This window comes from Aphelocoma coerulescens, chromosome 20, assembly GCF_041296385.1.
Source record: "Aphelocoma coerulescens isolate FSJ_1873_10779 chromosome 20, UR_Acoe_1.0, whole genome shotgun sequence".
NCBI classification, from domain to species: Eukaryota; Metazoa; Chordata; class Aves; order Passeriformes; family Corvidae; genus Aphelocoma; species Aphelocoma coerulescens.
The window spans coordinates 858,189-975,867 of record NC_091033.1 but is presented as its reverse complement, the minus strand read 5'-3'; the positions used below and the strand labels follow the sequence as shown (position 1 = coordinate 975,867).

The following is a 117,679-nucleotide window of genomic DNA, read 5'->3' as shown; positions in this document are numbered from 1 at the left end:
CACGCGGCACTGGTGGCCTGGGATCCCGGGGAAGGATGGAACAAAGGCTTCACAAACCCCTGGGCAGCCGATCCTGGTGTCCGGCCAGACCCTCAGGAACAGCAGGCTGGAACAGCAGGGATGAGCACAAATCCTGGGTGGCAGACGAGATGTATTGAACTCCGGAGCTGCAGCGGGAACCCCCCGGGAGGTCTCGGCAGGCAGGACATGTGGGGGTACAGAATAGCGAAGGCTCAAAGCAACTGCAAAGGAACAGCGGGGGCAGGGCGGCCACGGCCCAGCTCCCAGCAGGGCAGGGAAAGGCGGGCTTCGGATCCCAGGGTTTTCCCTGAGGAACCCGAGCAGAAGGTGAAAAGGTCCCTCTTTTAGTAAGGTGGGGTGTTAGGGTCCCAGTGCAACAGCCGCTCCAGCGAGCAAGCTCCACTCATGGTAGAAGGAAGGCAGCCGGAAGCGGAAGCCTGCCGCGCTGATGAATTCCCTCCACAACGATGGCCGCCCTCCTCTCCCTCCGAACGCCGACAGAAACCTGCCAGCCAGGTGCTGTACCCAACCCTTTTTCCCAGTTCAAATCTCGAGGTATCCCCTGCCCTACACGAGAAAACCCCAGGTGAAAGAGAGTAGCCAGCTGGACCCCTCCCACTATGGCCAGGTCCTTTGTTTTTCTTAAGTGCTCAGTAATTTGTCCCCCTGGCAACATGTATGGGGAAAATTCCTTTAGGAGAAAAAGAAAACAGAAGGAGAACTCCTAAAACCCCAACAATAGGTCAAACTACTGCCCAGATATTCCTACAAGTGTTTACATGTGGGCTCACCTTGGGGAGCTCTTTGCCGCAATAAAGTGCTGGGCTGACTGAGGGGCACAGTTCACTCAGATGGGTGATGGGATCTCTGTCCTTGCAGATTTTCAAGGTTTGGCTATGCAAAGCCATAGTTTACCTGATCTAGTATTGGTGATGGTCTCATTTCAAGCAAGAGTTTGGGTTAATGTAGTTACAAAAATGCTGCTAGCGAGGATTTTCTTGTTATTTTCTAAGTCCGTGAGAGACTTTTCTCTCTCACAGAAGAGGTAGCAGGGAATGTAAACAACCCAGACACCTGCAACCTTGAAAAGTCTTGTTTATGGTATAGTAGAAAAATATTTTGACAATGGATGTTTTAGGATTTTAGCCAATCACCCCCAAGGGGTGGCTGGCCCTTTGTCCAATTAGGCTATGAAGAAAAAAGTCTATAAAAGAGTTTGTAAAATAATTAAATAAATCAATCTTGCTGCACAACTCCTGCCTGCTGGATCTTCTCCTCCTCCTCCTCCCTATGGCTGCGGGACACGGTGCTATACCGTAAGAACCAGGCCTGCGGTAATAGGTTAATGCCCACCAAAGGTCCCTCCCAACCAGCACGTCTGTAACTCCATACCAGGGAGCTAGAGGTTTGAGCTGGGCAGACATATGTAGTGAATTCTCCAGTAATCCAACACAGACATCTTGTATCCAGTGTCTCAAAGATCTTACTGAATGGAACCAGGCTGATCTGGGTGCAGGCATTGCTGGCTGAAGTTCTTTGGATTGTGTGCTGTGACAGTTCTCTCTACCAAATGGTCTTAGCAAGTGTGAGGAAAAGAAAAAACATCCCCGTTCTTCATTAATCCTGTCCGTTTTGTGAACCTGACCGATGATATTGAATAGCCCAGGACAGTCCTCTGGAAAAAGACAGTTGGAGATATTTGACCTTTTGTAAAAATACATGTTTTTAAGCACCAATCAGGAGGTTGTTGTGGGGCTTTTTTTTATAGCAGGCATGATGTAAATTTATATAACTAGCCAGGTGTTCTGCAATGGGGCTTTTAAAAAGTCATCCTGTCCTAATTTTTTCTGCCTTACCATCTTCAGCTCCTTTGCAGAGTAAGCAGCAGTGCTATTGCGTTACTGCTTGGCAATGGCAGCAGCTGGCTGTAACCCAACCATGCAGCATGGGACATGGAAACACAGATGGAGCAGCAAATGCTCTTTGTTTCCTCTCCTGCTTTTTAAAACAGACTGTGAGTAAAAACATACAGGAGAGGTTTTTGCCATCTTCCTTGCTACTGTGGCTCCCTGGCTGCTGACAAAGCCATGCATTATATAGCAGGGGTAACATCTCCCCGCAGCAAAGGAGAGCTCTGTCCTTTGAGAGGAGTGCTGCCAAGAGGGGAAGGGCATTAGATACATCAACATGCCCTCAAAGGGGAAAGAAGGGTGTAGTGGGTGAAATGGCTGAACTGAGCTGAGGGCTGTCCATGCAACAAGTCCTGCTTCTCTTGTTGCTCTGAGTCCTGATTCTGTGTTCATCTGAGCTTGGGTGAACCCCATCAGCTCATTAAACTGGCACAGAACAAAAGTGAGTAATGTTTTGACTGTCAAGAACCTCTATTGGCCTGATGGATGATCTGGCAAGCACTCGGATGAGAATGAGGAGTGGAGCCACACATCAGGGTGGGCCAGGAGAAGAACAGGGAAGGAAGGTGGAGATAGGATGTCCCTTGTGAACCAGATCGACTCTGCTGTCCAGGGTAGTCCTTGTCCAAAAGCTAGACAAGACACAGGAAAGGAGGTCCATGCTGCCAGGTAACTTTCTATGAGGCTGCTGGCAGTGAAGGTCAGGAAAATCTCCCCAGCAGAGGTTTGCCTACCTTACTTCAAAATTCCTGCAGGATGAAAGCTCCCCAAAATAAAGTACCTATGTCCCTGACACCGAATCAGTTACATGTTCCCAAAGGACTTCTGTATCACAGCCTCCCACACTTCTGTTTCTGGTAAGCTCTGCTGCTCTCAAATCTGTGTCTGCTAAGGATTTACTGGTTGAGCTGGGCAATGGTGCTCTCTGCTCTGCAGGAGATGTTATACTCCGGAAAATATGAAACTGTCTCACCACCAGCAGCCTTGAGCTGGGGGACACCTGCCCAGAGCAGAGGACAATTGCTGAGAGGCCAGGGCTTATGACACAAGACTCAGCTAGTACTGCCAGTGCACCCAAACAGTAGCATGAGCGGTGGAGACAGAGCTGTGCCACCTCCCTGTACCTCCCTGCTCCCTCTCCCACTGGGCTGCACATGCTCTTGGCCCATCTGTCCTTGCTGTGGCTGATGTTTGTGCTGCACAATGTAGTATTGTAGGTACTTGGCGAGAAGTGAGTTTATTGTTTAGCCACAGACAGAATCTGTAATTCCTCAAGTTAATCCTACAGTCTGACTTTTTTTTCTCACAAGCCTTGACAAATTAATTGAATCCACATTTCTGTGAATAACCTGGAAGGAAGGTTCCACAGGCAGGTCTCAAGATAAAGAAAGATGAGGATTTGTGAGATCACTTTCACCATTTCTGACCAGTGCAGAGACATTTCTGGGGGTATTTATTTCTGGCCTTGTCTCTTGGGATGATCATTCAGATATCTATCTGAGATCCCACCAGGGTGTATTGCCTAAGTTTTCTCAGCTTCATCCCATGACTCCTGTTCTTCTTACGTAACACAAAAAATTTGTTCCATTTTGTTGTTTATAGGTCCTCAACTGAAATTTCTGCATGTTGTTATTTCTAATTGTATCCTTTCAATAAAATAATACAGATTTCATTTTTTAAAATTCAATCCCTTTTACCGTCAGGTATTGTCTTGAGCTCTGCCTGCACACCACCTCCTTACTAATACATACTGAAAACAGAAATCCTATAATGAGCACTAGAAGTGGGTTATAACTCTTTATCTGTTATCCTTTCTCATACAGTCAAGGGTTCAAGGACCAGCCATATTCCTGCTGAACTCAGCAGCAAGTTCTTTGCTCTACCACAAAACTGCAGCAGGAAGTGAAGTTTCCAAACCTGTGGTTGCCAGCATTGCAATGCTGAATGTCCCCGTGCTGCACTAACTGTGTCAGGCAAGTTGGGTTCCTCTCAACATCCAGGTATTCAGCTTTAGGCAAACCCCTTTGAAAGCTGTTCTTTGGTAGTTTTTTTAACATCTTGGAGATCTACTAGGCAGATCAACTCAACAAAGAGGTTCTTGTATTTTAATTTGAGTGCTGTGCACTCAGGCTGGGTGCTGACAGCTGGAACTTGTGCATCTCTGTCCATGTACCTCTGAGGCTGCTCATTGTGAACAGCTGCTGTTAGAGGAGAGAGAAAACACTTGGGATTACACCTGAGCAGTGTCTCAGGGGACCACCCCATGCAACCCACAGGTAGTCCCCCAGAACAGCACATCTGCAGGAGGCCATGGTCAGCCCCACCACGGTGGGGCTGTCTCATGGGCCACCCAGACTGTTGAGCAGCTCATGGGGATGAGGCAGGTCTGAGATCAACCTGGAGTCAGTCTACAGGCTGGAGTCAGCATGAGGCCAGTGATGGTGACCAGGGACAGATTCAGCCCATGACAGGTCCTGTGCAGGGCTGGGCTACAATCCCTAGGTGAGGCTGGCCGAAGGGCTCGAAGGGCTCGTTAGTGCTCTTGGGGCCCAGAGAACAGCTTTGCAGGCAGTTAAGATAACAGCATGAGCATGGCCAGTTTAAATGAGGCCAAAGTTCTGTCTCCCCCAGGTCCTGATCTCCAGAAGTGGTTGACAAAGGAAAACCTTCACCCTTTCCTCACATGTAGTTCCTAGGCAAGCAGAAGTGGAGGGGTGTAGATGCTGGCTCTGCTGCTCATATTGACATCTCACCAGGCCTTCTGGAAGGAGAAACAGCATCCTCCAGTACTCAAACTAGAAGAGAAGCTGAGGACAGGCAGGTTGATACACGGAAGAAACTCAAATCTCTCCACCAGTGGTGTCAAGTCCTTGGGGAGCAAATTGCCCCCTCATGTCAGAGATGGACTAAGATCATCATGTGCCAAAAAAGCTGGGTCCTCTGGCTGTCAGCCAGTCCCTGCCCATGTCTTTAGCAACCTCATGCAGGCCAGTGGGCTGTAGTTGGGATCCATGCGAGGAAACAGAATCTGCTCAAATCTACCTTGTGTAGTCAGATTCAATAGCTTGTAACCTATTCAGGATTTTCTTTGCTGGCATATGGACATGGTCTACATCACCTTCACATTTTGAAGAGTATTTTACCTTTAATTTAATATTTCAATAGCCTTTTTAATGGTGCTTTGTAGCCATAGCTTTTTCTTTGTGGTGATACAACTGTTCTGAGTAATTTTAGAATCTCCATGCTTCTTACAATCATGTTATCCTTTCAGTTTATTCATTTTTAAATAAACTCTTGAGGGAGGAATTTCTTCGTTGGTGTTATTCTTCCGATGTCACCAGATTGAACACATTATACTCACTGCTATGCATGACTGTTCTAATGGCCCCTCACACAACTCAGCATTAAACCCAATTGCTTCTTTTATGTTCTCCAACCAGCTGTTCCAAAAATCAAGCCTTTGTGGTATCTAAATGTAGCAACCGCATGATATGCTGATGTGACATTTACTCACTCGGTGTGGGGGTAATTGGAGACTTTTCATAATGATGTTTTCTGCCTTGGTAGCCAATCTGACCTCCTAAATACGTCACTGCCACCACCACTGGTTTTACAGTCTGTTCACTACAATAGTCCTGATTCTCTCGTTTGCCTATTTAGGTGTGAGTTTTCCACATATAGGGGTTCAGTGTTACATCTTGGAAGATTAAAATGGTTCAGGCACACTGATATCGAAGTTTCTTCAATACCCAGCATCACTCCTCCACATGATCAATAGTCAGTTCTTCCTGCACATCCGCAGCCAGCTACTGCAGTGTCCCACCTGTTACCTGTCTTGTACCCGTGTCTGATAAGGTTGTTCTCAGTCAAAACTGGGTAGTGTAGCTTTTCTGCCTGCTTTTGCGGTTGCTCAAATTTGTTTAGGAGCACGTTGGTGGCTGTTACCAAGTTTCTGTGCCTTTTTAGGCCGGAGTTGATTTGTTCATCTTCCCATTAGTAATTTCCTACTTTTTCAGTTTTGTCAACCTCCAACCTCGTCTTTTAACTAAGTGAGGGAGCAGCCCTGCACCCCTCACCCCACTCCCTGCTCCTGACCAACGGTGCGGACAGAGGTCAGCGAGCAGTGAACAGTGGTCAGCGGGCAGTGGGAGACAAACGGTGGTCAGCAGGCAGGGACAACGAGCGGTGGGCAGCGCGGGCACAGGCAGGCGGCGCAGACAGGAGGCAGGGCGGGCAGGAGACGGTGCAGGAACGCAGCGATGCAGGAAGCAGCTGTCGCAGCCAGGCAGCCCTACCAAGCAATCCCACATGGTCTAGCGGTTAGGATTCCTGGTTTTCACCCAGGCGGCCCGGGTTCGACTCCCGGTGTGGGAAAGTGCGTTATTTTTTCCTCCGTTCGCCTTTTTGCCTTTCGGTTGTAAATTCTGCGCGACCCCTTCGACGGCTCACGGCGCGGGTGACACGAGCAACTCCCGCCCTCACCCCTGGCGCCTTACGCGAACGCACGGCCAGGTTTACAGGAAGGAACACCAGCGATAGCCGGCATTATCCCCTAGCGCTGCAGAGCCAGTCCCTCCTGCGGATCAAGCCGTCCCACAAAGAAGAAAACTTTTTTTAGGAATGTGTTACTGAGAGCTTCCCCTCAGCTCCAGAGGTGAATCCAGCCAAGTGCGTAGTGACCACACCAACAGCCCTGCGGAGCTGAACGCCGACAGCCGACGGGCCAGGGCAGTGCTGTGGTACGCTGGGTCTGGCAACAAGACTGGACACGCAGCTTGTGCTGCTCTTTGCTACTCCAGACCCCTCCTTAGCCACCTTACCCCTGTCTGTTAGTACTGGAAGCGTGGGGCTGCATCCTCTCTCGCACACTGCCTGGGCACCAGCCAAGGGCAAGGGATGTGTTAGTGGAGTAGACAAAAAACCCCCATGTCTGTGTACTCCTTCCAGAGCCTGGCTCCACAGGCAAATGATAGGAGAAAGGCCTTAGGTAAATCCACCAACATGAGCCTATGCACATACTTCAGTCACAATCACAAGATGAGGGAGCAAGGAACATGGAGCTGGTTAGACCAGACCTGATGGCTGACTGGAAGCCGAGGCGTAACGGACAGGCAGTGCATGGGAATAAATAGAATAAACCTTGTTTTGTCTGTGAGAAGACTAGTAATTTTGTTTGCAACCAACCTGTACAGAAACGATTAGGTTGGAAAAAACCCTATTACAGTCATGCTTTGTTTTTAATTTTAAACAGATCATTTTTCCTAAATGTTCCAAACTCTACTAGTTGACCACTTCAGCTTAGAAAGACTTGGACACTCTGGGCAAGGGCCCCAGGACCATTTACTGCTATTAACATTTCAGAAACTTTGTTAGGAATGACATTAAATGAGACAGTAGCCTGGGACTTCCAGAAAAGTTATCATTTCAGGAGGAAAAGTTTGTTTAGAATTAATCTTTACATTGTTTCAGATTTGTAGAACAAAAAAAAATAAACAACCTAAAATTCCCCAGCAACAATTTATTTCATGCTGATACCAGCAGGAAACCCACTTTATGTTACCTGTACAACCTTGAACAATTCCAAATTTACAGCATATTATTAAATTTAAATACAAATGAACCATTCTGTGATCTCTGAAGGAAACAAAGCACTGTTAATGAAACAAGACGGACTTGTTTAAACAAAAACACTAGTTCCCTTCTGAGTTAAACATTCAGCTTCAAGACTTCAGCAATCTGCAGTGGCTTGGGCCAAAAGCCGCACCAGAAGGGCAGGCCATTGACAGATTTACTTGGGATTGAAGTGGCTAAAAAATCTGCGAGACACTGCTGGCCTGTTAAGGGAGGTGTTGTTTCTGGCAGAAGGGTACTGCTGAACACCTTCGGACATTGTTAATCTGACTGAATCAAGCCCTCAGCCAAAAGGAGGAAGATCAGACCACACAATCTCTGGTGAAGGAACACAGTAATTTCGCCCTCCTGCCGTAATCCACTTTAGTTTGCTGGAAAGTAAGAACCTACGACAAGGCCTCGGCATGGTGCTCAGAATGTCCTGAAGGATCCTCCCAGAGGCAGGGAAAGAACGGGTGCCCCGAACGCACCGCAAACCCACAAGCTCGCCCCTGGGCTCCGGGCGCAGCCGCAGCCCCACCCACAGCGGCCCCAGGCTCGGCCCGCCCGCCGCTCGGCCCCGCCCGCCGGGCGCCAGGCGGGCGTGCAAGCTCTCGCGAGAGCTCAGAGGCGCGTGACAAAGCCACCTGTCTACCCAAGTCTCGCGAGCATTTGAGCCACTGCTTCCGGGCGCGATATCTCGCGAGAGGTGGCGAGCCCGGGGGTGCAGGGCCTTGTTTGGCCGTGCATCTCGCGAGAGCCCCTGCGCGGTACGCTGGGCGCCCCCGTGCCGTGCGCGGAGCCGCGAGCGGCCGGGCGCCATTTCGGGAGCAGCCGCGGAGCCATAGACGGGGCCAGACCGGCACCGGGACGGACTCACGGCCGCGCTGTCCCTAGCTGCCCTCTCCCCGCGGCTGCCTGAGCGCCGCTGTCCATTTAAGGTTCAGACTCCTGGAGAGGGTGCTTGAGCCCTCGGGCCCATCCCCCACCGCCAGCGCAGTGACGCCGGAGCCGCCGTTGCTGGACCTCGGGGCCCTAGCGAGGATCGCACTGCTCGTGGCGCAGGTAATTGGTCGTGGGGCCGGGGCCCCCCCGCCGGGCAAGCGGCGGCCTGGTCCGCGGGGTGCTGCGGCCTGGGTGTCTGCGCCCCTCCCGCCGCCATGGCCGCCTCGGCCCTTCCCGCGGGGCCGCTCTGCCCGTCACTGGGACCAGAGCGCCCGGCGGCCCCCGCCCCGCCGCCCGGCTATGTGCGGTTCGGTTCTCGTGGCCACGTTGCGGACAGACCCAGCTACCCCCGGCATGGCGCTGCCCCGCCCCGGCTCCCCCCTACAGCCCCCCCCTTCCCGCGATGGCGCTGTGCGGAGGGACCGGGCGGGAGCGGCTGCGGGGTTGTTCGCGATGGGAGACGGGGCGGGGAGTGGCGGAGGTGGGGCGGGCGGGGAGTGAAGGGCTTTGGAAGGAGCGAGGTAGGAGGGCAGCCACAGCAGGGTAGGCAGCACTGGGCATCACTGTGTTTGGGAAACCGAATTCGCTCCGCGTGATCGTCTCAGGAGAGTGCGGGAATTCTGATTGGGGAGTTGCGTGCAGACGTATGGGTCCTGCTGAGAAGTGATCTGCCCTCCCGAGGCGTCGGAGTCCTCCCTAAAGTTTCCTGATGCTTTTCCAGGACACTACATGTAAAACGTGTAAAATTGTCATTCACTGGATTTCTAAAACAAATAATTTTGAGAACGGAACCCTTTTAAATTCCTTTTATGTAATACAGTACAGCACAAAGAGAGAGTGTTTCTCTTCAAAATAGTGACTAGCTCAGTTGCAGTAAATTTCCTGTCCCTCTACGTTTTCTGTAGATCCACAAAGTTCCAGGTGTTTGTAGATCCACAAAGTTTCATTCCTTGTTTGTTTTGATGGTTTGGGAGGGTTTTTTGTTTGCTTGTTTGGGTGGTTTTGTTATTTTTTTTCCCTCTACAAGCAAGTTAGTCGCTTTTTTGAGCAAGCTGAAAGGCTTTCAGGAAAATTATTTTGAGCATCAGTGTTTAATGAAAGATATTTGAAAATCTGTCAGGATTTTCTAGTCATTTGACATTATTGCGAACTTTCATTTGTGATTTAAAAAAAAATACTTTCAACTCCATATGTAGCATTATTATATGCATTACATATATGCATTGCAGGGCTGATAGCAGGCTTCTGTTACATAGACAGAACGTACTCTGATAACATGGTATTGTCCCAGTGGAAGTGTTTTGTAAAGAGTACAAAGGGTACAGATTGCTGGGGTGAGGCCAAAGGTCCACGCAGTTCAGGAGATTGTCAGTGATGGTGGCCAGCAGTAAATGCCAAAGAAAGAATGGAAACAGCACAGTCACACATTGACAGTTCTCTCTGTGTGCACTTAGTTGTGGTTCACGGTCACGAGGCATGTCTTTGTTTAATGAAAAGCTTTTTCTGTAAACTTTTATGGGTTTTGGGTTTTTTTTTTTTGAACACTGCATGTGCTTATTTTTCTTTGTTGGGATCCATAGTGCCCTTCAACAGTGAATTCAATGGCTAAATGCTTTGTGAATAAGGACCATTGTTTTGAACCCACTGGATGATAGTTCATTCACTTACTATTTGGGTGAATGCAGTAATAGTCCTTCCCTCTGCACTTTTCCACGCCATTCAAGGTTTGATGGTCCCTATTGTGGCCACCCCTCTTCAGGATGAATAATTCCTCACCAAATGTAGCTGGATATGTTGGTTAAATTACACATCTGAAACTAATTTTGAGTGGGAGTTGTCACCGGTGGGAATTTTTTTGTAGAATTCTGGGTTTGGCTTTTTCATGGCCCTTAGTCATACTGATGTACTATTTATACTACATACTGGTAGAACAGCGGTGAATTAAATCACTTGCATGTATGTAGATGGCTTGAAAAGCTGAATATAAATACTGTAGTAAGAAGTAAAATTGAGCCCTTGCACTTAAATGAAGGATGCTCATATCTGTAAGTGATAGCACTATAGCCCAGCAGGTAGTAATTTGAAAATGAGGTTAGTGTGCCTCAGTTAAGTAATTGAGTGTGAACTTCCAGTGTTGTGATCCTGCTTGCGGATTGTGTTTTATTCTAGAATGTATTCCTGGGCCAGGGTCAGATGTGCTGCAGCTCTGGTAAAGCATTCTCAATTACGACATTATAAGTGGTCAGTTTAAAGGATCTTGATGTGTTGGAGCAATTTCATTATTCTGCCCAAGTCTCGGCACAGCACAGTTCCTGCAGTAGTGCCTGTAGACAAGGTGCAAGAACTAACCTGTATGATTAAAAATCCATTTTATCGTGCACATGCAGGGAAATCTTCACTGCTGGGCTGTCAGACTTGTATCTAGAGGACTGGCCATTCTTGAGCTTAAGAAAGAAAAAGAAGAGAAACTTTCCCTAAGAGATTTGAGGAAGTTAATGTCCAAGTATAATTCCAGGAGTCTTGAGAGTTGCTTAATTGCATATGCATAGGGAGAGGAAATCAAGTGTCAAAGTGATTCAGAGTATAGTAAACATAAAATTATATTAAGGGGTTGAAATTGGAAAATAAGAGGAGCAACTAAACCCAAAATGTTTGTGGTGTCAAATGTTACCTGGTGCGGTGGGTCTTTTTTGTCCGAGAAGTTCCAGACTGGATGGACTTTACGTATGCTTTAGTAGCTCTTAGTACTGGAATCATAGCTATTTTCCTGTGGCCCCTGTTATGCAGGAGGCCGCATTTCTCAAAGCACCACAGTGTCCACATCCTGAGGTTGATAAATGATGATGGCAAAGGCTAGGAGCTGTGAACAGGTTTGCCTGATGGTTCATTGTCCTTTGGTGAAGCTCTAGCACTTCTCAAGATGGCCACCAGAGCTGTGTTTGTGTGTCATAAATACGCTGTGCTCTTTGTTTTGAAAGAAATTGGTGGAATACCTCTGGGGTTTCCTCTGGCTAATGGTGTTCAATCACGTTTTGTTGTTTGCAGCCGTAATTACTTTGCACACATTCATTATCATCTCCCTGGGCAAAGCTTCATTCCAGTTTTTGTGGGAAATATCTACCGAAGCCCTGCATCGTGAATTTGAGCCAATGCAGCGATGACCTCTTAAGCAAAAGCTGTTGCGATATAAAGCACGAGGGTGTTTTCCAACTCAGGTGGAATTTGCTTCTTCTTTCAGGTGTCCTGAAAAAATGGCTGATGATATTGATATTGAAGCAATGCTTGAAGCTCCTTACAAGAAGGTGAGAAAAAATATGCCAGTGAGGTCCTGTTTACCTTAATTTAGCATTATTCATGAAACTACTGCTGAACTGTAAACTAACATCCCTGGAGCCCTCATGATTTATCTTACTGGACATGCATTACATGTAACTGTCAAGTTAATATATACTGTTAATGTAATTATATTGTGCAGTAGTTTCACTTCAGCGTGATGAATAAATGCCCATCTATCTCTCTTTGTAGACTTGCCTAACGATATCTCACCTCTACTCCCATGAATTCACCTTTGATTCCAGTGTGAACTGTCAATCATAAGGTAGTAATTGAGTGACGTATCGCTGTACCGTGGTCCCCTAGGTTAAAAAAAACCAACACCAAACACAATCAAAACAAAAGAAACCTACCCAAAAACCAACTAAACAAAACCAAAACAAAACCAAAACAAACCCCAGAAACCAAAATCCTAAAACCTTTCCTCTAAAATTGCCAAGTCTAGTTTGGTATAGCAACAAGGTGAATGCAGTGGTTTGGGAAAACAGCAGGGTTCCAAGAATAACCTTTTCACCAGTCCCATGGCAAGTAAATATTTGAACAATCTGCTCAGTGTGAGAAGAGTGGGACTTGCTTTTAATGCAGAAGGCTGCTGGCGGTTAATCTTTCAACAGGGCAGATGAAAATCAATTGCTGAGTGAACGAATTTACAGAAATTCTTGGATCCCTGAATAGAATGTTCTTAGCGAGTAAAAGACAGTATCACAGTCTGTGGTGTCATTCTAAAATAAGCTCTTGTAATCTTCTGTCCTAGTTGTTTAAATAGGAAATGTCAATTTTTGTGTGAAATTTTTATCAATTAGCTTAGTGATGTCTTTCACTTAAACCAGCAGCAAATGAATACTGTCTTTTTTTGTTTTCCACCAGATGGTGGTGAAGTGTTAACAGACTGCATGCTTTAGCACTGATTTTGAAAGAAATGTATATAAGTTTAAGTTGCCTAGGAATTGTACTTTTGATGTAACCAATGTGATTAAACTGTAAAGCCAGTATATAGGTTATATAGCAGCTATTGTTAGTCTATTTTGCAGTGTTTATTACAACTATGTCATGAATTTTGGATGAGCATTCGTAAGTTTTAAGTGGTATATTTAGTTTATGTAATACTTAGCAGTTACGTTTACATCTTGAAGAGAAAGTTGTGAACTGTTGTGTTAAAATTCTTGTGTCCTGGCTTAACATGGATATTTTCCATGTAAACAGGTATGGAAATAGGGAATGTTTAGGCTGGACTGGTGGATTATTGATGGCTTTCTTGGGAGTCGACGTTACTAAAGCAGTGTGAATCCCTGTTTGCTTCAGGGCGAGATGTGTGACAGAGGTGACATCAAGCTCTTACAACCCTTCAACGAAAATGAGTGAAGATCTCGGGAATGGCATCGGTCACAGGAATTCCATAGTGGCTGGCTGCTAGTGTAGCCACGGGGCTTAGGCAGAGATAGCCTTGGTACTAATCAGAGGGGCTCGCAAACACCTCAAACTTCCTCTTAAATTTTATAGAAATAACATTTAGCCACTTGAGTGCTGAATTCTACAGGATAACTTGCTCTCTAAACCATGTAAGGAAGTATCTACAATTTAATACACACTTTTAAATGATGTAAGTCTTGTATTTTGTAATTGTATGACTTAAATTTAAGCAGCAAAGTGGTTAAACATGCCTATCTAAATTTTCTAAAGCTTTCCACATTAAGCTGTAAACAAGTAATTTAGTATTAAAATTTTTGTTTTTTATTTTCTTATTCCTATTCCCATTACCCTTTGACCACTTGAAATATTTCCACTTCGTCCTCACGATGTTCTTCTATCAACCCTGCTTAGGATGAGAACAAATTGAGCAGTGCCAATGGCCACGAAGAACGCAGCAAGAAGTAAGTATTTTCTCAATTCTCTACATTTGGGGAGAGGCTGCTGATTTTCGTGGACTTATGAATCCATGTCAGTAGTGTTTAAAGAAATAAATTGAAAAAACTCGGTATTTGCAGTTGCAGCAATTCGGAAATTTTCTTTTGCTTACAAATGTGGTTAATACCCTTTGCAACTGATGTCATCAAAATTGTGGAAACATTTACTTAGCATCAGATAAAAATACAGACTTGTTATGTTCAGCATATTTAAATTTTTTGCTGTCTTAAGTAATGGCTTGAGCATCTGTTTAATATGTGTCTTATGCATACATGCAGATATATTTTAGAAACTAGGAGAAACTGTAAGCTTTGATGGTCTCAGGCTGAGATGGAGGAAGAAATTTGTGAATAACCCAAATGCAGTACTGGAACAGTTGCTCACTATTTTTCAAATACAAGGTATAATTGACATACAGGTTTTAGAAGTTTCAATTTTCTAAGTAAATGGGTAAAGTTACAAAAATCTGCAGTTTGCCCCAAACCTATAACAGCCATAGACTTAAAAAAGCAAGTGGCTTATGAGTGGGAGTAGCAAGTAGGAAGCAAAACTCTTGAGCAGCATGTTGCAGACTGTTGGCAGGGAGTATTAAGAGGAAACAACCTTCCTTTCCCCCAGACTTGCCTCTTCCTTTCTATTTTTGTTGTGTTTTGTTTTACTTTGCTGTATATGATTTATTCTTAGAATTGTGAAGCTGTGTTTAAAGTATGTTTAAATGCCACATGAACTACTGCAACTGCTATGTACTAGATCTAGCACTGGAAGTGTGATTTTTTTTTTTTAGTCCTTTTACTCTTCTGAAAGCATTCTCTAGCAATTAAAAATTTTAAAATAAAAATACGCTGTTGCAAACTTGACATGGCTCATGATAGAAGATTGCTGACATGCTTAGCCACCCATTTAACAAAAAAAAGTATAAATACCAACAGGTAGAAACTTTTCCTATCAATGTCTGTGACATCAGAGGAAATGTGGAATGTGGGGTAAATAACACTGAGCTATGTGTGTAACTGAAGTTGCACTTTTCTTTGTCAGGAGAAAAAAGAGCAAGAGCCGAAGTCGAAGCCATGATAGAAAGAGGAGCAGAAGTAAGGAACGCAAACGGAGCCGAGATCGGGAACGGAAAAAGAGCAGAAGCCGGGAAAGGAAACGGAGCAGAAGCAAAGAACGCAGACGCAGCCGGTCTAGGAGTAGAGATCGCAGATTCAGAGGCCGCTATAGAAGTCCCTAGTAGGTTATTTGTTTAGAGTTGCATGTGTGCTGTTTCAGTGTTACAATGTGGAAGGTTAAAGTTTCGCTCTGCTTTCTAAATTGGCCATTAATTATCTTAGAAAAGAAGGTGAGAGGTTAAGCTTGAATAATGTCAATAAATACGGAGTGAATAAGAGGAGGACAGTAATATTCCTCTTCTAATTTTCATTCTTAGCCAAACATAGAGATGGAAAAGCAAATGAAAGAATGTGTACAGCTGACTGGAAAGCAAGGTTTGTCACAAAATCAGTGTAAGAACCAAATTCTCTCTCTGTCCTAACTATCTTAAGTATATGAACTTGATGGTTTAACAGTCAAAAAATTAATAGTAGTCTGTTACTTTGATTACAGGCTCATAAACCCCTTTTTTTTCGTATTACTAAAGATTTTTACTGTCTTGCTGTTCTCAAACATTAAACTCTCTAAATGAAGATTCACACAAACACATTCCATGTTTATGCATCCAAACTGGAAGCATCTTGTCTTAGCAATGCCTATGTGTTGCGTATTTGCCCTGCTTTTTCTCAACTTGTTTAGAGGCTGACAAGAATTCTTTTGTTCCTCTCAGATATTTAGCTTGATAAAACTTCAGCAATAGGTAGTTCCAGGCATTTGTAAATAAACTCTCGAAAGATGTTTTTTCATCAGTTGTCATTTCTGATGGTTTGTACTGCAGCTCTCCCCTTTGCTTCCCATTGCTTCTTTCTGCAGAAGCACAGTGAGAACTGGGCTGTATGCTTGACTGTCATTGATTACCTGAGACTGCTCTTTGTCTCTGCTGTTGTCCAGGTCTCCTCTCAACCGTTGCCAAATCTTGGAATGCAAGATCATGTAAAAAGAAGGCATTTGAAAAGGATGGGTTTTTTTTTATTCATGACATGTAATGTCACCATGATGGAGAACTCTCTCAAGATGTTGGAGCAGACAGTGTTTACCTTCTGATAAATTGTAGGCTTGTGCAGTTTTATGCACATGAATGTTTTTCTTGGGGCTTTTTGTACTCTTGGACTACAAACAAAACTTCCTGAGGTCTCAGGGTCTCATTGTGCTAAGTCACCTGGATGTTGTCATTTTTGTAACGAAAACTTACTGCAGTTCCTGGGTCCTCTAAAGTGCAGAGGCATCCTTTGCATCATCAGCCCTGTGTACGTGGGGATCATAATATGTATTAGCCCTGCTTTTCCTTTGTCTTGAATATCAGAGCCTCTGTACAATGCTCTGGGCTTCAGCTGTGAAGATTTCAGCAGTGCAGAGTTGGCTTGTTTTCCTACAACTCTTGCACCTGTAAGATTACAGTAGCTAGTTGGGTTGTGCCAGTGCTGCTGTTGTGGATCAAGATACACATGACCATGATCAAGAACTTCAGCCTTCTGTATATGGAGCCTGCTGGTCTCCTCACCTCCAGTGCAGTGTTGTGTGAAGAGGACGTTCTTTGTCTCATCCTGTAGTTGGGGCTTGCTGCATTCTCCCAGCTGTGTTGGAGGATTTTGTTCTTTGTTTTTCTAGTTGTCACTGGGTGAGGTGGTTTTTCACCTGGAGAAATTTGGGAGTTCCGGTATTCTGGTCTTCCAAAATTATTTCCTCAAGCAGAGGTTGAAAGCAGAGGATTGATGTTACTACAATAACCCATGCCTGTTTTAATGCATTGAGATATGTTATGCCAGAAAAGTAAATGGTTGCAAGGGGTCTTTTTTGCTATTCTGACACTCTTCCATAGCTGTTCTGGGTGATTTCTCTGGTGTTGAGGCACAGTGAACAAGAAGCAGAGATAATCTAGTATGCTCTGAGGATACATACTTGTGTTTATTCATTTGATAGTTTGTTCCCTGCTTCAGTTGCCAAATTGTTGCTTTCATTTAACCAAGTAGAATTCTAGTGTGTTTAGAGGGGTTAGTGGAAGACTGGTAAAGGGCAAGCACCTGTATCCCAGAAGCTTTGGTGTTCACTGTTGGCAGTCAGCAAGCAGTTGCTATTATTCAGTTGTAGATGATGGATGGTCCTGTTAAAGTGATAAACATGTTAATGTTATTCCAAAACTCTTGTTTTGGCTCAAAAGGTGTGAAAGAGAAGGACCTCAGAAGATGCGGTTGTGAAGAGCTCTTCATTTCCTGTTCAGGGCTCTTTAAATGCAGAGATCCACCTTTAAATCTGTATAACAGGTGCTGAATTTCAGGGAGACAAAAACTTTGTCGATTGAGCCTTCCCCGTCACCAGCCACCTTTGGATCTACCAAAACGGCTTTCATTTGAAGAAGTCTTCTCTGTATCAGTGCCATAAGCTCAGTGTTCCAAAAGTGACTGCCAGAGTACTCTTGCTGGCTGGAGAATTTATTTCTGGAATTTCTCCTTGTGAGGCTGTTCTGGTAGTTCTGGGTTGGAGTTACTGCTGGCAGGGTTGTAGCTGACTGCAGCATCTAGATTGAAATGCTTTATGCCTTCTATTTTATCTTATTTTTTACTCTTCCTCCTCCTTGTCTTTCTCATTAGCTTTATAAAGGTTCTTTTTCAAGCTGATATCTGCAAACTGGGATGGTTTTGCTGGTGGGAGCAGTTAGGAGGAGTGTCAGCAACAGTGAGAAGTAGTATAGGTGATCCTGAAGGAAAAGGAGAAGAGGGTGCTACAGAGAACCTGAAAACTTCTAGTTTGTTACTTTAGGCTTGAGATTGTGGTAAAATGCTTTACTACTTTAAAATTAGGTGACTGGCTTGCATTGCTTAGTGTTCACAGGGGTTTTTTTTCTAATGTTATTTTCATGTATGTTGTCCCTTAAGTGCTATGTAGCTGTATCATTAGGTCTCTTAGGAGAAAGAACTTGACTGAGTAGTCTTGCTTGGACATCTGTCAGGCAAATCCCAGCCCATACAGTAGAAGTCACTTAGACCATCCTGTTTCTATTCTGAAACCAAGAATTTAGACAAAGCTGTTAGGAAAACAGGTTTATTACATGACGACTCAAAGTTCATTGTGATTCTCCTGGACTTTGTTAGCCAAAGTTTGCTTTGTCTGGCATTGTTTTGTCGAAGTCTTGAATATGAATGAGCAAGTAAAAGCTGATAATTTGCTGGCTGTCTTCTGACCTGACCGTTTTTGGGCCATGTGGCATCACACAGGTTTTGTGAAAGTGTGTGCTTTGGCTGCACACAGGACTTTGGCTTACAAGGAAGGTGACTCCTAGACATAGAGATTAATGGCTTGTGACTTGGTGCTTCTGTACAGGTTAGCAGGAACTGGGCAGCAATTGTAGACACAGTAGAAGCAAAGAAGAAACTTAACTTGAGATCCACAGCTTTACAAGCAAGTCTCATTAGAAAAACACAGGGAGAATACTATTGAAAAGGGATTTTGAGAAGGTAACTTAGGCTCTCACCTTGCCCCAGGCAGCTTTCTGCTTGGTCTGTTCCAGTGGTCTGGGATTTCTGAATGTTGCTCTCATGGAGTTTGTAGATGAGATGGTACTAGTCAAGAGTGAAAACGGAGACTTCTGGAGTTGTGGTGGGTTGTGGGTTTTCCCTGCCCTTTTTTCCTCTTCTTCCGCCCCCCCCCCCCCCCCCCCGCCCCCCTCTTGTGCCTGTATTTGAAAACTGTTACTTCTCAGTTGTTTGTGTTTTGGATTTGTTTTTCATTAGGTTTAGACAAATACAAGATTTCTTTTACTATTTCCTTGAAAACTCATGGTCTTAAGTATTTATTATTGTTTAGTTGCTCTGCATGTTAGTATTCTGGAGTCACTGTAATTGGTTTGTTTGGCTGCATTTGAATTGAAATGAAGAGCACCATGTTTTACATCAGATGTGAAGGTGCAAGGTAATCCTATGTCTGATAAGAAGCTAGCCTCTGGAACTAGTACCAGTATTTCCAGATGCAGCTTTTGGTGGCTATGCCATAGATATTGAAGACTCTGAATGGACACTCCCAGCAATAATTTGTCTGGACTTGAGCAGAAAATTGAATAATTTATTCTAGGCAAAAAAAAAGTCTGGTTTTGATCAATAGTGATCTCATCTCAACATGTGCCTGTGTTTTATGTCTTATTTTCTCTTAATAAGGAGTTATCTTCTCTTAATAAGTAGTTTCTAAATGGTCTTTTTTCTTTATTTTTTTTTCCAGTGTTATACAGGGCCATATTTCCCTTGCTTTAACCTGGCCATCACGGTTTTGGATCTTGGCCCACTACTTCCACCTGTGTCATGACATGTTTAAAAAATGGGCATCTTCCTACTTGTGGTGGATGCTGAGTTTAACTATAAGCATTACTGCTCCATTGAGGAGCAAGAAGACGTTTTTCAGACAAATTGCCTGGCCAAATGGATTTAGTGAAAGACTACTTAATGTCTTCAGCCTGCCATGTCTTTCAGGGTGTTTACATCAATTTGTAGCCACAGCAGAAAGAATCAATTGTGTACAGATGGAAAGCCAAAGCCCAGTGCACAGCATTCAGTCTGTGCAGCAGTGCCTCTGCGCTTGGTGGAGATACAGGAAGAATGTTAACAGGTGTTGTTCTTTGCCTTTTGAACAGCTCTCTACCAGGAGATCAAATTCAGGACGAACACGATAGGACGAATCTGACTGCTCGTGTCACAGTCTGTTCCTGTGTGCCCCATTAACTAGTGAGAGGACTGTCCTTAACATGGAAGCAAAGGGCAGATTACAGTTTGTTTGAACAGACTCTGTGACGCCTGGAGAATTAAATTAGATTCAGTCAAGAGATTGGATTCCTTTTGTGATTACATGTCTGTATACAGCTAACTGCTGGGTTCACTGCTTCTGTGGTTTGGCGGCCATTAGGAACTTTAAGGAAGCTTCATTTATATATTTGTAGCCCTTTAGTGGTGAGAGCTGAGACGTTAGTGAATGTATCCCTTGCAGGTGTCTGCAGGGATCCACTTTGGTTTCCTCTTGCACCTTAAATTTCATGGAACTTTGGGCTTTAAAATGTTACACTTGAGCAAGTAATCCTGCCAGCACCACTTGGCATACAGCTCTGAGGCTGAGTTCCAGGCCATGAGCGTTATCCTTTGCAGTCATTGCTATGTAGAACTTGCATGTGGACAAAAAACCAGGTGAAAATGGTTACAACAGTAACTGTAGCTCGGAATAGTTTTTATGTACAAATGTGCTATGACTGACTGGCTCATGAACAGTCCTGCATATTCTGGGATCTTGTGATGTAGGTGAAAGTGAGAGGGGATCATATTCTGTGCCTTATGGTCTGGCACGTATTGATAACCTTTTGATAATTTTATGCATGCTGTGGGTGATGCTAATGAAAATGCTGACTAGTTCAGATGCAAGGGTGGGTGAGCACTTGCAGTGTAATGTGAGTACAGACAGGAAGTCTTGAATTCAGGTACTCAGGTGTCTTGTCTTTTCTTCTGCCATAGTTCTGGTCCAAAATTCAACAGTGCCATCAGAGGGAAGATTGGTCTGCCTCACAGCATCAAATTAAGGTTTTTGACTTTTTTTTGTTTTTCATTACATCATTAATAGGTTTTGTTTAGAATCAGGGGTGGTATATTTGAAGGTTTTCTTGTAATCTTGTTGATCTTTCTTTTTAGCAGACGTCGCTCCAGAAGCAAAAGTCCTTTCAGAAAAGACAAAAGCCCTGTTAGGTATGACTCTTTATGTGTGTTTGGGTTTGTTGGTTTTTGTCCAGTTGGAGGTGGAAAAGTGATGGTGAAATTAATGCATGACTACTTGCTCTTGAGCTTATACTCATAAGTGGTGCTGGAATTCATTCAGGAAGCTAGTGAGAGAAGAACATTGATAATACATTGCTTTCTCCCCATGTCATAAAAGGTTGTAAATAATGTCAGTTTGCAAAACAAGTCTTGCTTTGTTTGTTTTTTGGGTTTCTGTATTCTCAATCTTTTTTTCATTGATTGTGATTTAAATTAGCTTTTCTGCTAAATTGTACTTAATGATCTAGAGTATGGAATGGAAAAGTACAAATGCTTCTTTTTGCTGTTCAGTATATATTTGTGTTATTTGTAGAGAGGCTATATGCCTCTGCAATCCAGGATCTGCTTATCCATTCTTAGGCTTCTCATTTAAGGGAATAGGATTTAGATAGCTGCTAATGAGATTATTCTCTTACATTAATGCAGTTAAATTTAACCAATCTCTTTTTTTTTTTTTTTCAATGACTGGCAAACTCTTACTGAGATAATTCAGTTTAAAATTTTATTGTGGATTCTCAGTGATTAATATCTATGTAATATTAACAAAAATACATACTACATGGCTGGAAACTCATTCCAGGATCCACCATGCTACTTCTTGTGTAACTTGTCCTTGAGTACAAGTCAGATTTCTTTAGTTTGAAAGCTTTGATACGTTCAAAGTGGTGCATCTAATTTCAGCTAATGGTTCGGTATTGAAATAAAATTATTCTAGTTCTTAATGTGTCAAGGATCAAAGTAATTATTCACTATTCATAGTTTTTTATGGGTTAACAAGCTGAAACTATGAAACGGGGACTGGGAGTTCTATTTACGTGGATGTCAGTATTATGTAGTGGCTGTAGTGACTCTAAAGTGACTGGGTAAATGCAAGTTGTGAGTTGGCAAAGCCTAGCTCACAGTACTTGTCTGAGAATTTGAACAGCTGATCTGTGCTAGTTCACCCTGTTTGCCTTTGTGTTCTTGTCCTTTCATCCTTTTGATGAAAAGGACATGCAAGCTTCATAATGGTACCTGGTACCAGTTCTGGACAGTAGCAAAATGGTACCTCTGTTTAGTTTGGGCTTCTGTACATAAAACAGAATTTTTCAGTCATATTTGATGCTCACAGTTGAAGTAGGATATTCAGTCATGTTATAAAAATGAACAACTTACCATGTTACTATTTGGTATTCCCTTCAGTTCTTAACTCTGTATTTTTAATAGAGCAGGCATGTTTTTTCCCATCAGACTGTGAAGTACTGATCATTTAGTGTTTCATGTGTGGTCCAGATATGAATTAACTTAATTCAGCTTATTTTTTTAACTGAACTTTACTCTTTCCAGAGAACCTATTGATAATCTTACCCCTGAAGAGAGGGATGCTCGAACAGTGTTCTGCATGCAGTTGGCTGCGAGAATTCGACCAAGAGACCTGGAAGAATTTTTCTCTACAGTAGGGAAGGTAAGTGATAGGGAAGTTAAAATGATTCTGAATACTGCCTCAAGCTGTCCTAGTACAACTTGAGTACAAGATTGGTATTTTTTCAGAATTGTAAGCGCGTGGCTTTCTGGAGCTTCGTATATCTGTGTAAAGGGGGATTAATGATGAATTAAGTATTAAAAGCTTTGAACATGAAAATGTAGTTTTTCAGTAGCTCATTGTTCATGTAATGTGAGGCAAAAGATGTTGATGCAATTCTGACTCAAACAACTTTATTTTTCATATTTTCTTTTTTCAGATAGGTTTTTCAGTTACAGTGTAATTTGAATATTCATGTAACTTCTAAGTTGAAAAACTTCATTTGTTCTATCAGCTGTAAGGTTCTGATGTAAAGCACTAGAGTGCTTCAAGTTCTGTCACTTACTATATTTGACTTCAAACAGCAGCTTTAAATGCTAGCTTGCCTCTGGGATATGTTTGTTAAAAAAAGATGTATGCTGCTGTAGATTTTCAGCATAATTAAAGCCATTGGCTTGTCAAATAATTCTCAGTATTAATACCTATCTGAGAAATAGGCTGCATCAGGCTTTTTCCTTTATCTCTAAAAGTATTTCCATCTCTATTCTTGCCTTTCAGGTTCGTGATGTGCGAATGATTTCAGATAGAAATTCCAGACGTTCAAAGGGAATTGCTTATGTTGAATTTGTTGATGTTAGTTCAGTGCCCCTGGCAATAGGACTGACTGGACAGAGAGTCCTGGGTGTACCTATCATAGTACAGGCATCACAGGTAAGGAATTGTAAACCTCATTTTTGTTCATGCAGAGTTACGCCTCTTGTATCTTGATGAGAAACTTAAAGTTTGAAAATTTGGTTACCACTGAATGTTTGGAAAACCTTAACAAGGATGTTTATTTAAGCTAGTTATAAATGGACTTTTGTTTCCTGGAGATAACAGGTAAATTAAAGTGATTCAAAGTTACATAAAGGCATTAGGAAAATACAGATCTTAAGCAAGTAGTAGTAATTTTAAGTGTTACAGAATTGAAAGCTATATTGTGTATGCTTTCCAGATGAATTTACTGGGTAGAAGCCAGAATTCTGCATGAAGTTTTTCAGTTTAAAGGCTTCTGGAATCTCTTGTCTCTGTACTTCGTCATGGTCTTGGGTTTTGTAGCTCTTAAGTTCAAGTCTGATGAACAGACTGCAGATCATGCAACAGCTTCTGTTTGTTTAGTGAATCTTCCAGTTTTGATTTGATAGATACAGACTTCTTATGTTAGGGGTTTTTATTAATTTCTTATAGAAGGTGAATTATTATTTTCTCCTTAGGCAGAGAAAAACAGAGCAGCAGCAATGGCAAATAATCTGCAGAAGGGCAGCGCTGGTCCTATGAGGCTCTATGTGGGATCATTGCACTTCAACATAACTGAAGATATGCTTCGAGGAATCTTCGAGCCATTTGGCAGGGTAAACTTTAATTTGGCATGTTGTGTTAGAGTAGTTTATTTGAAAAACGTAGCTTAGTTGTAGAGCACTGGCAGCTTCCGGAAATAATTCAGCTTCGTACTCACAAAATACTTGTTGCTTTCTTGCACTTGTGCCCATGCATCCACAGGCCTTAGGTATGTGGGTAGTGTTGGAGAGCAGATGAGAACTTGGATTTGTGATGGTGTCCAGTGAATATGAATGGTTTTTTACAAAGCTCAAAATTCAATGAATACCTGAAATTAAGGAACAGGGGAAAAAAAAAAAAACAAACCAAACAAATTCCCTATGTTGTATCCTACTCTGGCAGCTTGTAGTATCTTTCCCTCCCAGGATTGTGAATGGGAGCCCCATTTCACAGGTTAAACCACAAAACACAGAACTGAGGTCTCTGAATGTAGTACTGTCTGTCATTGTTTCTGAGGACTTTTTGCTGCAGCTTTTGCTGATGTTAAGACCATGAACTAGCAGTGTGTCCTGTACAGCTCTGACTTGGGCCCATTCTCACTCCTGAGCATTGGGCAGCAGGATGCAGCACAGCAGTAAGTTTATATAGAGAGAATTGTGGAAGTGAGCGGATAAAATCTGAAGTTTCCAGTGGAGATATAATACATGTTAGCCCTACTGTGCTATGGTACTGGGGTATATATCATTTAGATAGGGGAAAAGTTAGATACTCAATATGCTTCTTAATGGGGAAAAAGAAGTCTGTTCATGTTTGAGGTTTTTGCACACTTTCTTTAGATATGAACTCTGCCTCATACATGTTGTAGCAATGCTTTTCACATGCTGTATTCAGAATCAGTATCCCTTTAAATCTCTTATGCAAAACCTTGGAAAATTGCTACAATTGATTAAATTTTAATCCACATATGTGGCTCTTATTCTTGTGGTTTGGGGTGTTTTGTTTTTTTTTTTCTCGAGGTCTGGCAGTAGGATTAAGGTAGTTTAGGAGGCTTACATGGAGAGCTGTGACGATCTTGCCTTCTTATTCCATATGGTCCAGTTCTTCCCAATGCTACTTTATGGCTAACGGATAACTCAGCAATGTGTTTTAAATTCAGTAACTGTAAACTTCTAGGAGCTCCCATATACCAATAGTTATTAAAATATACAGCTGTTTCTTAAAGACCCTGGTCAGTCATGCAAACTGCTTTTCTTAGCTTGTATAACAGGGTTTTTCAGCTTTACATGAGGTGCTATGATCAGTGTGTTTGATAGGATCTGATCATGTCTGCATGCTCATTATCTGTTAGACTTCTGCATCAGAACCAAGCCTCTGCCTGTAGCTGAGCTCAAAACCCTTATGTTTACCTGCTTCTGTCTTATTATCCAAGTACCTATTTAGCTGTCTGTATACTATTTTTGAAATGAGGAAGGAATGAGAAACTGATTTAAAAAAAATAAAAGTAGTAGTTTCATATTCATGTATGTGTATTTGACAGGGCTGTTTTCATGTTGTGTTCTGGTATCTCGGGGTTTGTTCCAAAATATCTGATAATAAATAGCTTTATTCTTACCTTTAGATTGAAAGTATTCAGCTCATGATGGACAGTGAAACTGGACGCTCAAAAGGATATGGATTCATCACGGTATGACTATAATTGCCAGCTTTCTTAGACAATTTCTGAGTGTAACCTTCCCATGTAGGAGAATATCTCTATATATAAACCTTCTGTGTATATCTGTGTGGCTGTATAGTAGCAATGGAAACATAATACATGAAGCATAACCTAAATTTGTTGGATATACATAGTAGCTACTAAATTGCAACTTTATATCTCTGTAGGTCTCATTTTAGAAGTGTCATGTTGCAGGATGCAGCACTGGCCTTTTTCTTTGTTTCTGACAGTTGTCTGGATGTTGCGAATGAACAGTGAATGTGTTTAGATAGGAATAGTTTCCTTTGTAATCAGTGCCTGCAAAAGCAAATGCTACCTTCTGCAGGCAAAGACACTAGTAAAGACTGGTGTTTTTTATAGCTGAAAATAATTGAATTTGAGCTTTTTAGGGGAAATAAAATTTTAGAGGCTGAAACTTTCAGTTGAAAACATCTTTCCTCTTTACCCTCAGGTACACAATTTTGTGAACTTGAGTTTCTTGACTGACCTGGCAATTTGTCATGGGGAAAAAAGTCTCAGCTGGGACCTCTGGCACGTGGACACAAATGAAACCAAACTTACTATATAGTTCATACTTGACGGTTTTAACACTGATAAAATGCTTGTATGTTTATTTTGATGTTTCGCAGCATAAAGCAGAACATCTCTTTAGGAATAACCAGTAAATACCATGGCAATTACAAGGTTTCAAAGGAAGTGAGTGTCACTCTTGAAAGAGAACTGCAGCCATGACTTTCGTTGATTGCAGTATCTAGATGCTGTAACTTCAGCAATATGTTTAAATATGTAGTACCTAACTATGAGAAAGCAAATACCAAAATATGGGTGTGTTTGGTTTAAATGAAAATTACAGAGCACATTTACGTTAGCTTGTTGCTATTATCTTAAAGAGTTTCTCCTATTTGCATAATTGTGGATATTACATACAGTAGAAGTGTTGCTGAATCCTGTAGGCGGTATTACTGAATTTGTGTTTTTTCAATCTACAGTTCTCAGACTCTGAGTGTGCCAAAAAGGCCCTGGAACAACTCAATGGATTTGAGCTGGCTGGGAGGCCGATGAAAGTTGGACATGTAACTGAGCGTACTGATGCTTCCAGTGCTAGCTCATTTTTGGACAGTGATGAGTTGGAACGGACTGGAATTGACTTGGGAACAACTGGTCGCCTTCAGCTGATGGCAAGACTTGCAGAAGGTATGTGCAATGTTGAATAACAAGTGTGTGAACATACAGAAGTTTGCAGAATTTGAATTAAAACACTCCACAGAACTGTTAGGATAAATGTATGAAACTTCTAAATGCATGGTATTTTTTGTCTTCTAACAGTTAAGATTTCTGATACTTCTGTTACTGCATCCCTAACTGAGTGAAAGGTTTGCTCCAAGGTCTCTGTGTTCTGTTCCAGGTACTGGTTTGCAGATTCCTCCAGCTGCACAGCAGGCTCTGCAGATGAGCGGATCTTTGGCCTTTGGAGCTGTGACAGGTAAGAAATGACATATATATATATATATATATATATATATGTTTTAAAATTACTTTATAAATTTGAGACAAGAGGTACTTAACTATGGTTTTTGATCTTTTAAAATGAGAATACAGGTATTGCAGCATGTTTTACAAACTGTAAAACACTGCAAATCCATAAGCAAATTACTAGTAGCAGTGTATCGTAATTTGGATGGGTGTGATTCACTTTGCATATTTTCCCAAATCTGCTGGTTTTCATCCCAAACCTTTATCTCTTTACTATTCTCTGTGCTAGTGGGATTTGTATGTTCTACTGCAGTATAAGTGTTGACTTTTAGAAGTGACAGGCTCAGAACTGGAAGGGGATTGACCCATTTAGAAAAACCAGAGCTGTACAAGGAGCAGGAAGGTTATTAGGACTTCATGGGGGACATATCACAAAGATGGCAGCAGTGTTTTTACAGCGTGTGTCCTGGTGAGGAAAGACACCTGACATTTTATGTCAGGGAAATATGTGTGTTGCTTGGATTTGGCTGTAATTGGATGTGTGTTCTGCAGGTGGGTATGCTGGAATAAGGCTGAGGGATGCTGCTTATTTCATAGCCGGCCAGCAAAAGAAACTATTCATGGGGTCTTCAGAACTAGGAGCAGTGAGTAACCTCCCTGAAGGTTACTTTTTTTTTTTTTGCTACTTTTGATTAATACTAAGAACAAAGGATATGAAACTGTTATAGCAGTAGAAAAGATCTGAATGTCCCAAATAATCCGATGCTGGAACATGTGGGAAGTGTAAGGAAAGTAGCAAAGAAAAGGTGGCATTGTTGTTTGCCTTCCAGCAGAGCTTGTGATGGAAATGATTCAGACCTAATAAGATAGGTCTGAATCATATTACTGACAGTCAGGTGCAGTCTTAAGAAGAGCATACATGTGAAGCTGTAGACAGTTGCTAAAAGAATATAATAGAGTTGTTCTAGACATGTACCCTTGGAAGGAAAAGGAACTGGCTAGTGACAGAAAAATGTCAGTTGTCTGAGAAGGATGAAAAAGGTACAGTGGTGAGAAAAAAGTGTATCTAGTCCAGAAAAAGAAGGAAAGGTAGCCACCACTGAAATTAGATCAACATTAATGCAGTTTATAAAGTGGTGTAGCAGTTTTGTGTAGAAACACATGTAGGAAATTAGAAATGAGAGTAGTGTTTTAAAATAACACCAGTCCTTTTCAATCCCTGCCATTTATAACAAACAAGGTCAAAAAAATCCAAGCTCACTAAATCAAGAACATGGCCAAAAACATCTGACACAGCGGAATGGTTCAGGTGGCATGGAATCAGCATGAGAAAACATGGCTGCGGAGAACTAAATGATGAGGCTGAATACTGGTGTTTGAAGATGATGCATGTTTAGCAACTGTAGAAATAAAGGCAGTTAGGGGTAGCATTGTTTATTCCACTTGTATTGTACAAAAGGAATAATGCAGACATGTGCAACTTAAGTAACTTCAGAAAAAGATAAAAATTTTTGCTGCCGTAGAGTCATGAGCTATCCCCAAAGTGAGATTTGGTTATGGATTAAAGATCTCTTTACTCTTGTTAGAGAAAATTACTACCAGGAATTATGTCATTGTGGGAGACTTTAACTTCCCCGATACAGATTGGAGAAGAATTGCTAGTAATAATGGTGGGGCCCAGATATTCCTGGATGTGATATCCGACAAATTTCTTCATCAAACACTCACTGACTCATGAAGAGGGGATGCTATTTTAAACTCAATTTGGTAAGTAATGAAGATGTTATGGATGAGAATAGAAATGACCGTTGACTTGACTTGAGGATCATGAGTTGCTCACATTTAAATGGAAGGATACACAAACAGGTCTAACTGATGGTTGAAGAAACAAGGCAATTAAGTCATCTGGTCTGAGCAACTTGGATGTTTGAACAGGCAGGATGTAAAAAGTTTGTGTTTCACATTGATAATGCTGTGTTGGGTCTGTATTCTACAGAAAGAAGAGAAAGTCCTGTTAGTGTGGGCTCCACACTAAACCTGGGTGATTAGCTACCTCAGAAGAAATAAGGAATGACCACACAGCCTGTGAAGAATAGGGAAAAGGGACTGATAATAAAATAGTGTTTTTAGTTCAGGAAACAGATAAAAAGGTAATTGATAATGGTCTGTCAACAGTCAGATTGAGTTAGACATTATAAAAGTCATGAAAGCAATAGATGAAGGCTTATCAACTCGTAAAGAAAAAAAAAAGAAGTGGGACTCAGGTGGATGAAAAACTACTCCCAAGAAGTTTCTGTGTATTTAATTGTCTCAGTTTGTAGTGGGGACACTGGTCATAAAGTTTGGAATTTGAGGAAGGTAAGCTACGAATATTAAGTTCAAAAAAACTGAAGATTATTCCCAAGGTAGAAATGAATCTAAAAGAGGCTAGTGTAAACAGAGGAGTAAACTGACATGAAATGAGGGAGGGAATACATGTTGTGAAACATGAGGTCTCATCTTTCGTATCGTTAATAAACATGTTAAGTCCATGATATCATATATAGCTGAAACATGTAACTCTAAATTACGTACACTTGAAGGAACTGTCTGGCCAGATTCTGGACCTGTTACTGACTAGACTTTGCTCCTTCAGAAGTTATTCCAAAGAAGGGTAAACTAGAGAATATTATGAAAGTATGGCATGCTGACAGAAACTGCATTTAAAGACCAAGAGTCTTTGATAAAACTGCCTTTTCTAGGCAGAGGAGGAGCAGTAGTAGAACTCTCTTCCTGCTGATCCTTGGACTCCTGTCATTTGGAAGTTACTAAACTGGAGAAGTGGGTAATAAAGGAAGTACAAGGTGTGTCAAGAAGCAGGCTCAGAGAAAGAAGGATTTTTTTTTACAGGCAAAAGCTAGGAAAGTTGGAGGCTGTTGTTAAAGCCACAGTTCAGGTGTTGGGCTGGTCTTGTGTAATATTTACATGAATGAAAATGGTCAGCGGTAGGAATGAGGTGAATAAATGCGTAGATGCTGTCGATAAGAGATTCTTGGGGTGTTGTAAATTGTTCACCTCTTCAGGGTTGAATCAAATTCCAGTCACATAGTCTGGGAGCTTAGCAGTGGAAGAATGGCCAAGGAGGAGAAAAATATCTAAGTACTTCAGTTTATTGGTGCCAGAATATGACCTGGCAGCATGATGCATTGTTAAAATATCAGCCGTGTTCCCAGAGGCAGGCACGCCTGAGTATCTGAGGTGTAGTGTATACATCCACAAACACTTCTGATATTCCATGTTCAAGAGGGGGTCAATCAAAATAGGGAAGGTAAAGAATTAGTTTTATGGGAGACCTGAGAATTTGTCCATTATTCCTATGGAGAAAATTCTAGCAGGAAAAAAAATTTGAAGCTGAACAGTTTTAGCTGTGTACTCCCTGTTCTCTGTCTGAACACAAGAAATTTAAAATAATCAGCCTATAGAACATTCTTCTAATGCCTTGTGGGGCAAAACATTCCTTACTTGTGGAAGGAGCTATCTGTTTATGAAAAAAATTGTGATGGTGTTCTGCAAAAGAGGAAGGATAGGTATTATCATCCTGGACCTCCATTTGGTCTCTGTTCTCTTCTAAGTAATGACTCGGGATACTGGGCAATACTTGGCAGGCTTTGGCCTATTTAAAGCCATCTGGATTTAAAAATAAACTTACTGTTTTAAGACACAAAATGCTTTGATAGATATGTCTGTATTTCTGCTTTCTCTCTACACTAACCATGTACTCCTATCATGCTACACTTGCTGCTCTTAGAGGTGATATATAAGAACATACTGAAAAATTGACCTGAATTAGACAGATGTATTAATTTTAGTTTCCGCATACTATTCAAAACTGCATGTAGGGAAACATGAGTTGACAGTAAAGAGTGACAATGAATTTCTTAATACGGAGTGATTTTAGAAGTGAAAGGAAAGGACCATTCTTCAGTCATGAGCAACAAGAGAATCTGGTTAGTTGGTAAAAGATCTGGTGAGCAGGGGGTTATGCTACAAAGGTGGTAGATAATTAACCTATGAAACTGTTGCACAAGATAGTGGTAGCTGACTTTGCTGTGTTTAGAACAGATCTTACTTGGCCCTGAACAGAATTTGTGTTGGTGATATAAGCAGGTTTACCATGTTTGGTGCAGGAATTCTGGAGCATTTGTCTCTAGAGCCCCAGGCTGACCCACATAGACAACTTCAGCTGGACATGATGGATTGGAATTGCAGAGGAAAAAGTGTCTGTCCTCACTAAATTGAGAGAGTTCGGAGATTTGCGGGGTTTTTTTAAATACCTTTGTTTTCAAAAGGGTCTGAGTATTAATTAACTAGGTAATTAGTTACAGATTTGGCCAAAACCATGCAGTTTCTGCAGAGAATACAGGCTAAGGCAGCCTTTGCTATGGCGATATTTCTCATTCTATGGAGGTGAGGACTTCCTGTCTTCAGATCTGGATGGAAAAGTGAAACATAGCCAGCTCTTTTTACAACTCAGCCTTCAGAGCTTGCTCCTTCCAGCTCTTGCTTTTCAGTATGGTTCCTGGTATGTATTCTTCTTTGCAAGGCACTTGGAAAGGCACTTGAGGAAAATCTAGAGAAAAAAAACATTTACTCCTGTTGGTTCTTCAGTGTTGTGGAGGAAATCTTATTAGAAAGGGAAAAAGTATGTTGATACCTGGTGCATTCAGGTATTTCCAGGTAAGCTTGGAAGCTTACTTGGTGCTCATCACTTTGTTACTCTCTAAATGAGTGGATTAAGGTGATGGTTTGCTTCAGTCTTCTCACACCTAGTGTCTGTTAAATGGAACCATTATTGAAGGGGCTTATGCTTTCAGTTCTTGGATTCTGAAGTTTTCTTTTAGTTCAAAGATGTCAAGTATTGAAGTCATGTACTTGGAATAGCTAGAAAGTCTGCATTTGTTTGCTCTTAACACTTAGAATTGGGACAAGTGTATGTTGTTAAACAAGTAAATAATGATGTTGTTAAACAAGTAAATAATGTTTTCTAGGCAAATTACAGGTTCTGAACACTTGAAAACGTTTTGAATTTGAAAAATACCAAAGTTACTTGTATCATTATGCCATCTGTATGAAAGGATAGCAGATGAAGTATTGCCTTATTCTACTTGAAATGAAATTTGATAACTGCTTTAAGAATGTCACGTTTGGACAGCTGTGTGCTTAACTGCTTTCTGGTAGTAAAGATGTCAAACCTGTAAAGCGTGTCAGAATTGCTGTAATTATTTTCTCATGGAATAAAACATGTCCTGGAAAGAGCTCAATCACAGCAAAAGCAAGCTGGGAGTGATACACTGAATTAAAGTACATGGTCGTGTCTGTCCTTTTTAGGGATTGTTTCTCTTTGAAATGCTTTGTGGTCGTGGAATCTGTCAAGGACAGAATATTCCAGGAGAGAAGCTGAAATTAGTGAAACTTCACAACTAGAGAGGAACAGTGAGACTGGGTTGAGATACTGGAATAAGCTCTTAACCACAGAAATACCAGCTGAACAACTTGGCTGGCAGGTGATGATATAGTGATGCTAGCAAGCATACTAATTAGCTTCTCTGTATTTTTCTTTAGATTTACAAACGAGACTGTCTCAGCAGAATGAAGGTAAACTATCACTTGATATGACTTGTAATTAGTAGGTTTTATTACAGGTGTCTGTAGCTGAAATGCTTCTGGTATAGGATTTGCCCGTACCTGAGAAATTGTATCCTGTTATTTAAGTGTCTGTGGGAGTCATGCTGTGATTGATTTTTTGACTGCAAATTCTTTGTAGCATTTTCTCCCGTGTTGGTAACATTCCCCAGCCATGTGTTAGTCCAAGAAAATGTGTGGGTTGATATCTGTGATTGGGTGGAGCGTTTTCCCTGCCTTAGAGAGGGGTCATTTGAGAATCAGGATTTTGGATTTACTGTCTCTGAGTTGCTCATTATCTGACTGCACAACCCTTAATGTCTGAAGTAAATGGGAAAGGGGGCTCTTATTGCAGCTCCATTGACAGAAGCCTGAAGCTTATGGAAGGGCAGCCTGTGGGGCAGCATTTAATACAATGTACTGGGATGATGAGCAGCAGTAAATGACAAGTAATAATTCCATAGTTACAGGGAAGGAGCAGTTTCAGTTGTCAAATGCTTCCTACAGTCTGCGTTTTCAAGGAATTAAAGAGCAAGTATACTATTGAAGCATAATTCAACATGCTTAAAACAGGTTTTAAGAATTCCCCAAGATGTCTGTCCTTTGCTGTGCAGTCAGCTGAGGTAGTGCTGTCCTGAGCTGCTGCTGGGCTTCCATGAGGAGCAAAACATTAGAGGTGCTGATGACATACAACTCAGGCAGACATTTTTAGATGCAAATGAAGATGCCTGCATTTTAATGTTTAAATTGAAAATCTGCCAAAATCAATGTACACAATTATATTTTCACTTTTCAGCTTCAACTGTGATTCATAATGTGCTGGGTTTTGTATTGATTTATTTAAATGTATCTATCATCATTAGTGTCTGGTTTTGAGTTTTGCTTTCCTGCATTCAATTTCTTTTTAGTCAGAGCTGTTTCTCTTATGCTGAATAAATTAGAGCCCTGCATAGCAGATTCTTAAATATGCTAATGGCTTTTTTTCCATTACAACAGTTCTGGCTGCAGCTGCTTCTGTACAACCACTTGCAACACAGTGCTTCCAGCTTTCTAACATGTTTAATCCTCAAACGTAAGTGATTTACCATTGTCTGGCATTTGTCAGTGACTTTAACATGTAAGAAAGAAATCAGAATGTTGCAGGGGGTGGGTTTAATAGGTTTTGGGGGTGGATTTTGTCTGAGTGATATCTCTGTCTTGTTTTTTCTTTCCTTGTACAGTGAAGAAGAAGCTGGCTGGGACACAGAAATTAAAGATGATGTGATTGAGGAATGTAACAAACATGGAGGAGTTATCCACATCTACGTTGACAAAAACTCAGCTCAGGTATGCCTGGTTCTGGGGGGGACACACTGAGCAGATGTTAGGAGTTCTGTTGCTCTCTTTTGTCTAGAGGGAGCATTACAAATTCAGGATTTTTTCCTAAACTGAACCAAAATTTCTCAGTTTGTGAAGAATGTAGGTGGTCTCCTATTGTGAATCATTGTGTGTAACTTGGATGCGGGTACAAGCAGCTTTCTGGTGCTGCTCTTGCAGGTTTACCCAGCTGAAGTTCTTGTAGGAGAGCAGTGACCAGTTCAGGCATTTGGCATTTCCCTTAAGCTCTGCCTTCCCACAAGTCATGGACTCAGTTTCCTCTTTCTAGAGCACAGGCTTCAGCAGAAAGGGCCCTTGTTCCAAGAAAATTACGGTGTGCAGGTAAATGTGTGCATCATCCCATGCTTAGGAACAGTTGTGGTCACTCATGGTGTTAAAGCCTTGTAGTGGGCAGTCTGAGGGCCTGGAGTTACAACAGGGAAGAGAAAAGACTGCTGCTGCTGACCTGGTGACTGAATTTCAGATTCATACCTGGGTCTTAAACAGGTGAATATATTTTTCTTCTGACTTCAACCTGTTTACATAATCCCCAGACTGGTTACCTCTTCTCTGTATTTCAGCTCTTAGAACATATAAACTCTGGAAGGCCTGTAAATAGATTTACCATCTTGAACCCTTTTTTTAAAGAATTCACAGCCCAAATAGAAGTTCAGTCTTCATATGGTTTCACAGATTAATTTCTACCCATCAGACCCTAAAAGTGTCCTCTTGTGTTCCATGCTGTGGTACAAGGCTGAAACCTATATTCTGGTTGGTGTGCTTAAGGTGGGATTGTTCTGCCCTGGTGATGCACTTGGCACTCACCAACCATCACTGTCTTGTGCAGGTGCCCCAATGTCACTGAAACCCTTTCTTGTGGGTTACAGAGAGGGTTAGATAGGAGCTGCAGTCTAGCTCATAAAACAACATGCCACCTTCCCTGGCATCTTGTAGTCTTCAAGATCACAGCTGTGATCTTGTACTGTTGGACTGATGAGAGGCAGAAACCTTGCCCACAATGTGTTTGTCACTTAGAGAAAATGAAGTGTTCTTTGACAGAAAAAAAACCCAGAACAACCAACAACCCTGAACACTTCCTCCAAAAAAACTCCCCAACAATCAAACACAAAAAAATCACCACACAACCGCCCAAAAAAACCACCAGTCCCAAAACCACACCAGCCCTCAAGATACCTAACATAGGTTCTGAGCACATGGAGCTGGAAAATTGTTTCACCTTAGCAAGTGGATTTAAAAGAAGAAACTACAAGCTACTATGTAATGAGTTAATGTTTCATAAAAAATGAAATCTGTTTTGTTATAGTAGCACTGCAGTCATCCAGATATAAAATACCCACTGATACAGTTTCCATTGTACCACTCTGTTTTCCAGGCTTAGATTCTGGGTGTGTTCAGAGCTCTGTCCCAGACAAGATTTTCATGCTGAGGGCTGTTGGGTTGACTATAAGGGTGTGATTTGTTGTGGATGAAACAGTTCCAGTCCCAGCTGAGTGCATGGCTCATGTACCGCACCTATCTGTGTTGCTGAGTGTTAAGGAAAAGCACAACTTTGCTGCACCTCATTTGGGCATTTAAACAGCTCAGGTGCCTTTGCAGGGGGAGGCTGAGAGCAGAGCTCTGTGTGTTTATTGATTGCTTAGTGCCTTAATCACCAGCCCCTAAGTTGAGGTTCACCCCACGAGAAGGGGATGAATTAGATTGCAGTGGGAAGAGTTAATACAGACTGACTAAAACTGCTAAGGGGAAGGCTGGAGTCTGTTTCTTAATATACTATTTTCCTGAAAAATCTGTTTCAGCTAGAATTGGTCTGCTTGGGTATTACTGATGGTCTATTTTTAAGCAGGCAGCCAGAAAAATGACACACATTTCTGCATGTCTTGAAGTTGTTGGATGTGACTGTTGCAGTTCTCCGGATTAGGGAGGCACAGTGCTTGATGTGCAGATGGGAAACTCCAGCTGTCTCTGGTGAAGTTCAAAGATCAGTCTGCCATTCACCTTGGGAACCATCTCAGGCTCTTCCTGCCCTGCTGGGATGGGATTTTTCCCTTTGCCTCAATTCTTTTTCAAGTAACGACAGACATGCTGAAGTTCATGTAGAAGAATTTTTATGGTATCAGTCTCCCTTGAAGTGCTGCTTGTCCTTCCCATCTGGGGGAGTGGGGAGTGCTTGGTTCTTGTGGAATCCAGGCTGTGAGCTTGCATGTTGAGTGAAGTGTATGTGGTTGAAGATAGTGGTTTTTATAGACCTTGGCAGCTGGGCTGCCATGGGGGCAGCCAGACCCCTTGTGCTCTTCTCATGGTGTTAGTGATTGGGAGCCTTTAGATCCCTTCTCTAAAAGGCTCTCAGGAGCAGATCAGCCATCCATGGCTCAGTGATTGCAGATCAAGCACATGTTTAGGCTGTCTTGCAAAATCATATTTAGAAAAATTGAATGCTGCAACAACTGCCACAGTGGGGTAGTGCCTGCCAGTACCACTGTCCCCTTCTCTTGTGCTCATTCTGTGTTACTGATTGATGTCAGCGGATGCCTGATGGAGCGGGTGTGCCTCTGTCACAGCCAGGTCCAGGGGTGGCTGAGGAAGTGATGGGGAAGTGTCTCCGACTCCTCACAGGCTGCACTGTTGTGTCTTGCAGGGCAATGTGTATGTCAAATGTCCCTCCATCGCTGCTGCCATCGCGGCTGTCAATGCATTGCATGGGAGGTGGTTCGCAGGTGAGTGTTCCCTGTACCTGCCTACATTTAGTCATCTGTTACAGAAATGACCAAATACTGATTTTTTTTTTTTTTCCTCTTGTGATTAGGTAAAATGATTACAGCAGCGTATGTACCTCTTCCAACATACCACAGCCTTTTCCCAGACTCTATGACTGCAACCCAACTACTGGTTCCTGTTCGACGATGAAGATTAATTTAGTCAGTTTTGTACATAGGTATTTTTTGGAGGAAGATTGAGTTATCTTTTATTTAGATAAAACTAAAGGAAAGGATTTAATGTCATTTTGTGTACACTTCCTGCTATCTTTAAAAATAAAATGAAGTAAGCAGAAATGCAGTGTGTTCATTCTCCCTAACTAGCATTTCCACTGTATACAAAGCTGTTGACTTCTTGTTCTGCCTTGTAATTCTTGTACATTGACAAAGGTGATCCGTAGGAACTGAGAAGTAGCTCATAGATAACAAGTACTCTGTAAAAGGCAGATGGGACATAATGACATTTTTAATGTTTCATGAGCCTTTCTTTTAATGCAGCAAAGACATTTTACATTTCACTAAATGTGAGTGATCTGCTCAAGGGTAATATCAGAGAGACTGGATGAAGGGACATATTTAGTGTTCTGTATACATGGAAAATCCAAAAACTGATGCTGACTGCAGACAGCTACTCAGCTTGCTTTGTGCTCTATAATTGGTAAGAATAGAAGGATTGAAGGGTTTTATTTCTTGATGGTAACTTTTGATTATTGTATCTGTAAAAGTTTCTTTGTAAATACTGTGAGGTGTGTCTAAGTTTCCAAACAAAACATCTCTGCATTTCCTGATGAGTTTTCATGTGTGCAGTGGGGCAGAGCTGAAGGATTTCAGCCAAGTCTGAAAATGGGTAGGAAATACAGAAACATGTTTTGTTCTGGTTGCATATAATCTTTGCTCTTTTTAAGCTCTGTGAGCTCTGAAATATATTTTTGGGTTACTTCAGTGTGTTTGACAAGACAGCTCGATATTTCTATCAAAGACTTTCATATTGCAACAATCTTTGTAAGAACCACTCAAATAAAATTCTCTTAAAAAGGCCTTCATGAAGCTTTATTTCTCTGCTCTCCCAGTGTGATTTAAGCAGTGTGGGCTTAGGCCTGGAGGTGACAGATGCTGTGCAGTGCCAGATGTCTGGGATCCCTCTGTGCAGTGTGGCCGTGGTTGCTGAGGACCTAGCCACAACTCTTATCTTCCTCAGGCAGCCAGCGATCTGGCCCTCCTGCCCACCTCCACTCCCCCCATCCTTCACAAGTCCGGGGGCTGGAGGAGTCAGTTACATTGGCTTTCAGTCTGGTTTCTAGAGGGAGCCTGCCCCTGTGCTTCGCCCTTTCAATCCCTGGCCTTTTTAACCACTAAGAAAAGCTGTTTGACCAAGGCAGAGAGAGTAGGGAGAATAGAACATTCCTTGGGGGTGGGCGAAGGTGGGGCAGGCAGCAATGCTGCTGGTGTTCCCATGGTGGTGTGGGGAGAGGACCTGCTCTGCAGGCCCTGGGGCTGTAGCTGTGCCTGAGCTGCAGGGGGGCAAGGGCCTGTCCTTAATCAAGGAACTGGGACCAGGCAAAAGGCAAAGGTGGAGAGGGGCTGGGAATATACTACAGCAGGATCTTGGAAAGAGTAATACAGCTGAAGAAGTAAAGCTGCTCTCTAGGTGTGCTTGATCTGAGAACAGGCTTTGAGTGGTGAATTTGTGTTTCTGCCTTAAAAATGGGAAAAGGCACTTGTACTAGGTGCTGGTTGAGGTAGTGCTGCTGCTCATGTGTCTCCCTTAACTAAAGGAGGAGCAGAGAGAGGCCTTGTTTCAAAAAGCAAGTAATGGAAAGAGTACACCACCAACAACCCTTTCCTAGGTCAGGTGTAGGCAGTGCTTCTGGGGCTGCTGAGTTGCAGGAGTGATCCCCCTGCTCTCCTGGGGGAGTGCTGACCACCTTGTAGGCCTGCTAAAACAGAATGTAGGAAAAGGCTCTGTTTCTGGGAGTACAGCTCTTATGGGACCTGCATGAATCCTGGGCCCCCTTACTCTGTTGGGGGCATCTGCCCCATGACACCTGGAACTCAGAAATGGGACCAGCTTCAAGCCACCTATTTTTGCAAGAGGAGAGAAACTTGATCATTAGTCTGAACTACCCACCATCTAACTTTCCTAGACTCAGGAATGCATGAGGACCCCAGAGCAGCTCCCCATCCACATGGGAATGTGAGCTGCCCAAGTGCCAAAGGGAGAAACTTGTGTGGTGTACTTATATCTGTAAAACAGGACCTTTAATGTAGTAAAAATGATTATTAATTCTCATTGTTTTGGGAGTAAGAGATGGGAGGAAAGCAGAAATTTTGTAAAAAGCAGGCTTACAATCAGCAGAGCACAGAGGGTAGGACTGTGCTGTTTCACAAAGAGCTCTCACTTCCAGGTGTCTAAAGATTTTATTATCATACAGAGGAGGAATGGCTGGGTGGGGGCACTCTGGGATAAATCCCAAACTCCAGGTTAGCAGCGTATTCCCATACCAATGGCCATGAATGTCCCAAACGTCCCACCGCTTTGCATCATCGTTTTGCCAACTCCACCCATCAGCTCTCGTCCTCTCATGCCAATCCTGAGATAAAGAAAACCACAGGGATTATATAAAAGCTGAAACCTGACAGGTCACAGACATGCACCAGAAAACATCTGAGACAATCAGCTCATGGTTGCAAATTGTATACTTCTTCAGTCTAAATCTGGGCAATTGTACAGAGACTGGCTGCAGTGCCCTGCACTACTGCAGGGGCTCTTGGGTGGCCCTCACCGATGGCCCATGTGTGTTTTTTCCTGCAGTGGAACCTTCGTGACAAACCCTTAGCAGGAACAGCTTTGCATCCTGGTCTCCCAAATACCCTTAATATGGGGGGGAAAAAAAGTGCTGTCCCAGTATTTCACTTGCCAGAGTACAAAAAGAGTTGTCTGAGCTGTTGTACTGCCATCCTCTCCAGCTGCATTGGCAGTTTTTAATACCACCAACTTAAAATTATCTTTCTATTTACTACTGACTCTGTTTTTAATACAGGACACCTGAAAGACCTAGAAACTTCAAAAGGTGTTTCTGTTCTCCAGTTTTCAGTTAACTGAGGTCAGACTGAAACAAAAAGAATTGTTCTGTCTCAAGAAACTCTTGTAATATTTAGCTTTTAAGCACTGCAGTGACTTTAGGGTCTAAGGAATTTCATGCACTTCATTCTTAAAACATGAGATTTTTCCCCTCAAAAGTGGTACAGCAGAAGTACTGTAGCTGGGTCATTCAAGTATGACAGAACCACTCTCACTGGTTCTTCTAAATCCCCTAAATCTGCATCCTCTACCAGCATTGTGCTGCTTACAAATACCCTCTGGGAACTGAGAGGGAATGGAAAACTTCAAACTCCCGTTGGATTAGACTTTGTGCCTTTTCCTCCTTCACCTCACTACAAAATCATTGCCCATGTTTAATCACAGATAAAAACTATCAAACAGAAAGAGTTCTGTGAAGTATGAAAGAGCTGACTTCAGTGATTCTTTGTCATAGGTGATGTGCAAAGCCAGTCAGCAGTGCCAGAGCAAACACAGAGCAGCAAGCATGGCTTGTTTTCATGTCAGCATGCTAGCAAGCCCCAGGGGAAGGTGGAATAAATCCCCTCTCCATTGCACAGTGGGACTGTGCCAATATCAGACATGGCTCTGCAGTTCAGACTCGGGGGCAGTTTGGTAACTGCCTCTGTGCAGGGCATGGGACACACAGAGGGACCACGATGCAGGCACTGAGAGCTTACAGAGCACCTCGGGAAGCTTTAGGGCCAGGAGAGGGCTGCACATGTATCTGCACAGGCAATTCATCCAGTTTCTCCTGGAGCTGATCCTCCACAGCCTGAGCTTCCCAATGAACCTCCGTTACAAGAGGTAAGAAAAGGTCTGTGAATCTGTGATCTCCCGGCATATGGGGGACCCAGAGGTGATGCCCTGCCAGCACCAGACTCACCTGCTGGAGCCCAGGGCTTACTGCAGTAGCTGGAGTCCCAGACAAAGTTCCACTCATGGGACTGGCACAGGACCAGACCAAATCCCTTCCCAACCCCACAGCACGGCCATTTCTCTCTGGCTATTGCCCTCTCACCACCTGTCTGTGGAAGCCATTTCCTTGGCGTACCTGAGGCAGGAAAATGTGCCAAACAGCGCTCCTGCAGCCATGCCCACTGCAAAGCCCATCATGAAACCCATCTTTATTCTGTCAAAGCAGCTGGGCTGCGACTGCCCATACGGGCCCACGGTCACAGGCATCTAAAAAAGAAAGGACAATCGATTTACTGCTTTATCTCACAGACTTAAATAACCAAACTGCGCTGGCAGGCCGGCCAGTGCAGCTCAGAGCTTCTCGCGCCTACAGCGCTGGAGGTTGTGCTGGCTCCCAGGCTTGTTTCCTTGCCTGTCAGGTAGGAGGGACAAAGAGGGAACGACGGACTCGTTTTCCCCTCAACAAGCTCCTGCGAGCGCCGCTGTGGCTGCCGAAGCTGTTCCGGGGCCTCGTATCCTGTGTGCTCTCCAGTCCCCAGTGAGCAGCGCACGCGGCACCTGACCGAGCCTCCGCTGCCGGCCCGTCCTCCCCGGCTGCCGCCGGCCTCGGGGACAAAGGAGCGGACAGCGAACCCACCCTTACGGAGACCGAGGCCAGAACGGGGACTCAGAGCAGGGGCTCAGGCCTTGGCCGCCCCGGGAACGGCGGCCATCTCGCCTGCCATCCGGCGCAAGAGGTCTGGGGGGCGCTCCGGGGTCCTCAGCGCGCGCTTCACCTCGCCAGCACCCCGTCCGCCCCCAGGCCCCCGCCCCGCCCGTACCTCGCTAGGCCGCCCCGCGCCTCCGCCTGTCCGGGCCTCGCTTCCGGCGCGCGCCGTGACGTGCAGGAAGAGGCGGGCACGGCCGCGCCCCGCCCGTCGCGCGCCATGCTGCTGTGGCGGCGCCTGGCAGCCTTGAGGGGTGAGCGAGTCCCGCGGCGGCTCCGGGTGGGGGGACCGGGACCGGGACCGGGACCGGGACCGGGACCGGGACCGGGATCGGGACCGGGACCGGGACCGAGATCAGGTAAGGCCGCGGTCGGGCAGAGCCTCTGCTGGGGCAGGGACAACGCCCCCGCTCTCGCCGGCCCCTGACAGCAGCTTTTCCCCTCTTCTCCCCTCAGGGCGAACCGACGATGGCGGCGGCGCTCTTCGGCCGCTTTACATGGATGTCCAGGCCACCACCCCGCTGGTAAGGGCCGCGCCGAGCATGGGAGGCGGAGCGGGGTCCCCACACTCCCGGTTCTCTCGCCCGAGCGGTAGCGTGTGTCCCGAGCTGCCGGGGAAACGGAGGCGGCGTTCGGCGCCGGCTGTAGCGGCACAGGCTGTTCCTGTCATCACAGGGCAGTCCGGGCATCCCCCGGAAGGGCTGTAGCTACGCCGGGCAACCCTCTGGACGGGCAGCCCCAGCACCGCAGGGCGGGAGCGAGGCGGAGCCGCGAAGGGGCTCGCACCGACCCCTGCGGGAGTGGGGACAGCTGCGAGAAGCAGGAAGTGAATTCAACCAAAATACTGATCGGACAGTTTTCTTAACATTTTAAGACCTTGTATCCTTTCTGCTCAGAAGAAAGGCCAGATTGGATAGGGCTTGGAGCGACCTGATCTAGTGCAAAGTGTCCCTGTCCGTGGCAGGGGCGCGGACCAAGATAAGCTTTGAAGTCTCTTCCAACCCAAAGCAGTCTGTGATTCTGTTTTCTCAAATGATGCTGTTCTTCTTTGACGTTTGGTGCAGGTCAGAATTACTTGCACAGAACATAATTGCCGAATACTTGTACGTAAGATGTAATAGCCTCAAGTTTTCAAGATCTGGCCTGAGCTAAAGCAAGACCCTCTGACAGAAGTGCTGCTGGTCCTGTGGCAGGGAGCGTGTCCAGAGGGAACAGAGATGCTTTCCTTTTGGCTTTTCTAAGGTTGGCTGGTTTTTGTTCCACAGGATCCCAGAGTCCTGGACAGCATGCTCCCATACCTGACAGCCTACTATGGCAACCCGCACTCTAGGACCCACGCGTACGGCTGGGAGAGTGAGGCTGCCATGGAGAAGGCGAGGCGGGTGAGTCTTCAGCTCTCCACAGTTTTGTTGGTTTTCCTGCTGCTGCTGAAATTCAGGGTCAAAAGAACCTAAAAAAAAAAAAAACAAAGGAAAAAAGCCCCCTGTTCTCTGTTGGCTGGATTTAGCAGCTTCCTCTTTGCTTAATAGATTTATTGCTGTACTTTAGTAGATTTATTGCAAGAAAAAATATAATTATAGAATATTTCAAGTTGAAAGGGACTCACAAGGATCATCAAGTCCAACTCTGGCCCTGCACAGGATACCCCAACAATCCCACCATGTGCCTGAGAGCATTGTTCAAACACTACTTGAACTATGGCAGGCTTAAGGCTGCAACCACTTCCTTGGGGAGCCTGTTCCAGTGCCTGACCACCCTCTGGGTAAAAAAACTTTTTCCTTATATCCAGCCTACATTTCCTCTCACACAGCTCTCTCTGTTCCCTCAGGCCCTGTCAGTGGTCACCAAGAGCAGAGAGCTTCCTCTCTGCTGCCCCTCATGAGGAAGCTGCAGCCCCCAGTGAGGTCTGACCTCTGTCTCCTCCTCTTCAGACTGGAAAAACCAAGTGACTTCAGCTGTTTGTTTTACAGGCTACCCTCTGGGGCCCTTCACCATTTCATGGCTCTCCTCTGGATAACTTCTAATTGTAGTTCTCTAATAACTTCATATCCTTATATAGATTTGCCCCAAACTGTCCCCAGGACTTGGGGTGAGGCCACCCCAGTGCAGAGCAGAGCAGGACAGTCACCCCCTCGCTCAGCCGGCAATGCTGGGCCTGATGTCCCCCAGGACAGGGCTGGCCCTTGGGGCTGCCAGGGCACTGCTGGCTCCTGTTCCACTTGCCCTCAACCCAAACTCCCAGGTCCCTTTTCATGGTGCTGCTCTCCAGCCTCTTGTTCCCCAGTCTTTCTGGACATCCAGGGTTGTCCAGTCCAAGATGCAGAAGCCAGCACTTGCTCCAACAGTGAGATTAGAGCAACTGAAATGGTAGAAACCAATACTTTAGGCAAAAGTGCCTCAGTATTTTTGGTTTCCTGGAGTCACAAGCATGTTGATGCAGTCATTGGACTAACTCCCTATTTTATCATTCTTCTAATCTTAGGTATGGGTATAACTTCTTTTTTGAAGTAATACATAATGGGGTTTTGTCCACTTAAGCTTTTATCTCTTTTATAACAGGTTAATGCTTAATACCACTGTTAATGACTGTGAATTCCTTTTGTATTTTATATTAATGCAGATATAGAGACTATTTGTAGCATAACTTTGTTAGGTACCAGCTGTAATCCCTTTGAGGCTCTAGGGGGTATTCTTGAAAACATTTTGCATGTATTTTGCTGTAGTGAATTCATTGTATGTTTTCTTAACAAGTCAACTTTTTATTTCTTTTTAAACAGCAAGTTGCAGATTTAATAGGAGCTGATTCACGGGAAATTATATTCACCAGTGGTGCAACAGAATCTAATAATATGGCAATTAAGGTAAAAGGTTTATGCCGATTCTTATTTATTATGTTAAAATTATGTGTTTAAGAACTGTATGCATCTCTCAACGATATAAATGTTAATATGTTGGAGGAGGTAGCAAATATTTTCATTCTTGGATTTACTTTTTGTGATACTCTGTTACATATGTGGAGGAAATTCATGGATGAATGTTTTGGTGCCCGGGACATGTTTTTGAGGGCAGTGTAAAATATTTGATGTTTATCTTGCATACACCAAATACAATCCTTCTGCTTCTGTAATTAAAATAGTGGACATGCGGATTAGAAACTTTTTTCTGATGAAGACTAGGTTGTGTATGTAGTATGTGGTTGTTCTTCTCAGCGTTGATGACTCCACTGTAAAAGCTTTCCAAAAAATGCTTTGGTTAATGGCATCTACAGCTTCTATCAGTAAACATTTTGACAGAGTTTTTGAGAAGTGAGATGCTTTGAAAAGCAAGTGCTGATGTAGATATGTAGCGTGGATTATGTGTCAGTGCCTTTTAGATTCATGACTTGGGTGAAACAGGAAAGATCCAAATGAATTATATCTAAGTAGTAATTTCTTATTTCAAATCGTTTTGTGTAATGCTTGCTTTCTTCAGTGGTCTAAGGCTTGCTTTCTTCAGTGGCCAATTTCTTTTTCATGGACTGTGCCTGACAGGGTGTTGCAAGGTTCTATAAATCCAGAAAAAAACATATCATTACTACGCAAACAGAGCACAAGTGCGTGTTGGATTCTTGTCGTTCCCTGGAAACAGAAGGTTTTCGCGTCACGTATCTGCCTGTTAAAAAAAATGGGCTCATAGATCTGAAGGTAAGTTGTTACTGACAGAAAGAAACTAAAAATAAAAGAGGTTTTTACTTCAAATTAATGCTCAAGACCTTGTGTCCTCTACATGAAAAAGAGGAAGGTATGATAAATATCACAAAGTAGAATGAGAGTCATAGTTAAATCTGTCAGATCTGGAGAAGGATTTTCTGTTCTGTCTGTTGCCCTACGCTTTTTCTCAACCAAAACTTCCACCTTCTATCCCACCATTCAGCTGCTGCTGTGCAGATGGAGCTGTTGTGTACCCTATAGGGAGCCCAGTACTTGAGGCATCGTTTCAGTGATTACAGTACTTCCTATGGCTGTCCATGAGCCAACCCTTCTGTGTGTACTGACTGCAGCCCTGAGATGTAGAAATTGTATGTTTTTAGTTCATCGTTGACATACTGTAGCACGGGGCAGCAACAGTTTTATTCCTAGTCCCTCACCTGCCATGGAGAGCGGTGGTGTGTGTGATGGGTCTGAGGGATCAGCCTGTGGGCACAACAATGAGTTGTGTTTTCTGAGCATTTGCTGCAGAAGTGATGTGACCTTTGTATAAAATGCCATTCCTTTACAGCCAGCCTCACTTTTGCTAGAAGAGGTTTAAGCTGTTCTGTGGGTGGTTAATTCATTAAAGAAAATAGTTCAGAGAAATGTACAGGATATAGCGAAGCCTGTTGAGACTGGATTTAATCAAGTGGGGTGGCAGGTGCATTGAAGGGTTAGGACACGCAGAAATGCAATTAATCCAGTCCTCTTCCTCCAGGCATTTAATGTCCACATGGGTTAGTGTTCTTCCCATGGCTGTTTGTCAGAACCCCAGGTGTTTGTTGCGAATGAGGGACTGTTGGTTGAGTTGCTGGCAAATTGAAGATGTGCACAGGAATCTTGCTTCTCTATTAGTCACAATTTTTGTCCCTCTGAACCTTTCACCAGGAGCTGGAGGCTGCGTTCCAGCCAGATACAAGTTTGGTTTCTGTGATGACTGTAAATAATGAAATAGGAGTAAAGCAGCCAATTCATGACATTGGTAAGTACACTGTGGCTTCCAGATGCCATCTAAGGTTGCTTCTGCTTCATTTTAGTTAATGTTTTCATCTCCAAATGGTACTGATGCAAAAGATTAGGTGTAATATAGCTAAGGAAAAATTACTAACATAAATATTTTAAAATAAAAAATGTAATATAAATAAATAATACTGCTGTCCAAATAAAAACTGATTTCAAAAGGGAAATGAGAATGAAATTCAGTACCCTTATGGTGAGCATTGCAGCAGTCATTGCTCTGGATGGATCAGCTGCAATTCATTGGACTGTATGATGGACAAAAAAATTGCACAGAATAACTGGCCAAAATTGAGCTTATATACTGTAACAATTTCTTGAGCACTTGTAGTGTTTAAGAGAAGAAATGTGCAGGACTTGGAGTGGGAGAGGATGGTGAACACCACACTTAGGCAATCCTTCCCCCAGTATTGTCATATATAGTCATGAACAATTCCTTTGTAGGCCAAAAGGCCACTGAAGAGCTACGCTTCTGGAACAGGAGGCAGGGAGAGGGTGAGCCAGGCTCTGAGCTGGCAGGTGGAGTGATGGGGACCTCAGAGCAGATGAAGGGAGGCCCTGGAGAACCACGGTTGGTGGAGCAAGCAGGGTGAGCGGGTGCCTACATAGGCAGGTCCCTGGATCCCAGGTGATTTGTTGATAAAGTTTCCTGGGACACTAACAAAACATATGCACATATCCTTTCTGTCCTGGTTTTACCCCATCTGGCAACCAAGCACCTTGCAGCCACTCACTCACTCCCCCACCAGCACGATCAGGGAGACAATTGGAATGGTAAAAGCTAGGAAACTCATGGGTTGAGATAAAGACAGTTTAATATGGAAAGCAAAAACCATACACACAAGCAAAGAATTCTGTACTGCTTCCCATGTACAGGCAGGTGTTCATCCATCTCCAGGAGAGCAGGGCCCCATCCCATGCAGTGGTGACTTGGGAAGACAAACACCATCACTCCAAACATCTCCCCCTTCTACCTTCTTCCTCCCAGCTTTCTATAGTGAAAGCAGATGACATATGTCATATGGTTTGGAATATCCCTTTGGTAAGTTTGGGTCACCTGTCCTGGCTGTATCTCCTCCCAGCCTCCCACGCACCGCCAGCCCCCTTGCCAGCATGGCCGTATGAGGGGCAGAAGAGGCCTTGGCTCTGTGTAAGCCCTGCTCAGCAATAACAAAAACATCTCTCTATTATCACCCCTGTGTTCAGCACAAATCCAAATACAGCCCTATACTAGCCATTGTAAAGAAAGTTAGCTCTACCCCAGCCAAAACCAGCACACCTTCATATTCAAGATATCCTTTCATAAGATGTTGGAGTTTTTAGACAATATTTTGGCTTTGCCTCTGTTCTGAAGTACATACTCTGGAGGATATTGTTTTCTTAGGCTGTGGCAGGCATCTTGTTGTGCACCTGATTTTCCTCTTGCTTAGCTGCTGCATTTATTTTTTTCTTCATTAAGCTCGAAGCAGCATTTTTCCCAAGGTTTTTCAAGGTTCCGTTTCCTCATTGACAAGCATTTGACCATCAGTGAGTTGCTTATAGGCCCGAGGACTTTTTTTCGTCCTGTGCCTATATTGTCAAGGCCCTTACTATGGTCCCATGTTTAAATGCCAGAGACAGCTGGTGTCAGCTCTAGTTCCCCCAGTATGTTTTCATAACACCTTTATAACAGGTCCAACAGGCCAGGCCCTGGAGCCTGAGGCCCTGTTACCATGTGGCCTGATACTGCCTGTGGCCTGACCTTGCTGGACCACAGGAGGACTACTTATCCTGTGAAGTATCATGTTGAACCTCTTGTGCAGAGGAGAGGTCTCGGATGCAGCTGTGCAGATTCTGTGGAAGATGCACTGTGATTTTTTTGATAACAAAAATAAATAATATTTATGTTTACTGCCCATGAACAATACCTTATTTTGTTCCTTCATATATTTTAGCCTGGTGACAGGCTCAGCTGATTTCAGGTAGTAGTAATAAGTGTGTGTGTAAAAATTCTGAAAATGTTTTTGAAGCTGAGTGTCGGAAAACTTGGAAAATAGAGGAAATGGCATAAAAATACTTGGCAAATACAAACTTGAAAGGAAGGCTGGCTTGTACTGGACATTGAGAAGAAAAAGAATCAAGAAAAAGCAATTCTGTCCGACTGTGGAGTCATTGTTCTGTGGAAACTTTGATGTTCCATGCAACCACTTGTTCTTAAACTTGTTAGGTGTGGATTTGGAAATAATATCACTTCTTAACGGTAGAAGACTTTTAAACTTCTCAACTGAAGAAATTCAGTGTAGTTTTACCTGCCTAAACCTGTGCCAAGGCATCAGCTATAGTAGCCTCTGCCCAGCTTTAGCCACTTCATTGTAAAAGAAACATCACAGCCCCCATTTCTACATTTGTCACCTCAGATACCTCAATAACCTACTGTTGTTTTAGATTCACTGATGCTTTAGATCCGTTGTTAGAATCTTTGGGATCATAGTGATAAGATAATGTGGTTTTGGTTTGGTGTTTTTATTACAGGTGAGATCTGCCGTGCACATAAGGTGTTCTTCCACACGGATGCTGCACAAGCGATTGGTAAAATTCCTATGGACGTCAACAACATGAAAATTGACCTAATGAGCATCAGTGGCCATAAAATTTATGGGCCCAAAGGTACTCACTGAAGTGCTTTATAGGCAATAAATATATGTTTCCATACCTACCTTAAGGTAACTACACAAAGTATGAAGTCAAACCCATTTGTCCTAGTGTCAGTTACTTAAGCTGTAGAAAACTATTCTGAGTGGTGTTGGACAGACTTCAGAGTAGCTCAGGCCCTGCTGCCAGCGTAGAGCTGCAGTAAGTGGAGCTTCCGTGCTAGATGGGTTGAGGTAGCTTCACTGAAGGAAGAAACAGTGTTGTATAAATGGTGGCAGCATTACAGCAGTGGGGTTTTCAGGAGTCATCTGCTTGATGTGAAGGAGAACTGATGCTGAAATGATTGAAATGAAATCACTTGGTTTTAGGGCAAAGTTTAGACTAGAGTGTGACTTGCAACAAGGACACTAAAAGGTTTAGTGATTTTTGATTGTTTTCTACTTCCAGTGGCTTCTTTCCCCTGACTCCATTTTTGCATTTTCTTTGCAGAACGGGGTTTAATATCCAGCTATGCATTTTCTGGTTGACTCACAAATACTAAAAGTCCAGCTATTATTATTGTCATAGTCTATTTAGTTTGTGACAGTGGGTGTTAGCCAGAAAGGCTAACAGGTTTGCTGTATGCTATGTGCTATTTGGAAACAAAAGACAAAATTCTTATTTTTCAACATGTTTTTTTTCTGCATAAGTTTTGCTGAGAGCTGGAGACATTATATCTGGACAAGGACTAAGTTTTCAACCAGTAACTTTGGACAGATGACAGACATAAATTTTCACAATTTGTTATGCCTGGAAGTTGCAACTGTTCTTCCTGTGGTGACAGTCACTCCTTAAGTGTACCAGGGCACTTGAAGACATGAAAATTTGGTTTCTAGGTGAGGAGAGTGTTAAACTGACTGGCTATCAAAACTGGCTCATCTAATCCACCCACTGAAAACTGTTGGCACTGATGAGTCTTCCTAATGAGAAGAAAGGGAGAGGACTCCTGGGACTGGTGCTGGCCTAGTAATCCAGGGAAAGAATTTGGAAGTCAGTAAGAGAACATTAGTGAATGCACATAAAAACTTCAGTGCAAAGGGATGAACTTCAGCTGTGTACAGGAATTATGGGAAGGAAGGGAAGTGCTGAGTCCTTGGGTGACTGAAGCACAGTGGAAGAGGCTGAGCTCCCATGACTGAAGCTATGCAAGCCTGAACATGAACACTGGGAGCAAACACCTTTTCCTAGAAAATGATACTGAACTTGTTCACTTCATTAACTGGACACTCCAGTTAAGAGTCCACATGTGTGTTTGCTGTGGAAATAAGGAATGTTACCAAAGCTTGGAGTCCCTGTTCATAATTTCAGAACTCTGGGAATATGGTAAAACATCTTTCTTTGTTTCCAAGGAGTTGGTGCTCTCTATGTTCGCCGCCGACCACGCGTCAGGCTAGAACCCCTGCAGAGTGGGGGCGGCCAGGAGAGAGGACTGCGGTCTGGAACTGTGCCCACCCCTCTAGCAGTGGGACTGGGGGCAGCGTGTGAAGTGGCACAGCAAGAGATGGAGGTTTGTACAACAAGATACTTGTCCTGGGTTCCAGAAAATAGTATAACAGCACCATTTAGGTCTTGCATTCCTTATGTCTTTTTGCATCCAACTAAATTAAATTTGATTCTCATTTTTAGCATCAATTGAATGTTTTGAGAACTTAAGGGATGTTTTTGGGTAATTGTAAGTTCTTTCTAAAGTTTCTTTTTTCTTGAAGTGGTCTGAGTCATAGTTTTCTACAACAAGGCTACAATTGATAGTTTTAGTGAAATACGGCTTTATGTGCTTGTATTCACTGCTGCATTATGCATGTGTATTAACAGCATCTTTGAAATGAATGTTGTGTTTATGTAATGTATATTGAAAAAATAAGACTTTCCAGTCCATTATTATATGTATTGGACCTATTAAGTATAACTTCGAGTTTACTGCAACTTTGCAACTAAGAATTTCCTTTCTTTTTCCTAGCTTGGACAGTAAAGTTTACTTGCTAGGTCTGGTGTCTGAGCCTCTGTATGCTTCTACACTGTTTTGTGGGCACCAACGCCTTCCTTACACCTGGAATGTAAAAATACTTACAGTGAAAATGGGATGCATAGGCCAGACATCTGCACCCAAAGGATCAAGCTTCTTCCCAGGAGACAGGCAGAATTCCACCATCTGAGCTGGTGGTTATGGAAGTTGAGGCTAGAGAGTCTGCAGAGTCTGAATTCTGCACAAGCCTCAGATCTAGATTCTCCTCCTTGCCTGGCAGAGTTATGGCATTTTAAAACCAACTGGTGTTGGAGCTAGCCTGGTTTTCTTTTAACTTTTCCAAGTGTAAACAAGCATGAATTGCATGTGTGCATGTGGCTGGTTCTGTGTGCTGAAGCTGATCCCAGACCTTACTGCTTTCTTGGTATAAGTGACCTCATTTTTCAGTCTAGAGCAAGACACTGCATGTGGGCAGTTCTCACTGTGCAGGTTACTTACTGTAAAAGCTGAGTTCATAGTAATTTGCAAGTCTGTGTCTTTCTGTGGTATGGTTAGAGAGCTCCAGGGAAATAAGAGGCACTTGCCATAATAGGTGCCCTTTCTTGGGTAAAATGCATCATCTTCTGCATTGCCTAACTTGTCTTTAAACACAGAGAATTCAGTGCTTTTATGAAAGTCAGTGCAGCAGCTTGTGTAGGTAGATCTTTCTGAACAGTTTGAAACATTTGTGAAGACTGAGCTAGCTAGGAGCTGAGTGGTTATTCTCTTTTAAAACTAAGTGTCTAAAAAGTGTCTAAAAGTGTCTAAAAAGTGTCTAAAGCAGGCAAAGTTTGACAGTTTAAGTTTCAGCTGTGTTCTTTCCCTTGTCTGGCCAAACCCAGTTACTTAATTCTGCTTGCAGCTGGTGACACAAAGCAGTTTGAGTGAGGTCAGACTGTACACTGTTTATTATTTGTGTCTTTTCTGGTTTCTCTGCTTAGTATGACCATAAGCGAATCTCACAACTGGCAGAACGACTGGTTACAAAAATAATGAGTGAAGTTCCTGATGTGGTGATGAATGGAGACCGGGAGCACCGCTATCCAGGTAACTCAAGCAAAATTCTGAGCCTGTTAGTACTGTCTGGCTCCTTGGTGTTAATGGCTGTGGCTGAATTATGCACTTGAGCACATGATGCAAGTCCTGCCTTGCAGGGGACAACTGAGATTTTAGTTGATGGTTTCTTTTTTCTATTTCATTTATTTGTATGTAGGATGCATCAATTTATCTTTTGCTTATGTGGAAGGGGAGAGTCTTCTGATGGCTCTGAAAGATGTGGCTCTGTCTTCAGGAAGGTAGGTGGAATGTATAGGAAGGATAGCAGTGTATTTTTGAGAGAAAATAGCTTCTGCTAATGAAAGTAAAAGCTAAGGAATAGTCTCCTCTGAATATTTGCATATTCAGTTAATGAATCAGCCTGGCATTGATTACATTCTAAGGTGGTGTTTAAGTGACACATTTCAACTGAAGGTCAAATTTACTTATCCTGGAAGAAAAAAAACCAAACAAAACCACAAACAAAACCAAACCCAAACCAAACAAAAAAAAATCCTAACAAAAAGACCTCCACAAAGCCACAAAAACTAGCCCAGAAATTCCTACCTACTGGCCTTGCAGACTGGTTATTTGAGTAGCCTTGACTTGTACTGGTGACACTTCAATTCTAAAGGCCACCAATTCTAAAGGCCACCAACAGCTTGAGCAGCTTCTGTCCTTTGGCAGGTTTTAACTGTAATTAGTGAGGCTGGGCATGTATCTGAATTAAATCAGCTCATAGTTCCTGTGTTAAATGAAAAAGCAAGAAAGAAAATGGCATGTGCTTTTATGGAGCTCTTCTGACTACAGGAGTGACGAGTAATGTTTCTGTTACCGAGACAAACTTGATGTTTATGATGAAATGAATGGAGTGTAAGGATGCTCCCCCCTCTTTCCCTCACCTTCGAGAACAAAGTGGTCAGCATAACCTAATTAGAAACTGGTTGGCACTATGAGCAGGAAGAACAAGTCTCCACATGACTCTCTCTGAAGCCAAACACTTCTGTAATGTGAAGATCTCTTCTGAGTGTCTGCTTGGTGCAGTGCAGAGCTGTTTACAGCTCTCCAGCTGGCACTGCGTGTTGCTACCTGTAAAAACTGAGTCACAGCATGTAACCAGTTCTGTATACTGCTGCAAGGTGGAAGCTCTCTCTACTGACAACTGCAATCATCTTGCTCTGGATCCCTCTGTGCACTGTTTTTCATTTATTTGTTCTGCTGCCAAACAGCAGCTTGTGAAGTCTTTTTATTTTTCCCTTTTATGTTCCTGGTATGTTACCTTCTCTGGATAGGTTTTTTTCTTTGTCTTTTTTTAACTACCTCCTAATCTGCATTCCTGCTGCCTCTATGGGGCATTTTGTTTATTCTTGTGTATTATCTGTATTCTCTCTCCTTTCCTTATGCTCCTAATTTATTACTCTCATTTCTCGCTAATGCCTGCCCCTTGTATTCTTTTTTCTTCAGTAGCAGAAATATCACTTTACTTGCTTGTATTCACTTGTGGTTTCTAGGAGGCTGGGGAAGCTGATACAGGTTGTTGTAAAGAGGTAAGTGACCTGTTCTTTGTTGGAAGAGATTAAACAAAAGTCTGACATTTCCCTGCCTTCTCTTTCCCAGTGCTTGCACATCAGCCTCTCTGGAGCCTTCCTATGTCTTGCGGGCAATCGGAACAGATGAAGACTTGGCTCACTCATCTATAAGGTGTGTGGAGTGGTCTGCCCTAATGCTTTCAAATATTTTTCTTTCCTGATAGAAGTGGTAGATTTGTTCCACCCCCTCCATATGCATGTTATTCAGTTCCTTAATGATTTTCTTTTGGTTTAGGTTTGGCATTGGTCGTTTCACTACAGAAGAAGAAGTAGATTATACAGTGCAGAAGTGCATACAGCACGTGAAGAGGCTGAGGGAAATGAGGTGAGACATTGTCTCGTTGAACACGAAGACTTCTGAGGTGTTATAATCATGGGAAGAATTGGATTTATTTAGTTGAAAGTAATTTTTTGCTTCAAAAATCTGGTGGTGTTTCTCTATATCAGCAGTGTCCCCCAAGTGGGTAGGGGCCTGATTTTAACATTAGTGACAAATTTCTAAGGAAGCAAATCTGACACCAAACCTTTTCCCAGATCCTGCCTTTGTCAGAGGAAGAATATGAGTAGGGTAAGCACATAGGGCAGTACCTAGGAGGTTTTAAGCCAGAGATCGTATTACTGAGTTAATATATTGATAACTTGTTTTATTCTGGTGAAACTGAAAGACTAGTGACTCATCTGGACAGTGAAAATGCAAGGGTTCAGTCCTAGAAACACCAGTGCTTTATGCTGCAAGTGGGAGCAGGAAATGAGGTGGAGCACCTGTCCTCTCACCTCTTGTGTTTTGGATTGAGGACACAGGTGAGGGCTGATCACCTGAAGCTCACTGACCTCCAGAAGGGCAAGACAGGCAGATAGATATCTCCTAATTCCTTGTGTCATTGATAAAATTGTCTGTTTAATTATTGTTGATGATGTCCTGTGCATTTTAGCTAGGCCTCATTTTTCTCCTTTTCTTTACAGCCCGCTCTGGGAAATGGTGCAGGATGGAATTGACCTCAAAAGCATTAAATGGACTCAGCACTGAGAAAACATTGCTATCTGTGGACTAGATGTGGATTAAAATGCATTCTTCTGTACAGTCTTGAGCAAATTATGCAGCACTTCTGTTTTCTGACGCTTGCAGTTTGAACGGAGAACTACCCTTTCAGACCACAAAATCTAAGAAGCCAAAAATGAAACTAGTCTTTATCGTGGAGAAAGACAGGCTGATGCAACACCCATTGTGTTTCTATTGACACACAGAAATTTATGCTAAAACGTAATTTATTCAGAAATATATTTTCTAATGAGAAAATGAAATCAGCATGTTACTCCCAGGCCAGTGAATCCTGGCAAGAGGTTGCTTCTCAGTGTAACTCATCCCAAGTCACTGCTGTGTTTGCACCACAGACCTGTTGCACATTTGTTCTGTTTGAGCTGGGTATCCTGCAACATTAGCTGGGTTTTGCCTCTCAAATGCCTTGTACTGCAAGAAATTCTCAGATAGGAGGACACTTGGATCTCTAGAGGAAAGGGATGCCTCAGTGTGGCTATGTGCCTTCACAGATAAGTTGTACAATTTTTTTCTGAAGTTGAGTATTTTTGGCTCATTTTCCTTGGTTTTTTTGTGTGTGCATCTTTTGTGTGTGTGTGTGCATTAATCCAAAAGATTATTCTGTGTTCCAGAGTTTATGATACAATCATGATGCACTTTGCTGTCCCCTCCATTGGGTTTTTTCCATGCAATTTTTTCTCAGTGAGGAAAGAAAACTTGAATGACTGGGGGAGGGGATATGCAGAATATGTCAGCTTTGGAGGCAGCGCCAGTTTTGTGGGAGCATGAGTAGTAGAGGTGGTGGGGAGAGCAATGTCTTAAGGCAGTCTGGGTTTTGGGTTCTTTTTTTTTTTCTTGTTTTTTTTCTCCCCTTGTCATGAGATCTTTGCTGTTACTTGGTTTGTCTGTGGGCCCTTGGTTTCTGTCACTGCAGGGAGTCTGCCCAGCTCTGCCTGTATATTTTGTCTGGAGATAAGAACACCTGGCACTGAAGTTTTCTTTGTTTCACAGACTGCACTGTCTGACAATAGATTCGCATGGGAATCCTTTCCGTGCACCTGCTGGGGGAAGTATGTGTTAAAAAGATTTTTATGAGATTAATTCGTATCAATGTTTCTCCTTTCTTACCTTTGGTGATCTTTCAAGTAAGAAACCAAACCCTGTATGGCAAAGTGCCTTTTTTCAGTGCATAAACAAAGAGTTCTCAAATTAGTTGTGTTGCGTGATGGATGCTGTGTTACCTGCTGAATTTGATATACCCCATAGACAATATGTACACCTTCAGTTTGGGATGGAATTTACCTCGAGGATCAACCGTGTTGTGTAAAAGCCGAAGCTGAATCTCACAAGATGGATTGTGTTACAGAAGCTTGTACATTTTTTATTACTAAGGACAGATTTAGTTGTTTGTAATGCAAAGCTAATCCTTGGTTGTTCTATTTGAAATGACTAGCTTTAGCAGTTTTAATATTGTAGTGCTGGCACCTTATATTTTATCACAACATGTTTAAAACTACCATATGCATAAATATGTTTTAGCGGTGTTGTATGTACTCTTTTTTCATCCTTGGGCCATATGTATTTTCTGGATTAACATGCTTTCCCAGCATGTTTTAGAAATACATGTTCATGAATTGTTCTTTGTGTTTTGAGAATGATAAAAAATTACAGATAAGAATTAAACATGGCTACTGTCAGTCTTTTCAGATCCACCTTTCTGGGTGAACCATGCAGCACAATCAGTAAGTTGCTGAATTGCAACTTTCATTAGGCAACAGAGAAGGATAAACTTTTCTGCAAACACTGTTAGAAGTTTGCTGTCACTGAGTTGACATTTGACTTTTGAAGAGTCATTCTCAAACTCAATGCCTGATCTCAGCTAATTTTTTTTTTTAAACTCATAGCTTAAAATGTGGTTATTTTGAAAAAAAGGGAGCCCCACATCTTGAAGATTCTGACCACCTCTTACGTGATAAGATTTAAAATAAAAATTCTACATGTAAAGGTTAGGGAAACTCATTCATATTAGTCACAAATATTTATTTGAAATGTTTATAGGACAAGATGAGGAAAAATGTATAGTGGAGATACTTTCCCCCATGACAGAAAGAAGTAATGCCAAGGATGAACACCTAGCTGTATCGCACTGAATGCAGTAAAGCCGTTGAGGGAGAGGAGCTTCAGTCTATCCCACTCTTACCAGCTGGATGCCAATGTATGGTGGTGTATCATCCCGCCGCAGGCTGCACCATGATCTGAAAAATACTCAAGGCTGATGCCTTCAAGTGGCTACCTGAAAAACAGAGGCTAGACAAAAATAAGAGAATAAAAGTAGATATTTATTTGAAGGGCCTTCAAAGGTACACCCTGGGCAGTCCAAAGGCTACACCCGAGATGGACGCTGGGTCAGGAGTTCTTCACGCTTTTATAAGTTTGGTCCATTTGCATATCAGGGTTAATTCTCCAATTATAATTTCAGTTAATGATGTAATTACCCCAATTTGCCCCTCTTCTTCGAAGGCTTTAGTTTACACATTTTGGGGCCTGGAACAATCAAGGTGTCCTTGGAGAGCAAACCTAGAGAAGGTTTGTTATGTCTGACCAGCATGAGAGAACAGCAGCTAACAGGCCACACAAAACTTCAGAGTTACACACTAGGCAGTACAGGATTTGAAAAATATAAAAGTTAAGACCTAAGGCATCGGGCCTTGGCCTTGATGAACAGCACTTGGGCTCAGCTCCTCTTGAGCTTATCAGAAGCATTGCTCCAGGAACTGGTGCTGTCCAATGAGCTCCTGATTTTTTTTTTTTTTTAACAGCCTTGAAAACTTTTCCTGAATGGCATAATATTCTTGTTCTCCCACTTTCAAAGAGTTTCCGACCCCAAGTGGGGCCAGGATGAAACATTGTTGTGACTAAAGCCCATCTTTTGTGGTCCTATAAACAGTGGCCCTGAGTGAGACCCTTGGGGCTTTCCTGGGCTGCAGCGACCTCCCTGTGCTGGGGCCTCTCCAAGCCGGGAACTCTCCCGTTTGCTGCACTGGGAGAATCCCCGAAAGACGGGTCCTGGGCAGATCCCCGCACTCTTTGAAGCCACGCCCTTCACTCAGTGAATAATGCAAAAGGCATCTGAAGCGAGTATTTCAGTTAGAACCGTGCAGGTGCCTGCTGGCCTGTGATCCTACTAGCAACAGGGAGACTTGCTGGGATGATTCTTGTGACTGGAGAGTTGGATGCAGGCAGGGGAGAAGAGAGGCAGTGTTACTCTCTATGTCAATGGCTAGCAGGAGTGCATGGCGCTTCACCTGGGGATGAATGAGGAGCTGACTAAGAATTTAGGAGTCAGGATTAAATGGAGGGCAGGGACAGGTGTCATCACAGTGGGGGTCTGCTACAGGCCATCTGACCGGGAAGATGAGCCAATGAGGGCCATCACAGGCAAATAGGAACGGCCTCATGTTTACAAGCCCTAGTTTTCTTGGGGGAATTCAATCACCCTGACATCTGCTGGGGGGAGAACCCAGCAGGACACAGGCAATCCTGGAGGTTCGTGGAATACACTGGTGTCAACTTCTTTCTCCAAGTATAGAGGAGACAATGAGAAGAGGTGCTATGCCACCTTATTCTCACCAACAAGGACAGGGCAGTGGGGAATGTGAAGCTCAAGGGCAGCCTGGGCTGCACTGACCATGAAATGGTGGAATTTTAGATCCTTGGGGCAATGACAAGGGTGAGAAGCAAGCTCACTGTGCTGGACTTCAGGAGAGCAGACTTTGGACTCATCAGGGATCTGCTTGATATAGTCCTATGGGATAATGCCCTGGAGGGAAGAGGAGACCAAGAAAGCTGGTTGAGATTCAAGGATCAGCTTTTCTGAACTCAGAAGCAATGCATCCCAACAAAGTCAGGCAGAAACACCAGGAGGCCTGTATGGAACTGACAGAGGAAGTGGCTAAGTGCAATTAATCACTTTGAGAAGTTGTGGCAGTCTGGTGAAGTTTTCATTGACTGGAAAATATCCCCGATTTTTAAAAAGGGAAATATGGAAGCCTTTGGGAACTACACCTGCCTCACTGACTGGCTGGAGATTCTCCCTCTGCTGTGAGATCAGTCATGGGCCAGTTTCCAGTCAAATTGTTTCTGCTAACATGTATGCTCTGTGCTTTGAAATGGTACAGTTTCCCAACGCTGAGTCCCAAAAAGCTGGCCTGAGACCTCTTCTCTACTACTGACAGCTTTGATGAAATTTCAGGCGGGTGATTAAGGTCCTGCACTGGAAGGAAGGAAGAAAATGCCAGTTTTTAAAATGGACAATATGAGTGGCTGAGAGAAATGATCCCTCTGACAGCTGATGCTCCTCTGATCTGTCCAAATCACGGTCACAAAAAAAGGTAGGTACAAGATGTAAGAGCAAAGCTCATACTAATGAACAATCAGAGTGGGCTTGTGCTGAGTAGGCATAGTAAAACCAACAAAGTGTTTGATTCTAAGAGTAACTACACAGGACCATTAAGTCACATCATATCTGACTGACAGGTTTTAAGCAGAGATTGGGATGAGGAATGAAGAGAGTATTTCTGGGAGGCTCTGTGAGGATTATTTCTGTTGAACAGTTTTCTAAATGATCTGGAAACAATTAAGAGTTGTGGTTGACATGTAGTTATTGGAAAGGAAAATACAAAGTAGTATGAATCATTTAGCAAACTGAGTTCATTCATCCAAACCACAGATGAAGGAATAAGATCAGAGGCTGTATTTATGGAATGGTATCTTTAGGGTCTGGAGAAGCAAAGAACCTTGGATTTGGGGTAATGCTTCAAGACTAATGGTGCAGCAAAAGTATATTGCAAGGAGGAAAACATACTTATTTCAAATGTGGAATTGGCACAGTGGATGTGGGTTACCTCAAGCTTTACTTTAAAATGTCCTGTGTAAAGTTTCTTCCCCTAGTTGCATACCTAACACCTTTTTTCAGTTTTGGTTTAGGTAAAGGAGACACATAAATTAGTGTGCTCCCAATGCTTTCCTAGTATCTAATAAAGGCAAATCCCATTCCTTCCTAAAGCTGTTTTTCTCTGCCTGCCTTCCCCTACATGCATGTTACAGGGAAAACACTGGACACAGTTACATGATCCCTTGTCCTTTAACCCTCTGTCTATCTATGTTTTGCTTTCCATAGATACTTTCCTCCTGCTGTTGGTAACTAACTGCATCAGGCTGCTGACTTGTCTTTGGTACCCTTGGTCCCTTGGCATGCTCCTAATGCTACTAATAGTAGTACTAATACTAGTCCAGGATTTTGTTCCCTTTCATCCACTCTACAAGCAATCTGCTTCTTAGTCTTGAGTGAACTAGACATTCTTTTCCCAGGAAAATTTGGGTATGGCTGAGAAGGCAGTTGGAGACTTGTTGGTGTAGTATGTCATGGGGATCTGTTCTAGACTTTGCTCCAAGCTGAAGCAAAGACCAGAACACTTCAGATGCAAGGATGTGCTGGTTTGCAGAAGCTGTCCAGGACACTGGGATTTGCTCTTTAGAGTGCCTTCATGGAGTCTATACAGACACAGTCTAGAGGCCCACTGAGGATTATGGAGCTTGGTCCTGGTTTTTTTTTGATGGTCTACACAGTAAGCCTCACAAGTCTCTTCACCATACTTTATTTGAGCAACAAAAAGTAATGTGGTGACTCATCAAATTGCACAAAAGCTGAAAAGTCTTATTTTTCCTCTGATCTGGGGTGTTCCAGCACTGTACTTTTGTTATCCTACGCTGTCTCCTCACTGCAGGGTGGTTGGTGCAGCTTGGGAAGTGCTATGGTGTCACAGAGTGAATCCCTGGGCTACAGATGCTCCTGCTACCCCTGGCATGTCTTAGGCAACCAGCTCTCCAGGGAAGCTGGCAAGCCTGGCTATTAATGCCTCTGGTGACTTCAATCACATGCTTTTCTGGCTGAGTCGGGGCGCATGGTGACAGCCAACCCTGCCTATTGTCACTAGTGCTATAGAAAGGTGAATTACTGGATACTGCCCACAGCAATCAAAAAGAGGTGTGTAACTAGATGGCACACCTGCCAAGACAAAAAGGAGATATTAGCTTGGCAGAACTGGTATTTTCAGGCCATCTATTATCATAAATACCAAACAGAATACAAAAACTGAAAAACTGAGGTTAATAGGGAGAAGATGAGCAAGCGTAGGCTGTTGCCTGGGAGGGGATGAGAGTAGTAAAGTAGAATTTGGGAGTAGAAAGAGGGGATATACAGGAAAACAAATGAGGGAGTGGAGATTATTATGCTGCTGTATAGTATAATATATCTGGATCTCTCTGCCTCAGGAGAGCACAACCATGAGAGTTTGTTGGTTTTCACCCCTTAACAGAAACCGGGGTCAAAGTTAACTGAATTGTTGAACTCCAAAATTTGCTGCAAAAGTGTTTGCAAAGGGAGGCAATGATTTATTTTTATCCGTTTCTTGCAGAGGACTACACCGAATTTTTTCCACTGGAAATGGCTAGTGCTACTGTGCCTGTGTCTGCTGAAGTGCAGTGGCGGAGAACCCAGAAGGGTCTGGGGATCTCTCAGCTCAGGGCACTGCCTGGTTATGGGTGCTGTCTTCAGTCAAGCCAAGGACAAACATAGCACGGGGCATCGGCCCCCGGGAGTCTTTCATTTTAGTTCTGCAACCTGGTCGTAAGTCAAGAAGTTAGAAACAGCCGCCCTCAGGGTTCTTTTCTTCGTGCGAAGGTCAATGCTCTCCTCCAGCACCGCCCCCTCAGCAGCAGCGCCCAGCGGCGCGCGCAGCACCCCGCAGACCGCGGGACGGCCCCAGGGCCCCTCCCCCCCCGCCCGGCGCACGCGTCGTCCGCCCGCGCGCGAGACCGCCCCCCTCGTGCAGCCCCGCCCGGCCAGCGCACCGCCCGGCCCCGCCCCCCCGGCGGCGCCGCATCGCGGCGGCCATTTTGTGCGGCTGCGGTCGGTGCGCGGGGCTCGGCGCGCCGCGGGCCCGGGCGGGGCGGCTCCGTTCTAACCCTTTTTCCCGTACAGATCCCTCGGTAAGAGCGCGGCGGCGCCCGGGCAGGCCGGGTCGCCTGCCCAGCCCCGCGCTGCGGGCCCGCGGCGCGGCCGGGAGAGGCGGGGAGGGAGGCCGGGCGGGCGCGTCCCCGCGCACAAAGGGCCGGGCCGGGCCGGGCCGGGCCGCGCTTCCCGCCTGCGGCCCCGGGGCGCCGAGCGGGGCCGCTCGCGGCTCGGGCCGGCCCCGGCCGCTCCCCCGACCCTGGCTCCCTCTCGCCGCCCGCGCGCGGCCGCCCGCGGAGCTGCGCGGGCAGGTGAGTCTGTGCGGGCCAAGCGCAGGCGCCGCGGGCCTGTCCGGCGGGGGCGGCCGAGTGACCTTGCGGCGGCATCGGGGCCCGAGCCGGGGCACGGGCCCCATGGCGGGGGCTGTGCCGGGGCCCGAGCCGGGGATTTGACGCGTCCGGAGCGGCGCCCGGCGGGCCGGATGCGGCGGGCAGCTGCGCGGTCCCGTTTCGGCGCTGGGCCCTGGCGGGTCTGGTCCCGGCTGCTCGATGGGACGGCTGCGCCTTGCCCGGCCCCAGGGGACGAAGCGAGGCAAACACTTCGCACTTTGCGGGGAGGAAGGTCCCCGGTGTCTGCGGCGCTACCACCGCTCGTCGAGGGTACCCTATAAAGACCAGCGAAGTTGCTGTTCAGTAAAGTAACTCTTTCTTCTACTAGTAAAAAAAAGAAGCCAAACAGCAACAAAATACCGCTCACCCCTCCTCCCCCCTCCCCCCCAGTCCAGATCTATAAACGAGAAAAAAACAACTTAAAGCCACTCTTCCCAGAAAAAAACCGAATCAGCGTTCAAATGGGTCCCGGAAATACAGAGTGTGTTTTCTTTCGAAAAAACTTCATGGCTCTGGTTTTAATCACACTTACCTGTTCTTCTTAGTGGTTTGCTTCCCCACCTTGATCTACTGGGGTTAGGGAGGCACATCGGCCGGTTTTTTCCTTGGTGGATTCCTCTGGTTTAATCGGTTGTTGCGTGTCCAGTGGATGCTGGGTCTTTCTGTACAGCTGACAGGGTGTTGTGGAGTTTCTCCGGAGAACTCCCAGAGGTGTGGTGTCAGCGTTATGTGGGAACACCTGTGCTCTGGCCGGTGCATGGCTAGTTAATGTGCTCTTGCGTGTTCCGTTGATTGGAAAGGATATTTTTACCAACACAGGGCATGGATGGTTTTCTTTGAAGTTGAGAGATCTGAGACTTGAAATGAAAAGTAGATGGTGTTTGGTGGAGAAGTTAAACACAGCAGAGTGGAGTTTGCACTTTTTCTGAATGCTGCCTGGTTTTGTTTGTGTTGTCTTAGTCCACTGCAAATCTTCAGCTTGTTTTCAGTGTTGTGAAGAGGAATGTATGCAACACCGTGGTTGCTATACTGGAAATCCATCTAATGAGTTGGGGTTTTCTTCTAAATGGGAGGTTCCTCATGCATGAAAGACTTTTCTGCTGCTTGAAGCAGGTGTGTTTTTGCATGAAACCGTTTTTCAGGTGATTACATTCCTTTCTTTCTTTGTAAACTGCTGCTTGACACTGCTATACATGGAAGTATATAGTTGAGTCCTTCTAATATAGGATTGCATGTTTCTCTTAAAGGTCTAATAAACAAAAGTCTTACTTTTCTAAATGCATTTGCCATTTTAATATAAGTCTATATAGCGTAGTTGTATCTTTCTCACTTGTAAGTCTGCCACTAATGTCCTGGAAGATGTGCGAATATCTATGTTTGTTTTAGTTCCCTCTGTTAGGGAGTTTATGAAGGGTTTGTTAGTACTTCTTGCTCTAAGTTTGCTTTGGTAATGATGCTTGTAACTGAAACCAGCTTGTTGGGGGTTGTGTGAGGAGGAGGCAGTTACCTGTTCTTAGTGAGATTCATTCCTCAATGGCTTTCCAGAGAGTCACAGTTTTAGTGTGAGGTGGTCTGCCAAGTAATGAAGGAGTAAAGGTTTTCCACCCCATCTTCGAATAGAAAATACGTGTTGCCGCTTAAAATGCTTGGGGTTTTTATTGAGTTGTAATCCTGGGAAGAAAATTTTTATAAAGGGATGAAAAAAACGGGCATTTGATGAGGATTTTGGGCAATGAAATGGCAGATCACAAATGAAAATAGAGTGTTTTATGCAAGTTCTTGCTGTGGGCTCTGTGGAGTTCACTGCCCTGGACATGCCTGTGAAATGTCATTTAGTGTCACCAGCTAGTGTGACTCTTGAAGAATTCTTCACCTGCAGCTCTAGGGCGGTTTTCTGAGGTATGGCTTACTTAAGTTGCTTTGTTTGACTAAGTAGATGCACAGTTGGAAGAAGGAATATCATTATTGATGGAGCAAGGGTTTGATAAAATTCAGGGCTTTCAAGTATTATCTCTTGTTCTTTGCCTTTGAAAGAGAGATTTGTTCACCTGTTGGTGATGGGAGAATTTGAAAGACTCTTTAAATGTTTTCTGGCTCTCTGTATATTCTTTGTGGAAGGCATATTTATGTCTTGAAACCATACAAAAGCTCTACAATGCAATTGCCAACAAGTCATATAGAGATAATGTAGAGAAAACGCACCCTTATGATTCTTGTATGATGCAGTGCCTTGTGGTGGTTGCAGGTTTGAAATTCTATGTATACAGTTCTTTGTGAACTGTTACTGCTGTTGTGTTGCCTGCATTGATTTTTGCCTCCATTTATTCTTTATTGCAGTCTAAAAGTTGGTTTTAATTGGTTGCCCACAGGATTGGCTTGGCTTCTGCTACTTGTTAAGAAAAAAAACATCTGTCTTTGCAGGTAAGAGCTTTTGAATTGAAGACTTCTTTATATGCGTATTGAGTATATCCTAAGAAACACTTGAAGTTTTTGGAATCTGTGAATTTGTCTCAAAAGACTTGGGTCAATTAATTTGTAGCTTGTCTACTCACCACTGGTGATGGTGGTTTTGGCAATGTTTTTCTTGTAAACAGAATTTTCTGCCAAAATAACGTTTTGTTGTTTCATCAGCATGTGGTAGTCTGGAACACTCTCTCAGTTATTTTGCACTGTTGGAAAATGCAGTTACTTTGCTGCAAACCACAGGTCTGAGTGTTTGTAACTGTTGGAGTGTAGAAGTATACATCAATTGGTTGTAATTAGGTTTTGCTGCACTTAAAGCAATCAGATAGTTTCAAATTGGCTCAAAGATAACTATAATGGGTTGATTTTAGCCTTAAAAAAGACAAAACTGTAGTTTGCAATTTTAACTTTTGCGAGACAGTCTTGTACTTAAAATTCCTACTCTGATATCAGTGTTTCCGCAGTTCTTAGTCTTCACTCAAGAATTGCCAAATATGTTTGTGTGTTTGTGTATCATGTGGGTACTGTACTTTAATGCTCCCCAGGGGCTAGGTTGAATCTTCTGAACTTTCCTATTGCAAAATCCATACATCTTAAAAAGCTGGTCTAGTGTGCTTATGAATTTATATCTATGACCCAAATTATTCTTACTTTACTGACTAGCATATTGATGAGAGAAGTAGTATTGTCCTCTTTTACACCTTTTTTTTTCAGTGTAACATCAACATTTTTAAAGATACTACTGTCAAGACATGTTAAGATTCATCAAATGAGTTGAATCAGGTTGAATCAGCAGCCTGTAATCTCCGGCTTTGATCGTGGCTTGCTAATGGGGATTGGTTGTCCATAGCATGCCCCTAGAATGTTGTCCTTCCACTAATATACCAAACACACAAAATGACAAGAAAACCCATTTTGGCCTTGAAGTACCTTTTTGTACCAGGAGAAAAGCAGGCAGCCTGAGAACATGTCTGACAGCCCAACAAAAAGCCTTCAGTGCCTGCTGAACTGGTGTGCAGCCTGTTTTGTGTCTGAAGTTAATGTTGCCTCTGCGTGTGTTTGTCTTTGCAAGTGAACAATGAAATATTTGAGCAGGCTTTGCATTTTCATTACTTGGAAAATTTGAGCAAGTGGGTTATTGTCTCCTAAGCGCATTTTGGAAAAAATGTGGTTTGTGAGTATTTAGAAATTTAAAATTTGGCCCTTTTCGTCCTTGAGATTTTTCTTTAAATCACAGAAGCGACACTACTACTTTGTCTGAGCACTGAAATTCTGGAAAAATGAAGCAGCTGTGTTATGTGTTGAGAAAATATTCTGTTGTCAAAAATATTTGATTAGTCAAGTCCTTAAAATTCTTTTTATTTGGACCATGTTACTGTCAGCTCTTGCTTAATATTAAGCAAGCATTTGCTTAATATTCTGTGTGGAATTAACTACACTGAAGTCATTGCAGATAGTTTTTCTAGTGACTATATGCCTAAGCAGCTCTTCAGATTTTTTTTGTCAATAGTGATTTAGGGGATCTGAATAGAGTACTTAGTAACGAGACTTCAAGGACTCCTTTGGCATTTGTTATGAAGTTCTGAATTTAATGCAAAATTGAAAGACTTGCATTATCCCAAAAGTTGTGTAAATGTTCAAATGCTTGAACTCTTTTGTGACTTTATCTTTTGGTTTGTCTTCTGGGCTGGATTCATGAAATAGTTTATAAATGCAGTTATCTAGCAGGTGTCAGTTCTGCTAAAGAATGTAAGGTGTTCCAAACCAGCAGACCTTGGTACAAACACCTTCCCAAATTGCCTTTGTTCAGCCAATGGCCATATCAGATTGTCATCCCTTTTGTATTAAGGAAATAGCTAAAAGTGGTGTCCCATTTAACATGAGAGACTTTAAATGTCTTTGACTTCTGACACATAAAAATTTCTGAAACTTTCTATGTATAATAGGTAGTAGAAGAAATCTAAACCTCCTGGCAAGATTTGCTTTTAGTAGTATGCCAGTTTTGAAAGTGTAGGTGCAAAGCCCAGGGATGCTTTTATACTGCTTTCTTGCCTCAGGATCATCTAATTCAAAAGCAATCCTGTAGCACAACATAGTAAACCTTGGGTTTACAATATTTTTTAATATAGCTTCTTTAAAGGAGGCAGAATTTTAATTTTAACTTGAATTTCAGAGATTGTCATCAATGCTAGACAAATTTAAAACAAAACTACAGAACAGTTGTAAAACACTGCTTTTTAAAACAGTGCAAAAAGTCTTAGATACGTTTTTATATGTTTAGATAGCATAGGTAGTCCTTACTTTGACCTGTTGTGGGTTTTTTTTTTCTCATGGGCAAGTTATTTTGTTGTTGGAAAATGATTGGGCAATGAATTTTATTTTCAGTTTAAATGTAATTCTACTATAAGAGATAAAGGCAAGGATATGCTTCTGTTACCTCACCATGGAGATGGGAAAGTTGCTTTCAAAAAAAGTTATCCCCGAAGCTTAGTATATATTCGCCTTTCTGTTGCTGTCTTCCCTTGGTGGAATAGGGGTTTTCTTAGTGATGTTTTTTCTTCTTTTTAAATCTTCTTATGTTTGCATTGCAAGTTCTAGTCTCTCTTTCAGGATGGTGCACTAAGGAATCCGATAATCATTCACAGTGACTAGAGCAGCAGAGTTGACTTGGTGTGGATGGGCTTGTTTGCTGTTTCCTTGAGGGAGAAAGGTCCTCCATGCTTTTCTGGTGCCGACTAGTTGTGGGGCAATGCCCTGTAATACCCCAGGATGTTGCTTGAGTTCATTGGTATGTTGAAGGGTTTAGCTCTGGTGTACTGGTCAACAGAACAAAATACTTAAGGACTCATTTTAGTAATCTGAAGTTCCATCATGCAAACAAAAGAATTGTTGCTTCTTCACCCCGTAGAAGAATTGTTCCTCTTGTTTCATTAAGTGCTGAATTCAGCCTTACCTGGTTAAATTGTGGCTTTACCTTGTCATTCAAGGCTTGTCTTCTCTAAAGTGTTTGGATGACCTGGACAAGCAGATGGAGTCAACTTACATATTTGACTGTATGCTGGGATATAGCTGAGTTGTTGGGAGATAGTTATTGATTGTAGTTGGTCAGGTCTTCGGTAATGGCCAGGAGTCTTCGATGCATGGCTTTGTGGTGTTGCGTTGAGGTGTCTGGTTGGACTTGATCTTTAAGGTCTTTTCCAGCCTAAACAGTTCTGTGATTCTGTGATCTGGTTCATATTTGTATGTGACTTATGGGAACCTTGGAGATCTTCCATACAGGTACTGAACTGGCTTGTGCTTAAGAAGTCAAGAAGTTTCAGAGATGAAGTGGTTCAGGTGAAGCATGTTGCTTTGGCTGATGGTTTAGGATGAGAGACTGGCTTCTGAACTGTTGAATTGTGCTAATATTATTAATGTGATGCTTTCAGCCTTTGCTGAAGGTTTGAATAAGTGATGAGTATCTAGTTTCCTCTTTGTCTTCAACTTCTGATACAACCTTAGACTTCTGAGGTCACAAGGTAATTGTCTAGATCTAGCTGTTCAGAATTACCTTAAGCATCTGCTAATGTCAGCTGCGGAGGTAAAATTCATTTACTTGTGTCTGAGACAGAAGGTGTCATGCTAGACAGAATATCTGCAACTATTAAAAAATACCTTGTTTTTGAAAATTGTAAGGGTCATATATCTAGCTAGATATGCATAGATGTTAATTTAGTTTAGGTGAGGTTTCTATTGTCACAAAATTCTGGGGCTAGTTTATAATAGAAAGCTTCAGGTCACCTGAACCTTTTGCCTTTGCTAGGAGAAAAACATCAGGTCAGGATAATACAGATGCTTCTTATCAGGACGTCTTGTGAGTCTCACAGTTGCTAGTTGTCCATAACGGGTTTTTGTTCATAACTCAACCCACTGTTACGTTTCTAGTTGTCTTCACCTGGCAAGAGGTAAAAATCCTTCCCCAAAGGAAAGGGAACTGTTTGTTTCCCATAGCTGTGCAGAATTTTTCAGTCACATTGTCACGTACAGTGGATACCGTATCAGCGTATAGTACATTAATTTTGTTTTGCATGGCTAAAATACTCCTTTTGCTTACATTCCATTAAATATTGAACTACTGATGTAATAGTTCTGATTTTTGATGTTCCTTTGTTTTTTTTTAACTGACACTTGTGGGTCTTAGTATAACAGCTATTTTGGAATTTTTAGTGCAAAATGTATACTGATTGTGTTAGTAAATGTTTAATACTTCAGTCTGTATGAAGTAAACAAACATTAATAAGGAACTTGGAATATAAACATGCTTAATCTTTTCAAGATGTTATTAGGTATATATAAACAAATATAGTAGATGGTGTCTGTAGGTAATTGCATGGTGTCACGAACAGTAGTCTGACATAGCCGTTGCCTTTTCTCATCTGCAGGTGTGTGTTGTTTCAGCGCAGCATGGCTGTGGTCATCCGCTTGCAAGGTCTCCCGATTGTGGCGGGGACCATGGACATTCGCCACTTCTTCTCTGGATTGACCATTCCTGATGGGGGCGTGCATATTGTAGGGGGTGAACTGGGTGAGGCTTTCATCGTTTTTGCCACTGATGAAGATGCAAGGCTTGGTATGATGCGCACAGGTGGTACAATTAAAGGGTCAAAAGTAACGTTGTTGCTGAGCAGTAAAACTGAAATGCAGAACATGATAGAACTCAGTCGTAGGCGTTTTGAAACTGCCAATCTAGATATGCCACCAGCAAATGCTAGCAGGTCGGGACCACCACCTAGTTCTGGAATGAGTGGAAGGGTTAACTTACCTACTACTGTACCTAACTTTAATAATCCTTCTCCTAGTGTAGTAACTGCTTCTACTACAGTGCATGAAAGCAATAAAAACATATCCACATTTTCTACTGCCAGTATGGGGGCTGCACCTCCAAATCTTGGGAGTACCTTTGGTAGTCCAACATTTAGCTCAACTATACCTAGCACAGCATCCCCAATGAACACAGTACCTCCTCCACCAATCCCTCCTATCCCAGCTATGCCATCTTTGCCACCAATGCCTTCTATTCCCCCTATACCTGTTCCACCTCCTGTACCCACACTGCCTCCTGTTCCTCCAGTTCCTCCAATACCCCCTGTGCCCCCTGTACCTCCAATGACGCCTCTGCCTCCCATATCAGGAATGCCTCCTATGAATCCTCCACCTGTAGCACCCTTACCCACTGGAATGAATGGGTCTGGAGCAGCAGTGAATATGAACAGCGGCTTGAATCCATTGTTTATTGGTCCCATGAATCCTGTAAATACTATCCAGATGAATTCTCAAGGTAGTGTCAAGCCAATTCCAATCAATCCAGATGATTTGTATGTCAGCGTTCATGGAATGCCCTTTACTGCAACAGAATCTGATGTGAAAGACTTTTTCCTTGGGCTCCGTGTGGATGCAATCCATATGCTGAAGGATCATGTAGGTCGAAATAATGGAAATGGACTAGTTAAGTTTTTTTCTCCTCAAGATACATTTGAAGCACTGAAGCGAAACAGAATGCTGATGATTCAGCGCTATGTGGAAGTTAGTCCTGCAACAGAGAGACAGTGGGTAGCTGCTGGAGGCCACATAACTTTCAAGCAAACCATGGGTCCCTCTGGGCAGGCACATCCTCCTCCCCAGGCTCATCCTAGGTCCAAATCCCCCAGTGGACAGAAAAGGTCACGGTCGAGATCTCCCCATGAGCATGGTTTTTGTGTTTATTTGAAAGGTCTTCCCTTTGAATCAGAGAACAAACATGTGATAGATTTTTTTAAAAAGCTGGATATAGTTGAGGACAGCATTTATATAGCTTATGGACCTAATGGGAAGGCAATTGGAGAGGGGTTTGTTGAGTTCAGGAATGAAGCTGATTATAAAGCAGCTTTGTGTCATCATAAGCAGTACATAGGGAATCGCTTCATTCAGGTTCATCCAATTACTAAAAAGGCAATGTTAGAAAAGATAGATATGATTCGTAAACGATTGCAGAACTTCAGTTACGACCAGAGAGAAATCCTACTGAATGCTGAGGGAGAACCAGGCTTGCCAAAATTGTGTGCACATATATCTAATATTCCATACAATATAACAAAAATGGAAATACTTCAGTTTCTAGAGGGACTGGCAGTAGAAGAAAACTCTGTACAAATTCTTGTTGATAATAATGGGCAAGGTTTAGGACAAGCACTGGTTCAGTTTAAAGCTGAAGATGATGCTCGTAAGGCAGAGCGTTTGCACCGTAAAAAACTGAATGGAAGAGATGTTAATTTGCGTTTGATAACTGTAGAAGAAATGAGAGATATTGAGAGAAACCCACCATCTCAAGGGAAAAAGATCCTGAAAATACCGATCCAGGGAAATGCGGCTGTACCAGGAGCACAGGGCCTTGGTGGGGATGAGCATGCCTTCTTGGGGGGAAATGCTAAAGAAGCAAATAATGGTCCTCCGTTCAATTTCCCTGGTAACTTCAGCGGGTCTGGCACGTTTGGTCCCCCTTTACCACCACCTGGAATAGGTGGCTTTCCTGATTCTAGACCAGGAATACCCACAGTTGCAGCTAGTGGTTTACCTGGTGCAAGTATTGAGGTACCAGGTTTTGCAGGTGGTCCTGCTAATTTGAGTGGACCAGCAGGTTTTGCAGGGGGTCCTCAGACGTTTGGTAATGGTCCTGGCAATTTAAGTGGGCCCCCTGCCTTTGGTGCTGGTCCTCCAGCAATTGCTAGTGGTCTTGGACATTTAAGTGGACCTCCAGGGTTTGGACCCGGACCAGGAAACATACATATTGGTGGACCCCCAGGTTTTGGAACAGGGTCTGGGAAGCCAGGGCCAACTGTCATTAAAGTGCAAAATATGCCCTTTACTGTTTCGGTGGATGAAATTTTGGATTTCTTTTATGGTTACCAAGTGATCCCTGGTTCAGTGTGCTTAAAATACAATGAAAAAGGCATGCCCACTGGAGAAGCAATGGTTGCATTTGAGTCTCGTGATGAAGCTATGGCAGCTGTTGTTGATTTAAATGACAGGCCTATAGGCTCCAGGAAAGTAAAACTTGTTTTAGGGTAGCTGTTCATCTGAAGTAGTTGTAGAATAGATATTCATAGTGCTGTGATAAATGCATCTGGATTGGTTTTTATAGTATTTCCAGGATAGAACCTGTGGATTGTTTAAATTGTAAAACAGATTGGTTTTGATAAGACAGAGCACTGCGTTAGCCATTACATGAGAAACACTTCAAGGAGAGAGGTGCGGTGGAGTTTCCTCGTACAAATATGCAGAGAAGCTGGACAGATTGTTACTCGTCATAAAAGTTTGGTAAACTCTTCTGGACACGGTGCTTATTGAGAAACTGAGATTGGTTTGACATAGTTTCGGATAAGGGAAATAGATGAAGTCAGTGAAGCTCTTCAGTGGTATTCTTGTAAGCCATTGTAAAATAGATAGCTATTTTTAGATTTGGTTAAAAGCTGGCTGAATTTGCTTTGTTCACAGGTCAAAGCTTTGTTTGAAGTCCTGATTTTATTCTGCAACTGAATGAATTCTCAGTGTACACAGATCAATTGTTTTGTGTATGTATCTTTACTTTTTCCAAAATTTTCACTGTATGAACAGTTGAATTATGCCCTTTGCTGATGTGTCTACCAAACTAATTCCTATGAGTATGAGCAGAATCGTTCTGTAAAATTCAAGCTGTTCTTTGTGGTATAACCTTTAGTTATTTATATATTGCAATTATAACTGTGCAGAATAAGACTTTTGCCACAAGTATAGCTAACCTCTAACATAAATCATATGAGTTTTATAGTACATTTAAAATGTTTGCAGTTGAAAATAATCATTATTGTTTAAGTAGCTTGATTTGTTAGGATTACACAAATCAGTTCAGAAGGATCTTTGGATCTAGTTGGATATTGGTGTTTCTCATGTCTCTTGAACTCCTCACATAGAGTCTCTGCTAAGAGAGCCAAAGTGGTGATTATTAGAAGATTGGAGTCCAGATAAAGTTTTAAATTAGGTTATGATGAAAGAAATGTGTATCTTCAGCAACTCTGTTGTGAATTACTGCTATGGGTGAATTCAGAGATAAAATTTATTTTCTCCAAAACTTGAAAATACTGAGTTTACTATATATTTTTGCAATAAAGTTGTGCTATTGTATTCAAAGTCTGTAAAGAGTTGCCATTTTTTTTGTTGTGCAGTGAAACCTTCCATGGAAAAACAGAGAAATGGAAAGGAAGTAATTACACAAGTGAAAAGTAGAATTTTTTTGTTTCATCCTTGCTTGGCTTATGATAAATTTTAAGACTTGGGCATTGCCTGAAAAAAAGCCTGCTATTCCCTGCAAATCATTGTACTTAAACATAGTAAACTTCAAACTGTTTTTGGTTTTTTTTGACAAAGAAGAACAGTGCCTTTTGGTGTTGCATACCATGGAACACTGAAGTGTATGGGCAGGCAAAATTGAGAGGTGCAAGTGGCAACAGTTTTATTCATGTAGTGTGTAGGAGAGATTTGCAAACCTGTGCAGCGCTGCGTCCCGAGAGGATTTCACAGTACAGGAATCGGTGGAAGGATTGTATAAAGGTGTACTTCAATAAAGAGGCGGTTGCATTACACAGATGCTTCTGTAATTCATTAGCATAATTTTGTTTCGACAGGTTACTAGGTGGTCCCAACTTTGGAAAAGTCATGTGATTTGTATATACTGTTTAAAATTAAGCCTCCTGTTAATAAAACTGTCTGTCTCTGAAGCTTCATGTTACGCGTTTCAACAGTCTTTGGGAGTAATGTTTCAACAGCAGATCTTTGTTTCTTTCCTTTTTTTCCCGAAAGTCTGAAAGTACTTTTCCTGATGTCAGAAAGATGTGTGATTAGGAGTCAAGTCAGTTTATTTTAAAATTTTGCTCTTTGTTTTTTAAGCAACTTTTATTAAAGTTTCATACTATATTGGAGTTTTTTGGGTGCTTGTTTCTTCATGTTTCACATTAGAATAAAATTACTGAAAAGGAAAACTTGGCTTCATTGTTCACAGAATTGATTTAAGATATTAGTGTATGTTGACTCACCAAAACTGGTGATAACTGTTTTTTCAAGTTCAAATGAATCACAACAGTGCTTGCCTTGTTGTGAAATGTAATTAAACTACAGGTGTCTGGAATTAGATACACAGTTCTGTGTTACTGTCTTTTGATTTCACATTGTGATCCTCTTGGTAATGGATCCAAGGCTTTTAGTGTTTGGGTTAGACACGGCATATGCTGTGAGACATGCTTGTGTGCCTGTTCCTTTGGACTTGCTAAAAGTGCAGGTTTGTTTTGGAAAGCTTTTTTCTGATTCTTGATTTTTCTGTATGGTCTAAAGATGTTTAAATGCTTACCTGAAAAAAAAGTGCAAACTGGAAAGCCATTGGTCTTGGGAATGTTGACTTGGATGGAATGTTCAAATGGAGAATTTGGGGTGGGGCAGGGTCTCTTCATCTTGCCAAGCAGTCGATGCTCCTTATCTTTTAGCACAGATTAGTTAGTAAATATCCCTTCTTCCTTAAGGGCAGGCTCTTGGAAAAAAGAAAGTCATAGCATACTGAGGATTTCTGTATGTATGAGAAACAGTACATCGACTCAAATAGTTACAGTTGATCCTTTAAAGCATATACAGAGAAATGTTCATTATCAAGGGTCGATGCAAACTTAAGTTTTCTGTAACAATGTACAGAATGTTAGAGTAGCTTTAAACTGCATATTATGCTAAATGATGAGTGATACCCTTACACTGTATGTCTAGAGTTCATAAAATTGCATACCTAGCACTTGTCTATATTCATGAACAGCTGTAAAAATAAGGGGTAGGACCTCTGAGGTCCCATCTCCAATGTGGAAGGTACGTAACTACCCTTGCATATAACACCCCAAGCTGACTGCTAGCAAGAGGTAGCAATAGACAGAATCAGCTTATGAATGCTGCTCAAATCTGCAGTTGCTTTGACGTTGATGCCTTGAGCGTCAGGAAGCTACATCCTTAGCCTCATTGGAACAATATAGTCAGTGACACTGATGTCCCGATTTCTCCAAATAATGGAAAGAAGGTACTTGTGTTTATATAACTGGCTTAGTTGGTGTTTTTAGCAGTTCCTTATGTGTGTCTTAAGTACTACTGCTAAAAAAAAAAAGTAGTAAAATGATAACATTCACTTTAACATATGGGGGTTTTTTCCGTTCTAAATAGAAATGAATGCAATTAGTCGATGATAAAATTGTGACTTGCATGAAAGAACTTCAGTAGCTGGGTGAAAGTGTGACTTAGTATTACCAAATTTCAAGCAGTTACCCATAAATGCCACAGTCAGATTTTGTTGTCAACACAAGTCAATTCTGTAATATCAGCATTAAAACCAGTTCTTTACTGATGAATTGTTGCTATGGTCTAAATGTAGATTTATGAGAGGTTTGAGGCTTTGTAGGTTTAAAGAAACCTGAAGGATGCTTTATTTTAAATAGCATTCCTTTCATAGCATGTAGCATTTTCCTTGAGTGTTTAGGCTCTGAATTTGTGGTGAGTGGAGAGGAAGATCGATGCAAAAATGAAGACTGTAGTTGTGTACCAGATGATATTGAAGGTCTGCCTTTTAAAAAATGTATGTGCTGCTCCGCTCTACATTGCTCTTGCTGTCCTTAAAGTCATTGCCATCAGCAGCTTGTTTTGCTGAGGGTATCTTGGAGCGCTAAAGACTGTAGAGTCTACAGAAGAGTTTATTTCCAGTTTTCAGGCACACCAGTGGTGTATTAAATGTAAATAATGATTGTGGTTTCTTTATTTTGTTTTTCCTCAGTCTTCTGCTTTGGTGGTTCCAAAGTTGCTGCTTCCTGTAGCAAGTGCTATTGGCCCTCTGGCCTTCTGATCTGCAAAACTGAAACTACTATGTGTTATGGACCATTTAAAACCTCTGGCTGGCCGATGGACCACTGTTTGAGAGCAGTTGGTTTAGGTTGAGTATTCAGATACGTGGATTAGACCCTGAAAGAAAGGACTGCAATTCCTGTTCAATATGGACTCTAGTGCAAGAAAATGACTAGTTGCTATATTTGCTAATTGATTAGAAAGAAGCAGTTTTGAAACCGGGCATATTACGAATTGTTTAGTTTGAGTTTAGAGAAATACACAAATTAGTTCTATGTCAGTTTGCTGCTTTAGATGTGCATGTTTTTGAAAAGAAAATGAGATGCTGAATTCTGTTGCTGTAAGGTTTTTCATAAACTCTGGTTTGGCCTGGAGGCAGAGTTGCCAAATACATTTGCTCGTCTTTGCTCTTTTCCAGGTTTGCTGATGCTCCTCGCTGTTCTGTGGCTGTATTTTTTTTCATGGCTTTGGGAAAACTGAGCTAGAGTTTGTGTACAGAGGAAGAGAAAGGGAAGCTGTTTAATGCTCATGCAGGAGGAGTAACCTCAAAGTGTTCTCTTCCTGTTTTTGGCAGTGAGAATGTGATTGCAGTTCAAAGATTTGTTTTTTCCACAGTTTGGATTTTCCATGGAATGAAAACCTGTTGGTTGGTAGTACACACATTGATTTGTGGCTGTGTACTGAAATCCACTGCACTTTCCCTATCTCATGATCAGGTAGGTCTAACTGTGGCTTGTTTTCTGTACAGATGACATTGTTAGTGATTTTCCTGGAGCTTTGTTACTGTGTGGAATGTTTGGGTGTTGCTTGTGCAGGGAGCGTTTCCCGTGTCCCTGACCTGGATGCTTTTCACTCCTGGCTATAAACACCATATGGAAGAAAAGCAGCCCTACAAGTGTTCCTTTTTGGTAGCTCCAGACTGAACATGGGTGTCAGATGGTCTGGCTGTGACTCCTTTCACTTGCTGGCACTCACTTCTGTGCAACTTCCTTTGTTAACATTTCGGGTTTGTGTCTTCACAGCATGGCAGCTTCAGAGAGAAGCAGCCAGATGAGTTCTGACCTGAGTTCCTTTACTCTTCCGCAGAGGCAAAGCTTACTCCTTTGTGGCTATCTTTCTTGTGTGTTCTCATGTCTATAGCCTGAAATTCAAATAGTCTTACTGGTTGCTTCCCAAATACATTAAAGTAAACTTTCAGAATCGGGGAATGTGTTTTCTTTTAGCATGAGTCTGAATTCCACAAAATCTATTTGTTAACTCTGTATTTTCTATTCTCACACCAGCTTCACCATTTTTCCTGAACTTTTCAGTTGTTTTGCTATGAGTAACCGGTGAATTAGGCCTGGTTGATCATAGGTCACAGCCAGGAAAGACTTCGGGGACTGGAGTGGGGATTGCCCTTACAGTGCACAGTACATGGGAGTGTAATTTGATTTCCCTGAAAAGTTTAGAACCAAAAAGTAAGGACTTGTAAGGTGCTTGCACAGGGAAAATAGGAATTAATCCTGCCTAAAACTGTCTCTGGCATAGCCTGGCCTTTTGGGCTGGTCACTACTTCAGGAAGGCTGGTGACTCTTTGAACTCTTCGAGTTGTAGTTACAGTATTGTTAAACAAGGAATTGGTTGGATTGTACAGCTCTGATTTCTGACCATCTGAAGGCAGGTGGAACTTCCAGCTAGCAATTTCAGAGTTTGGAACAAATAGTTTTATGTCGACTTTTTTCCATTGGATGTGAATATGTGGATGTAGCACTGCTCTGTGCGACAATAGAAAGCTTAGAAATGCTTTCTAGTCACTTAGGCAGATTTGGGGAGGAAAACAGTGATATAGTCAGAACCTAAACTACTTCAAGAGCTCCTTTTAGATAACTTTGGTCGAGTGCCTTTTATGATGACATTCATAGGATCTCTGTGAGTAAAATCTGAAGCCTCTGTGTAGCACCCATTTGTTTAGTGACCTTGCTGTGGTGGCATTTGCCAGAATGTGCTTCTCAATGAGCTTTTTATGAAACTTCTTTGTTTTCAGCAGTATAACCAAAGCATTGCTACTTGTTTTGATGGGAGGATGGGCATGGATTATGGAAAGCCCTTGCTCATGTTTGAACAGGAAGCTCAACTCTAAAGTGAAAATGATGGTTGCCAATACTTTTTCATTATTAGGCAAATGTTTCTAATACAAGGGCCGAGTTTATAAACCATGTGTGCTTGAGCAACACTAGTGCAACCAGCTATAAAAGGGAAGAGGCTAATTAACATTAGACACTGGCAGTTCACTGACTGAATGTACAGGAAACCCTGCTCCTTAAGGAGGGGAGGCAGAGTTATGAAATACCACAAATTCATCTGCCTAGGGTTCCCCCACTACATTCCAGCATTGCTGCAGAGCCAGTCTTCTGTGTTGCAGGTCCAGATTCATATGAATAGATGAGTGTTTTTAATAGCACTTAGAGCTCTCTTCAAATATGGACTTGAGTGCTTTTTGGGAGGTATGTGTGCAGGGTGGTGGTGGTATAGCTAATTTGTCTCTCGGTAACTGGTAAGCCAGTGGCAGAATGTTTTCATCCTCACTTTAAGGGAACATCAACATTGTCATCAGAGATGGGGCATTAGGGGGGAAATTGAAAGGCTGAGGCGAAACTTTCATGCTTTAGCAATAGTGAAAACAACCAAGTGCTGCCCTAATTTAATAAAGAATGTATGTGGGTTTAGAAACTTCAGCACTGAGTTTGTGTGAAAAAGAGCACAATAAACCAGTGACTAAATACTTATATTCTTAAACTGATCTGAAATGTAAATTCAGCTGTTAATGATAGAATGTATGAAATAGGTAATTGCTCTAAATGAGTTGCTGTTAAACCTAAGCTCTGCACAGTCTTATGTTTTCTTAGATTGTAAATCAGAATAGTTTTTGATGGTAAGTCTTTTAAAAGTTTTTTAAAGACAACTGTAGTTGTTATCACTTAAGTCAGTGTGTATATAAAGGTGCTTTAACTGGATGCATCTCTTTAAAAAGCTGTTCAACTATACGTGGGAAATTACATACACAACATCATGACCTACTGCACAAATGTCCTGAATTTTTTGAAGGCCTTTTTTGGTCATCTGGACACTTAGCCCTCCCTTTGGGTAACTGACACTGTAGTTTTGTTAAGACAGTAACCCAAATGGCATTTCTTCCTTGCAGCGCAAGCACTGTATCCTGCTATTTCTTTGAAGGAGTAGGTAGTATTTGGCTGCTTTAATGTCTTCGGGAGCAGAAGACTTTGCAGTCTTTTCCTTCTGCGTGATAGCTTGTGTTACTTTTTGCATTAAATTTTGTCATTAGTTGGGTCTGTAAAAATAGCGTCAAGCAGAAACAACAGTAAATTTTCTGAAGCCTAAAATGCTTCGTTTTAAACTAAATAATAAGTGAATGTACTATGAATCCTAATTAGTCTGCAGGTAATGTATCTCTATGAAAGACCAGCTATTTCGGTGCAGTGACTGGAATGAATATAACCATAGGATCACTTAATTTTGTTATTATGGAAGGTGAGAGGAATCCCTGTAACTGTGTTCTGTGCCAGCCATGGTGTGGTGATGTAGTATAACCTTCTTCTCTTGTCTTCTTTAGGTTTGAAGAAGTAGTTTAGGCAGGAAGAACCTGTTTTTTGAATATTTTGGGCAGCACACAGATACTGTTTTAATCTTTTTGTGCTTTCCAAATCCTCCTGGTACTGCATTAGGTTCACATAAAAGCTCTGGTGATGAAGAATCTGTGATGGACAAATGACTGTGGTGCGAAGTCAGTCTGATGTTTGTCCTGCCCACTGCCTGGTTGAGGCAGGTAGTGCTCTGCAGCTTGTAACCCAAGTTTGCAGGTTCCACCTAATGGTCGTAACTCCCAGGTCTGTCTGCTTAGAGTCAGTGTAATTTATTTCATTCTTTTACAGCTGTTAAATTTACTCTAGATTTTTCATCAGAGAGGTTTTTCTTGGAGAATTCTGTCTGCCACAGTTCGGTCATGTTTCTTAAAAGTTAGTTGAAACCATTTCACTTTGAGAAAAGAAAGGGGGTCCCTGGTGGGAGTTGTAGCGGTTTTCAGGCGCTTGGCTTGCAGAGACCTGTTTTCTCAAGGGCGTGGAACACCTTTGTAGCAAATTCGGGCCTGGACAACAGACTTCTTCAGGGTATAGATTGGAAACTGTTACAGTGCGTATAGTGTGGATAGCAGACATGGCAGAGCACTTGAGGAGACAGCTGTCTGCCTGAATTTGTGTGGTCTCTTCTCCCATAATGCAGGAAGATTGTGTGATCATTTTGGCTACTTGTCTCTGAGACAAATGGAATGGCTTGAACCCACTGTTGTAATGGGTTTGTGCTTTCGTGAAGGTGCACTGGCAAGCGAAGTTGGACCTGGAACAGAACAGAAAGGGAACATGAGGTCTGCTTGGTGTTTATAGCCTATAAATTGTTCTATTGTTAGTCTGGATGGGGGAGAGAAAAAACAACTTATAAAATTCCTTGCCACATATCCTTCCCTTTATTCTACTTCCTTAATGTCAGGCTTTTGTGGTGGTGGGATTTTTTAGTTTTTTTTTTTTTTTTTTTTTTTTTTTGTTTTGTTTTGTTTTGTTTTTGTTTTTGTTTTGTTTTGTTTTTTTGAAGTGTCATTATTTTGCAACAGATTAGAATGGAGAAGTTAAGATGTTCATACTATAGATGGTAATAATTAGTGACAAAAATAGTATCAGAATGTGAATCTCGCTCTTAAAAGGAAGCATATACTTAAAAGCAGAAAGAACTGAAAAACTGTTGGCAGTTAGGCTGAACTTGCAGTGAATAAATCAAAGAAATCAATTTCCTGGGAGTACTGCAAAACCAATATTAAGCTTTGGGTTTTTTTCTGGATCATGTTTTGTGATCATGTTTGAGATTAAAGTAGAAGAAGAAAGCCTGGTTTATGTAATGTGAAGGGGTTATGCGGTTCTTAAAGTGTGAGAAATTGAAAGGTCACTTCTGCTTTATGTCCTTACTAATTTTTTAGGCAAGAGTTGTCACTGTGCGATAATAACTGCAGAGTGACTGAGAACAGTCTAAGGAATTCCTCTGGTGTATTTCAGTCTTTTCTGGTGATGATTCAGCAAGTGCAATAAAAAGAAGAAGATATGACAAGCTTTTCATTGACTAAGTGGCTGTTGGTATCATGTAGCCACCAAAATTCTTCATGTGATTTTGATAAAATAGCGTAGATCAACAAAATGTATTGCTGGCATATTTGTATTTAAAGTCTTACTTTGAGCTAATGCTGTTCACACAGTATGGACTAGTCTACATAGGTGGACTTAATGTGTTTCTGCCTCGAAGTCACCATGCCTAGTTTTGGAGGAACGGGTAAAATTATATTGATGTAGTAAACTACAGGATAGTGGTACTATAGTTTAGATTTCCAGTGTTTGGGAAGGGTAGAGGTTGTGAAAGGGATAGGCAGAATGGATGCTGAGGAACCACTTCAAAAATCATGGGTGCGTGTGAATGAGAAGTGGTGTGTGGAGGTACTTGCTGGTGAAACTGCAGTGTGGTCTTTGATCTCAGCTTAAGGAGTTTGGATTGAAAAGTGGAAGACTGAGTGATAGACAGTTGGATTTACCTGGGGAATGGGACAAAATGTTTAGCTGTTTAGACCTACAGGAGTTTTAAGGGAAAGAACAAGACCTTACTGGAGAAAGGCAAAGATTACTTGCCATGTAAAACACACGTTTGGGGTTGTTACAAAGGTCTGTGTGGTTGAGCTGTTAAGTCTGTTTTTCAGTTAAGTTGTTCTTTAAGTTTCAGTAATAAATACTTGAGAATCATGGTTAGGGGAAAGAAAAAGCAGCTGAATAAATATGAAAGGAATGGGAAAAAAAAATCTTACTTGGTGGGAGGAGTCAGCGAACACTTCTAGGATTGCAGTTACTATTGTAGTAGTTTAAGTCCAGTGATTGACTCCAAAGCCCCAGCCTGCATTAAGTTAGTTTTTCAAGGAAATGGGGTTTGATATTCTGCTATTAAATACTGTGAAGAACTTTGAAACATGTTTTCTTTGCATCAAGAGGTTGGTTTAGTAATAGGCTTTGCTTAAGTCCAGGTGTTAATTTGAAACTTTTTATAATTTAATATATTCCAAAATAATATTTGAAATAGTTTCAATTTTCACCTATCAGTTTCTTAACTTATTTCTCAGAAAAGTTGAGAATATATCTATAGTGAAGGCATGCACAGTCATTTCTTTGAGCTTATTGATCATGATTAAGGGGAATATTGGTGCTGTACAAGTTAACAGTGAACATTGTACAGGTATAAAAGTGAATTTGTAGAAGGTGCTTTTTCCCCCAGAGTTGGGACTTGGCTCTTGGGTGGGGGGGAAGCTGCAGTAAAGAAGATTAACTGATTGAAGATCTTGCTTGCATTTTTTACTGGAAATTACCATCCCATTTGTGATTGTTATGCTTTGTTTCAGCTTGCTTGCTTTTTTTTTTTTTTAACTGTTCTAAGCTTGTTATTTTTGTTGTTATAAATGGGAGCTTTGCCTCCTCAGGCAGTTTCCAGGAGCATCTTGGAGGTTGGGTTGTCAGAGCTTGCACCCATTGGCTGGTTTTGGACACACCACCCCACCCCCATTTTCGTGGTGCTACTGGGGCTTCAGGGTTCATGTGGACACAACTCAGTGAGTAGAGCCAGGTTGTACCTTCCTGCGTGTTCAGCAGGCTCACAGGTGCGAAGTGGTCAAAAAAGTGTTTGATGAGGCCTGCAGTCCAGTTCTGAGCTTAGGGGCTGGGCTGGGGGTCTTAGCCTTGGTCATGGCTCAGAGTTTCAGCATCAGCACAGCCTCCGCTTTTCACCCTGGAGGAAACGTGTCTGTCCACCCTGGGAGGTCTCATCCCTGGAATTAAGGCTGGCTGGTGGACCATGGGCAGTCTTCACCAGGACTGAATCGAGTTGACAGTGTTTAGAGAGTTGTTCTTAATAGTATTCACAATTCTCTTTCTTTTATAACAATTAGGAGATTTCTTTCAGGTTATATGTCAAATTTGTAATAGCAGTTAATTAACCCCTTGTATCTACAGTGACAGCTTGGAACACAGTATGGAGAATAGTGATTTATTCCCTGCCTGTAGCAATAGTGATCTTAACCCACTTGCATCCCCGCTGCAAACTGCCAGAAATAATGAAATGATAGAAAAAATTGCAGCCATTTATATTTTCTGCAGAACTTCTACAGCTGTGGGATGAGGCTCTGTGGCCCATGGAAGAGCTGTTGTGCTGGAAAAGGCCTTTATTGACTAATAATTTGTGGACTGTGGTCCTTCTCATTAGACTCTCTTAATTGCAGTTTAAAATAAAGATGCATGTTAGTGCATCTAGTGATACAAACCTAGCCACATTATTTATTTTAGAGCCTTATGGCGTTCAGGAAAGAAGGATCAAATTATAACTTTTATTTTGATGACACATTCAGAAAGTGATCCTGACCTCAGCACCAGGATCAGCTTTGTAATATCAAAACCCAAAATGTAACAGGCTGCCCCCTCAAAATTGAACTAATAATGAGAGAAGCATTGCTTCTGCTGGTCTGCATATTTTGGGATCCTAGCAGAAAAAGAGAGAAGGAGTTTTGAAGAAAGTTGAGGTGATAACTGGAAGGTGTGGGATTAAACTAAGCAAGACACAAGGGGGAGGGGACAGGTTTTTGGTAAGTGCAAGATTAATTAATGGAGATGCTCTCTTATATGTGTTGGGTTAATTTCTTGAGTTGCTGGATAGCAAAAGGCTAAGGTGATGAAATTTGCAGTAGGGACATCCTGCTGGCACGATTGCTGACATTTGTGCTGGGTTTGTAAGCAGAATGTAAGGCAGGAACTATGGCCAGTCCAGTACAGAGTAAATTCTTTGGAAATCAGCTGTCTTGGAGCACATGCATTAAAGCCTCAAGTTTGAGTTAAACAAGGTGTTAAATTAATGCCTAATATGTGGTGTACTCTGAAACAGAGCTGGTTGGGTATTCTGTATAGCGTTGTGTACTTAATGAGAATTTATTAGTGTGATTGAATATGAAAAAACTGCAGGTTTTCTTGTGCTGAATCCTCGCTTATATTTCGTTTTATGTGGAGCAGCGAAACCAGGCTGACCCACAAGGCTGTATTCAGTGATAGTGCTACCATTTTCTCTCCAGAAGATACCACCTCCTGGCACTGCTAAAAATACTGCTGATGGTGTTTGATGCCATGGCATCAACCAGATACCAGATTTTTCTTGTCCTCTGGGTGACTGTGGGTTCTGTGAGCTGCTATGCTGGGGTGATCACAGTGCCCCTCTTGCCCAGTGCTCACTGTCTTCACCTCATCCTGTCAGCCTAAAGAGGAAGCTCTGGTCTTCAGGCTTACTGAGGGATGGAAGTGTATGAAACAAACTATGTAATTCAATAATTCTCTGTGGTGTCCAGCACTTGGTCCTTAGTTAACTAAATGGTGGCACTCATACAGGAGGGATAAGTAAAGAGGAGTTTATTTATGTTTCAGGCACCTGTATGTGGTGCTTTGGGGAAATGCAAGACCCTCCAAAGCTCTGAACTGGGACAGTTAAAGCCTTTAATCTCTCTTGGTTTGGAGTTTTCTTCAACCATAAGTGTACAATGCTTTCTTCTCTTACATTTGACTTCCTTTAAGCTTTGGTTAAGCTGAATCACTAGAGGAATAATAAATTTAATATTACAGACTTGTCTATGTGTTGATTTTCTTTATGTTGGAAAGTGTTCTTTTCCGTGTGAAAGGAAGTTGTTTTTTCTGCAGAAATGTGAAAAAGGTTGGAAGTTCTGAAATGCTTATATGAAACTCCAGAAAGCAGCAGGTTGTTAGGTGCTTATTCTTCTGAATGTGTAGCATAGATGTCTTATGGGATTTTCCTAGAATGCAGCTTTTTATTTTTGGTCTTGGTTTGATTGTTTAGGACCAACTTCTTTACTGCTGTACTTCATTTCAGTGTAGAAGAGCTCTGTTGAAAAGTTGAGAGTTATCTTTTCATATGTATTATACACCTATTGGAGTTTATGATCATCTTTACAGGGAAAAGGTGGTATGCATAGTAAAAATGATTTTGACTTTTTAAACTGGAGCTCAGTTTGGTTGTCTGAGCACTTCTTAAAGTGTACCTAGTATGGAGCCATTCTGTGTTTTACTTGAACAAGTGGGCGTGACATCTGGTTGGGCGCAGTGAAAGACTTCTCTGGAGGATGTGCTTGGGATCTTGCAGATTTCTATGGATAGTATTTTGCTCTAGTGTTGGTAGGGATAACATGGGTGATGTATTACTTTTTTCTTCAAAATGTAGTGTTATATCATGTGCAATTCTAAATAAGAGTAAAAAAAAAATAGAGGTATCTGATGGATCTGAAGCTGTGTTGGAAACTCTTCCCTTGAGGGAACGTACAGAATTTGGCTCAAGGCGAAACTTCACAGGTGATGCCTCTCACCAGTAAGATCCCCAGGTTGTGGGAGCAGTGGATCAGATGTGTGTGGCTATTGTCCATATAACTGTTGATCATGGGGGTGTAACACAACCTCAGCTGTATTTTACAAGCTGTTTCAAGCAACAGCACTTACCTGGTGGCTTGCTTATGTTGCCTTTTCATTTGAAACCACTGTACCTAGTAGCTCTGTTTCCTGTATTTTAAAGAGAGTTTGAATTTATTACCTCTTTCGGAGTTCATTTTCACTTGGCAATCTGAATTTCTGTGGCTAGATTAGTTTTCTGACTTCCAGACCATGTGGTACTTTAATGTACTAGTGGCAGTTGGAGGTTGTTAAACTGTCATTATTGCAAGCTGATCAGGGTCAATGTATAATAAATCCTTTATAAATGAAATGTGGTAACTTTGTGGAAAGTAGTTTGCTTTAGCTGCTGGTTTTGCTTTGGAAACAGCTACTGTCTTCTGTGAACCAGAAGGTTCAAGTAGTAGACACCAATATTAGTTATCAAGGCTGGTTGTGAGGGGGAAAATAGAAAAACAATGCATTTTAGGTTTTCTGAAACTGTTGGAAAAATTTGAGTGTTGCAACAAATGTAAATAATGTTCTGTCATTATAAATACTGTTGCAAGTCTAAAAACTAAGTTTATTTTGTGTATATGAATGGATACAAATAAGTATGCTCTATGAAAACTCAGTAAAACAACATGAAATGTGGTTTTGAAATGTTGATTCCAGTCTGCAAGCTGAATACAATTGGTGTTCTTGAATGCATGCTGAGGAAAAAGGCGGCTGTTAATAAAAATAATAAAACCCCAAGTTCTTTCAGTTTAATTGCACCAAACTATATGCTTAGCCTGAGATCAGAGCCTTCATGCACTGTTTGAGCTTAGTAACCACTAGAAGATTTTTCTCCCATCATGTGTCTATTGCACAGCACTGGTAAGTGGTGAAGTGTCGCTGCTCTGACAGTGTCAGCGCTGGGTGATGCTGTAGTGCTTGTCCCTTGCAGTGAGCTGGCACATGCCAGCTGGGCAGCTTGGAGTAATGAAATGCCAAGATGATGTTGCAGTGTTGTGTGGAAGTGCAAAACAGAGAAAGCATCATAGGCTCCCGCTTAAAGAGGAACAGGCTGGGGGGTTGTGTTAGCTGTGGCGTGGTTCTAAGTCCAAGCACTAATTGCTGGCATTTTGAAAACCTTTGGGATTCTCACTTCTCTCAGAGAAAAGGAACTGGGACTTCATGGAGAGAAGTGGAGATGAAAGCTGATATATTTCACATAAACTGGTCACTTTTTTTATAGAAGGAGAGATGCAATCACTACAGTTTACTATGAGAAATGAAAGTAAATTCCAGAAATCTTACTTTATGGAGGAAAAGAAAAAATTTGAGCCAATATTTTCATAATGAAATCCTGTTAAAAAATCAAGTTGGAGCTAGTTTTTCTAATTGGTGAGGAACATCACTATTTTTTGTTCCCATTAAGTTTTTTTTAATGTGTGTGTGTTTGGGGATGAAAATATGTTAAACTTTTGATCTTTCTAAGTTTTTCAAATGCAGGCAGATTTCCAGAGATTTGTGCTGCTCAATTAACTGCATGAACAGGGTATCTGGGCAAAGATGCTTACCTGCAGGCTAAGCAGGTCTTCAGGCTTGGCTGAAATGGATGCTGTGTCTTAACAGACCAACTACTTCTTGCTCTTGCTGCTGGGATGTCTATGACCAGGATTTTCTTCTGCTGCTATTGAAGGAATGGACTGATCCTGGAGAACCCCATACCGTGTGTTTGGGTAGCCATGACGTGAAAAGAAGGTTGTGTGGGCTCTTCAAGGACATCCATACGCAGTAATCTATAAGTAATTACTGGCTGAGGTTTAAACAGGTGTTTTCAGGTTAAAAAAGGGTTTTTTTTAAATCTGAATCTGTTAAGGAGCTGTCCATCTTCTTTTCATAAGGTTTCTGTCTGTAGTTGTCGAATCTGCTTTCTTGTTATCCCCTGAGTTGGTGAGGAAGGGAGTACAGCCAGTTAGGACAGTTCCTGCTCAGCCACTCCAAACAGCTGGCCTGGTCGTGCTCTGTTGTGTCTTGGTGGTTATGTGCATCAGTGAGTGCCCTGTGATCTCCTGATGGAGGCAAGAGGATATAGTGGGAAAGGATCCCATGTAGTTTGTAACATCCCCAGTGGTTCAGCAGAACATCTAGGCTGTATTTCAAGGGAAATCCTATGCCATTTCTAAATTTACAACAATCAGATGAGACAGCCTTCTGGGTATTTGGGTACTGGAAGTCAAATCTTTGAAACAGTGGAGTATTTTCATAATTTCATTGCTGCTGATCTGGAGAAGAGATTCAGGTAGCAGATAAGAGGTGATTGGCTTTGAGGACTTGGTCCCTTCACCTCCTGGCTCCATTGTGTGGTTTAACAGTTGCCATCTCAAACTCTTCCTTTTTGATGTCTTTTTAACATGGAATAAATATGTGTGGGCTTGTTCTGCATGCAGTTTAAGATCTGCGGTAATGGTCTCCTCCCAGAAATGGACCACTGCTGACAGGGGATGCTAAAGCTTATGGGGAGCTGTTTCTTTGAGGTTAACTTTACTCCTGATTCTTTGAGCTCTAGTGGGGAGGAAAGGTGCCTCCTGTTAGTACAGAAATCTCTGTTGCAGTAGAGAAAAACAGAGGCAAAAATGTTGGCAAAGGAGCCCAGACTAGATGTCCTGATCTTGTTGTCAGAATAGTGGGTGTCAAACAAATTTTTGCTGTTGTCTGTAGAACCGCAAATGCACAGATGTGAGTCTGTGTGAGATGAAAGCTGGTCTGGTGGAATGGTATGTGGAGGTCAAGAAAAAACCTGATAGCTGTGACTTGGAATTTTATGGGAAACGTATCTATTAAAGGCAGCGGTTTCTTTGTGAATCTTACTTGGGGCTGAAGGCAACTGAGTGGAAAATGGATGGCTCCTGCCAGTTGTTTGAACAGTTGACCAGACCACTTCAAACAAGTTTTTTGAAAATGCTGGTGTTAAGCCAAACGATGACAATGACCTTAGTGGAAAGCTGCACTATGATTGTCTTTGCCTAAAGCTTTGCTAATTTTGTCCTGCCACTGTCACTGGAGCACCTGAGTGCCATGCACTGGTGTATTAAGTGACATTGTTAACATTTGTCCAGAGTAGATTGCAGACTGGGATGTCCAAGGGATTAAATTGTTATACAATAAAAGCTCCTCTTTTTGAGTTAAATATATACACCCTGAAAGTATGAGGAAGCCATGAGGTACTCGGGTACTAGAAAGCCAAAGCAAGTATTTCCTTATTTTCCAGACTCAGAAGGAGCTTCTCTATGAAATACTCCTGTTTAAAGCACTTGTTAAAGCCCTCAACCTGTCCAGTCTCTGTAATATTTTGATGCTTGAAGGTTCATCTTCTGATTCAGTTTTGAGAATTATAGCTGTTCCTCAAACAGAAGCTGTCTGCAGTTTAATGTGTAAAAAATTTAGTTATCCCCTGGTTGTGGGATGACGTTACGGTGTTTTGGAAGCCAGCACGGCAAAGCACGTGGGCTTTGTGGCTCCCGTGGGCGAGCAGGGGGAGCTTTGGCAGTGCTTTCATCGCGTGGGGCGGCGACTCTTCGGCGTGGGGCGGTGGCTGCGGCGCTGGCGGGACGGAGGTCCCTGTCCCTGTGCGGGGCTGTGAGCGGCGGTCCCAGGGAGGGGATAACAGGCCCGGCCCTTTGTAGAAACCTGGGGCAGCAGCGCGCACCGAGGCAGAGGGAAGGGCTCCTGCGCGGGGAGCGGGAGCAGCGGGGAGAGCCCGGTAGAAATAGGTGAATTCAACAGCCGAGGGACGGCGGCGGGGGGAGGCGGGCCGCAGTTGGCGCCCGGCTGCGCGGAGGCACCGCGTTCCTCCGCGCTCGCCTGGCCCGGGGCGGGCGGGGCCGCGGAGCGCCGGTAGCCGCGGCCCCGCCCCCCCCGCGCGTGCCTCCGCTCCGCCACACCGGGGCCGCGCGGGGTGCGGGCCGGGCCCTCTGACGCTGTGCTCTGCCCGCAGATGGCCGCGTGCGTGTCCCGGGTGGAGCTGTCCGTGTCCTGCCGGAGCCTCCTCGACAGGGACCTGGGCTCCAGGTCGGACCCCCTCTGCGTCCTGCTGCAGGACGCGGGCGGTGGCCGGTGGGCTGAGGTAAGAGCGTCCGGCGGCCGCGCGCTGCCGGTGGGTGTAAACAGGCCAAGTCTCCCCCTTTCCATCCCGTAGGTTTTCCTGGCAGGTGCATGACATACTTAATTCAGATTTACAATTGGTGGTCAGTCACATTGCCCACACTCAAACCTTCTGTGGTTTCATTAATTGCTGACTTGTTTGCTCAGAGTTGCAGCAGGAGGTTCATTTGCCTGTTACGGTATGACTTGCTCTAGAGCACACACTCCAGAATACAGTGTTTCAGCAATCTTTTCCCCCTAATTTTCAGAATTTTCCCATATGATAGTCTGTATTTTTCAATGCCATTTCTTTTCTTGGGGAGCCATTGATCAGCCTGGTTTGTCACTGAGCACAAGGCATGGTCCAGGGTGTGTAGCCTTGCTGGTGCCTGTGTCCACCTGGTGCAGGTAAAAAGCTGCGTGGGAGAGTATGGGCTTCATACTTATTATCAACAGCTTTATTCCTGTGTTTGTGCAGCTAGATCGCACGGAAAAGATCAAGAACTGCCAAGACCCTGAATTCTGCAAGAAACTGGTTGTGGACTACTACTTTGAGAAAGTGCAGAAGCTGAAATTCGGCGTGTATGATATTGATAACAAGTCCTTTGATTTAAATGACGATGACTACCTGGGAGGGGTTGAGTGCACACTGGGACAGGTGCGTGTAGACATGTGTTATGTACAAAATAAGAAGCGAGAGTTGGTTTTATTATAAAAAATGAAGTGAAAATCTGCTTTGTCAAAGGCTTCAACATACTCAAATTTTTGATGTTAAACAGTGTTTTGATGTTAAACACTGTTAAACATGTTCGTTTGTGTTACCGTTGAATGTAGTTAGAAAAATCATTATGTTGACCACAAAGCAAAGGTTAGAAATACATGTGGTATGTAATTAATTGCTTAACTTAGGAGGCACTTGTAGCACTAAAGGCAGTCTGGGAGTAAGGAAGCATGGTGCTTGGAGGGCTCTCATGGAGTTTCCTTTGCACAAAGTTGACCATCAGGTGGTAAATCGGGGGAAATAAGGCTACTTGAGATTCTATGTTCCTTTCCTGAGAAGGGATTTGTATAGCTAGGCAAGAGAAGAAAAGTGGGATTCATATTATTAATGAAAGATTTGATAAATTAAATAGTATTTTCTGGTTTTAGCAGCTTTTTGGCTGCTTGTGATGACAATGCCTCTTGTGTCTAAGAGGTAGCAAAAATAGGAAGCTAAAGTTAAGTTTGGAGATGTGTTTGTGGGCACTGTTTCCTGGATAGTGAAAGAAGATAATTTTCAGACTGTTCAGGAGCACAAACTGATGGCTGTCACTGTTGGAAACACATTTAAATCTTTTTAGAACTTTTACAAGAGTTTGAAAACTTTGCACATGAAGAATAATTCTTTGCTCTTTGTCTAACTTGATATTTTTATTATCTGCCTTCTACCCTTAGGTTGTGTCCAGCTCAGTTTTCACCCGAGCGCTGGAACTGAAGCAGGGAAAGCCAGCAGGAAAGGGCACTATTACGGTAAATGAGGTTTTTGTGTGAAAAAACTCTCTCAATATGTTGTCTGGGATAAAGTGGCTTTTCTGGTTTTCTGTCAGTATATCTTCAAATGCTACATGTGTACAGGAGAGAGATATTTAAAAGAAACTACAGTTTCTTCAAAGTGTAATCAAAACTGTGATTTCTTGTTTACTTCTTCCCCCCCCCCCCCATTTTCCATGGCATAGATTTCAGCAGAGGAGATTAAAGATACCAGGGTTGTGTACTTGGAAATTGAAGCCCAAAACTTGGACAAAAAGGTATTTATTTTTTTAAAAATTATATTGCATGCTTCTCTAGAAGTTACGTTTTGTACCTTTTGGCCAGGAATCTCTCTGTGGTTGCAGACATTCAGCTAAGCCAGTAATCGGTGTGTAAGCAAAGGCTCACTGTGTTTTGTGTTATTTACAATGGAGTAAACTGGAGATACGATTGCATGTTGAAGACCACAACGTCAAACCAGAAACTCAACTGCCAGGTTTAGGTTTTGAGGTATTATTTTGGCTTTGGAACATTCTGTGTATTAATACAGATCAGTTACATAATTGTCTCCAGTGAGTACTGTAGCTGCAAACTGATATTTCTGTATTTTTGTTAAAGAAGAAAAGGTGGAAATTTAGGTGTACTGCTCAATGTTATTTTAAGCCAAAGGCCAATACGGGGATTTAGTGACCTAACTTTCAGTTAGTAAAATGACGTGATTTATAGGGACAAAAATGATCTGAGGAGGAGGTCTTGGAATTGGAGCTGATAAATTCTGATGACTTACAGAGTGCAGCAGTTTTAAAAAGGAAAATAAAAGTGAGGAAAGAAAACAAATGTATAGTTTGTTTGTTCTTTGTTTGAAGTGTTGTATACTAATTAGCTAATTCTTTACTCATTTTGGTAAAATATAGAGGAGGCTGATTACTTCTGGTGGGTTTTTGTTTGCAGGATTTCTTAGGTAAATCGGATCCATTTCTGGAGTTTTACAAGCAGAGCGATGCTGGAACATGGCAGCTTGTGTACAGATCAGAGGTAGTATTTCCACACGATGCTTTCCTTGAGTTGATCAGACAGCTTACTTTTACCAAAAGTGGGAGTCCTGCTCTTGGTTATGCTTTGCACCAGTTTTGCAGAGAGAGTTGTATCCTATAAAAAGGAATTCTGTTCACTATGGCTACAGCAAATTGTTTATTTGCTGCCTGGTGACTGGATGGAGCTACCTGAGTGAGGAGTCTGACCATGGACAGCATGTGAGAAGAGGGTCTCTCTTCCTTTTCAATGGTGTTGAGCTTGGCTGTAAAATTTAACTTTACCCAGAACATCAAGCTTTTATTTCTTACAGAGCTGTTGCTTGGCCATTGATAGGCCAAGGGTTGAACTGGTTGAGGCTGCTCTTAGCTTGCTGTGAAGAGCCCTCATGTCATGATTCCTAGTGAGTTGAATGATGTATTCCTCATGTGACATTATGCTGTAATTTTTTTAAGGTGATCAAGAACAACTTAAATCCATGCTGGAGGAAGTTCAGTGTTCCCTTGCAAACTTTCTGTGGTGGAGATTTTAATAAACCTATCAAGGTAGAGTCTTCAGGAATTCTCTTTGTTGTTCCAAGTCATCCATTCTCTGTTGATGCTGTGAGTTATCAGGTTGTCTAGTCATATTTAAATTATTAGATTGCCTTTCTAGAATTGTAGTGTGGCAGATAAGTGATTATATGTCTGTTTTAAAACATGAGTTGTCAAATTGAGAACTCGGGAAATGCAGAAGTGACACAATTTCCAATTATTAGTCATAAGAAGAATTATAACTGGGCTTTTTTTCACTATTCTGGCCAGGGTTTCAAGTTGAGCTTTGGTGGTGGTGTCTTGTTTGGTTGTTTTGGTTTTTTTTTCATTGTGGCTTTCTAGCACTGTTTCTAAGTTAACTGAGAAGCTTGCAGGTGTTGGACAAACTTGAGTACCTTGGGATACTGACACAAGAGAGGACTTTGAGCATCAGATTTTTCCATTCTTGAGACTGGAAGCTTTTCCCCACTCTTTTTCTTTTTCAATTGGAAATTTAGTTTTGAGTCAGAACTGCATTTCTTTGTGGTCTTTTCTATGATAACTAATTCTCTGTGGTCCTGGCTTGTGGAGGTTTAGCAGAACAATTACATCTTTTAATATATTTCTACAAAATAAAATCTGATAGCAACTTAATCTGTTAATTTTTCTTCTAAGCAATGCATTGATAATTTAAAGGCATTTAAATCCATAGATGGTTCTGTGTGAATATAATTTCTCTCTACTTATCTAACACCTAAATGCTTTACATTTGCAGAATTTTACTGCTTCATCCTCTCTCTGAAGAAATCTCATGCTGAAAGCTTGATATGGAAGATTTAGCAAAAAGCATGCATGCTAATGTTGTTCTTTGTGCAGTATGGCAGGTCCTAAGAATTACTCATCTTGGCCACATATTTTGTCTCTCTTAAGTATCATCATTCTCATCTCTCAGGCAACAAATGGGGGAAAAATTCCCTGAGAGAAAGAAAGAAAAAAAAAGGAAAAATCCTAACCTCCAACAGGTGTGCTGGGCTTGTTGATAGGTGGCAGTGTTCTAAGTGGTGTTTGTGAGCTCTTATAGGTGGGGAATCAACAGTCTTGGGTCAGAAAGAAGTCATCCTGGTTCAAAAGTGTGCAGCAAGCATGTAGAGGAGGTGGCTAAGAGGTGCATATTGTCATTTGTTAGAACTGACATGACATGGCATGGTTTACACATGCTGTTTGTGGGGCTGTATTTGCTATACCACAGAAATATTTGTGTTGTTGTTTGGGGTTTTTTTTTTGTTTTCTAGAAGCTTTCTGTGCTTTGGAATACACTTTAGAATGACCTGCTTCTTCAAAAGATAACTTTTTGCTGTTAGTTCATTTAAGCCAAAATTCTTGATGTGTGTGCAAATAATCTATGAAATTTCCCAATGCAGCTGTGAAATAGGATTAAACTGTTCTTGTCCTTAACAGGCTGGGGAAATTAGTCAGGGGAGGCTGACAGGCAGGAGTTTCACTAACAACACTAAAGTATATGATATGCTATTGCACTACTGTTTTATTTTTAATTTGGAATTTATTCCTGTACTAGTTTGAAAACAAATCAGTGGAAGGCACCAAGTCAGAATAACAATTTAATAGGGAAATTTAAAAAAAAAAGGCAGAAACCACTGGTTCAAAGTGACAGAGTCAGGATACAACCTGACACCCTGTTAGTCAGGGTGGCGGAAGCAGTCCCATAAGATGGTGGCTGCAGTCCTCCTGAAGTGGTGGATGTTGTTCTGTTGAAGCAGTGATCCTGTAGAAAGGGGCTGCTCTTCCTTGGAAGGTCCAGTTGTGGCTATGTAGCTCCTGTGCTCTGGGAATCCAGTGGAAAGGGTGTCTGTGGTGTTCGGGATCTGGGATTATATCCAGGATGGGATGCTTGGTTCCTCCCTCTGGGTGGAGCATCTCACAATAGGATGATGAGTCATAAGGCCAGGTGTTGATGGACTCATTAACAGAAGATAGTCGGAGGGAGGAGGCAAGGAAACACTGCCCCACCTGGTTTCAACAGCTCATGAGGATGGTAATAGAATACACTGCAACCCAGGACAATTCCTTGAAACCTCTTGTTTGAGGCTTCGAAAAATTTACCTAGGAGCAATTATGCATGAAATACTGGTAGTCAGGGAAGGGAGAACTTGAACTTCAGCACAGTGAAAACAGACATTTTGGTGTATCCCTAAACAACAGCTTTGTCAGCTGTGTATGAGGATTACATGCTGAATATATGTGTGAACATAAATCTTTTGATCAAATACTACCTAGTATTGTGGTAATTCTTTCTTCATTGTGATGCAGAGTGATGTTCTCCTTGTTCTGTGTTAAGAACAGCTCGTATTTGTAACACAGCCTAATCTTTGTGACAGTTTTGTGAAAAATAAGTGAAAGCAGTGGCTCAGCCCCATAGTTATTTAAATGGCAATAGCAAATGTATCACATAGAAGTAGCAAAATAGAAGTTTGTGGGTGTTGGTATTCACAGGTTTCATGGCATATACACAAAGGCAAAATAATTTTCTGTTACAGTGTGGGGATTACTGTAACACGCATATCAAACAAGGAGGCCCATGAAAAAGAAATATATATGGACGGATTCTTGATAGATGTTTCAGAGATGTTTATTTCTCCAGCTGCATGGCCGGAGCTCTGCCGAGGAACTGAGGCAGTCACGGGACCTGAGGGTCCTTGCCTGCGAAGGGGAACACAAAACAACCAATGCGGAATGAGGCTGACCAGGGGCAGGGAAACCCCGTGCCTCCCCCCCAGGGCCTGTCTCCCACGACTACATGGCGTGGGGGAGGGACCCCGACATTTCACCCGCTTATTTTTAACAAAAGAGATCTAAAGCTTAACATTGAAAACAACTGGATAAACATAACAAGAACAGTTTTAAAACAAAACAAACCACCCTTCTGAGTCTTTAAATGTCCAAGCAGCTTCTCTGGAACATCTTAAGGCTGACAGAAGGGAGACAGAACTCTCTGGGCATGCTTTGTGCGGAAACTGAGGCAGAAGAGGGTTTAATTTTTTCCCTCCCTCTTTTCATCCCCCCCTCAGCATCGGAGAGGAGTTGTAGGGAAAAGGAATTGTATAGGGAAGCCATGGGGTGAAAAATAGATTGGGAATACACTGCGCGTAATAGGATATAGGGTAAAAGGGAAAGGTGGGATTAGGAAAGGGAGACTGTAGGGGTTGCTTATAATGGAGATATTGTCTAACATGACTACGATTTTTTAGCATATATGGTGCCTTTTACAGGAACACCATCAGGCCCAGTGACCTCTGCTGCTTGTAACCCTTTTCTACCTTGTACAATTTTGAATTCCACCACCTCTCCATCTCCCAAGCTTGGGATGCATTTTTCAGGGTTATTCTTTTTAATAGCAGTTTTATGCATGAATTATGTCATGCTGGTTGTCACATCTTGTTATAAAACCATAATTTTGCTTAACATTATACCATTTTACTATTCCTAAAACTTTAGCTACAGTGATCTTTTCCTTTTTCTGAGTGGCTGCTGTTTTCTGTCTTGCTGCATTTTTGCTTTCTCTTTTGTTTTTGCTCGCTCCCATGTTGGAATTGTTGGGGCTGCTCGTACCTGCGCGCTCTTCCCAGGGCCGCGCGGGCTGGGTCGGGCCGCACTGCTCAGCTCTCTGCACTCTGCTGCTTCTGCTCTCAGCTGCGCTGCTGCCCCTCTCGGTCGGGCATTCACAGGGCTCGCTCCACCACGCGCTGTGCGGGGCTGGGCGGGCACTGCCGGGTCCCGCTGCTCCCGCCACACCTCGCTCTGCCACCAACACTGCAGCTCGCATGGCTCTGCCCGCACGCAGGAACTGCCTTGCTGCTGCTCGGTGAGTACTCAGTGCACGTGGCCTGGGTCACACGGTCCCTGAGGCAGGCTTCCCTTCGCCAGGACACAGCTGACATTGCTCAACAGTCTCGGTAATTAAATAATATTCACAAAAATATTCTTCCGTGGGCATATATTTTGACTCAAAAATTAACTGGGTCCAAATGGTGTTCCAGAAGTCTTTGGTAAGAATTAAATCCCAAGAAACGGAGAAAAAGTTCTTAAACAACCATGCCAGGAAGTGTTTCAGTTCCTTTTGAGCTTGAATTAAGCTAAAATTTACAAATCGTTGTTCAAGAATCTTTTCAAGTTTAAGATAAATGTCCATATGCGGCTCTGAGAGCCAAGAGTCTTCCCACGGTTCCTCCATAGTTTAGATATGGAACAGCAAAACAAAACCAAGAAGAGGAATCCAAAGTTTCTAGGGTTTACTCACACAAATCAGTCACTTAGGGATCAGGGATCATTCTGCTTGCAATTCTTCACCATTTGTTACAGTGTGGGGATTACTATAATACGATGTATCAAACCAGGAGTCCCATGGAAAAGAAATATATATATGGACGGATTCTTGGTAGATGTTTCAGAGATGTTTATTTCTCCAGCTGCATGGCCAGAGCTCTGCCGAGGAACTGAGGCAATTGCGGGACCCGAGGGTCCTTGCCCGCGCAGGGGAACACAAAACAACCAATGGGGAACGAGGCTGACCAGGGGCAGGGAAACCCCGTGTCTGTCCCCTCAGGGCCCCTCTCCCAGGGCTACATGGCAGGGAGAGGGACCCCGACAATTTTCTGTGAATTTTGAAAGTTCTTGTAGATGAAAGGGGCCTTTTCCTTGCTGACTGTATTCCACGGCTCGTTGTGATTACTGGACAGTTCATTTGCAAAGAAATAATCAGTAAATAACTATACAGTGTCCTGCAGTATTGGAAGGGGGTTTTTTTGCAGCAACACTGCTCTTTGGGCTGCCTGCAGTGAATCTTGGCCAGTCTTAGACAAAACCCTTGTAAAAAGAGGTTTGTTTTAAGCCATTCCGTGTTGTGAACTAATAACAAAACTGGTCCTTGGCATGGCTATGAGGGGAGCGGGAGCAGGAAGGAGGGGAGAGGAGGTGTGTGGAGGTGGCAGCTGCTGAATTCCCTGCAGGTCTCCAGGTGTACTGGCACAGAGGAGACCCTTCACTGGGAGTCTGCACCATGGCTTCTGCACAAGAACCTCCTTCCTTGGCCTCCCAGGCATGACCCAGTTGCTTTTGGGTGATGTGCAAACATCAGAATTGTTGGGAGAAGCCAAGTGAAGTTCAGGCAGGAGGGGTGGGAGTTGCTTCATGGTAGAGTGTCTAGAAGAGAAGAGACGAAGTGTGGTGGGAAAGGATGGAGGAGGAGAAGGGGGAACAGTCTCTGTGGTATCTTTTGCCCTTAAGACACTGAAGGATGCCATGGTGTTGCTGTTGTGTGCAGGGACGGTGAAAAACAACATAAATTGTCAGAGAAGATATGGTCAAAGCCGACCTTCTAATGCCAAAAACCCATCTTTTTATAGCATGGATTGCAAAAGAGAAATTACATGATTGGCCCACTGGTCAACCACCTACCAAGGTGATAGGCTAAGAGGTATAACCACCCATTTCAAAATATTATTCTTAGTGAACCAAAACATTCCACTATGTTCTCACAACAGCCCAACACCTGCAAATGTTTACCAGCTAGCAAACCATCAGACAGATAGCTTGCGTGAGAATGGAGACTTTCACATGAGACAGTAAAAGGTGGAGAATTTTTCTCTGCTAGCCTTCTCAGTATCTACGCCATGGTGCTTCCCATTTAGGTGACTACATTAGGCCATAATTCACTTGGCTGTTTGTATGGGTTTTCCATTGATACCAGTGGAAGATCCCATGTAGATCTTGAGTAGTCCTTAAAGAACCCAGTGTCAAATTCAGATACCTAGCCATTGCATTTGACACCCTTATTGGGGTGTTACCCATGGGTTCATCTTGACCCATTGTCCTTAGGAGAAAGCTGTCACTGTGGTTTATACTGGAGTAGCATCAATTTCTTGATTACTAAAGGCAGATCTCAGAAAGAGAGTCCCTGAATCTGTGTGGCATGTGAGCTTCAGAGGAGGAGGCAGCTGCTTACACTTGTTTCTTAGTTGACTGCTTCTGGAATTACTTGTGTTCTGCAGTCATATGGACTGAATGTGTTAGAAATGCTCCTCACTGGTGATTTTGTGGAGAGCTATGACACCATGTTGCTGTAAGCCATAGTTAGTAGTATATTTTCATTTGTAAATGCATTGTTCTTTTGCATTATCTAGTTCTAAAGCCTTCATGCTGATACAAAAATGACTGTTTATTAATAAAGTATTTATAATTTGGTTGGTATAAGATGTAGAAAGAGACAGACTTACTGTTGCATGGAAATTACAATTTTCCTGTAAATTGATGCTATTGTTGGACAGAAAAAAGAGCATATCTTAGATAACAAAGTTTTAATTGCTTGTTCCCATTACCCGAGTTGCATATCTTGTCCTGAATGATCTCAGATTTACGCATCTGGGCTGTGAAATGTTGGGGGCTTTAATGTTTCTTTAAAATTTTTATTTATTTATTTAATCTCTTATATTTAAACCACGGAAAGATTTTATTTTTCACCATGCATACTTAAATGGGTGAGGAAGTGAATATGTTCCTCTCTTGAGATTCACTCTGGCTGTGTGTCTTTGCTCCTGGGTTTCAGTTAGTGATGTGGCCAAAATCCCCAGTCCTGATGGCATGGGGGAGTACACCAGCATAGATGCAGAGCTGTCAGACAGAAGGTGGGGCAGTGGGCTGTGGCCGGTGTCCCTAACACAGGAAGCCTGCCCATTGCCTGCTCCCTCCTCCTTTCAGGTGCAGTGTGCAGATCATGACAACGATGGCTCACATGACTTGATAGGCACTTTGGAAACGACCCTGGCGAAGATGCAGACAGCTGGTGCTGGCTCTCTGGTGAGCTTCCTCAGCCTGCTAACTTAGTCCAGAATTCAGGCTTTCAAACCCCCTTTTTATTATTGACCTCAGATACACACTTTTAGTTGTTGCCTCCAAGCATGCATATTTTTGTCTATGTTGTTGTATTACTAAGCCAACATTTGGAAAGAATAAGAACTGGTGTGGGAATTATATTTCTTTGTTTTCTTTGGGTTCTGTTACCATTCTTATTTCTAAAAACATCCTTGAGCCTTTTTTCTGCTGGCCCTGTTGTCTGCTGAGCTACTTTTCCCAGCAGTTCCGCTTGCTTTGGCCTCTGCTGAGTCAAGTGAAAATAAAAGTGCTTGTTGGTGCTGTAACAGATGAGTCCAGAAGCACAGCTTGTCTCAGATAATGTTTGTGCTGGAGCTGGTCACCCTCCTGAGCACTCTGGTCACCTTGCCAGCTAACAGAGAGCAGCAGTCCTTCCAAGGGGCTCTTGTCTTGGTCATCTGGTCTAGAGTAAGTTGAAGCACATGCTGGTGGTGCTGGTTTTGGTTTGTTGTCTGCAGTGAAAACCTGACATCTCATTCTTTTGGAGATGTCCCACCTGAATTGAGTCAGATGTATTTGCACACAGGATGTAGCCCAGGACTACTCCAGTTGCCATCCAGGTTGATGGGTCATAATCCAAAAGCGAGTGGAAGGTTCCTGCCTTTTTTCGAGCCCTTGTGAATTCAGAACCTTGTGAATGCGAGTGAATCCAAACAGGCAGATACTGCTACTGGGAACCTATGGCCTAGGCTTTTTGGCCTCCCCACCCTGAGATTTTTGCCTCCTCTGCCCAGGTGTCAAAAGCACCCCATTTAGCTTGTCAGATAGCAGCCAAAGTAGTTGCAGACCTTCTAAAATTACGTTTCTTAATTCTGCTGGGTATTTTGGTAACTCTGAAATTGTGGGATGTGTAACACTGCTTGTTTCAATAATTTGCTCTCCTGTAAAGGCAGATATTTTGGAACTTGCTTCTTCTGTGCTTGCTTTCTGTAGGTGGAATATGAATGCATTCATCCTGAGAAAAAACAAAAGAAAAAGCACTACAAAAACTCTGGCATTATTAGGATAAAATCCTGCAAGGTAGGAAGATTTTTGTTGGTATTTTTTTTTACTTTTTTTATTTTCTGATTGTAGTAAAATGAGTAGGTGTAACACTGTCTGTCTGTTCCTCTAGATTGAGACAGAATATTCATTTCTGGACTATGTGATGGGAGGTTGCCAGATTAACTTTACGGTGAGTTGTTCCCCACTGCTTGTATTGGTAGATGACAGGACAAAAGCAGTGAGGTTGTGTTTAGTTCTTTTATTGACAGCATGAGTGACTGCAAATGCAGTGTGAATTTGCAGTGATGAAATCTGCAAAACCCAAATAATACTATATTTTTACTTTTTGCAATCAAGTAGCACTTTAATGGAGCTAGGGCTTCTCAAACTTCTTTTGAGAAGTTGGTTCAGTCTATCAGTGGAAAGGATTGCTACGACTTGGAAATACCTGTACCCAGGTGGGAAAAGGGGTGCAGGCATGTGTGCCTGTCGCTGTGTAGGGCTGCTGTGTGCCTGGGAGGAAAGGAACTGTATGGGCCTGAGCTAACCCCCTGTTTCTGGATACAGTTCTTCTCATTTGTTTGTGCTGACATATCAGTGACTTGCTGCCATCATGTTGCCTGATCAGGTGGGTGTAGACTTCACTGCCTCCAATGGAGATCCCAAATCACCAGATTCTCTTCACTACATCAGCCCAGATGGGATAAATGAGTACCTGAGTGCCATCTGGAGTGTGGGAAGTGTAGTCCAGGACTATGACACGTATGTAATGATCTTGATTGATCCAGTCACCATGTCACAAATGTGTCCCAACTTGTTCTAGCCCTGCACTGTTTTAATGACTGAGGGGCTGCTTTTCCTTGGGAGATCCCTTTAGGAGCTGCTACTGTTTCCTCTTGCTTCTGTCAGTGCTAGGGAGGGCAATGGCAGCTCTTCATAATTTGGCATATTTGCTTGGCTTGTCCCTTCTGAGTCCCTTGGTGCTTCAGCTGAGCACTGATCCCTTGTTGCAGATGACACATTGCAAACATGAATGTCCTATTTGATTCAATGGGAATGGGAACATGTTTGTCTGCTTTGTCCTGTAGCCAGGCTGGGGTTGGTCTGGCTTTTCTCCTGCTACTTTGAAATCTCCTGAGAGTCCTGTGGGGTGCTGCACTGAAAGAAATTATCTAGCTCTCAAGCCCAAGCCCGAAACCATTGGATACCTGGTGCCAGGCCATGGGCAGCTAGATGATGTACCAATTTCTTATGGCAGGAATTCTGCCTTGGTCTCCAATTACTTTTGGTGAATAAAACAGAAGAGTGAGTTATTATAGAATTGCTCTTATATTTTGTTGTTGCCCTTTCTTTCCAGGGACAAGCTGTTTCCTGCATTCGGGTTTGGTGCTCAGGTTCCTCCTAGCTGGCAGGTAGGACCTTCACAATGCTGGGCCCTTGCTCTGTTGTGTCTGCATTCCCTAACTGTTTGTAATGTCCCATTTCCCAAGGTATCTCATGAGTTTGCTTTGAACTTCAACGCCAGCAACCCTTATTGCCAAGGTGAGGACACCTCCTTATTAATAATGTCACTAGGAGGGGGAGATGTTTGAAGTGCTGTGTTTATTTCATAACTGGTGAAAATCAAATACAGCACCAAGACATGGGGCAAACATAGATTTACTCTCACCTTGATGCTGACAAAAGCAGATGTGTGTTGATGCAGATTTCTGTGCAAGTGCCATAAGCTCCAGTGAAGGGGTCTAGATTTAATTGATTGTCAGTCTGTGCTAAAATTTTTGTTGCTTCAACTTGGTTACTTCGGCTGGATTACAGGTAGCAGTGGATTCAGCTCAGCCCTGTGCCTGTGCTTAATAAGATTCCAGCGCCACCATCTGCTGAGGCTGTTAGAGACCAAGGTTACTTCACCAGCAATGGGATATGTGTGGATATGTTTGACTGTTCTCTTAAAATTTGTCTTAAAAGCTTGTTTTTTTTCATAGCCATCTTCTTCAGTGGAGGTGCTTTCAGGTTATATTGGCTTTGCATGGCAAGGTTTTGGTAGTGGGGACTACAGGGGTGGCTTCTCTGACAAGCTGCTAGAGACTTCCCCCATGTCGAATGGAGCCGATGCCAGCTGGCTCCAAGGCAGACTTATCACTGGCAAAGGCCAAGTGCATCAGCGATGGTGGGATAATAGATTTAAGAAGGGGGGGAAAAACCCCTGTGTGGCAGCAATCAGAGGGAAGGAGTGAGAATATGTGAGAGGAGCAACATTGGAAACCCCAAGGTTGGTAAAGAAGAAGGAGGAGGAAGTGTTTCAGGCACTCAAGCAGAGATTCTCCTGTAGCCTGTGGTGAAGGCCAGGATGAGACAGCTGTGCCCCTGCAGCCCATGGAGGTCCATGGGGGAGCAAATACCCACCACCAGCCCATGGATGCCCCACCCTGGAGCAGTCTGTTCCTGAGGGAGTGCATCTTGTGGGAGGGACCTACATGGGTAATTCATGAAGATCTGCAGCTTGTGGGAGGGACTCCCATGGGAGAAGTCTATTGAGGATTGTCTCCTGTGGGATTGACCCCATGCTGGGGCAGGGGACGAGTGAGGAGAGACTTTCCTCTGAGTGAGGAAGGAGCAGCAGAGATGACATGAACTGACCACAGCCCCCATTTGCTGTGCCACTGAGGGGAGAGGAGAGAGAGAATTTGGGAGTGAAGTTGAGCCTGAGAAGAGGGGAGGTGAGGGGAAAATGTTTTTAAGACTTAGTCTTTACTTTTCTTTGTCCTATTCTGATTTGATTGGCAACAAATTCAACTGATTTCCCCATGTCAATTTGGCAAAAATGTTTTGCCAATGACAGTGGAGGCTGAGCAATCTCCCTGTCCTTACCTTGACACATGAGCCTTGTTGTATTTTCTCTCCCCTGTCCAGCTGAAGAGTGGGGTGATAAATGGCTTTGGTGGGCACCTCATATCCAGCCAGGATCACCCCACCCCACTGCTGTATTTAAGGGCTGCTCCCAATGCTAGATTATGACCTTTAAGGACTAAGATCTCTCTCAGCATGCTGTCACACAGAATTGTTCTTGAATGAGCATTTGTCACTTAGTTTTTCTCTTTGGTCTTAGGCCAACAAAAAGTGGAATTAGAGATTCAGTGCAAAAATCCAAGCATTTCTTCTCAGTTCAGCATTGTCTGCCTCACTGGGATCTGGGCCTGTGGTCTTTTAGGGTCTTTGTACAGCAGTTTTGAGTGGTACCATGCTAAAACTTGATGGTGGACAATATAAACAACAGTGGCAAATGAAGCTACATCGATACAAGCTAGGAATAGGCCAATTTAGATGGATCCACAGAAGACTATGTACCATTTAAAATAGGAGTTCAAAAATTTTTTTGTTTTGTTAACCTGAGAAAAGCTTTTTGCATCAAAAAAAACCCTTAGATATTGCTATTTCTGTTACAGAAATGGTTGAATCTTCAACCAGAGATTTTCTAAATTCTGCACAAAGAAAATGAAAAGTCAGTGTTCCTGAGAACTTCTGACCTTGTCTAATTAGAACATAACCAATTAAACAAGATAAATTGACAAGGTAGAAAGGACAAAGTAAACAGTCTTCATCATGTCTTTGCTAGATTATTTTTCCTGCAACTTAATAGAATCATAGAATGGTTTGGATTGGAAAGGACATTAAAGATCATCTAGTTTCAACCCCCTGTCATGGGCAGGGAAACCTTTCACTAGGCCACGTTGCTCAGAGTTCCATCCAGTCTGGCCTTGAACGCTTCCGAGGAAGGGGCAGCCACAACTACTCTGGGCAAACCCATTCCAGTGCCTCACCACCCTCAGAGCAAAGAATTTCCTCCTAATATCTAATTGAAACCTACTCTCAGTTTGAATCGATTCCTCTTTGTCCTGTCACTACATGCTCTTGTAAAAAAGTCCCTCTCCATTTTTCTTGTAAGCCCCCTTTAGGAACTGGAAGGCTGCAGTTATGTCACCCCTAAGCCTCCTCTTTTCCAGGCTGAACAAACCCGATTCTCTCAGCCTTTCCTCATAAGAGAGGTGCTCCATCCCCCTGATCAACTTGGTGGCCTCCTCTGGACTGGCTCCAACAGGTCCATGTCTGTCTGGCACTGAGGACTCCGGAGCTGGATGCAGCACTGCAGGTGGGGCCTCACCTGAGGGGAGTAGAGGGGCAGAATCCCCCCTCCCTTGACCTGCTGCCCACACTTCTTTTGATGCAGCCAGGACATGGTTGGTTTCTGGGTGCCAGCGCACACGGCCGGGTGTGTGCAGCCTCTCATCCGCCAGCACCCCCAAAATCCTTCTCAGCAGGGCTGCTCTCGATCTGTTCCTGCCCCAGTGGGGATCGATACTGGGACTGATACCCAACCCACGTGCCGCACCAGCATCTGGCCTTGTTAAACCTCATGAGGTTGCTGTGGGCCACTTCTCAGGCTTGTCCAGGTCCCTGTGGATGGCCCTGTCCTTCAGGTGTGTCATCTGCAAACCTGCTGAGGGTACACTTGTTCTCGTCATGTATTAGTGAAGATACTAAATAACACTGGTCCCAATATGGACCCCAGAGGGACCCCACTTGTCACTGATGTCCATTGGGACTCTGAGCCATCGAGCACTACCCTCTGCATGTGACTGTCCAACCGCTTTCTTATCCATCTATCATGGTTTGACACTGGCCCAACACCAGGCACCCACAAGAGCTGCTCGCTCACCCTTCTCTGCCACAGCTGGGCAGAGGAGGGAAAAGGAAAAAAAAAAAATTACCAAAGGCTTCATGAGCAAGATAAGGACCAGGAGAATAAAACACTTCAAGGGCGAACCAGGTTCAACTTAAGTTGCGAAGTGAATTTATTACTAACAGAGTCAGAGGAGGATAATGAGAAGTAAAATAAGCCCTCAGAACACCTTCCACCCCCCAGTCCCCTCCCTCCTTCCCACCAACAGTGCAGGGAGACAGGGCATGGGGGTTTGGTCAGTCCATCACTGAGATTTCCTTCCGCTGGTCCGGGAGAGGAGTCCTTCCCCTGTGCGGCCATGGGCTCCCTCCCATGGGACACAGTTCTCCGTGACCTTCCCCGGCGTGGGTCCACTCTCACAAGCAGCAGTCCTCCCAAAACTGCTGCACTGTCAGTCCCTCCCATGGGCACACAGTCCTCCCAAAACTGCTGCACTGTGGGTCTCTCTTTCCACGGGCTGCAGTCCTCCAAGGCCAGGCTGCTCCAGCCTGGAAGTAGGGCCCTCTCTCTCCATCGGGACTCCCACTGGATCACAGCCTCCTCCAGGCATCCACCCGTTCTGGCATGGGCACCTCCCCCAGGGGCTGCAGGTGGATCTCTGCATCCCCCTTGGGTCCCCAGGGGCTGCAGGGGCACGGCTGCTTCACCGTGGTCTTCACCCTGGCCTGCAGAGGAATCTTGGCCCTGGTGCCTGGAGCACCTCCTCCCCCTCCTTCTTCACTGCCCTTGGTGTCTCCATGTTGTTTCTCTCACATGTGCTCACTTCCTCCTCTTCTCTAGCTGCAATTGAAACTGTGCATGCCCCACTTTGTTTTGATTTCTTCTGAAATCTGTTATCACAGAGGTGTTACATCATCCCTAATTGGCCCAGCCTTGGCCAGCAGCATGTCCATCTTCAGAGCCATCAGCCATTGGCTCTGCTGGACATGGTGGGAAGCTTCCAGCAGCTTCCTTACAGGAGCCATCTTTGTGGCCCCCCGTTACCTAATGCCAGCCCGTGCCAAACCAATACACCATCTAACAGTCCATTCATCCAATCCATCTCTCTCTGATTTAGAGAGAGGGATGTTGTGGGGGTCTGCTTCAAAGGCTTTACAGAAGTCCAGATAAAGGACATCTGTGTCCCCCCCTTGTGTAGGGAGCTGTGCCATCGTACAAGGCCACTGGCTTGGTCAGGGAGGACTTGCCCTTGATGAGGCCATGCTGGCTGTCCTGAATCACCTCCACGTCCTTAGCAGAGCTTCCAGGAGGGTCTGTTCCATGGTCTTCCCAGGCACAGGGGTGAGGCTGACAGGCCGAGAGTTCCCAGGGTCCTCCTTTCTACCCTTTTAAAAGACAGAGACATTGTTTCCCCTTTCTCAGTCACCTGGGACTTCACCTGATGGTCATGAGTTTTCAAATATCATGGAGAGTGGCTTGGCAACTCCGTCAGCCAATTCCCTCAGGGGTCTGGGATGCGTCTCATTGGCTCCCATACACTTAAGTACATTCAGGTACCTCAAGTGATCACACACCTGATCTTTACTTATAGTGAGAGGGACTTTGCTCCCCCAGTCCTCATTCTGCTGTTCATCTACTCAAGGTGTGGAAAGAGAGTTTGCCGTTGAAGACTGAGGCAAAAAAGCTGTTGGGTACCTCAGCCTCCTCATCCGTTGTTACCAGTTTTCCAGCATTGTTGATTGGGGGCTAACACCTTTGACTTTTCCTTCTGGTTAATGGGCCTGTAGAATCCCTTCCTTTTACTCTTTGTCTACCTTGCCAGGTTCAGTTCCAGCTCCACCTTGGCCATCCCTACACAACCGAACTTGATCTCTATACCCTTCCTAGGTGACCTGCCTTAGCTTCAACCATCTATGCATTTGCTTCTTTCTGTTTAGTTTGACTAGCAGTTCCCTACTCAGCTATGCTGGTCTCTTGCCTTCCTTACCTGATTTCTTGCTCCTGGGATTGCTAGCTCTTGTGTTCTATGGAAGGCTTCCTTAAAAATCTGCCAAGCTCTGTTCTTCTCCCTTGTCCCCAAGGGCAGTCTCCTAGGGGATCCCACTGACTATCTCCCTGAAGAGCTGGAAGTCTGCTTTCCTAACCTTCAGCGGCCTAACTTTACTCTTACCTGACCCATATTCCTCAGGACTGCCAATTCCACCAATGCATGATCACTGCAGTCCAGGCTGCCTCTGATCTTGATGTTCCCAATTAGCTGCCTTGCGTTGGTGACCAACAGATCCAGTAATGCATCCTCTCTGGCAGGGCTGTTGATTACCTGGGTCAAGAAGTTATCCTTCATGCATTCCAGGAGTCTCCTCCTCCTGTAGGATTGCCTACAGCTCACTGTGCTACTTTCCCAGCAGATGTCAGGACAGTTGAAGTCCCCCAGCAGGACAAGAGCCTGCGAGCACAGTGCCTCCTGTAGCTGGAGCAGAAAGGCTCCATCAACAGGCTCCCCTTGATCAGGCAGCCTGTATTAGACCCCAAAACCATGAAGTTCCCTTTGTTGCCTTGGTCACTGATTTTTACCCACATGGCTGTTCTTCAGAGACAGATCTTCACACTCAGTCCAATTCTTGGCATAGAGGGCAACCCCTCCACCTCTCCTTCCTTGCCTGTTCCTTCCTCACAGCCTGTAGCCATCAATAGCTGTACTCAAGTCATGGGATTCCCATGAGTGTCCCACCAAGTTTCAATAATGGCACAAGGTTGTAGCTTTCTAGCATCATGGTGGCTTTCAGGTCCTCCTGTTTGTTGCCTGTGCTCTGTGCATTGGTGTGAAGCACCTCAGTTGGGCTGTTGGCTGTGTTGCCTTCCTAGAGGAACACTCATAATTCCTTTGAGATAATTTTATGCTGTTTCCCTTTTGGCTTTTATTACCATAGGACTCCCTGTCTTGTCTCCATAAGTGTGCAAGTGTGTTCCAGTGAGATTCACACACTTCAAAGTCAGCAGGGTATAGATGAACTTCAGCTGGGCTTTTGATTTCACCCCCAATGCTGGCATGCCAGCCCTAGGCTCATGTCTGCCAAGCCTGGTCTTATCCCCTTCCCCTTCAAACCTAGTTTAAAGCCTTCTCCATCAGCCAACTCAAAAGCTAGAATCCTGAGCTTTGTGATGTTAAAGGCACAAAGACTGATGTGAAGAATGAAGAATGGGGAAGAAATGTGCAAATCCAATCTCTGCAGCTGTCCACTGTTTTCGTCATCTGTTTTCCCATATTTCCTGTTATGCTGCTGCTTGTTTGCCCTTCAGGAGTTCGGAGCTGTGTGAGTTGTCCTTTGGCTATGCTGTTTAGTAATGCTTATAAAATAATGACTGGAGGAATTGTGGGCTCTTGTGGCAGCTTTCCTTCCTTGTGTTGCAGGGATCCAAGGAATAGTGGATGCCTACCGCCAGATTCTGCCTCAGATCCAACTCTACGGGCCAACCAACTTCTCTCCTATTATAAACCACGTGGCAAGGTTTGCAGCACACTCACTGCAACAAGGAACTGCTGCAGTGAGTGCAAGGCCTTTACTGTGGATCTGCTTTGGGTTGATGTTTCTGTTTTCCATGTTTATGATTGAATAGAATGGAATAGTAAATTGACATCATCTTCCTTCCTTAGAATCCCAAGCTTGGTCATCTGTTGTCAGCCTACAGAGAGCATGTCAGTGCTCTCTTGGTACATACTGATAGGAACCTATACTGGGTAGACACTCACATTAGTTTCATTGCTCAAGTGACATTTATTTCTCTCCCAGTTTGTTGGCATCGTCCTTACATTGCATTTTACAGGGGTGCTGTGTTGGCTGGTCGACCAGTTGGACTGTGGCAACAGTTTCCTCACTGTAATCTCTCTTGCCAAGCTCTGTCACCTCTAGGGCACGCACATAGAATAGAGTGTTGTGCGAAACAATTTTGCTCTCAAGAATGTTGAGAAAAAGCCTCTAAGAAACTACCAGAGGGCTTGGCTTTCTGTCCCACCATAATGGCATGGCATCTGAGAACTGTTCAGTCAGTGTGCTGATTGCAGAGCATCTGTGCTCCTCTATGGTCGTGGGCTTATTTGTGTGCTGTTGTGGCTGTGGTTGCTGTTAAAAATCAACTTCATTTCTTTAAACTTCATTCATTTTGCTTAAGGATGAAGGACTTGGATGTCCTGATAGATTTTAGCTGATTTCATTTTGACAGGCCAATCAGAAACATATACTGTGCTACTTGTTTTATCACCTAGCTGTGTCAGTATTTTTGGTGCTGCTTATGTTTGTGTGTATATCAAATACATTTCCCACGCTGTGAGGCACTGGGACTAAGGAGATCCATTTCTTACATTTCTGAGGGTATTTCTTAACCTTCCCAGCACTTTGGGGAAATCTTCCTAATTCTCATAATGTGTTAAATATCTCTACTTTTTCTTTCAGATTTAAAGCTAACTATTTAAATAAGGAATCTGTCAGCAGTCGGGTACAGCAATAGTAACTCTTGTGTTGACTGTGCTTTGGAACTGGAAATTCAGTTTTCTCTTTTTTTTTGTTGTGTTTGCCTCATTTTAAGTCTGTAAGTAGTTGCTATAAAACAGCAACTGCTCATTTCAGAATCAGGTACTAAACTTTACTTTTTGGAAAATGATACAAATTGTAAACATTTTACCATGCCAAGGCATTGCTTTGAGGTACTCCTTTCTTTCTGGAAAAGCTCCTGTATCCTTCCCTTCATGTTACCTCTAGAATGTCTCATGTTATTTGTCACTGCTGTGTTTTGAGATTTCTAATACTTCTAATGCTTCTAATTTAAACTATTGATAACAAAAAAACCAAGGCTTTTTGATTACGCTGCAGGGATATTAAATATCTCTAGCCTTTCTGAATGTCAGTCAGCAAAACAGTGCCCATCAGTGAATTTTGTATGCAGCTGTGTTGATTTAGTAGTACTTTTCATCTCTAGTACTTTCTGCCAATTGATGTAACTGTTCTTTATAAATTGAACTTAATCCTTTATCTTTTTTCTAGTATAGAGAAAATTGGAAGTGCACAATGAAAATCATTAGGCATAGGAAAAAATGCTCATGAACATAAGTTTCTTTAATGTTCTGGTTTTGTCTCATCCACAGTAACATCTGATTTCTTTCTTAGCATAAAGGAGTGCTCTATCTGCCTTCAGTTACGTGAGCTCTGGTGTTGAAATACCTAACTAGATGCTTTCTTATGTTTTTCAGCAATACTTTATCTTGCTGATCATCACAGACGGAGAGATCACTGATCTAGACCAAACTAGGCAAGCAATTGTTAATGCCTCTAAGCTGCCCATGTCCATCATCATTGTTGGTGTTGGTGAAGCCGATTTTAAAGCAATGGAGTTCCTTGATGGAGACAATGGTGTTCTGAAATCTGTGACAGGAGAGCCAGCTGCACGGGACATTGTCCAGTTTGTGCCTTTCCGACAGTTCAAAAATGTAGGTTGTTTTTAAGTTCAGAAGAGTCCCAGTGCCAGGATGTATGCATCCTAAAAATGACCTTGGTCTTGACAAGGCAGCAAGCTGCATGCTCAGAGGGTATGCCTGTGCCGCTTGTTCCCAGTGAGAGTTGAGATGTTGGCTTCTGTGTTCAAAGCTGTGTGTCTTGCTGTCTTGCAGTTCTTGAGAGCCCTCATTGTATAATTGATTTCACATACTATCTCTTGGCTATTGCAGGGTTAAAGGGGATGTTCTCTGTCCTGGGATGCGAACGTTTAGGCAAGGAACTGAGATCATATTGTCAAGTCTCTGATGTTGAGGCCCATGAGTGATTGAAGTTGAGATCATTTTGCTGTTGAAAGCAGTCCAGTCACTCCCCAGCTCCCCCTGAATTCCACTGTTGGCATTGGCATTCATGCACTTTGCATGGTCAATTGGGTTGAGTGATTCAAATGAAAACCCAAAATAAGAGACATTGCTAGTGGCTGGGGCAGTTTTGCACTCAGTCTGAAGTCTGAGGTGAGAATAAGTGGTTTTCATCAGCAGTGCTCACCGAGACTGAATAGAAGTGCTCCTAAAGCTGTAGCAAGGAATTCTTAAAGCAGAATGATCATGACAGGTGTTACAAATTCTCTAAAAGAGCTTTTCACTAGGCTAACAAATCTGTTCTCTGTGGTATTTCTGATTTATTCTCCCCATTCTCTTTTCAGGCTCCCCAGGAAGCACTTTCCCAGATGGTTCTGGCTGAAGTGCCCAAGCAACTGGTGTCATACTATAAATGGCAGGGGTGGCCCCCCCTGAAACTGCCAGAAATCAAGGCAATGTAGATTCAGGATGGCCCTGGCCACCTGTAGCACTGGGGTGAAGGAGAGCTGCCTGCAGCCACATTCTCCCTTGTACACTGTGGGTGCTCAGTGCCTTGAGATCGCACCAGGCACACCACTTCTTTCACTTGCTTGCACTCTGAGTCTTTGATCTTTCCTATTTCTATCAGAAGAAATGTAAATGCAGAAAAACCCCTAAGTGCTGGAAGTTTTTGTCACAGAAAAATCGACCTTGTTGGTTTTCTACCTTGCAACAGCACAAGTTGTGACACATCACACCACACATCCCATCTGCTACTCGCTATCAGGGTGGGCCTCTGCACTGAGGTGTTCCAGTGCTGAGCCTGGTGGGAGAAGTGTTGCACCTGTGTTTGCTGTAGTGTCACCTACCATGTGCTTCTTGATAGGTGTCTTTCTTCTGTCAAGCTGCCTTTGAAATGGGGACCCTTCTGTTCTGGATGTGACCAAAGACTGTTGGTTGGATTCCTGAGGTAGTTCCTGTTGTGCCTTCATAAAGTGCCAGTATATTTTTTTTATGTTTCAGTGACCATACCTTTCTGTGTTCTTTTTAATCACATTTTTTCTATTAGCAAAATTTCTTTCTGTGATGAACTGCTTGGAGTGACTGTTATAGTTTAAGAACACTGCACTTCGCTTATTTATGGGGGATAAATGAGGAGTAATCATTAATTAATGGGATTGTGGTGAGATTAATGAGTCACACTAATGTGACTTTAAAAATCCAGCATTTGGAAACACTGAAGTGAAGATGCTTTGAGTGAATTCTTTATATCACACAAGTTACAAAATGAAGAAGTAACTTATCTGTGGAACTTCCTTATCCTCAGTAGTGTAAAGTGTGCATTACATGGTCTGGGGACTGTAGAACAGGCACATGACAGCAAAGCACAAATGTTTTGAGGGAGATGGTTCATTTCCAAGTAGAGATAAAGAAACTTGGGCTTGTCATTGCACTACAAGTGTCATCACTTTCAGCTACATAAATAAAGATTCTACTTTGGCTTAGATAACATGTCTGGACTCACATTTCCTTCCTGGACTTTTCCCTTTGTTTTCCAGCAATGTGGATGGTGGTGTTTCAGTACCTGAAGGAGCCTAGGTTCAGTGTAATCCAAAACAAAGCAGAGCCATTTGTCCATCATTAATTTTGTTCCCTTTTAATCACTAAGACTGCTGAATCCCACAGCCCTTTACTGCAGCAAGATGAAATGTTCCTTTACTGTGAAGTTACAAAAGAATTTACCATATAAGCCAGAAAATGGTGAGAATGCATTGGCAGATTGCATCTGTGATCAGGCCCTGAAACTGGTTAAGTTTACAAGCTTGAGTGAAGACAGAACTTGGGGTTGAACTCACATCCTCAACTAGACTAATTGCTCTGGGAGGACTCTGCCACCAACTACCATTACATAGCTTGTGCTTGAAGGGCTGTGGGGTCAGGACCACTGCTGAGCCGAGAGTAAGCTGTTCTAATTTTTTATTCAAACCTATTTTGACCGTGATATGTTCTCTCAGGTTACATGAACAGCAGCCAGCTTCCTCTAGAGAAAGCTGGACTGCCTTTCCTGACAGCACCCCATTTTCTTGCACTTCTTGGACTTTCTAAGTCTTGCACTTCAAGACTTAGTCTTGAAAGAAACCAAGCAACCTCTCGAGTCTAAACTGAAATGTGTTACAGGTGTGGAAGAGGGAGGAAAACTGCCAGGTCATCCCTGAGAAACTGCTCTTGTAATATTGTCCCTGCCCGGCTCCCACAGAAGCACGGGTGGGTTCAGTATTATAGTCCGTAGCAAAGAGTCGAGAAAGGCATTTGTGTGCGTTCTGGCAGGAGCATTTATTGCTTCCACACTGTCAGAGGTTGCAGAGGCAAATACCAACATGATCCCGAAACTCACAGTTTTGTCTGGGGGCAGGGAAAAGGCAGGACCAGGGAACAGGGACCAATGGAGAACTCTGGGGGAGTGATGAGAGGAAGAGGCTGACAGCCAACCGTGGAATCCAAACTGGGATAGATTACCATAACAGAACAATGCATCCCGGGAGAAGCCTTTTTGGTCATCCTAACATAAAGTGGTTCTCGTGGTACTTGTCTCCTGGGACTTGTCTTACTGAAGACTCTGTCCCTTGTAATGTATGTTCACCGGCTACCACACTCCTGTGGTTGAGAACATCCTTCTCTTGTGATTTTAGCTGCTTACAGCCTGTAGACAGAGCTCTTCTTTGTGTTATGCATACAAGAAACCTAAGGCTGGTTTTTGTGTACGTGTGTATTTTGAAGCCCATTTTCCCTCTCTTTTAAACCTCTGCCAGCTGCCATGCAAAATGGAGTGAATCCTCTGTGTCTGTCCTGTAAGGAGTGCAGTCACTGTTCTGCAGATAGCTGACGTATGTCCAGGTGCAGGACTCATTGATGGTAGAAGAGACCTTTCCTGTTTTGGGGAGGAAGAGGCCAAGAAGTGGTAGAGGTAGGTCTGAGGAAGTTCTTCCCCCTGTGGTAGCAGACCTGAATTTGAAGGAGATGCTCTTTACCCACAGGTAAGTGGCTAAAATGTGAGCAAGAAAAGGGACACAAGTCCTGTAGTTGTCACCTAGGAACAAGAGCTGCATGGGTGTGGGCCCAGGTGAAAGCCAAGGGAAGCTAAGTTTGGAAGCTACTGACCTGCGATGGCAGAATTTTGTTTTCTGTCTTTTACTCTCCCCAGGACACCAGGTTTTAGAGGAAGTGCAGACAGCTGCTGGGTACTTTGATGGAAGGCTGGCAGGTCTGTTTTCTGCCATGTGCTGCCCTGGGTGGAGCTGGAATGCAGACTGATCGCATGGCTGAGTTAGAGGAGAGGTCAGGTTATTTTCCTCAGGACAATGTGTTGTTCATGCTCTCTGTATCTCTCAATCACTGGCTTGATATATCTTCACAGTGAGCACAGGCAACACCCCAGAAGTCTTTTTACCCTTGCCAAGATTAAACAAGCACCTTTGTACTTGTGATCCCCAAAGGTATTTCAGCCTCAGGGCTTTGAAAAAATCAAAAGCTGTTGCATGCGGGAGCTCAGTGGGGAGGGTTCCTCTTGCTTCGTGGACATGTGGCAATAAATATTGGTAACATTTCATGCCAGGCTATGCTACACTACCCAACAGGTAGGGAGAGATAATGCTTTTTTTGCCTGGATAACTGGTAGGGTTAACGTCTAAACACACAGGGGACTGTTTTGCTAAAAATGAGGCACTGTCTTCAGGTGGGTGCAGTGATGAGACTGCTCCAGGTGTTTGAGGAAGCCACACAAACTCCGTGAGGAGGTGCTGTCTTTTGACCAGCTTTGAGCAAGTACTGGATCCACTCAGCTGCAGCATACTTTGGTGGTCTGGATGTCTCATTAAACGGCTTAAGTTGCACTGCTTGCTCCATTCTACTGAGGAAGGGGCAGTCAATAGCTAATTCATGTAAACACAGTTAACTATTGGGAGACAGCAAATGTTAGTTCAGACAACAGATGTTAATTACAAAAGCCTAAGAAGCCGAATTCGCCCTAATCTTGTCAAGATAGAGGGGACAAGGATCATCTCAGAAACCACTGAATCATTCCTCAAAGGACTACGCATGCCCAGGGAGAAAGGTGAAAAGTGCACTGGGAGGAAGACTACTGGTCTTCATCAGAAAGACCCCCAAGGAAGAAGAGGAGCCTTCCTCAGCGTGACCACCAGGACACACAGTGCATGCGTGACCTGTATGCTAATGATATTAACGATCTCCGGGAAATAATTTGTATAACCACACCTGTCCCAAGGAATGTGATAAATATTCATAGTTTAACCCTTAATACTGTGTTGTAGAGAGCACCAGGTGTGTGTGTTTGGAGGAGCGATCCCCACACACCCGGCGCGCCGAATAAAGCAAATACCCGCTTCTCTGACTCTGTCTCTGAAGTGTCTCCTGGCCTGGTTGCGGCGTGATTCACTACCCATGACTGGATGTGGGGCCAGCACACTGAGCTTTGTCTCTTCTAAACTGATGGTCTTACTTATTTGGATTCACAAAAGTGGTGCCAAATGTTGTCAGTCTGCTATGTTTTATTGCTGCATGGTTGTGCTGGTTTGAAAGTAAACTGGTGGAAGAAATGAACCCCACTCAACAACCTTAAGAGAGATTACAGGTCAGAGTTACAATTTATTAAAGAGATTATGATACATACAATGATACAGAGAAAACTGGTTTTAACCCACAAAGACTGAATACAACCTGTCACCCTATTGGTCAGGATGGTACCAGTCCTGTTGAAGTTCTGGTCCTCCTCCAAATCCATCGAGTGGTGGTACCTGAAGTCCCCAGGCCCAAAGATTATATGTACTCAGGTTTGTTAGGAAAATTAATCCACAACGCCAGAGGTTTATGTCCAAAAAGGAAACAGAGTCCCATAGCTTTATTCATGAATAAAGGGAGAGACCAATGGGGCATTTTCCATAGGGCTCTCAAAATGATGGAGGACGCAGCCTCCTTTTTATCCTAATGTCCCAGCCGCATTTCCCTCTCTCTTTCCCCATTGGCTGAGGTACTTGAGAAGTACAGACTTCCTGAATTGCCTAATACAGACCCCCTTCTAATGTGCACACCCCCCACCCCACACTGCTTTTTTTCTTTGTATATCTGTTCTTTTTCCTCTAAGTCCAAGAATTTAGCACACTGAGCAACAGTGTCAATTGGTGGAATTCCTCTGGAATTTATGGTTTCTCGCATTGCTTTTTTCACCTATCAGTATCTGGCTTTATCTACAAACAGGCCCACAGTAAAGAACACATCCCTCTTGTGAAAAATGAGGTTCACGCTTTATAAAAGTTTAAGAAAATTTTAATAAAATGGACAATTAGGAGACAACAGCAAAAAGGGTATTATGACTGGGTGCTTTGGCAGAGCCAAAGGCACACCTCTACATCCAAAAGATCGTCTTTAAAAGTACATCTCTTATTGCATATTCATCACCATCATGCATGATTCATAAATTCTTTGGAGTTTCTGTGTATCATCCTATCAGCCTTATCTTCCTCCTTGGCTCCATCCCGTCTCTGCTCCCTCCATCAATTCTTCTCTCTGGTTTCGGGTCTTCTTTTTCTCTGATAAGATACTCCAGGAATGTGAAGACTCTCTGCCCACCTTCTCCAAATTGACTACATAAACAATAGACATTCTATACCATGCATTACATCATAGAACCTAGGCAAAGTTTCTCCAACATTAAGTAACATGCAAAAAGCCAACATCCCAATACATTCATAACAATTATATAACATGCGAAAAGCCAACATCACAATACATTTCTAACACTCTCATTTCTTTCAGGTTCAGGTGGGAATGCTCAGTACCTCCCTCGGGGCGGGGAGTTTGACAATTCGTGAGATAACACCGTGAGTCATGGGACATTTTTAGAGTCCGTGATGGTGTTGTAGCTGCCCATTGTGCTGGTGCCACTGAGTCCTCTGTGGCCCATTAGCAAAGATTGACCCCCTCAGGCTGGGTGGGACTGTGCTGGTGCTTCCCCGGAGGGAGTTACCACAACTGAGTCATTGGTGTGAAGAAAAAGAAACGCTGCCCTGCCTCGTCGCAGGTTTGCCTCGCCTTCCTTATCTTATTTAACACCCAGCTCGTAGCCTGAGGGGTTGGGGGTGCACTGGGCAGCTCCTGTAAATGATCAACAGTTCATCAGAAACGATGTAGAGGGGGGTAGAATACTCCTGTAGCTAAGACCATGGTGAAGCCGCATCCTCCCACCACAGCATGCTTCCACCGCCCCAAATACTGCTTTCCAGGTGCTCCAGGAAGTGTTTGTGCAAGAGGGGAATATCCGCAGGGCTTATTTTGAAGCAACTGGCATTACACAGGTATGATTCACTCCTTGGTGTTTGTGGAGCTGAATAAGCCACCCTGCCCCGCTACAAGGCACCCTGTACAGGATGTGGGGATGCAGGTGTACGGAAAATCCCTCTGTGAAAAGCCCGTGTCCACAAAGGAGACAGAGGAGTCCTGCAATGTTACTCAAATAAAGGGAGAGAGTCCACTGGGGTGCACGCCCGCGGGGGTTTCACTCTCGAGGGCGCAGCCTCCTTTAATCCTAAACTCCCGGCCGCATGTTGCCCTCTTCCTTTCCCCGTTGCCTGAGGTAGTAGGAAGGTACAGCCTTCTCGAACTGCCTACCACATATCCAACCTTGAACATGTCATTTTACCCCAAAGTTCAGAAAGTCAGGCTTGTGCAGGCACACTTGTCTGTTTCAGGAGCCAAAAGTGGTCTCGGCTCTGCAACAAACCTGCTGCCCGAAGTTAGTAGAGACATTAAGACCCATTTCAAAGACGTTAACACCCATAGCTTCACCCATTAAATTGTTTGTAAAGACGTTAGCACACATCTTTCCTATCACAGGTGTTTGGTGCTGGCTGCTGAGAGGGAGAACCAGACCCCCAGGAGAAAGAAACGGTCTCCAAAATTTGCTCAGCTCATGATTGTTTGACTGCTTTAATCTGGCCTGAATTTGTGCTTTGGAAGGGCTATGGCATCTCTATCAACTCTCGTGTAGATGGGATGAGCTGGATTAGGCCCGGGGGCTGCAGTAGGGAGCACAGCCAGCTTCTGGCACCATCTGCCCCAGGTCTCCCTCCTCCCCCTCCTTGTGAGGTTGCCAGCACCCTGTGGAGCAGCTGAAGCTCCTGCCCCCACTGCCTGTGGATTTTGATGCTTGTCTCTGCACTGCAGAGATCTGGCAGATGGGCTGCAGCCGCTGTCCCAAAGTGCTCTGGCATCCTACCGCCACTGAGCTAGCCACTCAGGGGGCTGCTGAGCGTGTGCTGTTTCCTCGTGTCAGGAGAGCCCAACCCTCACAATCTGAGGGCTGTGATGAGCTGTCCTTTCCCACCCTCCCTCTGTTTGTTTTGGAGGGTTTTAGCCACAGGACCCGTGATTTTGTGCTGGGGAAGACACAGGACTGGGGTGGCTGAAAGCAGAGCC

General features: G+C 43.3%; 5 protein-coding genes and 1 non-coding gene across 21 annotated transcripts; 5 read left to right on the top strand and 1 right to left on the bottom strand.

Moving 5' to 3' along the window:
* The first annotated feature begins 6,233 nt into the window (after positions 1-6,233).
* Positions 6,234-6,305, top strand: TRNAE-UUC (transfer RNA glutamic acid (anticodon UUC)). The gene has a single exon. It is a non-coding gene; the product is annotated as a tRNA-Glu (tRNA).
* A 1,936-nt stretch (positions 6,306-8,241) lies between these two features.
* On the top strand, positions 8,242-37,487 carry RBM39 (RNA binding motif protein 39). Of its 8 annotated transcripts, none has more exons than XM_069033782.1 (18): positions 8,252-8,606; positions 11,725-11,788; positions 13,641-13,690; positions 14,760-14,954; positions 19,083-19,466; positions 20,357-20,422; positions 20,534-20,584; positions 21,980-22,097; positions 22,713-22,865; positions 23,408-23,545; positions 25,090-25,155; positions 26,175-26,379; positions 26,591-26,668; positions 32,260-32,292; positions 33,316-33,391; positions 33,540-33,645; positions 36,332-36,410; positions 36,500-37,487. In XM_069033782.1, the coding sequence occupies exons 2-18, from the start codon at positions 11,738-11,740 to the stop codon at positions 36,598-36,600; spliced, it is 1,950 nt and encodes a 649-aa protein (XP_068889883.1). In that variant the 5' UTR covers positions 8,252-8,606; positions 11,725-11,737; the 3' UTR covers positions 36,601-37,487. The 8 variants fall into 8 exon arrangements, 6 of the variants coding, with proteins under 6 accessions (XP_068889883.1, XP_068889885.1, XP_068889882.1 ...); XM_069033781.1 differs by having other exon boundaries at positions 8,253-8,606; positions 20,531-20,584; XM_069033784.1 differs by lacking the exon at positions 32,260-32,292 and having other exon boundaries at positions 20,531-20,584.
* A 1,361-nt stretch (positions 37,488-38,848) lies between these two features.
* On the bottom strand, positions 38,849-41,356 carry ROMO1 (reactive oxygen species modulator 1). Of its 2 annotated transcripts, none has more exons than XM_069033789.1 (3): positions 41,289-41,356; positions 40,604-40,734; positions 38,849-39,040 (listed from the first exon to the last, which is right to left on the bottom strand). In XM_069033789.1, the coding sequence occupies exons 2-3, from the start codon at positions 40,732-40,734 to the stop codon at positions 38,932-38,934; spliced, it is 240 nt and encodes a 79-aa protein (XP_068889890.1). In that variant the 5' UTR covers positions 41,289-41,356; the 3' UTR covers positions 38,849-38,931. The 2 variants fall into 2 exon arrangements, with proteins under 2 accessions (XP_068889890.1, XP_068889891.1); XM_069033790.1 differs by lacking the exon at positions 41,289-41,356 and adding an exon at positions 40,880-41,235.
* NFS1 (NFS1 cysteine desulfurase) lies at positions 41,357-55,933 on the top strand. Its single transcript, XM_069033788.1, has 13 exons — positions 41,357-41,532; positions 41,630-41,697; positions 42,439-42,555; positions 43,951-44,034; positions 44,704-44,856; positions 45,790-45,883; positions 48,430-48,564; positions 49,938-50,095; positions 51,532-51,637; positions 51,804-51,885; positions 53,243-53,326; positions 53,450-53,539; positions 54,178-55,933. The coding sequence occupies exons 1-13, from the start codon at positions 41,394-41,396 to the stop codon at positions 54,239-54,241; spliced, it is 1,374 nt and encodes a 457-aa protein (XP_068889889.1). The 5' UTR covers positions 41,357-41,393; the 3' UTR covers positions 54,242-55,933.
* Positions 55,934-61,215: 5,282 nt separating this feature from the next.
* Positions 61,216-111,701, top strand: CPNE1 (copine 1). Of its 8 annotated transcripts, XM_069033961.1 has the most exons (17): positions 61,262-61,300; positions 64,021-64,072; positions 88,559-88,687; positions 89,183-89,362; positions 90,139-90,213; positions 90,420-90,491; positions 91,165-91,248; positions 91,701-91,847; positions 98,529-98,627; positions 99,636-99,722; positions 99,817-99,876; positions 100,315-100,448; positions 101,044-101,098; positions 101,177-101,228; positions 107,777-107,910; positions 109,610-109,846; positions 110,557-111,701. In XM_069033961.1, exons 3-17 carry the CDS (start codon positions 88,559-88,561, stop codon positions 110,671-110,673), a joined length of 1,662 nt encoding a protein of 553 aa, XP_068890062.1. In that variant the 5' UTR covers positions 61,262-61,300; positions 64,021-64,072; the 3' UTR covers positions 110,674-111,701. The 8 variants fall into 8 exon arrangements, with proteins under 8 accessions (XP_068890061.1, XP_068890062.1, XP_068890065.1 ...); XM_069033960.1 differs by lacking the exon at positions 64,021-64,072 and having other exon boundaries at positions 61,216-61,300; XM_069033964.1 differs by lacking the exon at positions 61,262-61,300 and having other exon boundaries at positions 63,990-64,072; positions 91,701-91,790.
* On the top strand, positions 63,996-73,083 carry RBM12 (RNA binding motif protein 12). The gene is made up of 2 exons (XM_069033959.1): positions 63,996-64,072; positions 68,536-73,083. Exon 2 carries the CDS (start codon positions 68,558-68,560, stop codon positions 71,195-71,197), a length of 2,640 nt encoding a protein of 879 aa, XP_068890060.1. The 5' UTR covers positions 63,996-64,072; positions 68,536-68,557; the 3' UTR covers positions 71,198-73,083.
* Positions 111,702-117,679: the final 5,978 nt, after the last annotated feature.

What these genes read in the sequence shown, in the direction of transcription:
- RBM39 (XM_069033781.1), top strand. Translation starts at nt 11,738, where the DNA reads ATGGCTGATGATATTGATATTGAAGCAATGCTTGAAGCTCCTTACAAG. An exon ending in TTGAAGCTCCTTACAAGAAG is followed by an intron (nt 11,789 to 13,640) that starts GTGAGAAAAAAT and finishes AACCCTGCTTAG; the next exon opens with GATGAGAACAAATTGAGCAG. An exon ending in ACTGTCTCAGCAGAATGAAG is followed by an intron (nt 32,293 to 33,315) that starts GTAAACTATCAC and finishes CCATTACAACAG; the next exon opens with TTCTGGCTGCAGCTGCTTCT.
- ROMO1 (XM_069033789.1), bottom strand. Translation starts at nt 40,734, where the DNA reads ATGCCTGTGACCGTGGGCCCGTATGGGCAGTCGCAGCCCAGCTGCTTT. An exon ending in GGCACATTTTCCTGCCTCAG is followed by an intron (nt 39,041 to 40,603) that starts GTACGCCAAGGA and finishes TCTTTATCTCAG; the next exon opens with GATTGGCATGAGAGGACGAG.
- NFS1 (XM_069033788.1), top strand. Translation starts at nt 41,394, where the DNA reads ATGCTGCTGTGGCGGCGCCTGGCAGCCTTGAGGGGTGAGCGAGTCCCG. An exon ending in CCGGGAGCACCGCTATCCAG is followed by an intron (nt 51,638 to 51,803) that starts GTAACTCAAGCA and finishes ATTTGTATGTAG; the next exon opens with GATGCATCAATTTATCTTTT. An exon ending in TTGGCTCACTCATCTATAAG is followed by an intron (nt 53,327 to 53,449) that starts GTGTGTGGAGTG and finishes CTTTTGGTTTAG; the next exon opens with GTTTGGCATTGGTCGTTTCA.
- RBM12 (XM_069033959.1), top strand. Translation starts at nt 68,558, where the DNA reads ATGGCTGTGGTCATCCGCTTGCAAGGTCTCCCGATTGTGGCGGGGACC.
- CPNE1 (XM_069033960.1), top strand. Translation starts at nt 88,559, where the DNA reads ATGGCCGCGTGCGTGTCCCGGGTGGAGCTGTCCGTGTCCTGCCGGAGC. An exon ending in AGCTTGTGTACAGATCAGAG is followed by an intron (nt 91,249 to 91,700) that starts GTAGTATTTCCA and finishes AATTTTTTTAAG; the next exon opens with GTGATCAAGAACAACTTAAA. An exon ending in TGCAACAAGGAACTGCTGCA is followed by an intron (nt 107,911 to 109,609) that starts GTGAGTGCAAGG and finishes TATGTTTTTCAG; the next exon opens with CAATACTTTATCTTGCTGAT.